The sequence below is a fragment of the Ostrinia furnacalis genome, unplaced genomic scaffold, assembly GCF_004193835.3.
Source record: "Ostrinia furnacalis isolate ACB-3 unplaced genomic scaffold, ASM419383v2 OfSCF3339, whole genome shotgun sequence".
In the NCBI taxonomy this organism is placed as follows: Eukaryota; Metazoa; Arthropoda; class Insecta; order Lepidoptera; family Crambidae; genus Ostrinia; species Ostrinia furnacalis.
Window position 1 is genome coordinate 73,799 of NW_021133578.1, and position 143,739 is coordinate 217,537.

A 143,739-nucleotide genomic window follows, 5' to 3' on the forward strand; every position below is an offset into this window, starting at 1 on the left:
GTTTCCCTCAAAATGATTTATTATGGGCATCCGCTGCTAGTTTTCACCAGTGTACACGTTCCGGTTCAAACGATGTTGAGCTGTTTGTACAGGTGATTGAGGTGATATTGTGTGGGGAAGATACATCAAAAACAATTTAAAGTGTGTCATGCGCCGTCAAAAAATCTTTAGGTCTTTTTAAAAACAATGAGTACTAATAGTGAAAGACTGGGTCAGTCATAGTCAAAAAAATTAAAAAGTGGAAAAGGAAGCGGTCTCTATTTCGACAAACGTAATAAGGACAGTTCGTTTCTCAATGGAATTATAAACTCAAAAAGCTATTATGCAGAAGCTGAACGAATAGACATGGAAGATCGTGATATGTGACACTTTTGGAAGAAGAAGTCTAGCAATGAACTTCTATAATGATATAACTAATTTCAAACAGATGAGGTGCCGGATGCGGGCGGCGCAGGATCGCTCTTCGCGGAAATCCTTGGGGGAGGCCTTTGTCCAGCGGTGGACGTCTTTCGGCTGATACGAACGAACGAACGAATTTCAAACAAGAGCCGTCCAGTGCGTAATGACAACTGACAAAATCTTTTAGCTTTTAGTTGCGAGTTCAAGCCGACGGCAAAAGAGAAGTTTCTCTGGGGCCAAGGGATCGCTGGCAAACATTTAACAAAATCAAGTTTGGCTTAATATTTAGGGAAACAAACTTATTGTGTACGGTGGCTACAACAATGGAACTTGTCAGAAATTCACGACATTTTAATTTTTAAGTCAATTTACATCACCCTGACAAGGGCAGGCAAACTGGAGATTTCCCTCGACGCCAAACTTCCATACTAATTTGTCTCCAAAACTTATTTCGGGGAAAGTTGTAATTCGCAACAACTTTTTTGGGGTTTCAAAATGTATTCCGACAACACAGAGAGGGTTCGGTTGTATTAAACCTAAGCTCAGAGGACTGACTAGGTAAAATACTTAGACACAGTAGACTAAGGTACAGTCAGCGTCAAACAGTTCGTTACAGTCAAAGTGGCCCAAAAATTGAAAACACAACCTTATTCCAATTGTAACAAAGTCGTGCTGCGAACTTTTTGGCTACTTTTAGTGTCACGAAATATTTGATGCTGACTCTACCCATCGATTCAAATAACGAGATGTGATGTGACGTCTAGCGGTAACCAATTTTCAACTTTAATGTATAATGCAGGTTAGACTTGAAATTTTATTCTTGACGTCTGCAATACCAGTAGAGTTGCTGCAATGCTAGACAAAAATTATCATCAAACATATTTTATAGTCATAGTCATAGTCATAAATGTTTATTGCATCATGTTGGTACATTTGGATCTTTATAAAAATATTTAAGTGGAGTTTCATAAAAACAACACAGCCAAGCTTAAAGAAACACAGTTAATTTACCCCACCAAAAGCATTACGTTCTTAAAACACCGACATTTTATTTAGAATTGTTCTGTTTGTCCCGTATCCGATATTTCACGAATACGCACGGCAACTCAATTTGTATGGAACCGCCACCGACCGCAAATGAACGTGTGAAATGTAATTACTACTGTGCCCCACTCAAGTCCGTATAAAAATTTTCGAAGTGATCCGATGAAAATGGGAATTGATAAGTGAATTACTTTTGACTCGAGTTCTTTAGCTAAATGAGTAAATAATCTGTGGAACCGAAACTGGAATTTTTGCAATTATTGCTTCGATATTAAGTACTTGAACTATCTCAGTGGCAGGTACCTACTAAACCTTTTCTTTTTACAGTCAAAATCAAAATCAAAATCAAAATTATCTTTATTTGTTTAGACTAATTAAATTAGTTCTTGCAAATCGTCAAATGCTCTTAAGGAGCCATGTCTCATTCTTTTTTTGCCCTACCAGTCACAAAATTAAATAGGCTACATCAAGTAATTTGATTCTAAAAGGAGTGTTAATGTCTTTTGCCTATAATTATTACTTTTTTATGGCGTTAAGAGTTGCCTATCGATCTAAATATTTTAAAAGCTAGAAAAAGAATTTTCGTTTTTTTTCCTACATCAGAGAAGGTTTTTTTCTGCATCTCACCTGATGGAAAATGATGATCATGCCGAAGGCAGAAGCGATCTTCATCCGGTATCCTCAACCACAGAGGATCTGTTTCTATCAACGAGGCCATACATAGGCATCGTCATCATCGTTCAGCCTAAGTATTTTCTCCACAGGTTTATGAAAATATATGACTATACATGCTATTCTAATAATTTGTAAGATAATATCCACAAATCTCACATGGAAACGGCATTAAATAAAACGCGTGTGGAATTTTATATAAATCAAGGGCTGCCAACCTAATTTATACGAAAGAAAGTGTTATTATTGTTGGAGAAAATCAACAGTAGTTGAGAAATAATACGTAGAGAATACCAATAAAATGCACTGTTTTTAAACGTTTTAAACTCACTCTCCATAAATGGAGACCACGTCCTGGGAAACGTAGTTAGTAAGTATAGGACGCTCACTCAAGCAAGAGGATGATGGAAGTGGCCGATGATAAAAACCGGAAGATTTTGATTTGTGGAGTAACCTAGGAGAAGCAGTGGACTGTAATTGAAATAGTGCAGTTGATAACCCTACATACAGTCAGCTGCAAATCTCCACATTTTCCAGAAATTTCTACTTTCTTTCAAGGAAATAAGGTCCAACATCTTTGCCAATTGAACAGTCGACATCACAGTATTTTTGTTGGAAAATCGCAACTATTCCAACTCCATAAGATATAACTTAGTTTGCCTTGAAATTCTGTACATCCGTATTGACTTCAGCGCTGACGGATTGAGGAGGAAGCACCTGATTTCGGATTCCACGTGCGTACCAGCTTTCGACGTCTGTGTACCGATATTGCTTTTCTGTTTGGCTGAAATCTAGACATATTTGAACTGTGTTGCGAAAGCTTTGTTAACATTTTTGCGAAGTGACTTTGATATGTAAAATATCCGCTGAGAAAGGATTTTACGAAACTCCACCCCTAAGGGGGTAAAACATGATCCACACGTACGAAGTTGCGGGCGGCCGCTGGTATACGAGTAAATATTCTCAAAGGTGACTGACTGACTGACATAGTGATCTATCAACGCACAGCTCAAACCACTAGACGGATCGGGCTGAAATTTGGCATGCAGGTAGATGTTATGACGTAGGCATCTGCTAAGAAAGAATTCTATGAAACTCCACCCCTAAGGGGGTTTGGGGTTGATGACGNCTTCAATTTTTCTGTAGTTACCGTAACGTCAGTAGCTTGATAGACGTCGAGCGCGAGTCTGATATATTCTACATCATTATAGCGTTTTCACTGAACATATTTTTATTTCATAATTTTTTACGTAATTATTTATCAATTATTTCATCATTTTTAAAATCTAAACTCGGAACTTCAAAATAACAAAGTCAACGAAGTGCTAAAACTTCAAAAAACTTGTCAAAGTCAAAGTCACCTGTCGTTGTTTCAAACACTCATCTGTGGTTTCAAAGAATTTTGATGTCCGAATTACATCTTTGCATAAATGAGATACACAATAATTATCATGTAATATTTCATATCAGATCCATGAACTTATTACATAGGTATTAATTAAATACAAAATAATCATATTGATACTTAAACAAATATAATCTATAAATTTCTTTTATTAAAATTCATTTTAGTAATCAGAAAATACGTCTTTAGCTGGTTCGGACCCGCAAATTTAGGTACTTCACTAATGCTTCACTACTTACGTAATCGATTTACGATTTTCGCGTGAATCGGTAAGTGAATAAGGTATTGATTCTGTTTTTTTTTACTAGATAGTAGACAAACAAACAGAGTAACTATTGCATATTTGCATTTACAGATGCTATAGATTTAATATTAACCATAATCATGTAGAATTTGTAAATAAAAAACTGTAACACTTGTTTAAAACAAGCGATTTAATATTTTTATCGTGTAACTAGGTTTCTTAGTTCAATACAAAAAAGTAAAGATTAATCGTGGAACTAATTAGTTAATTACCTACTGTAAGCGATAGCCTCAATAAAACTGAGAGAAAAACAAACAAACACCCTACATTTATATTATGTATCTTAAGTTATTCTTATCTGTAGTTGAAGTAAAAGTTAAAAGTGGCGATCTTGGACAAATTTGACCATGCATTTCTTGTATCTGTCAAACACGAGACCTCAGCATCGCTGAGCGACGAGTTCAAAACAGATATTATGAAGAGGTCTGTGCTATGTGCAAATGAAAGGAAGGCAGGCAATGTACACTTGCAATTCTGCGGGTGTCAAGTACTGCCAAGACTAGAAGAATTGAGAGTGCAGCTTGAGTCTAAGATCGTTCATCCAGTCAATAATTTATAATATCAAAAAGTAAATTTTGAAGAGAATTATCCAGAACTTAACTATGTAATTCCAAAGAGAAAAAAAGCACTGTAAAACATAAGTAAATTTTGAAACGAAAGTGCAATATTGAACGATAGTTACAGCCATGTGTGAATTCAATTGAAGCAGATAACTATGAAGGATTCCTAAAATTTTACGTTTTTGTCATGAACAAATTTTCATCAAGAATAGGGGCTATTACAACGTATAATGTAACTAAGTAAGAAGGTGAAGATAAATTTTAGACTGAATTTGTATATGGGGAGCTAAAGAAGTTTTGAAAGAATTTCATGTTTTGAAGCCAAATAAATTTAATTCGATAAATAAATATAGTTCGCATTTACTACAATTTAATTCTAGAAGCTATTCGATTATTACCTGAGTGAATATCATTCTTTGCAATTGCCTCTAACACATCACTAGTTTCTTAGCATCTGTCTATAACTGTCAGTTTTCATAATTTTTCATGGTGGATTTCCTAATCGTGTTTTAAATGAAAATGGTGGCTTTTTTAAATGTTAATAATTTAAATTGTAAGTTTTTGAATTTACAATTTACACCTCGATCTGCATAACATGTGCTTTGGTAATAGAACTTTTGGGGTTGATGACGGCGTTCCCCGAGCCGAATCAAACTCCGATTAGATTTAACAATGTCTGTTTATTCGCAACGACAGTGCGAAGTGACTGCACTCCAAACAACGATAATACACGGGCAATGTTGTTACAACTTGTGTTACACAAAATACACTGCACCAGTGAGCATAAATTTACAATCAAAGTTCTTAGACAAGTTACGACCAAGAGAGTTGGTTGGAAGCCGCAGGAAGTGACGAAAAAAAGCGCCAAGGCCTATCTGTCAAAGTCCAACTGACAGATTAGAGTTGTGATGCGTTCGGGAATACGAAATTTCCGAACGCCACACCACCCCCCCACGGAGAAGGATAATTTAAGTAAAATACAGGTATTCGTTTTGATCCTTAAATTTAACATGTCTACCAGCGCGGGTGGTATACGGTTGTTTTCTAATGTTGGTAGCATTTTCAGAGCCAATAGCAGACTGTGGTTCTTCAGCGGATGGTGAAAGCTGTGGCTGTTCAACTGTAGGCGTAAACAGTATTGGGGTGGTTGATGTCGTCGAATTTGGGTCAATAGGATCTTGATGGTTTGTAATTGTGTGATCGACAAAAGCCGGCTTGACCCGATCTATGCTGACGGTGGCTTTTCTGCCTTTTATGTCTATCAAAATGGTTTTTCCGTCACTAGAACGTTCTAAGATGGGGTATGGGCCATTATATGGAGGTTGAAGAGGACGACGGACCGCATCGTCACGCAGAAAAACATGAGATGCCGAGCTAAGCTCCTTGAATATAAAGGTGGAAGGGACGCTGTGACGTGAAGCTGGGATTGGTCTTGCATTAGCCATTTGCCTGCGCAATTTTGTGATGAAATCTGAGTTTTCGGATGCGTTAATGCTAGTAATTGGGGCAAGCATTTCTCCCGGCAACCGTAAATTTTCTCCGTACAGCATTTCCGCTGCTGTAGCTTTGAGGTCTTCTTTGAAAGCTGTGCGCATACCAAGCAGGACGAAAGGCAGGGATAAAACCCATGAACTGTCGTGGCACATGAGTGCCGCCTTTAATTGACGATGGACCCGCTCTATCATGCCATTAGCACTGGGGTGATAAGATGTGGTTCTAATGCGTTTGGTGGCGAAGTTTTCCATTAGGCGACGGAACAGGTCGGATTCAAATTGTGTCCCCTGATCTGTTGTAATAACTGAAGGAACGCCGAAACGAGATATCCAACCTTGGGTAAAGGTCTCGGCTACTTCTTCGGCCGTGATTGAATGCATAGGCCAGACTTCAGGCCACCGAGAAACCCTGTCGATTGCTGTTAAACAGTAGCGGTATTCTCTGCATGACGGAAGCGGGCCAATGATGTCGATGTGGACGTGTGCGAAGCGGCCGGATGGTTGGTCGAAAGTCCCTAGTGGAGCGGAATTATGCCTTGTTATTTTGCTGCGTTGACAAGCTATACAAGAGCGTGCCCATTGATGGCAATCCTTCCTGATTGAAGGCCATACGTAACGACTAGTCAAAAGTCGGGTTGTAGCTCTTATGCCGGGATGGCTTAGGTTGTGTAGCTTGTCAAATGCTACGCGTCTGAACGGAGGTGTAAGATAGGGACGGGTTTTGCCGGTGCTCACGTCACAGGTTACGGGAGTGTCGGAGCCTGGAAGGGTGATTTCGACGAGCTGTAAACTACTTGTACTGTTTCGGAGATCTGCGAGTTCATGATCTTCTCTTTGTGACTTTGCTAGGGCTTGGTAATCTTGTTCCAGTGATATAGCTTCGATTCGCGACATGGCATCCGCAACGATATTATCTTCACCTTTAATATACTGGATGTCCGTTGTGAATTGGCCGATGAAAGATAATTGGTTCAGCTGGGGAGGAGGAAGCTTTTCGCGGCGTTGTATGAAAGCGTACAGCAGCGGTTTGTGGTCGGTGAAAATAGTAGCGTGTTGTACTTCCAGTATGTGGCGAAAATGCTGTACGCTTTCGTAGACGGCTAAGAGCTCCCGGTAATAAGCCGGCCATTGGGTTTGTTGGGCGTTCAATTTCTTGCTAAAAAATGCGAGAGGTTGCCATTCATCATTGACTCGTTGTTGGAGGGTTGCTCCGATGTGAGTGCTAGAAGCGTCGGTGAACAGACCGAGTGGTGCGTCTGGCTTTGGATGTGCTAGCAGTGTTGCTTCTGTGAGACTCTCTTTGCATTTTTGAAACGCCAATTCCAAGTCCTCGGTCCAGGGAATTGGTTTCGAACCTTTGAGTTGATTACCGGCAAGGATGTCGATCAAGGGAGCTTGAAATTCAGCGGCTTTGGGTATAAAACGACGGTAATAGTTTATCATACCCAAAAACCTACGTAACCCTTGAGCTGTTTTGGGTACGGGAAAGCTTTTAATGGCTTCGACTCGGTGGGTAGGTGGTTTAGTGCCTTCGGCTGAGATAGTGTAGCCTAAAAATGTGACTTCATCTGCTCCTAAAGTGCACTTTTCGCAATTGATTACAACGCCATATTGTTCCAACCGTTGAAACAGCTTACGGAGGTGTTCTTGGTGCTGGCTGGTATCTCGGGAGAAAACCAAGATGTCATCAACGTATGGGAAGACGAAATCAAGCCCTCTCGTGACTTCGTCGATGAATCGTTGGAAGGTTTGCCCAGCGTTTCGTAGACCGAAGCTCATGTAAGGGAATTCAAACAGCCCGAATGTGGTGATGATGGCCGTTTTGCAGACATCTGGGGGATGGACTGGTATTTGCTGGTAAGCTTTCACGAGGTCGATAGTGCTGAATATTGTGGCGCCTCTCAGGTTGTGGCCGAGATCACCGATGTGCCTAACCGGATATCGATCGGGTATGGTGCGGGCGTTCAGGGCGCGGTAGTCGCCACATGGTCGCCAAGTGGCATCTTTTTTGGGTGCTAGGTGAAGCGGCGCGGACCATGGGCTGGAAGATGGTGTAGCAGTGCCCGCATGCACCATATCCGTGAATGCTTGCTGGGCTGCTTTGAGCTTTTGAGGCGCTAACCGGCGAGGTCGGCTGGAGACGGGTGGTCCATCTGTAGTGTTGATGAAGTGCACAGTCTCGTGTTTTATTACTCGCGGTAATCCTGGAGGTTTAGTGATGTTTGGGAATTCAGAGAGGATCTTATGGAACGGTGAGTTGCTGGGGTTAACTGTGACAGCTTTGACACCAATGAGCTGGTCAGGTGGTGCAACGACCGCTGAGTTAGAAAGCCCAGTTTTTCCATCTACAATTTTTTTGTTGGTGCAATCCGGAAGAAGATGGTAATGTGCAAGAAAATCGGACCCAATGATAGGATTGCTGACGTCAGCCACTACGAACTGCCAGATGAAATCTCGACGTAAGCCAAAATCAAGTTTTAGGTTGATGGTTCCGTATGTCTTTATACTGCTGCCATTTGCTGCGCTGAGGTTCCAGTTGTCAGGCTTTCTACGGGTTTGCAACCATCGGTAGGGGTAGCAGCACAAATCAGATCCGGTGTCGATGAGGAATTGTTGTTTTGTGCTCCTGTCTGTGACGAATAAGCGGCGACCATGAGAATCAATGGCGGAGCAATCAGTATTCGCCGCTACTGATTGCTCATTGGGTTTTCCGCTGTCCATTCGCACGGAGCTGTGCACTTTAATGCTTTGTGGCCAAACGTTCTGTGGTACCAGCAATTTTTGTATGCGTTGGCTGATGGAGATCTGTCACGTCTTCTGTTGACCGATGTGGAACGGGATCGACTTCTTTGCTGCGCCGTTAGGGCTGCGACTTGCTTAGTAAGGCTTTCGACACATTCGGCGAGTGAGGTGAGAAGAGGTGGGGCGCTATTTACGGAAAACACGTTCGCAGGTCCGGGTGCAACTTCTGTGATCCTGTCTGCTAGATCTGCCAGTTTGTCCAAGGAAAGATCGGCCTGCGCTGCCAAAATGGCCTGGACTTGGTTGGGCAGTCGACGGAGCCAAAGTTGTCTCAAGAGATTGTCATCTTTCAGTGTGGACCCGGCGAGCGATTTAAGATGTCGAAGGAATGTGGACGGTTTTCTGTCACCTAATTCTTCTTCGCTGAGCAGACGTCGTACCCTTTGCTCTTCGGAAGTTGACAATCGACGAATTAGTTCTTCCTTTAATTTTCCATATTTATTTTCTTCGGGCGGATTCATAACAATGTCTTCTATTTCGCCGATGACCCGCTGGTCAATGGTGGCGATAACATGGCAGAACATTGTTGAATCTGCAGTTATGNTGCGGTATGATGAATAATAAGGTGCTATTCGCAACAAAATTAGCTGCATAGTCTGATATTCTATCGACTGTAGGAACTGAGATTTCCCCACCTTTAAAGTTATTGGTCATTCCTTTGGAAAACCGCCTGATGTTTTTTTTTTAAAGAATGAATATTAGCAATTATTAACTACAAATTACTGATAAACCCGTTAACCCCTCGTGGTACAAGCTAAAATGCTAGTTACGAATGGGTTCAATAATAGTCCAGCGGCGCCAGCGGTATTCGAACCCGCGTCCCTCGGATCATGAGCCGGCCAGTTCGATCCCTTCACTCTTCGGCTATCGTGGCTTAAAGCCGGCCAATCTGGAAATCATAGCTTTTGTTCAGCAGTGACACACTCAGATATCTGAGTAAATCATATAACGAAATCGAATATTCGTACAATTAAAATGTGGTGTAAGTACATCACTACAAAAAAGGATAACAAATGAAAGAGGGAGACGAGTGATTTGTGTACTTTCATGACCTAAAATCCGGAATGAATCGATGTGATATGATATTAATTTTATCGGTACCGTTTTCGAGGTATTCGGTATTAAGTTCGACAAAATATTTCGCTTTATAGCAACAATGTTACATGCTACAATAACGAACGTTGTATAATAATTTTTCGTAGGAATATTAAAAATCTAAAATCATTTTCGCAGGTATAACATGCGGGAAGAAAAATTTTATAGAGAACTGAAGCTTGCTTGAAAGAAACATAATTTGTGTATTATTTATTTTAAGTCTGGAAGCTTTTTAAATAAATCCTTTACTTACATACAATATGTAGAAGTAATAACTCTATGCTTGAAATCACCTAAAGTCAGAATACATACCAAAGTAACTTTGCTCATATACCTCGTATAAAAAGTCTATCGCCCGTATTCACAAACATTACTATGAGGTCTCACAGTGCGCGTGGACGCACAGGGTGACACACGAACCAATCACAGAGATCTATTCAACTCTGTGAGTTCGATTTGCTGTGTCACTTAAGCAAGCATCGTTTATGAATACGGGCGTATGACTCGTACAAGATTTGATCCCGCAACCTTAGGTGAAGTTTTAATCCAGTACGCCAACCACTAACCTATTCGTCGCGAATTAATTATAGGTACAAAAAGGTCCCTTTTACCCACTGCGCGCAAGGGAGGGTCATGTGTTTTCCTCTCAAATCGAACCGGTAACCTAAGCCGACTCACACGAAGCTAACAAACGATTGACACAACATATCGTTTGTCAAACGATTATCAAATTTTTTTGGAACAAAATATTATCATCGCCAAATACTCCCAACAATAAAATATGGGATGAGATAAGATCGCCGTTCCCTCAATCCGATTCGCGGGACTGCGGAACGGGTACACAGTAAAATAAGGTACAGTAAGGCTGGGTTGCACTTGCACCATCTACTTTAACTTTAATAAGCATCAAAAGTCTATCAAACTCCATACAAAAACCACCGGTTATCGTCATAGTTACGGTCAAAGTTAGGTGGTACAACTCAGCCTAAGCCTGGGTTGCACCATTTTATTTTGACTTTAACAAGTATCAAACTATCAAATTCTATCAAACTCCGTACAAAAAGCACCGGTTATGGTTAGTCATCTTTAAAATAAGGCGGTGCAACCCAGCCTAAGTCTCTTCTCATTCATTACACTCTCGTCAGAGTGGTCGAGGTCTTCTTACGATGTGCGCCATCATAGATTTCTAAATCTAAATGACTGAGTCCGAGGACAACCCTCTCTAATTTATCAGAGGCAGATGGAGGATTTGCCCTCCATAAGCTGACGTTAGCGAAGCAGAAGTAAGAGAGAATAGAGTTTCGTGGAACTTTTGAAATTCACCTAGCCATGGTGGCCAGGCAGTTACCTAGTTATGTATCTCTTCGCCTAATCTCCCACCTTGTATGAGACGATTTTCAGGAGAAAACTACATACTACAGGGTGGCCCAGAAGAAAGTTCACTTTTGAAAATTTAAGGAAACGAAAACTGTAAATTTTTGTAGAACTTTAATTATCGTAATTTAAAGGAAATTTCATGCAATTTATTTTTAAATTTACTTTTTTTTTAAATTTGATCGTACATGTGATTCCCTTGACGTTTACAACATTCGGTCAACTTGCATAAAAATTTTGGAAAACTTTCGTAAGAGTTACCTTGAAATGGATTCAGGATGGATGAATGCTGTAGAGTTTTTGGATTTTTAGAGTATACTCTGCTCATAATGTAACCCCACACAAAGAAGTCTGCTGGAATAAGATTAGGGCTTCTTAGTGGCAATGAGATTTCACCCCTGCTTAATTGGTTTGTTGCATCGAAAGGATGATTAATTTTTGAGAACGCTATACTGACATGCTGAAAAGCTTTTTGATTTCAAAGTGGCAAGATTCGCAAGGCTATGACAGGAACACTTGGTTTCATCAAGATAGGGCTACGTGTCACACTTCAAATGAGAGCATTTAGATCAGGAAGCCCTGACCTCACTCCAGAAAACTTCTTTTTGTGGTATTACCTTAAGAATAAAGTATACTTTTATAATCCATCAACCATGCAGCAACTGAAGCTGAACATTCGGCAAAAAATGAAAAATCGGTTTCGAGGTAATTCTAACGAACGCATTTCAAGATTTTGATGTATGTTGATCGAATGTTGTAAGCGTCAAGGAAATCTCCTGGACGATGTAATTTAATGAAGGAAAATTTAAAAATAAATTGCATTTAATTTTCTTTGAATTGTAATGAATAAAGTTCTACAAAATTACTTAGTTTTTTTTTCCTTAAATTTTCGAAAGTGAATTTCTTTCTGGGCCACCCTGTATAAGATTACTGACTTCTGACTATATTATGTCAGATAACAGTTAAGGAAACGGTTCATCCCGAGATTCGATTTGCGAAGGGAATAAATCACGTTAATTGTAATTTGTTAAGCCGGCCATCTTTCGGCGGGAATTCTGGACCTTTAAAATACGCGAAAGTTCTCGAATGAAGAGCATCATACTAATCTTGTCATACCAATAAATACCAATTTTTTACGGTAAAAGAGTGAATCTCTGTCAACTTGGAAGTTCTAGGTTTAATTCTCAGTTAGGGCAAATTATGTGAAAACAACTGTACAAGTAGGTACATTTTCTAAGTGAAATATGAATCCAATTCATAAGTCTGCCAAGTTGTAAGGTAACCTTGGTTTAAACTACCCACACGAATGAATAATAGGCATTAATAGGTATCAAAATACCACCTAACTTAGATCTACAATTTATGAAACTGTAACAAAACTGCATAATTTGCAACGATTTTGTAGGTATATCACATTTTCAACAGTAATCATCAACACCAATATTATAAAGAGGAAAGATTGTAATTGAATTGGCACTGAAACTAGCGGACCGATTTGAAAAATTCTTTCACCATTAGAATCCCACATTATTTCTGATGAACATAAGAGGTAAGAAAGTTCGCCAGGGCGCAGCTAGTGAGATACTACCCGTTCGTGCTAAGTTTGGCCGGTCCGTGGAATGCGCGTCCCCACTCCCAACCGCGATTAAACGCAATTAGTTAGTGATTAAACGCAATTAATGTGTCTTATTTTACGTAAATACACAATTTTTATCAATAATAATAAATAAAAAATATTTTAAATATAGTTTATTATAGCCGCTTCCCTTCGAGTGACGTCGAACGGATAGTAAGTAAGTATAACTCCTGCTGAATTATTAAAAAATAATAATTCAGCAGGAGTTATACTTCTTCATCAAATACTTTTTCACATCCACGAAAAACACTTCAGAATACTCCCCCAACCGAAATCGTCTGTCATCGAATCCGTATCGAATAATCAGTTAATCGTATACGAACAGTCAACACATCAGACTTTACATTTTCGTTGCAAAGTAGACCTTATCACAAGTACTTAAAGTACCACATTGTTTATCTCGATAAGCCGTCGTCTGTACATCCAGAACCGATTGTTAAATCGATATTTTATGCATGGACGTATAAAGTACTTAATTTATTACTTTCAATTCAAAGTGAATGTGTGAAGAAAACACTAACGGTCTTATTCATAATCATTTTTCACATTTTATCAAATGCTTATTAGAGGTTTATAAAACGTTTGATAAAAATTGTTATTCATAATCGTCATTTAGCGCTAAAATCCTCTTATAACTGTGTGATAAGTTATCGAGAGCTCGGGCCTTGTTTAAAGCTCTAATAAACCTATTTTAACCTAACTTTTATAAATGTCATTTCATATGAATGTTTGGGATTGATGACGNTAGTTATGCCAGCCAGGTGGAATTGTGCTTCGGCTTGAGCGAACCATATTGCCGGTCTATCGATCCAGAAAGGTGGGAGTTTTACTGAAACTCTGCAAACCTGTTCGTTACTAGTTCCTGGTTTGGGTTCTGTTTGTGCCTTGAGTAGTTGAGATTCCAAAACTGCATTTTTGGCTTGAAGTTGCTCCAACTGTGCTTTAAGGTCTGACTCGGACATGTTTGAAAATATATTTGTTAATAAAATTAATAAAAATAAGAGAAAAGTTAAATAAAAGTAAGAAGTATCCTTCTCCGCAGGTGTTGCAACAAAAATATTTCACTATAAAGCAGTAAATAAGAGTAAGTATGATTAACTTATGTAATAAATGCAGGGCACACACAAACAAAAATAATAATAATAAGTCACACACACAAGAACAACAAGAACACAAGGATCATGAACAGGCCAACATTCAGCGATGAAAACCAAAAATGTTGATGGTACAATTAGTGTAAAATAAGAAGCTAAGTTATCTTGTATAATAATCATGCACTATTACCTACTAAAAATGTTATTAATTATAAAATTTAAGTCATGAACAGAGTAGGTACTAGTAAAGTGTCTTGGGTTTATTTTTACACAAAAAATATTGCTGTATTATACTTAGTTAATCACTGTCCAAGTCACAAAGATAATTAAAGCTCGAAGTTGAAGATTGTTTATATTGTAGGGTTAATAAACACATATAATTTTATGATTTTAGTAAATACTTTAAAAAGTATAATGTTCAATGTCTATTTTGTTCAAATGCACAGCTGAATAGAAGAGACGGAGAATGAGATGGTACTTGCGTGGCTGCGGTGACGTTGGTGGACTGGACTGTCTTTGATTGGATTTCACTTTATTATGATTAGTAAACCCACTGTTAGTAAGTAGTTTGTAGGTTAGTTGTTGATATGCACACCACAATGCAAACTATACGCACAATTTCACACACAATACACCCATACACGATGCACGAAATGAGGTAAGTAGAGGAAAGCAGTCGTTATGCGGCAGGGGCGGCAGGGCTGATAGTCGTCGTGGAGATGGCATGGAGCGTAACCGGAGCAATCTTGTGTTCAGGATCCTGATGATGATCCGGGATCCGTTTTGAACGTGCGGTGGTCACCAGTTTGGGGTTGATGACGGCGTTCCCCGAGCCGAATCAAACTCCGATTAGATTTAACAATGTCTGTTTATTCGCAACGACAGTGCGAAGTGACTGCACTCCAAACAACGATAATACACGGGCAATGTTGTTACAACTTGTGTTACACAAAATACACTGCACCAGTGAGCATAAATTTACAATCAAAGTTCTTAGACAAGTTACGACCAAGAGAGTTGGTTGGAAGCCGCAGGAAGTGACGAAAAAAAGCGCCAAGGCCTATCTGTCAAAGTCCAACTGACAGATTAGAGTTGTGATGCGTTCGGGAATACGAAATTTCCGAACGCCACAAACTCTTGTTTCGTATGTACAAAGCGGCGCGCCGTATGTGTTGACACTCAGAAGAAGTGTTTATTTGCGAGATACATCGGGGAATTGTTTTCATTGCCTGAAACATGTCTCTGGGCGGGTCGACTGTGCTGAAAAGCGCCACCATGCTGGAACAGCTCTTGGAGGAGATCAACTTTCAGAGGACCAAAGAGATGCGACAACTATTGAAAGATGGTAAGTCCACTAAGATTTAAACTATGCATACATACAATAATATTTTTTTAAGGAGGTTGTGTTCGAATAGGTAAACCTGAAAACCTTGGAAACCTAGTTTCTTAGTAAATTGAGTACCTACAAAAAGTATGTTATAAAAAAACTAAAATAATAGTATTTGGAACTTGGTAGGTAGGTAGTTCTAAAAGATTTTCAACAAAATTCATTGTTCCTCATTCCATACAAGACCTAGGGAAAAGTAGCAGGTAGTTACCTGTTTTAAAAATGTTTTGTACCCTTCTTAGTTGATGTACCTATTACATTTATTTAGGTGACTTATAGAAGAAAAATGAAAATCAATAAAGGAAAAAGAGAGAGGTCCCACCAGCTTTTAAACACACACAAGGAACCATTACATGAGACATGTAATGGTTCCTTAAAACTTCAAGCCCCATGAATCGAGACACAATAGATATTTAATTGTTATGCGGTCGCTTAGGGATTGATGGGTTAAGGGCATAACTGTTTTTTTTATTAGTTTCTTTTTTTAAAAAGTTGGCCATTTGTAAATAATTAGCACTGATTAAAGCTATCTATTACATATATTACTTTTTTACTTTGTCTTTGGTCTCAAGGTATCAATGTTTGAAAATCTCTTTGTGCGAGTACCAAGCTTACTCTCACTGCTTCTGCTACTGACCAATCTTAGCAAGCATGCTAAGATTGGTCAGTAGCAGCCCATGTTGATGATACATAAGTCAATTTATTTAATTATTTTATTGGGCAATTCAGGTGCTAGTTCAGTCAGCGTCAAATAGGTTGTGACACCCAAAGTTTGCAACACGTCTTTGTTACAATTATTGGAATAAGGTTATGTTGTCCACTTTTTGGCTACTTTATGTGTCACAAAGTATTTGACGCTGACTGTACCTACTTGTTTATCCAATGTACAGATTGCACCAGTAGGTTCAACTTTAATGTTTGTTAGATATCTTCTGTCAGTCAGTATTTCACTTGCCATTAGAAATATCTCCTATTCATTTAAAATTAATATAATATCATTACATTATCTATATTTAAATATTATTTAACCTCGTAAGCCCGGATGTGCCTCAGAAGGAACTGAAACTTTGTAGTCAGTAACGCCGAGACATTTTCGGAGGTGATTTCGAAGTATCGCCGGATGTGCCTTCAGAGGAACTAAAACTTTAGCGATAAATTTAAGTTAAAAAATTCGCGCCTATCGAAAAAAAAGAATGATAGTCTATGGCTTAAAGTATTCAAAATCAGGTATCCGAACTTATTAATATAAAAAAAACAAAATGTCACTGTCAAATTGTCATTTTTCTTTGACAAGGTGGTTCGTCCGAGAAGACGTGATGTGCGATTATTTTTTTTTCTTCACGTAAACGTAGTTTAATTGCAAAACTGACCAGTATAATGTAAGTTAAAATACTGCAAAACAAGCAAAAAAAAATATTTTTCCCAATTTGAAGTAGTTTTGTAAGATTTTCTTTCGTTTGAAAATAATAGTTCTTTGCAAGGAACATTCGGTCTTGATGGTGAAAGTTTTATTTTTGTACATTTTTTCTATTGAGATGGGATTGAGTATTGGACTATTAAAATTATGATATGNGTTCGGGAATACGAAATTTCCGAACGCCACATACAAATAAAGTGATTTGATTGAAAAAAAAAATCATTATGTGCATGTATGTACACGTACACACACAAGTAATGCTCACACACCTTCGTGAGCTGCTGCTGCTGTGCTGATCGATTGGTAGCGGCCTGCGTCCAGCGCTTCCCTGCTACCTTTACGATGTCGTCGGTCCACCTTGTGAGTGGACGTCCTACGCTACGTTTTCCGGTATGCGGCCTCCATTCCAGAACCTTGCTACGAACCTTACAAGGTTATTACAATAAGTTCTACTTCGCAACAAAGTTAAACCTGATTTGCTGTCGATTGTACAAGTGGCAGACTCACTCTTGTGGCAGATAGCTCCGCTCTTAATGGTCGAAAGCATTAAAACACGATTAGGACTTAGGATAACGTAGCAAAGCATAACAAAGTTTGAACAACGAAAAACGAAAGATAAGGTAATGTTAGTAAGGAAATGAAAGTCCTATTTAGAATCCATGGTAGAAATACTGATATGGGTGATGTGACTTTCTTTTTTACAGCTTTCTGCTCTTATTTCTCAGCAACCTAGATAGTTAATTTGAGATATTATGTAAACATTCTTTTCAGTACATTCGCTCTTAGTATAATAATGAGCATTGGTAGCTCGTACCTCATAAAGGGTACGAATAGCAAGGAAGGCGCTGGATGCATTCCGCTACTAACCGGGCGCTGTGGAAATCATTGGGGGAGGCCTGTGTTCAGTAGTGAATGTCCTGTGGCTGAAATAATTCGGATGATGAGAGGGGTCGTAGTCACGTTATAGCTTCTAAGTCGTTTATAGAGGTGGACTCAGCTCTCCACACGATGTCAGTCTGCCTGGTGCAGTCATATACGCGGTTTCCCATAGCAGATGTCACTTGGTCTGTCCAGCGCATAAGTGACCTGCCACGCGATCGGGTTCCTTCAACTTTTGCCTGAAAGTAGGTATGTCTAAGGGACCCGAAAATGGCCTACGTACTTATAAAATCTTGAATTTAAATATGAGTTGACTATATTTATGAGACATATTTTAGTGACAGAGTAACTAAAATATGTGTTCAAACACTGTATATCTATTCTACACGTCGTGCCCTGGGGAACTGTCAGAATGATAAACCCTCCCAACATTTCTTTGCACCATTTGTTTCCAAGAAAAGGGTTGAGAGGGACGTTAAAGCCCGGGCAACGTTTTATCACTTACTGCTGCCCGCGGCGGAATCCGCATAGTTTATTGAAACTGGATTGTTTGGATATACGCCACGGCAGTCCAACGGATATACGATGACATAAAACTTCTACAGATTTTCATTGTTTTTATGTACTATATTCAATAGTGATCTAAAAAATCAGTTTATACCAATTTTTTATGGTTTTGTGAATCTCATGCCCGTTTTCATCATAAATCGTTAATTTTTAAGTGACCCATATGAAAACAAAATTCCTGTTATGTATTACCATAGGAGTCACTTAAAAATTAGGGATTGATGGTGAAAACGGTTAGTTAACTGCTAAAAGCCACAAGTACCTAATTTATATCTGGTGAAGGTCGCGGGAGGTGCCTGGATGCGGGCGGCCGCAGGACCGGTCTTTATGGAAATCCTTGAGGGAGGCCTTTGTCCAGCAGTGGATGTCATTTGGCTGAAACGACGAACGACGACCTAGTTTATAGTTGACAAATTAAATTTCTTCTGCCACTTCTTTTCATCATCAGCCGATATGTTCTTTCGATTAGTTGTAGGACATGTTACATTTGGGAGGTATTTAACTGCTCTGGAAAGGGCCATTTATTCTCTCATCATCATCATCATCATCTCAGCCATAGGACGTCCACTGATGAACATAGGCCTCCCCCAATGCTCTCCATGCTGCCCGATTGGTAGCGGCCTGTGTCCAACGCCTTCCTGCTACCTTTGTGATGCCGTCGGTCCACCTTGTGGGTGGACGTCGAACGCTGCGTTTTCCGGTACACGGCCTCCACTCCAGAACCTTGGTGCCCCATCGGCCTCAGTTCTACGTACTATGTGCCCTGCCGTCAGATTAATAATCTATCGGGCTATGTCAGCTCTCATCTCTATTTATTTATTCTCTCATAAACAATTTTAATTTAATTAAAGCAATTACGTTGAAAGTGCACCAAAATGCATTGAAATTAGTGAGTCTACTGAGTTTATATCCATTACGATTTCCGACTAATTGAATGTCGGCGGAACGTCGCTCCGTTATTCGGCGATAGTTAGCAGCTAACCGCTTTGGCGTTGCGGCCTGGGGTGCTGGTAACTTCGTGATGCACTAGCTTTGTATTGAGTTACCACCAACAAGTATTAGGGCTTGTCTCTGTCGCAGTAAGATAGATAAAACCGTAATATAGTTATATCCCTAGGGATATAATTATATACCCTAACATAGTTATACGAAAGCGATTCATTACTATCTCACTAGGAATATAGTTATAAAACGGTCCAAGTTGTAATCCTGAGGTTGGTATCCTGAAAGATTTGTTACCCAGAAATGCAATACAGCTTTCAAACATTACTTTGAATGATCCTTTACCAAATGAAAACTTGTCACTGAGAAAAATATGCCAAAAATTGTCGCGCTTTTGGTGGCTAAGGTTATTTAAAATGTTCCTGTAAAAAAACGAATATACAGTGTTCTACTAATATACATAGCGATAACCGGTGCGTTTTGTATGGAGTTTGACAGATTTTTGACGTTTGTCAAAGTTAAAGTAAGATTGTGCAAGTCAGCCTCAGTTAGCTACTAAAGGCTAACTGCTTCATTTGTGTTATAATTCACTCATTGTTATCCAACTAAAAATCACGTTTCAGTGTTATTTGGTAATATTATCAAAGAATTCAGTTTATTTACTTTAGTTGAGTGCCTACTACCTGTCTACGACTTTTGTAGTCCAGCCTTTTAGGGTCCTTCAAAACTAAGAGCTCTTACATTTGCCCCAAAAGGCTTTAGGATAAGTATTTGTATGGCAGTATGAAAATATTCTATTCTCTTATGCCTACAGAAGAAATAAAAACGAAAATTATTCAGTAGTTAGTTTAAATATACTACTGAATAATTTTGAATTTTCAATTTGATTCTTTTAAATGCAAAGTTATTGGATTCCAGATCAAAAGGAGATATTTTTAGATATTCGGCCTCAGACAGTGAAAACTTTTAGCCTAAACGACGCCTTTCTACCTAAAAAATAGGATCATCCCAGATAACGTCCTATGCGCCATTCTTGTTACAGGATATCGGCATTCTTTGATGTGTAGGATATTTTATTGATTTAAGGAAAGTACGCGAAGATGCTTATTTCTGTTCAATTTAGTTTTTAATTGTAATAAAATATAGTTATTTTAATGTTCATATTGTGACAACNCACCCATTTAAAAATACCTACCTAATGTAAATAATAAATTACTTATATTATATTTTTTTTTAAATAGATTTAATGTTATTTTTGTATTTTGTAATTATGGTAAGCAGTAAAAATATTAAAGTAAGTAAATACATAAATAAAAATAAGATTTTACACAAAAAACATTTTTTTGTTTTTTACCCCTGGATATTATGCATATAAGTTATAGTATGTACTTATACTATTCATCCATATCAGGGAAAGCCCATAAGGACAGTTTGTGCTGGGTGTCCAGTTAGTGTAATATTAGTCCTACTAATATTATAAATGCGAAAGTTTGTGTGGATGTTTGTTACTCTTTCACGCAAAAAACTACTGGACGGATTTTGATGAAACTTTACAGTATTATTGTTTATAACCCAGAATAACATAGGTATCTTAGGCTATAATTTATGACGGTCTGTGACAAACTAAATTTCACGCGGGTAAAATCGCGGGCAAAAGCTAGTTTATCTTAATTATAACTAATAATGGTACCTAAGCAATTTTCTTCAAGTTTTTTTATCCATTCTTAAAAGGCAATTAATGAAAAAGAGTAAACATTTTATTAATAGCCTGTCAAAAACATGCTTAAAATATTCAGCTCTTTAAAATAACTTTAGGAATATTATACTGTAGCAACTTAAAGAAGAATATTTCGAATTGAGATCTTATTCGGCGTTCTTACGCTAATTTGTAGCTAATAATTAATAATCCAAGACTACGAGTATTAAGTAATTACTTTTAATTGTTTTCGAAGTCGAAGATAAGTCGGTTCCAGCTAATATTTAATCGGCAGAGAAGATGAAATTGGATGGAATTAAAATTAATTTCTATTTATTGAATACTAGCTTTCCACCCGCGGCTTCGCGCGCGTGGTTGCCTGAACCCTATTTTTTCCAAAATAAAATTTAGATTATGTTACTCGTGGATAATGTAGCTTTCGAATGGTGAAAGAATTTTTAAAAACGGTCCAGTAGTTTTTGAGCCTATTCATTACAACCAGACAAACAAACAAACAAAGTTTTCCTCTTTATAATATTACTAGCTGTGCCCGCGACTTCGTCCGCGTGGACTAATGACTTTGGGTAGGCACTTTTAATAATTTAGTCTAATTATTTTACAAAGGCCTATGTTCAGCAGTGGACGTCCTATGGCTGAAATGATGATGATGATTTTACAAATAGCTTTTGCCCGCGACTTCGTCCGTGTAGAAGTCGAAAAAGTTCTCATAGGATTTTTAAATGGTTTTCAACGTTATTATCTAAATGTTTGAATACTATTTGATCGTTTAAACACAGTGAATGATTCAATTACATAAAGTTAACGACCGTCAAAAGCACGTCGATAGATGGCGGTCACTAATTTAGACTTTGATTTGCTCGTTTAAACACAGTAAATTATTCAATTACATAAAATATCTATAATGACTAAATTTTANGCTCAAAACAACGACGACAAAACACTTAAGTAAGTAAGAAGATCATCGGGGAACCAGACGCAAGTTAGCGTACCATCCCTATAATGTTGACATTCCACGAGCTCGCACTAAGCGTTTCGATGACCCTTTTATAATGCAAACAGCTAGGGACTGGAATTCGCTGCCTGCTGCTCTCTTTCACGGGCCTTTTGAAGGCGAGAGTGAATACGCATTTACAGGGCAGATATGTACCTTCCTTGACTGCACCTGATGTTAAGTGAGATACTTAACCCTTAATTAGACGCATGGGGTCAAGGCCACTCCAAATTTAAAAAAAAATGTTTTACAGTGATTTTAGCGCGCTCGCGCTCTTTCTAGCTTCCTCACTCCCCGCGGGGTACGCAAATTAGTCGCGTCCAAAACATCAACGCCCGCGCATGTATCGCTGCTGTCTAGAGCGCTGACCCCATGCGACCAGTTACGTTACATTTTTTGGAGGGGGTAAGTTTTAACTATTATGTTTTCTTTTAGTTTATATTAGTATATTGTTAATTATTTTTGTGTGTATGTATGTATATATGTACTACGTAATTGTTTTATGTTATTTTGAGTTTATTTTGATTGTTTTTCCTGTTTTTTTTTTTCAGTTTTTTACCGATTTGAAATGTCTAACGAAAGACGAATATTGCAATGGCTGGAAGAAGTGATCTGGTGAAGAGCAAGATGTAGCTGGTTCGGATTCGGAAGACAAAACGGTAAATGATGCTGCTATTGATAGTGCTCATGATTCAGAAAGTGAAATTGAAGAGTCCGAAGATATTCAAGACATCCCTGAACCATCGGAAGGTAACTTTTTTTTTATCTCGACATACTCAGAGAAATGGCCCGAAAGTGAAATGGTCTAAAGTACCATCATCTAACGCAATAAGGACCCGAGCACAAAATATTATAATTCACTTACCAGGAATCAAAGAGTATGCAAAGAACGCCAAATCTCCCCTTGAATGCTTTCAACTGTTCTTTGACAGTGTGGTTATTGAACTTTTGGTCACAAATACCAATTTGTATATAGATAAAATAAAGGAAAAGTTCGGAAGAGATCGTGACAACAAAGAAACGCCGCCTCCGTGAAGTTCATGATGTGGACGAGACGGTCCAACAATCGACAGCTAAGCGCGGGCGCTGTTCATCACGTCCTAGAAAGAACGACAAAAAACTGCCAACAAAATGCTTCAAATGTCATAAATTTATTTGTCAGCAGCACTCGAGAGTTTACTGTGTCGGATGCAGAACAGAAGACTCCGCTGATGAGACTGATTATTTATTATTTTTTAAGTTGATCTCGGCCATGCCAAAAAATAGTTAAGAAAGAAGGGTTACATTTTTTTATTTTTTTAATAGATATAATGTTCCAGTTATGTTTTTGTTTCTTAAAGTTAATTATATTAAAGAACTTTATTAATTACTATAAAATTAATTTCATTTTATTTCTTTTTGACACTCCTTTTCAAATATTTGTTTGGGGTCACTCAAGACCCCATGCGCCTGATTGTGTGATTTTTTTAATGCGCCTAGGTAAGGGTTAACATCAGGTGCGCAAATAACTGCCTTGTTATGAAAATGAAAAAAAATAAAAAATATTTTATTGATAATAATTAGTACGAATATTACAAGTAGTTGGGAATTCCTCTCTTTAAGTTTAAGTAACCTGTATTGAGAGGATTCCACTCTTTCGTCACATACATAGATGTTCTAAACTTACAAAAAATATTACCCATTTAATAACAAACACACAACACAAAATAAAAAAGGTTCGGGATAACACAAACGAAAATATCTTAAAACTTTACGTTATGTTATGAAAAAAAAAAAGATCAAGAATTACAAGAGTGCTGGTAGAGAATGCCCTATGACATCAAGATCACCTTATATTAAACCGTTCCGTTAAAACTTTCGGCTCCGTATAATGAAAACCAACTCTCAAACTTGTCGTAGATAGTTCTGATTGTTTTGGCGTCTAAAAGCAAACTGCTGTTAAAATGCCATATTGCTTTTATTTCAAAGACTTTTAAGGTGAACCTTTTAGCCGTTAGAGGACAGAATTTAATTAATACCTTTCTATTGAGATGCAAAATCGGTAAATACAGGTGCTTGAGAATGCCGAAGACAGTGGCGTAGCTATCAAGGGGCTAGGCGGGACAGTGCCCCGGGGCCCTCAATCTAACCAGTTTAGATAGCAGTGGGATCCCATTTTTTATTTGCCTCAGGTCCCTTGCTTACCTAGCTACGCCACTGGCCGAGGATCTTCGTTGTTATTCTGTTACCCTTTGAAACGACGAAGACAATGCAAGAATTGGATTTTAGAATAAATTGCTCGAATTGCTCAAGATGTAGGTACGAGAATCGCAAATGCTTTAACAAGACCGCAAAGCATCTTGTGATTTGATTAAGTAAACATAATAATTACATTGATACACCTTACTGTATCCTAATCCTCCATATGCCTCTGGTAAATTAGAGAAGGGCGTGCGTACCTACTCCTGCTATGGATACTAAATTACCATCACCAGGTGCTGATCTACATACACATGTAAGAATCAGGGAAAACGTGACGGCTTACTTTAATTTTAGAACCAGAAAATAAATACTTGGAATCAGAACCATTAGCATTCCATTTTGTAGTCAAAGGAATAACCCATTATGATTATACTTAAAATGCTTCAACGAAATAATTTGGTACTCGTCAAAAATTAATGATCATCATGGATTCTTACAGCTATCGTGATTAATATAGCCACGATAGCCGAACGGTGAAGGGGTCGGAGTGGCCGACTCGAGATCCGAGGAACGCGGGTTCGAATCCCACCGCCGCTCGACTATTGTGGTGCCCACTCGTAACACAAGCTTATTTAGCTAACTACGAGGGGCTAACGAGACTATTAGTAATTTTGGCAATACAAATTGCTAAAAATATTTAAAAAAAAATCGAATCCTATCTTCTAATGATTGATTTAATTTCAATATTTTATTTTTAACTTAAACTTAGTATAGATTCTGTTCTGTGTACGATCGGTCTAAAACTCTACCAATTAGAGGCCTCGATCTATGATTGCGATTGATTAAAATCCACAAATCACAGAAACTAAAGGGAGATGTGTCGGTGTCGCAGCAATATGCCCAAAAACAAAACACATTGCTGTGGATGTCATAATGTAAACAGTCTATATTGCTTGCGTAGTACTAAAGATTATTCGAACGTTGAGTACTGATACCACATTGGATAATGAGCACATATTGTGATTAATTTGTGTCTATTTCTAATGCAACACTGAGTTTCGAACTTAGAACATTAGTTGGCATCTCTCTATATCTCTATGATTGAATCCTTAATACTTGAATTTTATTCTCGTTTCTCGATATTGAGAAACTAGTCGTAACATAAATTCTATTGATACCAAGTCTGAAATGCTATTCTCAAACCCCAGCCAGTGACAACAGTGATTCAGCAATAGCGAAACAGTAAAAATGCGTCCATCCAACCTCAAACTAGCGACCGCGTTCAGCCTATTGGATTCGCAGCATTCACTAAACGCTCCAATAAATTGTCAGCATTTTTGTGGGCTGTATACGTCGGAGGGCACGTTTGTAGCTTGTTGTCTTGTTTGTCACCAAAATTGAATGGAAACTTATCTATAGTGATTTTTTTTCCACAACGAGGAAGCTCTTGGTCTGCATCTCACCTGATCAGGTCGAAAGTGGAAGCGAGCTTCACCCGGAATCCTCAATTACAGAGGAACCGGCTCTCTTAGTTCCAAATGTCGGAACACTGCAATGTTATTAACTCATGTATTGTTGTTATGATTACAGAGTTTAATAAGATGATGGAAGCTAGCCAGGAGGACTTATACATAGAACTAGCGGCCCTCCCTCCGCGACTTCGTACGCCTGGATCTCGTTTTACCCCCTTAGGGGTGGAATTTCGTAAAATCCTATAACATATTATCATAGCTGGGCACCGTTAATCAAATAGTTAACTTCGTTAATCGTTAAACCGTTAATAAAAAAATTAACTTCGTTAAACGTTAAAACGTTACATTTCGGAAGATTTAACGCAAGTTAACGTTAATCGTTAATCCGTTAACACATGATAATAAAACAAAAAAAACCTTGTAAATAAATAAATAAAAAAAAAAAAACGTTTATTGCTTTTTACACATGAAAGGAATTAACAACAAGAAACAAAATTACATTATAACTACATTGTACTTGTCTTGAATTCAGTTGCAAGATTTGTCCCACACATACTAACAAGTGAAGTCAATATAAAGCTTGTGAAATAGCATTTTTTATATCGTTTCGTTAGTGATCTGGTTTCAAAAACTGTTGTTTTGGGTTCTGGAAGTTCTGGAAGCCCGAACGTACTTGTCAGAGCGCGTTTTTCTAGCATTTTTCAACGTGCCTGCTGTATCTTTAAAAAAAAATAGTAGGACCTGGATTAACGGTTAACGGACTTAGGATAATTTAACGGAAGTTAACGAGTCCGTTAACATTTTTTAAAGTTAACTTAAAAGTTAATAGAAATGTTAACTTCGTTAATTAACGATTAACGGATTAACGAGTTAATGCCCAGCTATGCATATTATACCTGCATGCCAAATTTCAGCCCGATCCGTCCAGTGGTTTGGGCTGTGCGTTGATAGATCACTATGTCAGTCAATCAGTCAGTCAGTGAGTGAATTTGAGTTAAGTCTGGTAGGACCAAACCGAACAAAACATTTCGCCCCCACTGAGACAGTAACTATTTTACCAAGCGGCCGTCAAATAAATATCTATGGGTTTTCATTACCAATTTATTTAACAACTTTCCAGGTATTGGAAGATATTCCGTTTACCTAACTGTTGTTTTCAGTACGGGCATTGTTTAAAAGCTTGAGTAAATATTTATTTATACACCCTACTCAAGGACGACGGCACATCAACCTAAACAGTGGCATCTTAAGTGGTTGTAATAGAAGCTATTTTGCATCAACAATATGTAGCCTAATGTGTGTACATAAACTGAGACCCTTCAATAGACGTTTCAAGAGTTGGATAGGTGTTTTCCCTTTGGAACGTGATCGTAATAGAAATACAAAGCAAGTCCGGTCAAAGCCTTTAAGAGGTGTGGGCCTTCGGGTCGTATTAAGGTACAGCTACACAAGCTCATTACAAGCATGAAAGCCCTTTTCCATAACCGGAGAACCAGACGCAGGTTAGCGTACGATCCCTACATTGTCGACATTCATCCAGCTTGCGCTAAGCGGTTCGATAACACTTTTATGATGCGAACAGGACTGGAATTCGCTGCCTGTAACTGTCTTTCCCGAACACTATACAGGGTGTTAGGTAAATGGGTATATGAGCCGACACTAGCCCATGTTAACATGGGCATATAAATGGTATGATGAAGTCAGAAAATCGATATCTTCATTTTAATTATTTTAATTTTCATACAAATCGGATTTTATAAAATTTATTTTGTATGAAAATTAAAAAAAAATAAAATGATGATATCAAATATCTGACTTCACCATACCATTTATATGACCATGTTAACATGATCTAGTGTCGGCTCATATACCCATTTNACACTAGCCCATGTTAACATGGGCATATAAATGGTATGATGAAGTCAGAAAATCGATATCTTCATTTTAATTATTTTAATTTTCATACAAATCGGATTTTATAAAATTTATTTTGTATGAAAATTAAAAAAAAATAAAATGATGATATCAAATATCTGACTTCACCATACCATTTATATGACCATGTTAACATGATCTAGTGTCGGCTCATATACCCATTTACCTAACACCCTGTATACAGGATGTCCCAAAAAGTAGTGTCAAGCAGAAGCCCAGAGGTAGAGCATCACTAGGGCTATCCGAATCACCGCGACTTTTGATAGTTTTCGAGTAATGTTTTTTTACAACATTAACGTTTTTAGTTTACATTCGTGTTATGGGTGTAAACACTTCTGAATGAGGTAGGCCTATTATTCTTCTAATAATAATAAAAAAATCAGGCATGTAACTATTCGCGCCACAGTGACCAAAAAAGTACCTAAGCACAGAAAATTAAAACAATCATAACTCGAAAACTATTAAAAATCGCGGAATGTTCATACATGGTATGGGGGTGATTTGGATAGCCCTAGTGATGCTCTACCACTGAGCTTCGGAGCTTTTTGGGACACTCTGTATAACCGCCTGTATGGCGAGAGTGAATAGGCACAGGGCAGATATTCCATCCTAGACTGCATCTCACTTAACACCAGGTGCGATTGCGGTCAAATACCTGCCTTGTTATGCATAAAAAAGCATGCCAGTATTGAACAATTATATTGATTCTTAGTAGCATGTGTTCTCTTATTAGGCATGCTCATTTCGAGTATTTCGACATGCTTGTTTAAAGCATGTAATAAGCATGTCATTTTATGAGCGTGTAATTGTATTTTTATGTATGGAGATTCAGTGTTTCATTATAAGTAATTTATTTGTAAACATAATGGCCGGTGTAAAACTAAAACTTATTTTTTTAAGGGTGGTTGCACCAACTTACTTTAACTTAATTTAAGTCAAAATTCTGTCAAATTCTATACAAGTTACCGTTAAAGTTAGGTGGTGCAACTCAGTCTAAGAAGTAGTTTGCTGTGGGGTGCGATGGTGAGGGACCTCCTCGTGGTGCACCCTGGGCAACGTCCGCGTGGTCTATTCACGCGGGTGGCTAACTTCTCACCTGCGCGGCAGGTCTCGTCAACTCGGCGGGCCTGTCAGGCAACCCGTAACCCTTAATTGAGTGGACCGGGGGCCGTCGAGGCATTTGCCCGGGCCACGATGCAGGGGACATCTTTAAAAACCCCCACAGGTGGGGGCTGGCGGGGCATTTGCCCGGGCCCATTCTTTGGAGGGCCGCTCACGGTACTTCTCTGATCAGCAGAGCTGACCGAGCAGCGGCATAGAGCAGACCGTAACCCGCTACAGCGGACCGGGGGTCCTGTTTTACCAGGGCCGCGAGGAGAAAACCTCTATAAAAAACAACTGGAGGAGGGGATTGGGGGTTCCCTCGAAGCCTGAGAGGCTCGCTCGTGAGCGAGCTTCTAGCCTGAGGCGGAGCTGCGGACGAATGTCCAACCAGGATAATAACTCGCGGCTCCGTTTCTTTGGGCTCTGGTGGAAACCGTCGGGTTTTAGTGGGTAGGCCCCGCCTTTAGTGGGTAGGCGGGGAGAGTCCCACATAACCCATTGGCCGTCCCCATAGACCAGTAGGTATGCGCAAAGCATTTCCCGAAGAAAAAAAAAAGAAGTAGTTTGCTGTACATTTCAGTCAGATGGTTGAGGTCTGCAATGTCCTAAAAAAATTGACAGTTAGATCTAAATAAAGTGATGAAGCACAGCTCCATTTAATTTTGAGAATCGAACTCAGAACAAGTATATTGAGTCGAAATAATGAATAAGTAACTTCATTAAATAAACATAAATAATTATAAGATATAATTTACAGCCTTCTAATTACACAATACATTTAGTTACTATCATTAGAGTAGACGTCATTTGTCTGAAACGAAAAGTACGTAATTGATCTATCCGCCTTTTTTTCAAAATAAGTAGTGAAAAATCTAAATGTCTACAGTCATAATATATACTGTTGTGTAGATGGTGAATCAAGTGTTACGATGGTGAAAACCGTGTTAAAAAATTCGTAGTGGTTATAAAGTTATGAGACAAAACAATTCAAAAATATAACATAACGTACTTATTGGATCATTACGCATCGCGCGGCCGCCGCGGCCGGCTAGCGCAGCGGTTGCTGAGTCATCCGCCGCACGCATCGAGTCATCGCACGCACCATTGACGCGTCCGCAAAGCGGACACATTACACACAGCAACAAAACGGACAAAATTGGTGATCGAAAAAAAATTTTTTTTTGGCTTATTATAAAATTATATTACTAAGAAAACAATGGCAACAAATATGACGCAACGAATGAAAAGGACCCAAAAAACATCAAAAATTATCTGTGACAAATGTAAATCTATAGTCGAACTAAGAGGCACTATTTTGTGTAACTTATGCCAAAAAAGGTATGATTTTGATTGTGCAGGGATGTCAGAAAAATTGTACCAATTAATGACTAGCGAAAAGAAAACACAATGGAAGTGCAATACGTGCCTGAANTGTTTCGTAATTTATTAATTTATCATATTTATTGTAGGGTGGAGCGCCGCATACGTATTGGCGTGCTCACATACAAACCGCGTTCGGTGCGTTTCTATGTTTTATATAAGATGACCTACTCATTTGACCTACTCTGGTTCTGCGTTTTGTCTGCTAAGGCGATTATCACACTGCACCGCGCTCCGCCGCGGTCCGCGTGATTACATATTTATAACAAATCCCGCGCGCAAACGCGACTGTCAGTGTGTTGTGTTGTGCCGCGCGTGTTTTCTATACAAAATCTGTCGTCCCGCGTACCGCGGCGGAGCGCGGTGCAGTGTGATAATCGCCTAACATACATCCCATGCCTGCCGCAAGTCTTAAAAGGATGGACTCCTCCATGATGTATGAGATTGTGTGCAGAGAATATGGCCTGAAGGGTGCCTTTAAGTTTAATGGTTATGAGCGACAGTGAAAGGCGCTAGTCCCGATACTCCCGATACTGGCAGGCTACTCAGGTTGATATTTAGAACGGGAAACTACTATGTAAACTGTCACATTAATTGTTATTTGTCTTCTTTTTCTTTAATAATGACAATCAAACCTCTGGAGTATATTTGTGCCAATGTCAAGTGGAAAAATATAACTCGTATAATTCCAAAATACTGAACTGTCCTATCCATGACATTGACAGTGGGGCGCCACCGTCAATACCGGATCGCTGGTGGTTCCGCTTTTTGCCATGTTGGAAACCATATAGTTGAACGATGGTAGCGCCCCCCTGTCATTGAGTTTGGCGGGACAGTTCAGCGTGGGTCATCTATACAATAGAATGTAGGTGTTTTGGTTCTATTGTTTTTTTTATTACGTGAAAACGAGTATTGGGCCATGCATTTTTTTTTCGATCGAGACGTCCATCAGGTTCATAGCGAATTCTTCACACGACAACTCGCTGGACACTCGATGCGAGCTCAAATTCAAAGGTTTTCAAAGTTGTTATAACAATCGACGTCATTCCCATTCCCGTCCCTACCTACCTTCATCACATCCGTCGAGCGGAAGAGAATGAATAGAGGAATGATGATTTTAGAAAGGTGGCAACTCATTATTTTTAACTGTCACTCACACCCAACGTGACCCAACGTACCTATTTCGTGCCGGCCTCCACACGTTCTCAGAACATCAAATATCATGTGTAAGAGGTGAACAGCACCACCCTTACAGTGCCTGAGTGACCACCTGTGAGCAGGAGAAAATGCAGTAAAATTCTAGTAAGACCTTTCCATACCATTACATCTTGTTAATTATATTTGGCATGCCGTTATATGGTCGTGCCATAGCCCGTTTTGCAGCGATATTTGGCGTAAAAACTTTTGAATATAAATAAATATCTTTGTACTCAAGTCCTTCCAGGAGGAGGCCTTTGTCCAGCAGTGGACGTCATTTGTCTGAAACGAACGAACGAACTCAAGTCCATTAAATAATAAATTTAAACCATAATACAGATCGATATTCCGTTCATCAAGTACCCTCCATGGAATCCCCATTATTTTACTGTCTGCTGTGCTAACCTCGATTAGGCTAGTTTCCTAAAAAAAAAACTTAGTCCGTCAATGATATTACAAAAAAATATTGGACACGTATTTATTTGTCAAACAAACAAGTAATTACGAAGTTATGGTGCGTTGAAGTTCCGCGTGACGTCACAAAGTGCTAAATTTTTAACCACTCCTTGACGTCCTGCCTCTTCTTTCGGGCAGTTTCGGGTTTTGGAGTTTGGAGCGATTCAACTAGCACAATTTCCATTAGTTTGAAAAATTGAAAAATAATACGTGTCGAGTATTTTTTGATAACTTAACTGACGGACTAATTCAAACTCTTGCTTTTTTATTTTTACCCAGAAAACATCCCTATTCTTTTGCACCATTCCTTCTACCCAGATTTAAGGTGGAATGCGGTTCGATATACGCATCGCAATACTTCTTCAACTCGTACATATGGCATGATTAATAAATTGTACTACATGAGGGGTAGTATTGATATTAAGAATCCAGGGTATCATCGTGTCTTTGTTTACACCTAAATGAATGCGTCACGGCGCGCGTGCGATTTGATGAATCAACATCGAGCAATATTAATTTTTAGTTGCACAAGACGGACAAAACTATTGTTTAAAAAAATACGAGTATACTTTAACAAGTATTTTCGTATCATGAGTGAGTAAATGCAATACATATTTGCAACTTACTGCAATCGTCAATCGTCTAATGATAGATTTTATTTGTCTTAACTATCTTTTGTTTGCGGCTTCGCTTGCATTGTATTTTTTTTACGCATAACAAGGCAAGTATTTGATCGCAATCGCACTTGGTGTTAAGTGAGATGCAGTCTAGGATGGTACATATCTGCTGCCCTGTAAGTGCCTATTTACTCTCGCCTTCAAAAGGCCCGGATTATAGTGTTGGAAAGACAGCAGCAGGCAGCGAATTCCAATCCCTCGCTGTTCGCATTATAAAAGAGTCATCGAAACTCTTAGTGCGAGCTGGAGGAATGTCGACAATGTAGGGATGGTACACTAACCTGCGTCTGGTTCCCCGGTGATGAAAGGGCTGGTGGAATTAGGTCGTATAATTTCTTCGCATATTCTCCGAAGTGTAGCCTGTAGAAAACTGTTAGAGGGAAATGTAGGGATTACAGTAGTGTGAAAGAGTAATAATCATCAATCGATCCATCCAACAAACTTCTACAATATTTATCATACTAGCTTTTACCCCAGGCTTCGCCGATTTATCATTACCACCACCAACTTACTTGATTGTATATCATTCTGATATGTAAAAATCGATACTGTTAGGTTTTCTCAAAATCTGTTTAGTAGTTTTAGCGTGAATGAGTACCAAACATTTACATTTACTTTTATATCTTCATAAACTATATTTGGGACGTGTATAAGTGCTCTGGAAAGGGCCTATGTACTGAATAAACTATTTGAATTTCCCATTTGTATACAGTGTGTTTGTTGGAACTTCCGATATTTTAGCCATGTATTACTTTGTTTTTTTTTATCGAAAAAAAAAACATACAATGAGAAGACTCATCCCTTAGAATGCGAACCATTTTAAAATTCGATTTATTTATGTCTCCACATACACAAAATGACCTTCTTTATGTATACTTTAACAAAGAACGTGAGTGAAGTATCGGATTTAATTATATCATAAGACTCGATCGAAACACATTGTATTAATTAGGATAGGTTTTTGTCCAATGAGACCGAAAGTATCCAAAAGGCATTAATAACTACTAGATTACTACCACTAAAGTTGGGTTGGGTTACTTGGGTTGGGACTAGTGCGTGTGGTTCATTACCCTGACGGTCATTGACCTTACTAATTGCGAACTTACAGGTGCAATCAGCTAGTACAGCGATGTTTTATTACAAACTAGCTTTCCGCCCGCGGCTTCGCCCGCGTGGAATTTTGTCTGTCACAGAAAAACTTTATCGCGCGCGTCCCTGTTTCAAAAACCGGGATAAAAACTATCCTATGTTCTTTCCCGGGACTCAAACTATCTCTATGCCAAATTTCATCAAAATCGGTTGCGAGGTTTAAGCGGGAAAGCGTAACAGACAGACAGACAGACAGACAGACAGACAGACAGACAGACAGACAGACAGAGTTACTTTCGCATTTATAATATTAGTTGGGATAATATTAATTAGCTACCCACCTATTTCTACGTACCTATTTCTCATACCTTCTTATTAATAAAATTGTATGTTGATCAGCCAAAAGCCAGTTGTGTGGCGTTATGTGAGGCGGGTCGTACCTACATTCCCTACAACATAGTTAAGGAAGCGATATCTGGTTCACTCGTCATGTCAAGCGCTGCTTTTGAAGACTGGTCAATCCAAGATAGGTCTACATTTCTATGTTGTTCATTATCTGTATAGTCCAGTGCCATAACTGTAAGTCTAGTTAACAGGACGTCGCTTGGGCGTAATCTCAATTGGTTCAGATCGCAAATTATGTGGCGTCATTATCAAAGGATGGTTTTGACCAACTTGAGAGTAAGCGAGTCGAAAGCATATAATTTATGATCAATTCTTATTATTTTTACAAGAATGTGGTGGTAAATCAATATTTATAATTAATTATACGAGTAGATATACTGTATTGTACCGAAAACTTTAAAAAAGCGGCTGACAAAAGTGCAGGGTTCGAAAATATCCGATATTTATTATAAATATCAAAATATCGGATATTTATGATATATATCCGATATATATCAACTTTGATATATATCAATTTTGTATGAAAGACATAATATTATTTTATTGTATTATTCATGAATACTATTGCATATGTGTTACATAAACATGTTTTTAATGTTTTTAAAACTTAAAATCAGACAAACAAAGCAAAAACATAAAATATCTTTGAAATACGGCAAAATCAACTAAAAAAATAAAAATCTTATGTCAAAAAGTACAAATACAGTAACAAATTTTAAAAGTTGATATATATCATCAAAACCGGCTTGATATATATCGGATATATATCCGATATATATCTTGATATATATCCCTTGATATATATCCTCGAACCCTGCAAAAGTGACTGAGTTTCTTGCGCTGCTTCTTCTCAGCATTAGGCCATTTATTGTCCCGAGGTTTAATATTGGAACGTCTAAAAGCTCTTTTATAATAAGCCTCTTTGAAGAAAATAAATGACTTCTATAACATAAAAAACAAACATCCCAACTAATATTATAAATGCGAAAGTAACTCTGTCTGTCTGTCTGTTACGCTTTCCCGCTTAAACTTCGCAGCCGATTTTGATGAAATTTGGCATAGAGATAGTTTGAGTCCCGGGAAAGAACATAGGATAGTTTTTATCCCGGTTTTTGAAACAGGGACGCGCGCGATAAAGTTTTTCTGTGACAGACAAAATTCCACGCGGGCGAAGCCGCGGGCGGAAAGCTATTATTTAATACAAATAAGTAATTGAATGTCAATCCCATAAGAACTATCCTAGTGAAAATAATATGATAATATTGACTATCTAGCGTCTATAAACTACATATAATTCTATAATCTAAGCGACGATAGCGGTCTTGGCCGCCTCGTGATCCGAGGAACGCAGGTTCGATTCCCGTCGCCGCTATTTAGCGTACCACGAGGGGTTAGCGGGATTATTAGTAATTTTTATTATATCTAAATTTCTAATATTCTAAAAACTTAAACATTTGCCATAACCAAGCATTGGACTAAATAAATAAAGAGACAAATCTCTCTAATAGAATAATCATTCTATTTTACCTATTACAGACTAAAGGAACTAATACTCACCTTAATTTTTTAAACTATTATATTGTTCAAAACTTAATTGGCAATCTTGAAAAGTTAGTATCAGGCAACCAGTCATGCTGACTGATTTCAAGGATAAAATATTTATCATTTCTATTCGATAGAATGCAATGAGAAACAGCAATTATTAAAAACACATTTATTAACGTTTAATTTACAACAGCATTGGTTTAAACAAGTTAGTTGCGTGTCCGCATAGGCCGGGCTGGGGACCGGGACATGCACGAAATAGGAATGTAACACAAATATAACTTATTTGAACTCTTGGAGCCTCGCACAGTTATCACGCGCCTCTAACCGAACATCTTTATATTAAAACTCCTTAGTAAAGCTTGCAGAAACATCACGATTCTACTGAAGGTCAACTAAGGTTTATACGATTATTATTATTTATTATGCTTCAGTTCAATTCCATTGTATAAAACTTAAAATACTTGCATTTACCATACCAATAAAAAGGTGGCACTGTGACCATTTCACTAATTTCACATGTATTTTGTAAGTTTTTTGTTGTTTTACAGTTCAGTTTAGCATTTGAGCAATAATAACATTATTTCTATAATGTATTTTTAATTTTAAGTCTACTCATCAATAAATGGCTACACATGTAAACCACAGAATATATTATTGAAAATTATTCTTAATTTATTCGATAAAATTGATTAAAAGGTTTTATAGAATTTATATGTTAGCCAGTACCTACATGGTAGCTAGTTCTAAATGGGTAGACTTAAAACAGCCTTCTGCTGATTTCCATTTGTTATTATGTCGAAAAATGTCACAGGCATGTGACGTTGTGATATCTTTTTGGCAATTAGCACAATTCGTTAATTACATTATGACTTCTTTGGAACTATTGTAAGTACATGTAGTTCCGATCTCAGACCGGCAGTCATAGTTTCATGACAAATTATTAAAATAATGCAGTTTTTTTTTACAAATTACCGATCACCACCTTAGATTAAGAAAAAATGGCTACTGGAAGCCTAGTGGAGTCTTGAGTATATCAAAATTATAAATGCTTCTATGAAATATAAAAGTCCTATACATAGAAAATACATGATTTACGACACATTCAGGAGAAGGACTATGCTTTAGATGCAATTTAGTTAGTGATGAACCATGGTATTATAATGTATGCTGAGTCAGAGGCCTCACAGTAAAATGTTTAAATAACTTAAATAAAAATAAAATACTATTGTATAAGTATTAGGCAACGGTCTATAGAGATAAGACAGGCATGTACACAAATAAGCCAATTTACAGCTGGTAGTAACCTTGAGATTCAGATTCACATACGGTTGCATTGTGAAGCAGCAGAAGACATAAAACCATTTTGCGCATCGGATTCATGTTTATCTATCAACAATGTGCAAATTCCAACATCCATATTTCATTCAGTATTATTCAAAACACAGTTTTAAACTAGGTATTTAAAAGTATATTAAATTATTTAATACTAAATTATATTAAAATTAATTTGTTTTTATTAAAAATGAACTCATTAGATAATAATAGTGTGTGTAAATATTGCGTTATCTAAGAATTCATTTTCAAATAAGTAATTTTTGTTCACGAATTTATATACATACATATACACAAAATAAAATAATGAAGAAAATGGCTATATTATATTATGCACGAATAAATAGACAATTTGATAACAATTTGTAGCAACAAGCATCCCACCGGCAGCTCATCCAACGCAAGTCCCTTCGTGTCACTCATTATAAAGGCACTTAGTAGTTTACATTTCATAATTAAGATATAAACTAATGAAATCTTTACCAAGTAACATTTACACAAATATATTAAGTCGAGCATAATTTGGGAGTATGTATGCAGTATAATGAAATTTGTAACGATCGATTCTTAGTAGATTAGTGGAATTGTCACGCAGGAGCTGACGATAAACGTGTTTCAGAGAGTGGGTTCGTGGTGCTGCAGGGGACGACGTACTGGACCGACCTGTTCGTGCGGCACTTCCTGTTCCAGGAGGAGCAGGCCATCGACTGCGACGACCTGCTGTTCTTCGTGCGCAAGCGCCACGTCAAGGGCTCCTCGCGCTACCTGCCCAAGTACGAGGTGAGCGATGCACGCTGCACACTGCTTATTTATACAACGAGAGATATTATTTGTCTTGTCATGACATCATATTTTCATTACATTATATTCAAGTTTTTGGTACTACCTATCTAGGAATTAAGATACAGTTATCGAGACACGTCAATGCAATAAATATCGATCAAGATAAATACGTCTTTATCTTTTTCTCATAATGTACTATTTGATATAATATTTTTTGCGATAGTAGAGCTTCGGGATTATTACTAGTAGGTAATAGTATTATCATACCTATACCTACTATTAATTTAGACTGTTAAATTAGTTTCTTGAAAATATGTTTAGAAAAATCTCAGTTTTAATTAGGTACATTACAATTACAAATATATTCGAAGTTATCGTTAATATTATATCAGTTTAAAGACTAGGAAAATGTATTACTCCAGTACTTGGCCGTATGTTATTTATATTCGTGTGTGCTATGTTATGCGTTATTAAGTCATCGGCGTGCAGCCGCTTTCCTGTCTGATTGATTTATTGAATTTGTGCATTTCCTCGTTTCTAAAAGTTCCCGAACCTATACACTCGTTGTGACTCTAGGAATGCATTTACCGCAGGTGCGTAAGTACTTAATTTTAGTGAATGAATTTTCATTTAATGTCTAGTTTAGCACCATTTGGATGAGTGTTACGAAAATCTATTTTGACAAATCTTTGGTAATACAAAAAGTTTGCATTAACAACAGTATGTACTTTATTTTAAACAATATAAAAATACGATTTCTTACAATAGGCTGGTACGACAACAACTATGTACTAGTGCGCTCGTCGAGTCCGCATACAAACTAATCACAGTATATTTGCTAATAAATAGTATGTTCTTAGACTCGAAATCCATTGTTCAATAACCACTTATAAAATATACAATTTACAAAAACAAAAATTCTATCAACAGCTGACAGTAATTGATCGATTATTGTTCTCTGTTAAACGAAACGAAACCTTACAGTTCTATTCAACAATAAAAGCATAGACTTCATCAGAATGTAGAAGCGTTCGCATCGAGTCGCTCACTCGCTCGTCGAGCTATCACAGTCGGTGACCGGCGCCTTGTTGCAGACGGACGTGGACGTGTTCCGCAAGGACTCGAAGAAGCTGCCCATCGGCGACCCCGAGGTGGACTGGGAGGAGACGGTGTACCTCAACCTCGTCGTGCACCAGTTCGAGTACACGCTCACGCTGGCCATCTGCACGCGCACCAGCCCCAAGGAGCTGCAGGTGCTCAAGCGGCACTCGCAGAAGGTGAGCGTCACACGCGCTCCGGCGCCGGCGCGCGCGCGCGTCACTAGCTGAGCCGGCTGAACAGCTTGGTGCGCGGCCACGGCAGCGGCCAGTCGTAGCGCCGCGGCACCGGCCCGCGCACGTTGCGCTCCAGGTACGCGAACAGCCAGTACCACCACTCGCGCTGGACCATGTACACGTTGTAGCCCGAGCCGGCGCGGTGCGGCGTCACCAGCAGCGAGTGGAACGTCCAGAACAGCCGCGTGGTCACGTAGTACGCGATCACCACGTCCACCGTGTAGTGGCCGTGCGCCAGCAGCACGAAGCCCACGCCCAGCAGCGCCGAGCCCCACATGGCCCAGTGCACGGGCCACAGCTTGCGCGGCGAGTACTCCGCCACGATCAGGTAGCTCAGCACCAGCACCATCGTGTGCCCCGAGTATATGTAGTCCCCGCAGTACGTGTGCTTCCCGTTGATCGACAGCCCGAAGCCGGATATCAAGTAGAACATCCTCTTGATCACCAGCAGCGGCGTGGTGTTGTTGCTCTTCGGGCTGCAGTAGTACGTCTTGCTGGACACCGGCATGACGGTCACGAACATGGTGACCGAGCGGTACAGGTACAGCAGGCCGATGATGAGGAACAGGCGGCGCGCCACGATGAAGCGGTGCTTGTGGAACACGACCACCAGCATGGCCACGGTCGTCGAGATCATGATCAGGTACTCGGACACGGCGAGGCCCCAGTCCTTCGCCTCGATGTTGTCCAGGATGATGTCGTTGAGCGGCTGCGTCGTGTTCCGGTCGGGCAGGCGCTCGTGCACGAGCGACAGCGACATCATGTTGACGCACACGCACGTGAACAGGAAGAAGAAGGAGACGATGGTCTTCCAGATCTCCTTGGGGTAGCGCTCCTCGCGCACGGCGCCGGGCGGGATCTCGACGACGAAGTCGCCGGCCAGCGCGCGCTGCGGCGAGTGCTCCTGGTCGGGGTCGGACTCGTCGGGCGGCGGCGCGTCCTTCTTGGCGGCGCGCGCCAGCAGCGGCTGCCGCTGCATGAGCTCGGCCTGGCTCGGCATCTCGGCGGGGCGCTGCTGCTGCCGCGACGCGTTGTTGTTTAGGTCATTCCGCTTCAGCCGCTCGAAGTTGATGCCCTTGATGTCCTCGCGCGCGGTGTGCGAGGCTATGTCCACATCGCAGGCGGGCGCGGGCGCGGCGGCGGGCGCGGGCGCGGCCGGTACGAGCGTTAGCTGCTTGGGCGGCAGCTCATTGGCCAGGTACACGCGCACCGACTCGACGAGGGGCTCCGCGAAGTTGATCTGCTTCGGTGGCGACGGCTCCTTGCTGGGGGAGCGGGCGGAGATCGTCATCCAATCACCATTCGGATGAATTGAGCCTGGAACGTGAGAAAGAAAAATGTTACAAATGTATTCACTAACGCTAATGGACTGGTTCACACGGACATGTTTTTTATCGGTCTCGTCTGTAACACGCTTAAAATTCAACTCTCCATCTTACGTAAACCTAATGTTTCTTCATACAAATTAATTTATCGTCGCGACTGAAAGCACAGAATTATGAAATTATCGTGTACGCTCAAAATATCGTATTACTTGCGGAGTTTATAACCTAGTTATACGGAGCACTTAGTCATGTTTAGTCTCTGTTGCTTTGTGTCACAATCCGGTTTCGCGCAGCGATAACTGCGTCTCCCACCTATTCTAGAATTTTCAGTTTGTGTACAAACAACGTGCGGTATCAATAGCTGCGGAGATACGGTTCAAAGACCGAGGGCTACGATTGCGCGACTGGGAGGCGACAGCCGGCCCGATGATAATCAGCCGCTAATGTCGGCGCCTCCGCGGCGCGCGGCCAGCGCTGCCGGGGCCCGCGCCCCGCGCCTGCCTAACTAGTATGCATTGTCCGTCATAGTATACATTGTCGATTTCTCCTATGGCACTCGCCCCGCGAACGTGTCGGTGCACGCTAGTTTTATTTACGAACGTATACATACGGGAACATCACACGCTCCCCACTCACCCGATCAATGGGCGAGCTGTCATTGTGGCTGAACGCGGGCGCTCATCGATTCGGCCGCTCGTCCTATGCGCCCGTTAGAAAGCCGGAGCCCCGCGTCCAGCAAAATCACACTCACATAAACGAGGTCGAAATGGAAAACGATCACACACACTGCACAGCACGGTAACGGGATCGTAGAAAGGGGCGTTCGCGGGTGAGCTTCACGGGCTTCACGGCGGCGGGCTCGTACTTCGGACGGCGCTTTCGATCGCGATAAAAAATGTTTTTCGGAGCGGGTAGCTGTGAGCGCGCTCGCAAGCTGTCGGCCGCGTACTAGAAAAGATGTAACACTGGTTGGCTTCGGTCGGCGCGGCGGCGCGCGGCGCGCTCGGGCTCCGTCGGGCGCGGTCGCGCGCACTCGGCTCAATGGAATAATTACGCGCGTGACGTCACGCAGACGGCCCCCGCGCGCCCGGCGTCGGTGCAGCCGCACCGAGCGCTCCGCCATCGCCCCGCGTCCTCATCCACATCTCCGAGCTTATATCGACGGCTAAACGTCCCGAGGTTAATGCACCGCTCGTAAATGATACAAACAGGACGATGCATAACAAAGCTATCGTATTTTTATCATATCTCGCGTCGTTTGCAGGTGCGGGGCGATGAAAGGCAATAGAAAGGAAATTAGTTTGGCGTGCGTGCGCTTGTTGTTCGTAGTTCGTAGTCTGCGAGCCGGTTTCCGCACCGTGTACAAGACTGGTTCAGATTCAGGGGTGGCAAGTTTAGAATATGATTAGACAACTACGCCGTGAGATAATTATAATCACATCTTAAACAAGTAAGGGACAAACTTAGTATTTTGAAGCGGAACTTTATGTTAATGGGTGATGACGCGCGTCCTCGCCGGTACACACGCACTGCCGACACCATCACACAAACCGGTTGTATCACTATAACGACTCTTCCGAAGAATGATCCACGGATTGACATTGTGGAATACGTGGGCTTAACTGATTGTATAATCATTCAAATTGAATTCGAGGGAATTTATGCTATTAAGGCTGTTTAAGTAAAATATCAGTGTATGTATGTTAAATTAAAGAACGGGGCAATTACTGTAAAATATACGGATTGTATATTTTTACTGCCCATCATAAATACTGTTGAAGTACAAAGAGCCATGCAAATGGGTTATAAACATTATCATCAACTTTACTTTCTGCTGCCGGGCTGTGTTTACTTCATAAGACCTAATAAATATCGACAACTTCATACTCTAGTCTAGAATTTAGAATCTAAATTCTAGACAGACAGACAGTTTTATCATCAGAATTACACTAGCTTGTGAAACTTTCCTTAAGTATAAGATAGGGTCAACTACAGAGTATTTTTTTTCTAGGTCATTGTACAAATCCTAATTGTATAATCCCCCTTCAGAAGACATCAACGCGCCACGAAATTAATTACCTAGTTCCATTTTTATAATTATAATTGTTTGAGAATTATTTTGTTAAATGATAAATATTACTAATAGCAATTACATTTACACTGAATTAAAATTACAAATGAGTATGTTCGTGTGTAGGTACGATATTACACATAGATGTAGAGAACTCTGCTTGTCGACATTTGCGCATCGACCCATATCTCGATAGGGGTTGTTGCCAACCAGGGATTCGGCCCTGGATCACTATCACTACATACTATAAAACAAAGTCGCTTTCCTGTCTGTCTGTTCCTATGTATGCTTAGATCTGACAGTGATTCAAGAGGGAGGTTTTTTAAATTATACCTGTGCGAAGCAGAGACGGGTCGCTAGTTTCTTATAAACCTAACTCACCACCTCTACGCTCACTGCACACCGGGCTTCCCAAGTGCTCCAGAAGCTATATTAAAATTATGACTGAATCAGTGTATGAGTCAGCAGGAATCGTAACTATGTACGCACTATAATTCCTCAGTTACCATGCGAGTCAGAATATAAACGATTTATGTAGGTAGGTAGGTATCGATTCAATGACAAGTACGCTGATGTTTCTTTAAAAGAAATATTCCAACATTAATAATACTAATGGCATGGCAATAACATTAATTAATCATACCTTTATGTAGTTACAAAGACCGGACATGGGCGGATTCTTGCAATCTTATGGGATCAAGAAAAAACATGGTTTTTAAGGTGATAAATAACGATGTCCAATGCTCGTTATTAACCGACTGCACAAGAAGGAGGGTAATGTTTTTTACGACCAAAACAGACATTAAAGCTTTCTGGTTATTGATCAAAAAACTTCGAAAATATTTCTAGGGATGATTTTTGTAGTCCAATCGCACAGGCGCTGGTTAAGTTAGTTAATAAAGTAATTGTGTAATGCCACAAGTAATAACCCAACCGCCTTTTGCCGTAACAGTATAGCCCTTCGCAGCTGGCCCACTCTGTTTACGCCGCTAAGTTACCGCTCTCCTTCGCGAATCGAAGCCAAACACCTAGCCCAATTGAAACCCTAAAGTCAACCCGATTAAGTTCAAAACAACACGAACAGCTGCTCCCCAGCCCTCGATATCTTTTTGTTGACAGCCGCTCAGCTCCGATATTGGGTCAGGTGGCCATTGTATTGAAATTATAAAAAATCATTTAGGACTGGGTCACGTTTTGTCCGTATCTAGCTTGATTTAGGCCCAGTTTTGAAAGGTTAGTCGTTTAACAGGGAACACAAATTGACCTAAAAAGTGTGAAGCTACAACTCACTCAAGCCTATTCATGTCAATTTCGTTCACTGGCGCCTTTTGTTCTAAATTCCGCTCCCACCTGTCCATTACCTGGTTCAAGGAATTATTTGAGAGTAATGTCTGATCCCTCATTTTTTTTTCGCCAGGAAAATGCATAGAATTGCATACCCACCAGCCGTGGGTAAGTAACTGGTGGGTTATGTGGGGCTATTCGATGCGTAATGATTGCACTTGATACAAATTCACAAGCAATGACTGTTTAGATCGGAGCATGCACGCACACGAATGTATTTAGGTATTTCGCTGGTACTTTCCACTAAACCAGTTGTATTTGTAAATCTGCTTTCGCTCAATCTGTAATTAATCGTAAAAAATGAAGGAATGAAGTTAATCAACTAATAATCCGGTTTACGGTGTTGGGTAACAAATGCTTAGTAAATTCGTTTCAAGAAGTTGCTCTGATGTGAACTCGCTACGACTACGACACATTTATGAACATTATTTCCATTTTATGACGACTATTTATTATCACAAGAGCTTATTATACAGTGACCTCATACCAATTAATTAATGTTTCATCAGGCTCCTGTACAGCTTCCGCTGCTGCCACTGATTAGGCGTCACAGAAAACAAGTGCGCTGTGAAAACATTTAACATTCTGGAGAAGAGTTAGTGACAAATATTATAATATTGTTAATACGATGGTAAATATACTTGCGGCTGCAATTAGCCACTTTTAGTTCGTTGCATGTGAACCCGTACAAGCGTGGCGCCTCGCGTGACCGCCTCGCGGCCAATCATTGTGCAACTAGGACTTACACTATTCCATTCTGCATGCCATCATATAGGCAAGTAACTTATCGATACCTAATTAAACTATTTCAAAAGCTTCAATGCGAGAAACGAAGCTCTTGTTTTGTTCCATACTTTATGTATGAGTGTCACATGACGAATCCATCTTCCTTATCCATATTTCTGCCGCCTGACAAGGAATTATTCATCGCAACAGAAGCGACATTCGACCAAGATGTGACAAAATTTTGTTGCGTCTTTCCATCACTATTTGAAGTTTTTATCAATTCCACGAATTAACATAAATATTGTACAATACCTACCTACGCTTGATGTTTGCTGGAATATGGTGAATTTTAAATAGTCACATAAAATGACTTTTGTCGTAGGTATATGTATACAGAGATACTTGACCTAACTAGGTAAAAAAAACTTCTATGAAAAAGAAAGGCAAAATAAATACAAAGGCAACACATTGGCAATTTCTCCAAACAAATCTAAACTTGAGACAAAACGGACTCCACGCCAATTATTAGTATGTAAATGTTTCAAATCTCAAACAAAAGGATTATGCTTACAAAAATAGTTTCTGAATTACTGGAATAAAACACTCGTGAATATTTATGACAAGTCTGCAATTTCATTTTAAACCCCTAGGACACTTCTGTTTTACCTACTTCCTGATTTTTCATGGTCTTTAGTTCCATAGTCTTGTGAATAATCGTTGATTTTAGTGATTTGTGTAGAGTATTGTGCGCTCACGTTTGGTACATTGTGCCATAAAATAGGATTGTGCTTGTTACGCATTGTCGACTCCGGCGCAGCTCGCCGCAGCGTGGGAAACGCTTTTGGGTATATTCTCAGGACGGCAATAGGGAGGCATTCCGGAATGTAATGCACCAACAACAACCCTAACAGTATTAAGAAACGCAGATCTTGGATTTCTGTTTCTGTATGATCAAGAAAGGTAGACCAAGCTACCTTAGCTTGTGGGACTAGCTGTGCTCGCGACTTCGTGGGTACGCGTGGAAATATGTATTTTGAATAATATTTCCCGTTTTTGTAACATTTGTCTTTGCTGTTCCGGCCCTATTGGCTGTAGGGGTGATGTATAGCCTATCTTGATAAATGGGCTATCTAGCCAACACATTTTTTTAATTACACCAGGTTCATGAGATTAGCGCCAATAGCGCGTTCAAGCAAAAAAAAAAAAACCACTCAAGTACAAGTAACAAGTACTCGTATTGATAATGATAGTGTAGAAGTTCTATGAAAAGAGCCTACATACTAATTAGAACTTGAATTTTTAATTTGATTTGAAAGTTAAGGGNGTAGATCTATACAGATTTGATCATCAATGAGATCTGCTGTCTCTCATGGTGGCCATCTATGATGTATTTTTCCCTAAAATATCCAATCAAATCAATTAATGTTGTATTCACTAGCTTCATAAACGCAGTTCATTCAATTCATATTGTTATTACTCGTAGTAGTCTATATTTCCATGCTAGATTTCGTGTAATCTTTAAAATAGGCTCCCGACATGTGAGTGTTGTTTGTGTATCGTAGAGTTGGAAACCGGTCTAGCTACAATAAAGGCTGCAGTCGTGTGTAGTGTTGTGTGCATTGGCAGGGCCGGCGTGTAAACAATGCGAGTCAAGGACGCTTTCGTTCGGCGTACCCACAAATTAGAATATCGTCGGCCGCCAACTGCGTGGGAGCTAATGTGTGCAATTTGCGCGAGGTGCCATGCCTGGTGCTCCCAAACTAAAGTGCTAATGCTAACTGCTTTAACTGACGAGTGGTAGTACGAGTAGTATAAAAAAACGGCGAAACGTGTACTAACTGGGTTAGTGATCATGTGCTTATTAATCATTGTATCGTGTTTTGCTGTGAACTGCGCGGCTTATTGTCGATAAAATGTTTACGAGCGTCGAAAGTGACGTCACCGCCTGCGATGAAGCGCTATTCGGGGACGGACTTCAAAGGCTTGTAAAGTTGTGAACCATTAAATTGGCGAGTGTTATTTTAAACAAACAAATTATTTTATTACCGTATTTGGTCACCAATAAGTTTAAGGTTTGTTTAACATTAATTGATTAAATTGGTTTTGATGGCTTGTAAATGTTCAGCCTCTAACAATCGTTACTTGAATGTGCACTTAGTTTTTTTCATGTGGGTATTACAAAAACTTGTCTGTCATTTTTTATCAGTTCTGAATACCTAGGCAGATATAGAAGTGGCCGACACCGTTCGCTGAAGTTTTATCTGCCCGAAACTAATCTCCACGTGTTTTTCTGGGATAAAAACGACTGTTGTTTATCCGATAAAATCACTTCTTTATCTCTGGGTATTAATGATACTATGCGTTATCATAATAACGTGCTTAATCGCTAGTTATGTGATTAACTAATTATAATCCTATGATGGATATAGTATAAGACTGAATCGAATTCTTTCAGAGAATTGGTTATTTTACAGTCCATTTGTTTATTTATCGGGACAAACTTAATCCATGTGGGTAAAAATACTGGTAATTTGGTAAGTACCTACCTAATCGAAAAAAAATGCTGGTTGTGAGTCGGTCTGGCGCACCGAGGGTGAGCATATAATTTTGTAATCGCAAATAAATTTAATAACGTGTTATGGTCCAGTCATTTGGTAGTTTTACCGGGAATGTTTTCATTCCTTTCATTTTCAATTAGTATTTCTATAGATTTCGATGTGCTCACTACGAATTTCAAGTTTGCGACCTCGTACCTATGATTGCCGCTCGCGTCACCATATTTGAAAACGGTGACGACCCCTGTCCCGGTTGACAATAATATGTGCGTCTGCGCAGGTGTACGCGTCGCCGAGCCGCCGCAAGATGGACACCAAGGGCGAGGGCGAGGAGATGACCTACCCCCATATCTGCTTCATGGTCGACAATTTTGACGAGGTGAGTTGGAATTTAATTTATTTTAATATTTCAATAGTCTATTAAATAGACTATCGCCCGGTTTCCTAATTGAGTATTTCAGTTTGAGCATGCTCATTTTCTACTACATATAATCCTATTTTTACAGGTTTAACTTCATAATTAAGTAAAACATTAGCACGCTCAAGCTTAAAATCTCTACTCAGAAACCGGGGGTGTGTCAGGTGTATTCGACAAAGTGACTCTTCTTTATGTATGTAATCATGTAATGTAATAACTTTTACTTTTCGTCTGTTTGATTTCGGTCTAAGAATATTATCGCGGTTCTCGAATTAGTATTTTAAGTCCATTGAGCAAGATGTAAGAATCCAATTAAACTTCTTCAATTATTTCCCTTTACATAATTAGATATCTAGATTTAATAATATAATAATACCGTTCATACTTCAATTACTAATTAATTGGTAAGAGAAGTTGTGTAACAGTTTATTAGAAGGAAAAACCCGATAGTTGCGCAATTTTAACTGGATGAAATTCTAAGTTTTATTAAAAGACTTGTATTTTAATCCCTAAAATAGTGATAAACATTCATCTTTTACGACTGTAATAATTATGGCGTACTTATGTTTAATAATAACTCGTTGTCTGGTAAACACGCTGCAGATAAGCGCGCGGTTGAAGTCGAGACGGATGTCCTTGGCACTTCTCACTGAACGTTTAGATTGAGCGATGTACAAATTGTGCGGTACAAAGCACAGCATAAATTGCGATTGTCCACGCCAGCCTCTGTGACGAATCGCTGCCCAACGTTTCACAGACGATGCGTTGCTGGGATGAAACAAAATATTCTTTACGGCTTTGGACTAGAGTCCAGCGTGATGCTCCTGGGAAGCAAGCTGGTGTCGCCCCGACAATGAATTGGGAACCGCGCACCATTGGTCGCCAATAATAACACTGATAGTTTTAGAACGCGTTTAATTGTTTTGCCCTTGGTTCGGTCCAGGATCCGTTGAGAGCGCGGCGAAGATTTGGTTTCATACGGTATGGTTGCGGGAATTGGGTGTGATTGACGCGTACCACTAGGTACCGTCTTGTGAAAATGTTAATGTTTAAAGATGGGGGTTGAAAGGGAGATTTTTTAATAATACCTATGTATTTTGATCCAATGATGCAACTTCTCCGCTTTAGTGGATCGTATCCATATAAGTGAATAAAGTAACTTGTGTTGATTAGGCGATGCATCATCGTGATGACAATGGAAAACTATTTTCACGTGTACGAAAATACGGACGCATTTCGTTTAATCATAATCGCCAATATTCGATTTTTATCTTTGCCTAGGAGCAGTAGTTACGTGTAGTGGTAATGTTAATGTTATCGATATGAGCAGTTACTATAGGTACTACTGGATTTGATTTGTAATCAGTGCAATGTTATCGTTAACCCGATAGCGCTAGGTTTTATTGCTGACCCAGCTGCGTCACCCACGCGGCATCAAAGCCATTAAGCGCAATTGGGAAGTGGCCGCAAGTCACCGCGCGGTTATGTCACTGGCGAAATATGTTGGTAGCAAAGCAAGGTAGATCATAAAATGGCCAAAATATGAGATTTGGTATAAGACGGTTCGGTACGGAGGTATACGACGACTTAAGTAATTGGCACCAATCTCAAAAAAATAATTGTTATTTTATTTAAATATGTTATAGAAGTTAAATGGAGTCGAAGTTAAATTACCTAATATGTATTTGACAATCAGTAGGTTTAACACTGACATCTTGTCGCTTATTATCCTCAGTGACAAAGCTACGATTACGACGCAAACGATTACAGCTAGGTTGAAGAGATAGCTAAGAATCGAGTCCAATGCCTGTACTTGACCGCGTTGGATCGCCGTGGGAGTCCGTCCTGCGTGCGACGGCGCCCCAGGGTTGTCAGCGTCCCAGGTGCAATCCTCTACTGGCTAGTCTTTTTTCCCTACAAATATATTATAGATAGTTGTCACTACAGACAAGTGGATCATTAGGTCTAATCTACGTTATTGCTTTTTTATACCTATAGCATATTAGAATTTTAACGAACCTACCTAGTTTGTTAACAAATTTCATCATAATATTGGTCCTACTAACTAACTGAGTTATTTAAATTGATCATTAAAATACTCCAACTGGTTTTTGTGACCTTGCTTCACACATACTTGCCGAAAACTTTTTTGCGTTATACGAATACCTAATTGGTAAGATATTTTAATATGTTGTTATAACGTGAATAATTTTTAGGGTGGTAAATCACTTACAGGTTTATTTTTTAAATCTTCAGCAACCCTAGGAATGGCGTGATCGTAAAAGAACGATGAAATAGAAAGGAGTTAGCAAAATTCAGGAATGTTCCCCTACGAAGAGCAAAAATGTTTATTTATGCTGTGCTGATAATCACGAGGCCGGCAATGTGCGCGGCAAGATCTACCAAGCACTGCCTCGGCGCGGCCGGCCCGCGTACTAATTGTCTCTTAATCACCGACAGCTTACATTGACACCCGCGTTGCAACTCCAGCGGCACTCGAATGTGACTCATTTCTGCAGCATAATAGACAGCTCAATAGAATTCCTAATTGCAACTACTGTGAAAACGTAACGCTGCGCCGATAACAATAAACCGTTATCGTCGGATTTGTGCGCTAGTGTCCGTGTTAATATTTCACGGCGTGCATTGGTTTGGCGCATTCCGATTTAGTCGGGTGCATATAAATAAAACGTCGCATTGTGTAGATCAACAAAGCCTGCGATAAGCGCTGCGGTGCACCATCGAGACTATGACTGTAGTGTACCTATTTTCGTAAATACCCAAGTAGGAAGTTAAGTATTGTTCCATAAATACCAGGTTTGTTAATAGACCTTGGACCCCGATTTTCCTTGAGAGAATTCTTTAAGGAGATTAATATACTGACAGTAGCTTCACAGTTCATTTATGAAAACCTTTTATATGTTCGCAAAAATATAGAGCAATTTACTAGAAAGAGTGATTTACACAAGTTCAATACAAGAAACAAAAATAAACTTGCCGTTCCAAATTTCAGACTGCACAAGATTGGTAATTCATTTATGGGGAAATGTATTAAACTTTTCAATAAATTACCACAAACTGTTGTAGAATTGCCCATTCATAAATTTAAAGCACATATCAAAAGCACCTTAATGAAAAAGGGCTACTATAAAGTTGATGATTATATAAAGGATAAAAATGTTTGGAATGTTTAACTACCTAGCTCGCATTAATACTTATGACTATAATTTGTATATTTTAAAGACTGTAAAACCTTGAAAAGGAGGCTGACAATAGTGACTGAGTTTCTTGCGCTGCTTCTTCTCAGCACTGGCCCATTTATTGTCCCGAAGCAGTGGTAGGGTTAATATTGGGACGTGTAAAAGCGCTTTTTTAAAGCCTATTTGCAAAAATAAATGAATTTTATGAATTTATTTTTTATTTTAGAGGTAACATTACCGTCCCGTCAGGCATTGATCCGCTAACCGCACGTTTCCGCTGGGCGCTGTGGCCCGCGTGCGTCAGCGCAGACTCACTTCACTGCTATGTAATTCTTAAGCTAGATATCATCGATATTAATTTTATGAACCTAGGCTGTAAAATTATAATGAAATGCGGAAATTTTAAGTTATGCATGAGGAATTTTTTGTACAAGTACCTACCACCGGAGAATCCTATAAGCAAAATTTCTGACTTGCGTTTACACATGATGTCTACCAAATTAGACGGAGTAGAATTACAAAACAAACCTAAATACTATACAGGATGGAAACGTTAAGTGATCTCACTCGATTATTTCTAAACTATACAAGATATCGAAAAATTGATTACTGATTCTGAAAGTGCTTTAGAAGCTCTTTCAAACGGTAGCAATAATAGGTTACAAAATAAACTGGATCTATCCGAAAATTCAATGTTTCCAGCTTCCATACATTTAGTAAAACCACATAATATTAAAAACTATACAAGATATTCAAATACTGGTTACTGATCCTGAAAGTGCTTCACGAGCTCTATCCAAAGGTACCAATAAAATGTTACAAAATAAACAGGATCCATTCAAAAAGTCAATGTTTCCTGCTTCCATACATTTAGTACAGCCACAGTCGAATCATGGCACTCATGTCTTGTTAATATTATAGCAAGTAAAGCCTAAAACCAATGTTTTCCAAGAATAATTAAAAAAAAATGAAATTTACTTTTAAGTGTTTATTATTTAATTAAAAAAAATACTTTTGTTATTGTTTGGCTGGCATACATTTAGTATGGAGGCTGAAAACATGAAATTTTCGGATAGATCCAGTTAATTCTGTAACCTAATATTGGTACCGTTGGATAGCTTGTGAAGTACTTTCAGGATTAGTAAACAGTTTTTCGATATCTTGTTTAGTTTAGAAATAATCGAAATCGAATGATATCACTTATCGTTTCCACCCTGTAGACACAAGTGATGGAGGTTAGAAGTTGGAATAAGATATGCACAATGTCATACAGTGATAACGTTCGTAGATGGAATTGAAAATTATCTTGTTTCCAGTTATCATAATCTCTTTTCATGTGATAAGCTGATAAGATAAACATCAAGACCGTCTATTGGCAAAGTCATTGTCCTATTTATTATTTTCAAGAGGGACTGGTCGTCGTGGAAAGTAGTTGAACAGAAGTGTATAAAACTCTTTTATGTATTTATCACATACTCATACTATTTGGGTATATGACTGCTGATGGTTTATGCCAATTTATTTACACGTGCAGTGACAATGACAAAGTGTATTTTAAAAACACTTTCGACTTGTACCGTAGCATCTGTAGCAACCTAGCAACAACACTGTAGCATAGCATTTCCCGAATACAAAACACTACGAGATTCGTAGCGCTTGTTACTCGGAAGGAAAACAAAACTAATTTGACCACATGTATTTTTCAACACACGTTCACATCGCTTTTATCTTGCTTGAGGCAGTTTGAAATAAACCGAGTTAGAGCTATCTAAATGAGCGGCACACTCGGTAAACGAGTTTTCAGAATTCTGATCGAAGTCATCGGTGGTCTGTGTGTAATCGCAAGTCATGCTGGGGGAAATAACTGCTGAAGCGTCCAATTGGGGCAGCGGGCCTGGCAGCCGGACCGCCTGCCGCGGGGGCGGCTTGGAGCCACTCCAGCGGTCTCTTCCGCTCCACTGTATTGACCCGCGGCGATCACTGCCAGAACCGAATTAGTATCTAGGTTACATTCTAGCACAGTAAGCAAGGCGGGTTTTATCGCTGCTAGCTGTTGTATTGATTAATATTTACTTGTTTATCTAATGGTAATGGTTGCGGTGACTAATGGTCCAACATCCAGACGGTTCATGTGAAGTGGCAGTTAGTAAACTGCAAGATCGGCTAATGTTTACAATCGGGGTGGTGAGTCAGGCTGGCGTCACGCGGGCACAGCGTCATGACCGCGTCGGTGCGCAGCGTCACCCTGCCCGCGCCAGCAGTGATTAACGAAAAAAACAAGGGTGTTCAGTTCATTATGACCAATCATGTTTACAAAATGATAGCACTGGACCAGTGTCCATTTTTGGACCAGCTACCAGTGTAGCATGCGTACTGCGTACCGAATGTAGATAATGAACGAATGTAGGTAGGTAACATAAAATTATCATAGGCATGTTTGACATTGACAAATATTTGAATGGCGTTACCACATTGGATAATGCAGTAGGTACTTATAATTTATTAAAATTAAATAACAGCTAGCCTAGCATTTATTATTTGGATAAACCATTAATTATTCTTTAAATATACGTATAGGTAAAATGATTTTAAATGTTTTGTGTATCAGTATTTCTGATTACTTGGAAAAATAATGAAATCGATTTATTTACATATTTTCACATTAGCATACCTAAGGATAATAATAAATGAGGCATGCTGATGCTCGTGAGTGAGTAATAAGTATGTGGAAAGTTTTTTGCAAGAGATATTTGGCAGTATTGCATTTTGTGTGGCTTTGAGTGGTCGATGGGCAATGGATGACTTGGCTTGGCGCCGCGCCAGCTGCTCCTAGGCTTCGATTGTGGCTTCGATGTGAAAGTGGGTGAACAAGGCTTAATTAGAACTTATAATATACCGTATTGGGGTCCTTACAGTCTTCTTTATCTTGCGGACATGCTGAAAAAGCTAATTCAAGCATCTAAAAGTTTTATCTATCCATTTAAAAATTTCAACTTTTAGAGGAGATATTATGACTCCAGCATGAGACATCGACAGCATAAATTAAATTACATGCTTTATTGCCATGTAGGCCCTTGCATGCGCTATTCATCACCAGACGCAAGGGCACCGCTTTTCTGATCGACAGTCGATTATTCAATTAAATGGTCTAGGGGAAAGTTTTAACTGGGGTTTATCGAATCCGTCACGGTAATGCTGGCGCTAAGAAACATGGTGTCAACTCAAGCGGCGCAATATGCTTGCACTGAAAATACAAATTAAAAGTAGAAAGCTGTTACATATACAAAAACGATTCAGTGTTGATGTCGCCGAAAAGTTGAGATATCGATGATGTTTAGTGCCATTATTGCAGTTCCATTCCTTACTACGGTAGACAATGAAAGGGTTGAACCCTAAACAATTTCATGTTATGTTAATTATACACCAACAAGATATTTATTTACACTCGTAAAGTTAAAAAACTGACTCAGTAAAATGCGGAAAATATTGTAACTCATTGGAATATACCACAAATAGTGACATACGTAGTTATTGTGCTTTGCGGTTGAGTTCTGGAGATTGCAATTTTATTGTAGAATGATATTTTATTTTTTACCACGACGAGGAAGTTATCTTGGCCTGTATCCTATCTGTCTGATGCATTGTTGCTGTTCATCATAAGATCTTAATTTATATTTGGATTTATCTAAGATTGTGAAAGTAGAAAACCTATCATTTAAGGTTACGACGATGCTACGAGTTTCATTTTAAACGCACTTAAATGAGAAGAATGGCAGATGCATAAAATGCAACTTTTGCTTTAATTGATGTAGTCAAGAGACTAAATTAGAATGAAATGTGCACAGCGTCGCTTGTGCATGGCACAGCCTTCGCAGAGGTGACTTCGCGGTACACACACTTTGATACCTGTAGCATGACAATATGTATGTATGTATTGTAAGCATTAGCGTTATGAGTACTTAGTAATATTTGTTTGTTAGTTATCCAAATTAATCGTGGTAGTTTATTCAGATATCAAAAGTTTTATGATATTATTACTCTTGATGCAAAATAAATAAGATGAAACCTTCGATTACAATAACAATATTTTTTAACAATCTAGATTTTTCTTATTGTGTTTCGTATTAGATCTTACTCGATAAAGCGATAACAATTTCTCATATCACAGCACATTCGGAACGAAGGATTAAGTAAATGTGTGTTGTGTTCGTATATATTCTTATTTATTCCTCAGGTATAATAATTCTTCTTCAAACATTGGACAAATTGTGATTGATTCGCTGCGAATAGGAATTTAAATATTACATATACATTTTATACATATTCTTGTCGCGGTGGCTAGTCGGATTTACTCGATACATTTCTTGCGCCTAAATAGCAGTACAAGATGCGAGTTACAAGACGCAAATGCTAGCTAGTTGTTGTTTTGTTGAGTACCTAAGTATGTATTGCATAATAAGTAAGTGAAACATAGGTAAACAGCGCAACAATAAATTGGTAAATAACAGTAATTTCAAAATAAACATACTAGTTAAATGTAAAGTGTAGGTAATGTGTAGTCATAATTTGCAAGGTAAACGTAATATCAAAAGAGCTCGAGGTTTGTTAAATAATCAATGAACGAAGCCCTCGCGCGAGCACCCTCAGTGAATATTAGATGGCGGATGCGGGCTCTTTCGGCCTGCCCTTTATAAACAATTAGCTGACCTGATCGGTCTCGTAGGGGAGCCCTACGAGACCGATGCAGCATGCTTAATAGCCACCAACATAAATTGCCATACCTAAAACTGGGTAAGATGGATGCATAGTGTGTTCGACGGTAAGAATGCAATTCATAGAACTCAATACCAACGTACAAAAAGACATACAATTACTTACTTACTTACACTTTTATTTGGGCATTGTATTCCGTTATCAGATAAACTATAGCATTTAAATAAGGCTTGTGGTTTCTTATGTAACGTGCAATATTACCATGTTAAAATGTAATAAGTACCTACGTGTTTGTATGCTCACATAATCGTTCAACAAATTCTCGTAACATAGGTTAACGTTTTTTTAACTGCTTGAGATATCATATTTTCCACCAGTACCGAACACTCATTAAAAATACATAGGTAAAAACCAAAATAATGAGACTATTGTTAAATTATTTTATTAATTAAACTGGAATCGTGACGAAATTTCACATAATCAGGTTTTATTTTTAGCAGGCGCTCTTTGATTCTGATATCCCCATTCGTTATCGTTTATTGAATACTATTTTTGAACGAAGATATCTGCTCTGGTCTAACCTTGAAGCGTGGAGGAGCGTGTTTGTAACTTTATGACTTTTTTATGCATAACAAGGCAGGTATTTGACCGCAATCGCCCCTGGTGTTAAGTGAAATACTTCTAAATTAACAGCCGCGGCAGGTCAGTGTGTAAGCGAGTGCTCACACCTGCTGCTGAGCCAGTTACGGCCGTTCTTCTGATGAACGGTGTAATTGGTATGGTAATAAAACATTGTTGACAGTCGTGATGATGTCGTGGTGTCCGGCAGGTGTTCTGCGACATCGTGGTGCGCGACGGCGAGATGGTGTGCGTGGAGCTGGTGGCGCGCGGGCGCGGCGGCGCGGCGCAGGCCGTGATCTTCCTCGGCTCCATCCGATACGACGCGCTCACCCGCGTCTACGACTCGAGGGTGAGTAACCACTAAGGCCGGGTTCCCACTATGCCGGACCGGCAGATCTCCCGGTCCGGTAAAATCGCCGGAAGGCCTAGCGGCGGTACACATTGTATGAAGCTGTTCACATTATCCCGGATCCGGCTTTTTCGCCGAGCCCGGCATTTTTACCGAGCGTTTTGTCGCTACAAAATGCCGGCAAAATCACCGGACCGGAGTAATGTGAACAAGTTGCGGCCCACCCCCCGCGCCCGTGCATATGTGCTCCCCGCACTTCATTCGGCTCGGATTTTGGATCCGGTGATCCGGTGTAATGTGAACACCCTTGTCCGGTGTCCGGTTTCCGGCAGAAATGCCGGTCCGGCATAGTGGGAACCCGGCCTAACCTAACTTCACCAACCTCCAACTATCTTCGCGCACTAATGTCCAATGCGGGGAAAGTAAAATGCGGAAGAATGTCCAAATTGTCTAATGCGGAATATTGTCCTACTTTAACAACTCGTGGCTCCGTTTCAATGACCCCGGGGGACACCGTCCGTCAGGTCTTAGAGGGTAGGCCCTTCTAGCGGGGGAGTCCCACATAACCCACTGGTAATCTCCATCAGGCAGTGGTATGCGCAATATTTCTTTACCATCACAGCTCATAACTGTGATAGGGTTCATTGCAGCCAACACCAAAACAATCAAATCAAAACTCCATCCTCTTCCTCAGGTATAGTTTTCCAGGTTATTTTTAGGGATTTCCTATTCTGTAATTTATACTAAAGTACCAACGTATCTATAATTTTGTTTGCTTAGTTCACAAATACCTACCCATTAGCCGCGTTAAATAGTTCTTGTTTGTTTGCTGTAAATGAGGCTTATACCTAATTTACTTTAACTAATTTTCTTTAGTATTAATTATCTTAGGCTACTGTTTATAGAAAAAGCAAATTAATGGCGCCAATATTCTAGTTACTTATTGCTACAAAAAGCCACGTTAAAGACATTATACCAATATTATGTGGCCTGTAACTAATTGTGTGGTTTTGTTAATAAGATAGCTAAGCATTCTCATAGTAGTTTAATTAACTTTGTACCTACTTAGTGATTGTTGAGTCACGTAGGTTGGCACGTATTCCACAACGACAGCGTTGCTTGCTGGTTGCTAAATTGGAGATGCGACAAAAGGACTTCATAAGCACAGAATAATGTTCATTAGTCTTCTACTGTTACTATTGCGAGCCCTGTGGCCTCGCAGTGACGTCACTCACGGTATTTTTAGCGGCATGTCAACACGAATATCGTCGTTTATTTGTGAATGCTTTTATGTACTTCTATGAATAATATTGAAGACAGACGCTGGACTTAGTCATATTTATCTCGTTGTTTTATAATAAATACCTAATTGTGATTACTCAGAAGAGAAGGTCGCGGGTAGGTCAGTGTTATTTACTGGCCTCTGTATTATAATCAATTGAAACAAGTTACTGGCAAGTACTGGAGTCAAGTTGTAAGTTATCTGTCGCGCGGAACAATGGCGTTGCGCAAGTAATGAGCCCGGTGATTAGTTTAATTGGCGCGCAGCCTACAGGTGGCGCTTGCCTGTTAGCGTGCACTCGATCTCTGTACTCCGGAAAGGAATCAATATCATAAAATGTATTTTAACATACTGAAACCTGAAGCGTAACGTACTTCAATGTTTCAAAATGTAATATGTTCGCATTTTGTTTCATTGCTTTGATGCGTACATTTGACGATATTCAAGGTGTCAGTTGTATGTAAATGGATTTTACATCTTTGACGTCATTTACACATGTATGTATTGTTCAAAACAACGATATCAATCTTGATTGTAAATTACCTACGATAGATGTCTTTTAGTTTATTAGGAATTTGATTAGATAAAAAATACAAGTAAATATTCCAGTTGATCGCTCCATTATGACGTACGACTAGTAGATTAGTGAAGTAAAAGGCCCTAGGCCCGTCCCTGCTCCGCTGAAGCCTAGCCGCGCTTCCGCTGGGAAATGAGGTTCTATTTGCGCGCCACTCGGCAAATGAAATGGTCTTGAGCGAGCGTGAGTGTAGACCTGCTATTTTTACACCAGCAGGAACACTTTTCGCTTCTAACTTTAGCAGCCTTTTAATAAACTAATGTGCTTAGTATTGGGTGCCTAATAAAATCTTTCCTTTATTATTTTATCATTCATACTTAACTGGAGTGCTATTGCTTAATTAATCGACATGAAAGATAACAACGCGGATGTGGTTAGATTGTTATCGTTCAAATGATGGAGTTCATATATTTATATCCACCGTTGATAACGTTACGACAATGAGGATCAGTACTGTTGTAGAAAATTCAATAAAACTGGTATCTACGTTAATCTTTAAGACATAAGAAAGATATATCTTTTTGAATTATCCAAATCGGACCATTACTTACGAAGATATTAAGTAATAAACATAGGCCGTTTTTGCCGCTAAAAGTCAACGTACGCAGGGCCGCGTGACGTCATTATATCCGAATCGAGCGCAGCCGGCGTACTATTGGGATGGAAAATATTTTTTTCCAGCTAAACTATCAGTTTTAGAAAAAAACTTTTAATAATATTTATTCATCAAAATAAAGTAACCTATCGACCAGTAATTTTTAAAAATAAAATTGTGAAAGCTTATGGACTGGGGAAGGGGCTAGTCATGCCCAGCTTATGACATGGGGAGAGGAGGGGGGCGGGGGAGTCATACCCAGCTTCTAGGCTAAGATTAAATAGATTTCCAGGAGGGAGCAGCTGTCCTTTCCTGCAGCAGCTGGCCCGCCCATGGAAACGGCGAATAGATAGGTAGGTAGGTACGTAGGTTTAACTCAGAAAAACTAACACTACTACTACATCGAAATGATCTTCATAGCAATGTCTTGTAGCCTAGGCAGAGTGTATCTGCCTCAGCTATACCTTGTTGTTAGAAGTAAATAAATTAATACTTATACATTTTTATATTTTACTTGGAAGAAGATATGACTCTAACAACACTTATGAACACTTTTTGAATAAATCGCCAAATATACCACCGCGGAGACCCCAATCGCGTCTCGTGCGTTCCATTGAATCGTATGAGCGTATGGATTTTTTGCGTTATTTTTCACAATTTCTATTTTTTTAAATTACCTATCGATAGCTTACTTTATTCTGATGAATAAATGTCATTACAAGTTTTTCTCTAAAACTAATAGTTTGGCTAGAAAAAAATATTTTCTATCCACGCAGTACGCCGGCAGCATTCGGATCGGATATAGTGACGTCATCGTCCCCGCGCCGGGCGGTCAGTGAACTTTTTTAGTAATTTGGCCATAAAAAAAATTAATTAGAATTTGTACCTACATTTATTAAAATAATTTAGATTAAGCTTAATTAATATTATGTATAATGTTGCAATGCCCTCACAGGGCTCATGTTCTGGGACTATTTTATTTTTAATACCTTGTTTGTACCACATGAAGCAATAAAGATATTATGATTATGATTATGATTATAACTTCGTCAATTTTTGTCGTAGAACAAAAATTTTTGGACTGTGTATTAAGGATTTCTTAGCCCTATAAATCTGCATTCACAACTAAAAATCGAAATGATCCTCATTGATAAAAATCCAGGGGATCATAAGTGCACACTACAAGCTGATTCCGTCCATCAATAAAATGATACTTAATGATTTGATAGGATAGTTACATAAAGATTGATAATATTTTTCGGAAAACCTTCATATTAAAGTATATTATGTATCAGACTCGTTTAATAGTGTAAATACGTATGTGTATTCCAGTGTAAGTAGGTAGATAACTTAGTTGTTTCTAGTCTAGTTCCAAATAATTGGTTTAAATAAATCGTTATCCTTTTTCGAAAATAAAGTGAAAGAATGAGAGACACCGACGGACTTGAGTATCTTTACTTCGGAGAGTTCGTTATGCCTGCATTCCACTGCATTTGGTCGTGGTCTCGTGTTTCGTTACTACACGAGCCATAAGATACTTTAATAGCCTCACGAGTCGTGTTCTTGATATATGTAGTTGTAACACGTGATACTAGTACAAGATGGTTAGAAGGATTCTTGTTGCTGTGATTGCAGATTTCCAGAACTTTGAGTTGCCTCAACCTTATTTTTGTCAGCCAATGTTTTTAAATTCATTATGGAATGTATATGCGCAGCATTCCTAATGAAGTGCGGCGAGCGGCGATTGTTTTTGCCGCGCGACCTTCGCGATTGTCCGGAGAAACGAACTTTTTGTCGGCTTTGCTTCACCGTCGCCGTTTCCTAAAACTAACGTTAATTGCTTCGAAACCTTTAGACTTATCAGTTTGCTCAATTGCTCAGCAATGTCATTACGTAGCTCTTATCCGGGACAGGTCGTCTGATTCGATGTGTTATTACCCTACTGGGACTCGGCCAGCCGACGACACGTGGCATGACCTCTATTAGGGAGACGAGGCGCAATCTCTGCCATTATAGTCGTCCTGAGGACTCCCTTTCACAAAGCACAATAAATATTCTTAGCTTAGCTCTATTTGCTTTACACAGGTTTTTTAACAAAAGTTAAAATAATTAAAAATCTGTCATAACACGGGCAAATTAGTAGTCATATTCGTTATTAATCAATTATATTATTATTAACAAATAGATTAATGCAGTCGTTAAACTGATTCACTAGTTTACTTTAATTAAACTTCCGGAGCTATTATTACTGACTTATTCGTAACGATAAGAAAGGTGACTTTCAGTGGTAAATAATATCCCCATCCATCCTATCAATAATTGTAACTATATTTTGGATATTTGAATTTATAACTGTCATTGAATGTGACGATAATTTTAGAATATCTATTTAAGAATAAAAAAAGACAATAAACTTTTTAAGAAAACATTTCTTCGCATCTAAAATCCCATATAAATAAAGTGTATTTTGATGTAAGTGCATTCCGATGCCAAATCGTAAATCATATTTTATGAAGGTCTGTTATAATTTAGCATAACATAAAAACAATATCTAGGTTAGATACTTCAGTTAGGCTGTGAGCTGTCGAGTGAGCTTACATCATCGTTGTTTTCCTCGCCGTGCCAGTGTCGCCTCGTCACCGTATGGGGATCTTACGGAAGTTGTGTTGTGTCAATATGTTTCATCATCATAATCATCATCATTTCAGCCATAGGACGTCCACTGCTGAACATAGGCCTCCCCCAATGCTTTCCATGTTGATCGATTGGTAGCGGCCTGCGTCCAGCGCTTCCCTGCTACCTTTACGATGTCGTCGGTCCACCTTGTAGGTGGACGTCCCACGCTGCGTTTTCCGGTACGCGGCCTCCATTCCAGAACCTTTCTGCCCCATCGGCCGTCAGTTCTGCGTACTATGTGCCCTGCCCATTGCCACTTCAGCTTGCTAATCCGTCGGGCTATGTCAGCGACTTTAGTTCGTTTACGGATCTCCTCATTTCTGATTCGATCTCGCAAAGAAACACCAAGCATAGCCCTCTCCATAGCACGCTGTGCAACTTTGAGCTTCTGTATAAGGCCTATAGTGAGAGGCCACGTTTCCCTAACAATAATTAGCTAGTTAGTCGAGTTAGCTTCCCAATATGTTTCACGTCTGTGTATTTATGTATAATATCCTAATTATTTGGTGACCTTTAAAATGTCCTGTACATCTCGTATCATTAATCGTATCATTCGTGTGTTGCGCACATGCTGCCTGTATCTGCGTAGGATTGCTAACTTCGTCATGTCTCGTAGACCAAGAATCCTTAATCGCATCAGAAGAGACCTATTGTTTCCTAAACGCATGATCATTTTTACGTTGCTTTGTTGTTTACGGATCTTGGCTATACATACATAACTGCGGCCTCAAGAAACACTACTATATACGCACTTGATGACATAGTAACGTATTTCGACGTTGATTCATTTGTGAGACAAAACAAATCGTATTTATATTTTTGTTCCGAATGCAGAGGGACGTCGATACATCGTTGTAACACCGTAACACCCACATAAAGATGTGGATATCATAACAAAAAACTATAATAAAGTACCGGAAATAGCTAGTTTTAATATAGTTTGATTAATTAAAAAATCTGGTCATGGCGGGTCGATAAAGCTATCAGTTTCGTTGTTGTGTGTTGTGTTGGCGCGCGCACGCGGTATTTGGGCCCGCGAAGCACGAGGCCGCGGCCGCTGTTAGCGGTGTGAGTCATGAATGCGGAAGGGTTTGCGAAAAATAGCAATTCTGCGAAATTCTTTTTTCTTTGTTACCGACCTATAAAAACGTTGTTGTCTTAATTAATTATTTTATTATCATGTATTAGTTTTTATTATGTACCTGGAAAGTTATTGCATTAGGTTTTCCCTGTAAAGATAGTGTAAATGTGTGGACATAAATAAATAAATAAAGAAACCATTTTCCGTCCAATTGTGTTGTGGTAAGTGGTAAAGTCCCAGAATTTATGGTCATTATTTTCCTTACGATATCAATGTTTGTTGTCCTGCATAATATCATTATAGTCTAAAGACAAATTAACGTATTCGATTTGGATGAGGATAATGTATCTTTGGACAATAATAATAATACTATAAATTAATTATTATTTAACAATATTCTGTTTGTTGCGTATAATTTAATCAGATCAATAAAAGGCGTTCTTAAGTTAGCAATGCCATTTTAATACATGCCCCTTTTATCTGTTTTCTATTACAAATATTTACATTACGATGCTTGTGGTAAAAAAATATTGTTAAAATTTCCATACAAAACGGAAGGTTTAATATATCTAAAATCCTATTGCATTAAATCGTGTATGAAGGGCATGTACTTTTAAATACTGTACAAGGGCATGTACTACATTACAGTTGGCGCATTATTAAATTTTTCGGTTATTTGCTTCTGCTTCATAAACTTTGAAACTGAGACAATATGTCATATTTTATCTGAAGTTCAAATACAGGTTGAATGATTTATTGACTTCGTTCGCATTATTATTGAGAAATTATCAAGTAGTGTTATCAGGTCCGTTTAGTCAAATAAATTATTGACGATGTGCAGTTCGGACAGTCTAGGACAGTGCCCCACTTAGTGGACATCTTTACATAATTACGGTCGGCAACACAGTTGCTAACGAGATTAAGCGCTTAAAGATATACCTCATTTGTTGGTTCTCGTATGTTCTAGAAAATAACACCCAACCGAGAATCAAACTCATAACAAACTAGCTGACCCCGCGGACTGTGTTACATTAGGAATGTCATGTTATTTTAAATATGTATTAGAGAATAGTGCTATGTGCGTTACGTGAGCTGTAAATTCCGGAAGATGACAATTTTGTACGCCTAATTATGCTTAAAACATATTTTTAATCATAATTTTCCTAATATTAATAGTTATCTTGTTTTTAGGGCTGATATGAATCCAACAAACGAGTATTCATTAAAATAGACACAGCCGTTACTAAGTTAAATGTTGTAATTAACCCAAGTATGTTTAATAAAATGTCATGTTATCTGTGTTTAACTATAAGCTGTATGTTTTCCAAATAAAGAAAATAAATAGATAAAGGGAACCTGATCTAACCGACCTTTCATACAAACTAAAAGGAGCTCATTTTTTAACAAATAGCTATTTATACTTACATTTATTTATAACCAATCTAACAAGTGCTAATAGAAGTAGGTAGGTTTATTACAGTAATAAGCAGATTAAAATGCGACAGTCTGCATAAATAAATAATCTAATTGTTACAAACCCCCTTTTAGTTCCCTTCTAATTCAATCTTAATAAAATCTTGCGCCAATCTTAAATATGTACAACATTTTAGTTAAGTGTCTCTCCAGCCATGGTGTCAATATGACCTTGAGATCGCGGAAGCCTACGATAGTAATTGCAGCTCCGTGACAATTGATTTTCTGTTGTCTGCTGACGCATGTTGAAATAATAAACAACTTAATGGGCAATGAAATAAGTTCCACCACAGACGGGTGTTTGGCGATAAACCTCTCGGTTTGTGTGACAGGGGCGCTTGGGGACGAAAGCGCTGACGTCATGCCACCCACTCGCTCCGGCTCTGGCTGTCGGCTCGATGCATTCATAACGCAACTATTACGGCATTAGGAACCAAGTACGATGATCGCCTTTTGCGAGTTGCGACTGCATCATCAACATGCCAACTTTGCAACATTTCAGTAAAAAAGTAATTATGCATTTCGCTTTGTAGTTAATTGTTGCGAAGTGAATCGTCAATGAACCGCTATCATGTCGTCATTCCTCTCTGTGTGTACATTAATATTTTTTTAGGCAACATTATAGCAATGTAGGGATTTTTTCTTCTTCCTCGGTCCCTCACTGATGAGGATATCGCGACCACATGCAGTGTTCCTCCACAGACAGGGAATGTTGACTATGTTATACGGGATTTTGTGGTAATTGTCTGCCCCTGACCCCGGAAGTGACGTCACGCCGCCCACGCGCTCCTGGGCCCTCAAAAGCCGTATGCCAGCCCACGCAGGTTACTGATTGCTCCATTATCCATATTTGCATCGAAGCTAGTGTACAAATGTAAAACAGTTCGAGGTACGCTAAACACCAATTGAATAAATTCACTTTGTTCGTAATAGTGCGCCCTATTTATTAGAAACCATGGTGTGAGATTTTCTAACTGCCATGAATGAATCGAATAAATCCTTATGGTAAAATAATTTTGTATTGGAAGCATGGATCAAATGTCGTTATACGAGTACATAGCGCTGATTGAAGCCTGCAACTGCAAAGCCCAATAAATAGTCGAACACTTTCTGGGCGGGCGGGAAATCTATCTATTCTAACCACTAGATCACGGAAGTATTTGAACTCGGAACTCATATCCCAAGTAAAGGGCTTCTTTCATAAATATTGAAAATGTAAAAACAAAAATCATTAGTTGACTAATGAACTTTATTTGGGGCGGTGTACTTCCTGCCACCTCCATTCAGCCGTTGCGGTGATATTCAAAAACAAACATTCGAACTGGAATCTATAATGTTCATGGTAGTTATGTTTGAGGGGAGACGGGCGGGAGGGGGCGGGAGGCGGCGGGTGGATCCAGAAACTGGGGCAAACTAGACGTGAAAGTGAGACTACTGCCGCCGTTGATGCCTGTTATTTGATCTGATATCTTATCTTAGGCTAAAGCTTTTTATGTGAACAAGTCAACAGTCATTCATGCCCCATCAACAACACGAATTGGGATTGAGTTATCTATAACTAACCTGAATATAAAAAAATGTATGTACCTACTGTATGTGGCATTGTCGGTGAATCTCATAAATAAATAAAATACTAGGCTTTTGGTCTATCTATCTTTAGCTGATCTACAGAAAATACTGTCGGCATGTGTCTAAAATAAAAAGTATATAAAAATGTTGACTACACAAGACTCAGTAAGTGCAGTGTTGAAAACTAGCCAAAAAGTTGGTTTAAAACATGAGTGGGTTACAAAAGAGGTTGTACACTAAACTAACACGAGACTATTCCCACCTCTCGTTCCCACTGCAACTCCTGTGTAGCCAGGATCTACAGCTTGACTGCCACAAAAACCCAACCAATGAAGGTCAAGTTTGTCACGGGGGAAAGTTAAACTGTCATTGGACCCGCAACGAAATTAATCAGAAGAACATAGGAGGAGTTCGAATACACTAGACTAACGCAAACTTTCAGTTCAGTTGGCTAGTAACAAGTCCATTCACACACCGCCAGAGCTGCTGTTCATGAGGTTCTCCGCGAAAGCGAGCCGGCGACGCGGCGACGCGACGTTACTTGTTGATATCCCTCCCCGCCGCCCACCGCCGCCGCCCGCCGCCCCGCGCCCTTCAACCACCCGGAGGTTGATCGGGATCGATTAATCAGATGCGATGATGTACCGAACTAGTGCATCTTGGAGACCACCCACGCGCCACGAGCGAGACACGCGCAGACATAACCGATTTATGAGGTCACCTGGAAACTCCGATGTATGATTTTCATTCCACGAAAACACCATTGCTTTGAATATCGCTGTAAGAATTATAGCAGCAGCTACCGTTATTAACAATCTCTGTTTATGCGACATGCAACACCTTGTGCCGTTAGCATATCTACATGAAAAATGAAGATCCTCAATTGATTTAATTCTTCGAGGCGTCTATTACTCATGTCACGCGTGGCATGACGTCACCAGTCACCACCATGGTCATGACAGTNTCCCATAAACAGTACGAATTGGAATTGAGTTATGACTAATCTGAATATAAAAAAAATATGCTGTATGTGGCTTTGTCGGTGAATCTCATAAATAAATAAAATACTAGGCTTTTGGTCTATTTATCTATAGCTGATCTACAGAATACTGTCTGATAATACTGTCGGCATGTGTCTAAAATAAAAAGTAGGTATATAAAAATTTTGACTACACAAGACTCTTAAGTGCAGTGTTGAAAACTAACCAAAAAGTTGGTTTAAAACATGAGTGGGTTACAAAAGAGGTTGTACACTAGACTAAACTTTCAGTTCAGTTGGCTAGTAACAAGTCCATTCACACACCGCCAGAGCTGCTGTTCATGAGGTTCTCCGCGAAAGCGAGCCGGCGACGCGGCGACGCGACGTTACTTGTTGATATCCCTCCCCGCCGCCCACCGCCGCCGCCCGCCGCCCCGCGCCCTTCAACCACCCGGAGGTTGATCGGGATCGATTAATCAGATGCGATGATGTACCGAACTAGTGCATCTTGGAGACCACCCACGCGCCACGAGCGAGACACGCGCAGACATAACCGATTTATGAGGTCACCTGGAAACTCCGATGCAGGATTTTCATTCCACGAAAACACCATTGCTTTGAATATCGCTGTAAGAATTATAGCAGCAGCTACCGTGATTAACAATCTCTGTTTAATATGCGACATGCAACACCTTGTGCCGTTAGCATATCTACATGAAAAATGAAGATCCTCAATTGATTTAATTCTTCGTGGAGTCTATTACTCATGTCACGCGTGGCATGACGTCACCAGTCACCACCATGGTCTTGACAGTGGCGATCGCAGACGAACTTCTTGCGTGGGGTCGTCGGCCGGCGCCGAGGGCGGCGGGACCGTCCTCCCGAATACCCGCGCCAGGCACTGACGTCACGGAGGACTCGTCATCCCGGACCGTTTAGCGTCGTGATTAATGTGTGCTTACAAATCCGATTATAATTTGAATTCAATGTCTAACGCCGTATAAAAACAAAGCGTGTCATCGAGGCCGTTGTTCTAAAAATAATTAAAGTATCTATAAATAGTTTCTCTGTTTATATGCGGTCGTGAAGTTGCGTGTGAGATCGAAAACTGTCTGCGGAGTCAAGATCACGAGCGTCGCGTCCCAAGCGGAGTGTCAACAAATGCAAGAAATACAATTATTTTTGTAGCGGACTTGGAACAATGCCTACTAATCTCTGTTGGATTTGGAAATGTGCCCGTTGCCGTGGCGGCATGGATGCGACATTTTATATTTTTATTAGGCCAAGATGTTTTTCTTTGTCCAAGTAGTTACCTATGGACCTTGTTACGGGGCATGTAACTTTTCGTAATGATCATTAAGGCGAGCTATTAACCCAGTATTCGGTCAATCAATAAAGGAAACTCATGACATAGTTAATTTTACAGGTAATATTTGTCTACAACAGTACTTGCAACGGTGAAATGAAACATTAAGTTCTAGTGGAAGGGCTCATTGATCATAGTCATTAATGGCAAGCTACTCATTAATATTGTCGTGAGATCAAAAGCATTAATCAGAACTATATTCAAGACTCGATTTGGAGTAATTATAACCGACCAAGTAAGCAACGATGATCATCCGGCTCATAACCAGCTTGTAGTGTTATTAACTGTAGAAGAACTTTCTGAAATTATGTAAGCTCTGGTCTTCCTAATATAAATAAACTAGCTGTGCCCGCGACTTAGTACGCGACAAAACCCGTTTTCGCAACATTTTTCATTGTTGCTCTGCTCCTATTGATCGTCGCGTGATGTTGTATAGCCTATAGCCTTCCTCGATAAATGGGCTATCTAACACTGAAAGAATTTTTCAAATCGGACCAGTTGCAGTAGTTCCGGAGATTAGCGCGTTCAAGTAAACAAACTCTTCAGCTTTATAATATTAGTTAGTATAGATAAATTTATTGCTACAAGGGACAAATCCTGAAACCTGTGCCTGTGAAAAGTAAGGGAAATATTGCCATATTCCCATCAGCAATAGGTGCCTTTATTGTATCAGAATTATCGCCAATAGCAATAGACGGCAAGTGCGTCGGGTCAACGCTCGGACCTTCCTCCGGGGTAAGGAAAATGTCTCTAGTTAGTCTAGCGTAAATAACTTGGCATAGATTCTAAATTGGATCCAACTAATGCGTAATTTATGGCAAATCTTGCCGATCAGTGTTATGGTTTAACTAGCCGATCAGAGCCCTATTGACAAACGGTTCTAATGTACATACTTTGATAGTGATCGTAGTTTTGTTGGGACAACTAAGAAAAGTAATAATAAAAAAACGGCTTATTGTTTTATAGTGGCGGAATAAAGAGGAAATGTATATTCTTACATTACGCAAGTCGCGTGCACGGTCAGCAGCTGTTCCGACGCACGTTTCGTTATTGCAGACATACGCACCATTGATGTCAGCTGTCTGTGGAGACAACACGCTTGTTTATTTATTAATACTATTCCCACATTTTTCTTTTGTGTTACGATTAACATTTGCTTTGAAGATGCCTAATGAAATTGAATGACTGTGATGTTTGAAACTTGGAACGCATCTATTTTATAATGTCTTTTAGAAAAATAGATGCTTTCTTTCTGAATATGACTAGATTGTTGGACGTTCCTGTTGTTTACTAGTACGAGTAGGTACATCGTGTGGTTAGTTGTTAGTTTTTTATTTGCTTTGATAATTTATTTGTGGGCACTTATTCTTTTTTGTCTTTACTTAGTTCTCGATTGTGAAATCGGTTTCATTTATTTGTTTCCTACCTGTGAAATTACAGCTCTACTCAAGTAAAACTTACACACGTAACTCGCACACGTTACAAACGTAATTAGTGGATTTTTTTTAAATATTTACTTAGGCACATATCTTTGAAAAATCTGTGTGTATTAGCATACAATGATTATATAGTAATCACTGTCTGTGACATTGGTAGATATCCCTCGCTTCCGGCTATTTTTTGCCGCAAATTAGCAATAATAATATGTCATTCAGAGTGTATTGTGTTTACGCTCACAGCATAAGATGTTTGGCGTTACATTATGTTATAACTCGACAGCCTTTAATAGAGTCAGAGTAAGACTCACATTTATGTTTTACACTAGCGGCCGCCCGCAGTGGCGGCGTAGCATGGCTTGGCACTCGGGGCGATCACCCCCCCCCATGCTCGAGGCTATGGCACCCCCAGAATGGTCAGGTCTGGTGGCCCCCAGGATACCGATTCGAAGATGAAAGATGTACGAATCAGCTACAATGATACCAATCGTATCATGATCTTTATCATGCAGTGCGCCAGTAAGTACTAATCTGCGCGACTTTTGTCACCTAATGCTTGGCACCCGGGGCGGACCGCCCCCACCGCCCCCCCCCCTTACGCCGCTACTGGCCGCCCGCGACTTCTTACGCGTGGATCCCGTTTTACCCCCTTATGGGTTGAATTTTGAAAGATCTTGTCTTAGTGAGCATCTACGTTCTAAAAGAAACCCCCATGCGAAATTTGTGACTCCTAGCACCTGTAGTTTCTGAGATTTGGTGATGAGTGAGTCAGCCAATCAGTGCCTTTTCGCTTTTATAGATATAGTATTAAATCTCAGGCACAGCAAAAGTACTGATGTGAAATCAATGAATTCAAAAGATTTCGATTGGTAGTTAATTTTGTTTTTGCTGTCTCTCTTGAGCCAATTTCCATTCCACATCGACGACCGCACAACTAAGCAGTCCGTTTGCACGTTCCAGCAAACGTCCTTATCCACGAAGGTGGCGCAGCGCATGTCGTTCGGGCTGCTGGGCGGCAAGGCGGCGGCGCGCTGCGAGTTCGTGCGCATGAAGGGCCCCAGCGGCAAGGGCCACGCCGAGATGGCCGTGTCACGCCCGCACGCCGCCGGCCTCGACACGCCCTCCTCTGAGCCCGGCCTGTGCGCCACTGACATGTGGGACAGCGACTGGGACGACGACCCCGAGGAGATGTTCATATATCGCCACCAGGTGAGTACACTTAAATGTTAAGCCAGGATATGTAGCGAAACTACGCAACATCTTTTCGTCCAAAATACCTCAGTGCGTAAAGACGAAAGTCTACAACCAATGTGTGTTACCTGTGATGACTTATGGTTCAGAAACGTGGCCTCTCACTATAGACCTTAAGGCCTATTCAAACCTGAGCGATATTCGCTGCCGCTGTGGGTAGAGGTACATACCGCGCGGGTTTCGCTCAAATATCGCGGCTAGAGCGACCTAAGCGATATTCGCTGCCGCTGTGGGTAGAGGTACATAGGTAGACGGTAGCGAATACCGCTTAGGTCTGAACAGTATTATTACCGCATACTCACTGGGTTTTCTTTGCCGCAGACGGTAGCGAATACCGCTTAGGTCTGAATAGGCCTTTATACAGAAGCTCAAAGTTGCACAGCGTGCTATGGAGAGAGCTATGCTCGGTGTTTCATTACGAGATCGAATCAGAAGTGAGGAGATCCGTTAACAAACTAAAGTCGCTGAAATAGCCCGATGGGTTAGCAAGCTGAAGTGGCAATGGGCAGGGCACATAGTACGAAGAACTGACAGCCGATGGTGCAGCAAGGGTCTGTCAGTGGAGGCCACGTACCGGAAAATGCAGTGTAGGACGTCCACCCAGAAGGTGGACCGACTATATCGTAAAGGTAGCAGAAAGGCGCTGGACGCAGGCCGCTACCAACCGGGCAACAAGGATAGCATTGGGGGAGGCCTATGCTCATCAGTGGATGATGATGATGTTTTCTAATGTTGCTTTTTAGTTTTGCTCAATATTCAGCTACGGTTGCACAACCCTTATAATGTTCTGTTTCTCGGTACTAATGAGTGGCTTGACCGTTTCAGCGGCGGCTGAGCGACCCGAGCGCGAACATCACGAACTTCGTGCGCGGCGGCTGGCGCACGCGCGCGCCCAAGGACAAGAGCCGCTCCGAGAACGAGGGGCTGGACGCGCTCGTGGACGGGCTGGCCGAGGTGGAGGCCGGCGACCTGCGCGACGGTACGTGCCCGACACTATAGTGGGTAGCTTGGGCTTGGGGTCATTGGACAAAATTCTACGTGCTCGCAGACCAGGCTTTACACGAGGCTAGCTACCATCAGCAGCTGGCTTATGTGCAGGGCGAAACTTGGGCTACAATGTTGTCAGAGACGGCTCTTATTGTTGGTACGTGCCCGACACTAAACTCTCCGGCACGAGAGAACGAGGGGCTGGACGCGCTCGTGGACGGGCTGGCCGAGGTGGAGGCCGGCGACCTGCGCGACGGTACGTGCCCGACGCTACACGAGGCTAGCTGCCATCAGTTGGGCTACAACGTTGTCAGTGACGGCTGTTATTGTCAGTACATGCCCGACACTACACTTCAACACGAGAGCACGAGGGGCCGAACGCGCTCGTGGCCGGGCCGGCCGAGGTGGAGGCCGGCGACTTGCGCGACGGTACGTGCCCGACACTACACGAGGCTACACGAGGCTAGCTGCCATCAGCTGCTGGCTTATGTGCAGGGCGAAACTTGGGCTACAATGTTGTCAGCGACGGCTGTTATTGTCGGTACGTGCCCAACACTAAACTCCCCAGCACGAGAGTACGAGGGGCTGGACGCTCTCGTGGCCGGCGACCTGCGGGACGGTACGTGCCCGACATTACACGAGGCTAGCTGCCATCAGCAGCTGGCGTATGACAGGGCGAAACTTGGGCTACAATGTTGTCAGCGACGTTGACAGTGGCGATCGCAGACGAACTTCTTGCGTGGGGTCGTCGGCCGGCGCCGAGGGCGGCGAGACCGTCCTCCCGAATACCCGCGCCAGGCACTGACGTCACGAAGGACTCGTCATCCCGGACCGTTTAGCATCGTGATTTATGTGTGCTTACAAATCCGATTATAATTTGAATTCAATGTCTAACGCCGTATAAAAACAAAGCGTGTCATCGAGGCCGTTGTCCTAAAAATAATTAAAGTATCTATAAATAGTTTCTCTGTTTATATGCGGTCGTGAAGTTGCGTGTGAGATCGAAATCTGTCTGCGGAGTCAAGATCACGAGCGTCGCGTCCCAAGCGGAGTGTCAACAAATGCAAGAAATACAATTATTTTTGTAGCGGACTTGGAACAATGCCTACTAATCTCTGTTGGATTTGGAAATGTGCCCGTTGCCGTAGCGGCATGGATGCGACATTTTATATTTTTACTAGGCCAAGATGTTTTTCTTTGTCCAAGCTACCTATGGACCTTGTTACGGGGCATGTAACTTTTCGTAATGATCATGAAGGCGAGCCATTAACCCAGTACTCGGTCAATCAATAAAGGAAACTCATGACATAGTTAATTTTATAGGTACCTAATATTTGTCTACAACAGTACTTGCAACGGTGAAATGAAACATTAAGTTCAAGTGGAAAGGCTCATTGATCATAGTCATGAATGGCAAGCTACTCATTAATATTGTCGTGAGATCAAAAGCATTAATCAGAACTATATTCAAGACTCGATTTGGATTAATTATAACCGACCAAGTAAGCAACGATGATCATCCGGCTCATAACCAGCTTGTAGTGTTATTAACTGTTAAAGAACTTTCTGAAATTATGTAAGCTCTGGTCTTCCTAATATAAATAAATAAATTTATTGCTACGAGGGACAAATCCTGAAACCTTTGCCAAAGTAAGGGAAATATTGCCATATTCCCATCAGCAATACTAGGTGCCTTTATTGTGTCAGAATTATCGCCTAGTCAAAATCAAAATCAAAAATATTTATTCAGTTTAGACCACAAGTGGCACTTATGAACGTCAATAGAAAATAATAATAGATAATAGCAATAGGTAGATAACGGCAAGCGCGTCGGTTCAACGCTCGGACCTTCCTCTGGGGTAAGGAAAATGTCTCTAGTTAGTCTAGCGTAAATAACTTGGCATAGATTCTAGATTGGATCCAACTAATGCGTAATTTATGGCAAATCTTGCCGATCAGTGTTATGGTTTAACTAGCCGATCAGAGCCCTATTGACAATTTGTTCTAATGTACATACTTTCATAGTGATCGTAGTTTTGTTGGGACAACTAAGAAAAGTAATAATAAAAAAACGGCTTATTGTTTTATAGTGGCGGAATAAAGAGGAAATGTATATTCTTACATTACGCAAGTCGCGTGCACGGTCAGCAGCTGTTCCGACGCACGTTTCGTTATTGCAGACATACGCACCATTGATGTCAGCTGTCTGTGGCGACAACACGCTTGTTTATTTATTAAAACTATTCCCACATTTTTCTTTTGTGTTGCGATTAACATTTGCTTTGAAGATGCCTAATGAATGATTGAGATGTTTGGAACTTCAAACGCTTCGTATTTAAAATAAATGCTTTCTTTCTGAACGAATCGTATGGATTGTTGGACGTTCCTATTGTTTACGTGTGGTTAGTTATTCGTTTTTTATTTGCTTATCGTTTTTTATTTGCTTAATAATTTCTATTTCTTTGTGGGCGCTTATTCTTTTTTGTCTCTCTTTACTTAGTTCTCGATTGTGAAATCGGTTCAATTTATTTGTTTCCTACGTTCATTGTCTTATTCAGCTCTACTCAAGTAAAACTAACACACGTAACTCGCACACATTACAAACGTAATTTGTGGAAAAATTGTAAATATTTACTAGGCACATATCTCTGAAAAATCTGTGTGTATTAGCATACAATGATTATAGTAATCACTGTCTGTGACATTGGTAGATATCCCTCGCTTCCGGCCATTTTTTTGCCGCAAATTAGCAATAATAATATGTCATTCAGAGTGTATTGTGTTTACGCTCACAGCATAAGATGGTTTGGAGTTCCATTATGTTATAACTCGACAGCCTTTAACAGATTCATGCCCGTTTTCACCATCAATCCCTAATTTTTAAGTGACCCCTATGGTAACACATAAACAGGCATTTTGTTTTCATAGAGATCACTTAAAAATTGGGGATTGATGGTGAAAACGGGCATCAGACTCTCATTTATATTCTACATTTAAATCTCAGGTACTGATGTGAAATCAATGAATTCAGAAGATTTCGATTGGTAGTCAATTTTGTTTTTGTTGTCTCTCATAATGAGGGCTATCGTTTTTATACTTAACAGTTGGCACCCCTGGCGATTGACAGGACCTTACTCTACAGTGGCGCCATCTTGATGAGTGCAAATACGATAGTCCTCCTACCACTTTAGCGCTCACAAGTTGGCTCCACTGTCTTCGTTACTAGCAAGTGACAGGACCTTACTTACTCTACAGTGGCGCTAACTGGTGAGCGCTAAAACGATAGCCCTCATTATGGTAATTTCCATTCCACATCGACGACCACAAAACTAAGCAGTCCGTTTGCACGTTCCAGCAAACGTCCCTATCCACGAAGGTGGCGCAGCGCATGTCGTTCGGGCTGCTGGGCGGCAAGGCGGCGGCGCGCTGCGAGTTTGTGCGCATGAAGGGCCCCAGCGGCAAGGGCCACGCCGAGATGGCCGTGTCACGCCCACACGCCGCCGGGCTCGACACGCCCTCCTCTGAGCCCGGCCTGTGCGCCACCGACATGTGGGACAGCGACTGGGACGACGACCCTGAGGAGATGTTCATATATCGCCACCAGGTGAGTAGACGTTTAAATGTTAAGCCAGAATATGCAGCGAAACTACGCAACATCTTTTCGTCCAAAATACCTCAGTGCGTGAAGACGAAAGTCTATAACCATTGTGTGTTACCTGTGATGACTTATGGTTCGGAAACGTGGTCTCTCACTATAGACCTTATACAGAAGCTCAAAGTTGCACAGCGTGCTATGGAGAGGGCTATGCTCGGTGTTTCATTACGAGATCGAATCAGAAATGAGGAGATCCGTTAACGAACTAAAGTCGCTGAAATAGCCCGATGGGTTAGCAAGCTGAAGTGGCAATGGGCAGGGCACATAGTACGAAGAACTGACAGCCGATGGTGCAGCAAGGTTCTGTCAGTGGAGGCCACGTACCGGAAAATGCAGTGTAGGACGTCCACCCAGAAGGTGGACCGACTACATCGTAAAGGTAGCAGAAAGGCGCTGGACGCAGGCCGCTACCAACCGGGCAACAAGGATAGCATTGGGGGAGGCCTATGCTCATCAGTAGATGATGATGTTTTCTAACGTTGCTTTTTAGTTTTGCTCAATATTCAGATACAGTTGCACAACCCATAGACTTAAAATGTTCTGTTTCTCTGTACTAATGAGTGGCTTGACCGTTTCAGCGGCGGCTGAGCGACCCGAGCGCGAACATCACGAACTTCGTGCGCGGCGGCTGGCGCACGCGCGCGCCCAAGGACAAGAGCCGCTCCGAGAACGAGGGGCTGGACGCGCTCGTGGACGGGCTGGCCGAGGTGGAGGCCGGCGACCTGCGCGACGGTACGTGCCCGACGCTACACGAGGCTAGCTGCCATCAGCAGCTGGCTTATGGCAGGGCGAAACTTGGGCTGCAATATTGTCAGCGATCGGTACGTGCCCGACACTAAACTCTCCAGCACGAGAGTACGAGGGGCCGGACGCGCTCGTGGGCGGGCCGGACACTACTCTCCCCGAGGTTTAACCGCCTCTGTGGTCTAGTGGTTAGACCACCTGCTTCAGACGCAGAGGTCCCGGGTTCGATTCCCAGTGGGGGCAGAATTTTCTGTTCAGTTTGGTTGGTGGTAGGGCTTGTTCCAAGTCCGCCTGACTAGCTACCACCATCTTACCTAAGTCTGTCGCCATAGCATTAATGTTAACAGCATTGTTGTGTTCCGGCAGTTAGAGGTAAGATAGCCAGTTCCTCTGTGGTTGAGGATTCCGTGTAAATCTCGCTTCCACCTTCAGCCTGATCGTCACTTACCATCAGGTGAGATACAGGCCAAGAGCTTCCTCGTTGTGGATAAAAAAAAAGGTGCCCGACACTGTACACGAAGTTAGCTGCCATCAGCAGGTGGCGTATGTGCAGGGCGAAGCTTGGGCTGCAATGTTGACAGCAATGGCTGTTATTTTCTACAGCGGGGGTATCGGGTAAGTATAAGAAAAAAAGCTACAATGCACCCCTTGAATTTGGTAGCCTGTAAAACGGCTTGCTCAATTGGCTTTTTGGAAATGGTTGAGGAAATATCAGAAAAATTAAGTGAACATAAAATTGTAATGTGATGATCATTGATGTTTCCAAGATCACTTTGTTTTTAAGATTTATTTAAAAACTTTTGTTAATATTTGTATTTTTTTTTATTTGCATAATTTGATGTGTTTTACGTTACATTTTCGTGTCGTTTATCACTGATTATTTTGACGCCTCATCGCTTTTCGCGCTTTTAGATGTTGTGTAATTCGGTCACGTGTTCTCGGTGTCTCAGATGCTGATCGAATCGATTAAACATTAAATCTCACAAAAAAACGTTGTAATTCTTTTAATAGTAATTAGAAGATGAATCGGTGTTTTATAGCTATTTTTTACTTTACGTTAAAATAAATCAATTTTATTACAACGTTCGGGATGAGTTTTAATACTTAATCGGTCCGGCTGGCGTTTTAGAAACCGACTAGCGCAAAATTAGTCGCAGTTCGCTCGGAGGAAGCCAGCCGCGGTAGCGTTTGTTTTGCAAATAACTGAAAAGCTCAGACGACACGAAATGTTCGATCGACGGATTGCAAAATGGCTCATCGAAACGACGCACGCTCGAAACGTGCCCGGCCGCGGACGCCGGCGCGTTTAAATAAATAAATAAATAAATCTTTCACTTTTCACACAACGCCAGCTAGCCCCAAAGTAAGCAACTTAATGCTTGTGTTATGGGTGCTAGCTTAACGGATATACTACTTATATACTTTTTTTAAATACATACATATTATACATAGTAACACCCAGACCCGTCACAGAAATTAAAATTCATCATTTCAATTTCTGCCCGGCCGGGAATCGAACCCGGGACCTCTCGGCATAGTAGTCCGTTCTGAACCACCACACCATACGGCCGCGTTGCGCGTTGCGTTTCGAGACGTGAGCCATTTTTCAAGTCGAGCCCCGCCACTGAAGCCGCGCCCGTTGTCCGTAGATGAGCGCCGCGGCTCTCAGGCTTCCTCCCGGCGGCGGCCCGCGCCCTGTGCGTCCGCCGCGCCCTGTGCGTCCGGCGCGCCCGTCACGGCGCGCATGCGCGACCTGTGCGCCCGCGCGCCCGACGCGTCCTCGCCGGCCTGCCTGCGCGTGCTGTCCCCGCGCCGCGCGCGCCCCTCCCCGCCCGCGCCGCGCCCGCCCCCGCTGCGCCCGCTGCACCTGCCCGCGACCCACACCGAGCTCGCCACCGCCGCCGAGGAGCTCGACGCGCCCGCCGCGCCCGCCCCGCCCCCCGCCCGCCCCCGCCGTCGCCCCGTCACCGCGCGCGGCGAGGAGGAGCTGCCCTTCGCGCCCTTCGCGCCGCTCGCCGCGCCCGAGGACGACCGCCTGGAGGGGGACGGCGGGCGCGAGGGGGGGACGGGCGCCAACCGCGGCGCGCGCGCTTACGTGACGCTGCCGCGGCGGCGCGCGGGCCCGGCGGCGGCGCTGTACCGCGGCGCGCGCCTGCCGCCGCGCCGCACCACGCCCGACGGCACCGACATCTACTACTGGTGCGACCTGCCCAAAAACTCCCGGAGGTACACCGGTGAGTGGGGCGGTGGAGACTTGCGGCTCGAGAGCTCGGTAAAGAAGGCCAGCGACACATCGCCGCAGTGGCGGATTTAAGCCGGGTTCCCACTATGCCGGACCGGCAGATCTCCCGGCCCGGTAAAACCGGAAGGCCTAGCGGCGGTACAAATTGTATGAAGCTGTTCACATTATCCCGGATCCGGCTTTTTCGCCGAGCCCGGCATTTTTACCGAGCGTTTTGTCGCTACAAAATGCCGGCAAAATCACCGGACCGGAGTAATGTGAACGAGTTGCGGCCCACCTCGCCGCGCCCGTGCCTCCCGCCCCGCCCCGCCCGTGCTCCCCGCACTTCATTCGGCTCGGATTTCGGATCCGGTGATCCGGTGTAATGTGAACACCCTTGTCCGGTGTCCGGTTTCCGACAGAAATGCCGGTCCGGCATAGTGGGAACCCGGCCTTACAGTTTTGCCGCCCGTAGGCTAGGGTGTGGTTGGATATTTATTAACTTTTATCTTCTGAAATCGAGTAAGCGTCAGTTGAAATCTGCCGCCCCTAGGCCGCGGCCTATACGGCCTATTGACAGATCCAGGACTGCATCGCCGGCTCCCGATGCAGCGGCCCCAGGGGAACACAGCGCGCTGTGTGGCTCACGAGTCACCGCGGAATAGAACGATGTCAACGCCATCTATTTGAAGCACGATAGCCGAACGGTGAAAGGGTTGGAGTGGCCGACTCGAGATCCGAGGAACGCGGGTTCGAATCCCACCGCCGCGGCGCCGCTCGACTATTGTGGTGAGCCCACTCGTAACACAAGCTTATTTAGCTTAACACGAGGGGTTAATGGGACTATTAGTAATTTGGGCAATACAAATTGCTAATAATCATTAAAAAAAAATTAGCAAAAAATGTTTCTATTGTAACTGACGTTCCGTTGTAAGTTCACCTAAGTACGATCTGCGAGAAAAACCATGATGTTCACCTGAAACTAATCTTCAATGTGCAAAAGAACCTTCTACAGATAACCCTACCGAGGTCCTGTGAATTAAAAGTGTTACAATATTTCTAGAGCTGGACGACGGCGCGTACAACCCGCTATGGGCGATGCGCGGGTTCACGCAGACGTTCCACCTGTGGAAGGAGGGCAAGCGACAGCAGTCCACGCCGCTTAATGCCTTCCTCACCTACGTCACGCTGCCCTGGTGGAGCATCGCCAAAGGTACGTCACCACAAAACACACTCCAGCGGGACGCTTGTTTCTTTACAATAAGTGCGGGCGCACACTAAGCGACATGCGACAGCTCGGCAACAATTTCATATACAGGGTGGAATTTTGTAATGCCACCTGGAGGGAAAGTACTCTTAATACTGTAGATAGAACATTTTACTCAAAGAAAACATTTCTTTATTTTTAAAAAGGAAAGAGAGCTGCATTCAAAGAGTTTCCATTTTTTTTCGAAAATTCATCACCATACCATACAATTTTCTGTAAATAATTAAAATAATTTAAGATTTCATGGTTTTCCTTTCATTTGATTTATCAAGTTTGTTGAGAGATTTCATACTTATACTTAACCCTAACGATCGATGCAATAAAAATACAGGGTGTAATTTTTAACAAATTTTAGTTGGTTCGATTCCCGGGTGTGGCAAGCAAATTTTTAGAAGCAGTTCTATTTATTTTCCTAAATTAAGGAATGTTTTCTGTGAGTAAAATGTTCTATCTACAGTATTAAGAGTACTTTCTCTCCAGGTGGCATTACAAAATTCCACCCTGAATTTCTTTTAAAGCTTCGCACACTTGGCTTTAGAATCGCGGAGTTGCGACGAAAAGCTAATATAAGTATGAAATTGTCTAGATTAGACGTGTAGTCGCCAAGCTGTCGCTAATGTGCGCCTACACTAAGATCAAAATACATTAAAAAAAAACTGGTATACACTTTTGGGAATGAGTAAGTAATCGATTTCTTATTTTCCAGACATCCTGGACCACCGCGAGGAGCCAATTCTGACGTTCTAGTGCGCCGGCGCGCGCACCCTCGGTCGAATACTATCCGATAAGTCATTTTATTTTTTCCATAGTAGCCCGGCAGCAAAACATAATGAAAGTATAAATGTATAACAAGCATATCAATAGAAGAAAATGTAAATCTTGACAGCAGATTCCTATATACGTATAACGCCTAATCATTCCGCAAAATGGAAAGACTGTTATTTGCTGTCGGACTATGTATATTTTTGGTTATTACTGAACATAATTTACATTTATTTCTTATTACAATACAATATAATCTACTATTATCGGCGAGGGGGTGCCCATAAGATGCCTTAAAAAGTACAAAACTCGGCAGGAAATTATGAATTTGTTTGGAGCTATCCATAAAATACGATGAAAAAATATGTGTTCTTTTTGTGTAAGTAAATTATACATTCCATTTGAATACTTTTGAGTATCATACAAGACCTATTTTATGGATGCCTCCAGTGGAATGAAACGTCTCACGGTACTCGATTAAATGTTTAATATTTGGCCGCAAAAGTTAAAAGAACCCACTCAACGTCATAACGATATTAGAAAAATCGTTTGCGGTCGCCTAATATTTTAAGAACGAAATAACATACAATTATGTGCCTGAAATAAATGTTAGATTTTTCTTTATTGCAAAAAAGAGAATTAAGCAAGATATTTTCATGAAAGAAACAACAATAGAAAAGGTTTAAGGTGGAGANCGCGGCGCGCGCGCGTACGTGACGCTCCCGCGGCGGCGCGCGGGCCCGGCGGCGGCGCTGTACCGCGGCGCCCGCCTGCCGCCGCGCCGCACCACGCCCGACGGCACCGACATCTACTACTGGTGCGACCTGCCCAAAAACTCCCGGAGGTACACCGGTGAGTGGGCGGTGGAGACTTGCGGCTCGAGAGATCGGTGAAGGTGGCCAGCGACACATCGCCGCAGTGGCGGATTTACAGTTTTGCCGCCCGTAGGCTAGGGTGTGGTTGGATATTTATTAACTTTTATCCCTTCAGGTTCAGAATGTCCAATTCCCAAAATGTCCAACGGTTTCAAAATGACCAATTCCCACAATGTCCAATTCCCAAAATGTCCAATTCCCGAAATGTCCAATTCTCTTCTGAAATCGAGTAAGCGTCTGTTGAAATCTGCCGCCCCTAGGCCGCGGCCTATACGGCCTATTGACAGATCCAGGACTGCATCGCCGGCTCCCGATGCAGCGGCCCCAGGGGAACACAGCACGCTGTGTGGCTCACGAGTCACCGCGAAATAGAACGATGTCAACGCCATCTATTTGAAGCACGATAGCCGAACGGTGAAAGGGTCGGAGTGGCCGACTCGAGATCCGAGGAACGCGGGTTCGAATCCCACCGCCGCTCGACTATTGTGGTGAGCCCACTCGTAACACAAGCTTATTTAGCTTAACACGAGGGGCTAATGGGACTATTAGTAATTTGGGCAATACAAATTGCTAATAATATTTAAAAAAAAATAGCAAAAAATGTTTCTATTGTAACTGACGTTCCGTTGTAAATTTTCCTCTGAAAACCGTAAGTACGATCTGCGAAAAAAACCATGATTTTCACCTGAAACTAATCTTCAATGTGCAAAAGAACCTTCTACAGATAACCCTACCGGTGTTCAATGAATTAAAAGTGTTACAATATTTCTAGAGCTGGACGACGGCGCATACAACCCGCTGTGGGCGATGCGCGGCTTCACGCAGACCTTCCACCTGTGGAAGGAGGGCAAGCGGCAGCAGTCCACGCCGCTTAACGCCTTCCTCACCTACGTCACGCTGCCGTGGTGGAGCATCGCCAAGGGTACGACACCACACACACCCCAACTCCCTCTTTGTTGCTTTACAGCAGTGTTTTTCAACCTTTTTCATGACGCGACCCCCCTGGTATGAAAAAATATTTCGCGACCCCCGTACCGCTCGCTTTTTTTTTTCATGCATTTTATAATGTTACAAAGATGTTGTAGGGACCGAATATTTCAATCCATACAACATTTGGATGGATTTGGATAATTAGGTTTCGGATAAATCTATCATTATAACTTTACTGATTCTTTTACGACCTCTCGCGATAGTTTTTACGACCTCTCGCGACCCCCCTACAGAGGCTTGGCGACCGCCCCGGGGGTCGCGACAGGTTAAAAAAAACACTGCTTTACAGTAAGTGCGGGCGCACACTAGGCGACATGCAACAGCTCAACGACAATCTATACTAATATTATAAATGCGAAAGTAACTCTGCCTGTCTATCTGTCGGTCTGTCTGTCTGTCTCGCTTTCACGCCTAAACCACTGAACCGATTTTGATGAAATTTGACATAGAGATAGTTTGAGTCCCGGGAAAAGACATAGGATAATTTACCCCGTTTTTTGAAACAGGGACGCGCTAAAGTTTTTCTGTGACAGACAAAATTCCACGCGGGCGGAAAGCTAGTTTCATATATTTCGTTTAAAGCTTCGCACACTTGGCTTTAGAATCGCAGAGTCGCGACGAAAAGCTAATAAATAATAATAAATAAATAAATATCCTTAGACATTTTACACTGCGCTTCTAGTCCCAAACTAAGCAAAGCTTGTACTATGGGTACTAGACAACGGATATAAACATACTTAAATACTTTTTTTTTGTAAATACATACTTATTATACATAGAAAACACCCAGTCCAATACAAACAAATAATATGTTCATGCACACAAATGTTTGTACTGTGCGGGAATCGAACCCGCTACCTCCGGAATAAAGAAGTCCGTTCCGAACCAAACGGCCGAAATTGTCTAGATTAGACGTCTAGTCGCCAAGCTGTCGTCGCGTGTCGCCTAGTGTGCGCCTACACTAAGGTCCAAAATACATAAACGAAAACTGGTATACACTTTTGGGAATGAGTAAGTAATCGATTTCTCATTTTCCAGACATCCTGGACCACCGCGAGGAGCCAATTCTGACGTTCTAGTGCGCCGGCGCGCACCCTCGGTCGAATACTATCCGATAAGTCATTTTATTTTTTTATCCATAGTAGCCCGGCAGCAAAACATAATGAAAGTATATGTATAACAAGCATATCAATAGAAGAAAATGTAAATCTTGATAGCGGATTCCTATATACGTATAAATAACGTGGATATCGCCTAATCATTCCGCAGAATAGAAAGACTATTATTTGCTGTCGGACTATGTATACTTTTGGTTATTACTGAACATAATTTACATTTATTTATTAATTTATTTCTTATTACAATATAATGTACTATTATCGGCCTTAAAAAGTACGAAACTCGGCAAGCAAATGTGAATTTGTTTGGAGCTATCCGTAAAATACGATGAAAAAATATGTGTTCTTTTTGTGTAAATTATACATTCCATTTGAATAGTTTTGAGTATCATACAAGACCTATTTTATGGATGGCTCCAGTGGAATGAAACGTCTCACGGTACTCGATTAAATGTTTAATATTTGGCCGCAAACGCCAGAAGACCCACTCAACGTCATAACGATATTAAAAAAATTGTTTGCGGTCGCCTAATATTTTAAGAACGAAATAACATACAATATGTGCCTGAAATAAATGTTAGATTTTTCTTTATTGCAAAAAAGAGAATTAAGCAAGATATTTCCATGAAAGAAACAACAATAGAAAAGGTTTATGGTGGAGAGTGTTGCTTTTCGGAAAGCTCTATCATTAGTTAGGCGAACAAATAATCGTGTGATATGTATGTTACGTGTAACTGTCGCTATTTATATTGTATGTATGTACTACTATTATTATTTATCGCACTAGTCATTATATTTAAGCGTAAGTGGTATTCATTTGAATAATGTATGGTTATATTCGGCGTCCAAATTATTTTAGTTTTAACCTGCGACAAGCGCAAAGGACTTGCGGATCAAAAACGAACTTCCTACATTTCCATTAACAAGTATCATTTAAAAATAATGTTATTGATACAATGTGTATTCAAAGAAAAAGAAAATTTGATTGGAATAATGCGCACAATGTTTGGAATACTTTCATTTGACGGTTCTATATATTTTATTTTAATTAAGAAAATGGTTTCTTTTTCAGTTATTTGTTGTGCGTCCTAATTTTCGTCTCGCTTCCGTTTTTGTGCTACAAATATATCGAGTTCCTAATTTTAGCTTTTTACTGAGAAACAGTAGTCCGAAGTTACAGGTCCGTAGCGGAAGACTTAACGGAATTGCAAGAGTAATGGATGACATTACAATCACAGGGAGTACATGTTCTTGACCAGTTTCATATGCCTCAAACAAATTGGCGCGATTATAACGGACAGAACTAGTGCTATTCATTAGCAAAGGCTGTCCACGCAGCTCTGTGTAAATCTTTTACCGGCAGATGTTTACTAAATAATGTTACTGATAGTTTTAAATAATCAGCCGTTTCTGAAATGTCCGGTCAGTCTACACAGGGACTACAGGGACATAATTGTCGAAGGAATGTAAGAGGAAAGTAAACTAAATTTTGTTTTTAGAATTCGCGTCACTTTGTTTGATAGCTTCGTTACTTAAGAAAGTATTTATTTTTTTAATAAAGAGATCAGTCGGTACGATAACTAGTCGTGTTTTAGGGGCTAATAACAGGCAGCATCGCAAACGTGACGGATTTGATAAGTAGGGCGCGCGCGATAACCTGTGAGCCCCACACATTCCAGAACTCGAATGGCCGAATAAATGCGTTATTTTTGTATAACTGCCTTCGGGCCTTGACGTGCATGGTTCGATGCCCGGTTGGTGTACGATTATTTCATAGGGCGTTGAAGTCGAAATTGTAATCGATAAGTTATTTTAACCACAAAGATATGTAATCATTCTAGTCGGAAATAGTCATAAAATTATGATTTGATATTAGTATAATTTGACTGAATATAAATTATAATTGCAAGCATATTTTATTGGTTTCATTAATGTCCTATAAAATATTGACCCTTGAATAAAGCACGCACATACCTACATTATATTAAATACACAAAAGATGGAGAGTTAAATTTGTATGTCTATAAAGAAATAAATAATCCTACAATTGTTTAGCTGCAGTGTATTTCCATTGAATTTAAGTTCTCACTAAATAAAAAAAATACTGTTCAAGTTCAAAGTACGATCATACGATGCATAAAGCAAAATAATGTTCTATCGGTACCACGAACCATTTAAAACTAATGGATCCTTTACCCTCTCGCCAAGTTGAAGGTTGTTACTGATGGGGTACGTACACTTTTGCTCTGAATAGGCTTAATGAACACTGCAGCTTGACTATTACCTGAAACAATAAAAAATAATATTAGTGTCATGATGAGACACAAATTATACACGTATTCCTTTAACGTTTAAATAACGTAGTTCAAATAAAAATAAAAAATAAAATAACGGTATTTGTCTTTGGACGATACTCCGTTATTTCGACACAGATGAATGCTTCTAAAAGAGGGTAGATCTATTTATCTATCAATAATCACCCACCCGCATTTGTTTCACTTCTGTTCTTCCGTGATCATGGTGCATATAATTGGGACGAAATATCGAAGTTTTATTAAAAAAAAGGTACGTAGTATAAATCTTGTTATTATTTGTAATCTTATTACATTTATTAATGAATAACTATTAAAAATCGTAGGATGTTCTGCCATTAGGCTTTTGGAAATTTATTTTATACGACTTATAATTATTATAATTTTAACCTACCCCTATTTGGGTACATTTACTCCCACATCATATTTACGGTTAAAGTTTAGAATCTACATTCACTTATTTGAGAAAATTAAGCAATAGCATGCTGAGCCGAGAGTTCTCTCACTTAGCGGGTAGTTTTGCGTGTTACCGTCCATTTTAATTCTTCAATTTTTATTTGTTTAAACAAAACCACCTTTACATAAAACAAGAAAATTGTGTTTAAAATGGTGTAACATATTTGAATAATGTGGAATGTCGTGAATATTACGTTAAGTTTACNATGTTTACTGGCGGGAAGTAATAAGCCGTGATCATTGGTGTAGGTCGGCAAGTGGCGATGCTGCGTGCAAATCGGGACCCGCTGCGCTCGCCGAGAAGCTCGCGCTTGATCGGCGACGTCTCACGCGCGAGCTTCGCCCGTCCCTACGATGTGAGGTTAGTTCTTTGTCTTATCCGCCATTACTGTTGGTTGATGATGATTATTATTTTGTTCGTTTTTATTTATGTTGTTTTATTTGTTACTTATTAATTAGATAAATCTTAAACAAAAACTAAGTTTTTCTAGACGATAACGATCGAAGTTTTGTTACTCTACAATGCCAATACTCCCAAATTTCTATTACACTAGTGTCCGGTTGCATGAAAATTGCAAGTTACCTGCTGCATCTTACTTTAGGTCGTTGTGATCGGACGTCCAATAATGAATTACCCTAATATTTCGTCAATTTAAGTATAGGATATTGTTACTTGCTACATAATTATAAGGTCCTTAAACTTTTCGAGTGTATAACAATTGTCTTAACAGACGGGCATTCTTCCCGTGTCGACACGGTCTTAGCGCTGATCCCGGTAATGAGTAGGAAGCGGGTAATCAAGCGGGCGCGCGGCGTAGGCGCCGCCACTCGCGCGCAGCACGCGGCAAGGAACAGGTGAGCTCATCCTTTTACTTCAACTGCTGTGGAATTTTGATAATATTAACTTCTAATTTTGATTTCATTTTGGCAATATAATAATACAAATATGATATTTTTGTAAATCGATTGTTAAATACACACACCGGCAGANAAGTTTACTGGCGGGAAGTAATAGCGGTGATCATTCGTGTAGGTCGGCAAGTGGCGATGCTGCGTGCAAGTCGGGGCCCGCTGCGTTCGCCGCGAAGCTCGCGCTTGATCGGCGACGTCTCACGTCACGCGCGAGCTTCGCCCGTCCCTACGATATGAGGTTAGTTCTTTGTGTCATGATCAATTGCAGCTGTTGACTGATGATTATTATTGTGTTCGTTGATGCTTAATGTGTTTTATTCGTTACCAATATGTGAGAAAATAATTAATATGTATTGAGTTTTGACAATTAATGACTCTTGATTCTAAACAAATCTCGTAAAGTTCAGTACAGTTCACCTACCTAAATTTTCGTAGCTAGGCGAACTGTATTGAAACAAAGATAAACACTGGCGACCGTTGGCAAGTAACCTGCTGCTGCTGCATCTCACATTAGGTCGTCGGTCTAGTTTACGATCGGACGTCCAATGATGAGTAACGTTACCGTAATTAAGACAGTAGGATATTGTTCCTTGTACATAATCATAAGGTCCTTAAACTACTGTATCACACTGTCTTAACCAGCCTAGCCAAACAAGCCGTTAACGACCGGGCATTCTTCCCGTGTCGACACGGTCTTAGCGCTGATCCTGGTAATGAGTAGGAAGCGGGTAATCAAGCGGGCGGGCGGCGTAGGCGCCGCCACTCGCGCACAGCACGCGGCAAGGAACAGGTGAGCTCATCCTTTTACTTTAACTGCTGTGGAATTTTGATAATATTAACTTCTAATTTTGATTTCGTTTTGGCAATATAATAAAAAAAATATGATATTTTTTGCGATCGGTAAATACGTTTATGCCTCTTTTTATTTGGTACATGACTTGAGATTTGATATTACTTGCATGTAAATCTAGAATTTGCTAGGTATGCGTAATTAAAACGTAATTTTTCTTTTACAATGTTATGAACTAGCGGCCGCCCGCGACTTCGTACGCGTGGACCTCGTTTTACCCTCGTTAGATATAATGTTGATAGATAGCGTTTCACTGCTTCCCCGCACGAATATTTACGAACGTCAAAGACAGTAGTTTGTCCTGCGCTATAGATTTGGCGCTTTTTGACACGTCTTATATATTTATTGAAATGTATTTGTCACATATCGTCATAAATTATAGCCTATATGTTAATCTGGGTTATCTATACTTATAATAAATCTGTAGAGAGGTCAATTCTGTACATGAAATATATTTTCAAAATAACTATCAGGGGGTGATTAGTGATCGATACTGATCCAAAAAATGCAATCAGTAAAATTTTTGTCTGTCTGTCTGTCTGTCTGTCTGTCTGTATGTTCCTTATAGAAACAAAAACTACTTGACGGATTTTAACGAAACTTGGTACAATTATTCTTCGTACTCCTGGGCAGGTTATAGGATACTTAGGAATTCGCACGGGCACGAGAATTTCCGGGAAAATCCTTTTGTATGAAAAATCTAAACTGCTTAAGTTAGACGCTTGAAATTTGGCATGCAGGTACCTTAGTAAACTCAAAGCTTAGTTACAACAGGATATTGCAAAATTCCCACGGGAACGGGAGTTAGCGGGAAAAAACATTTGTATGAAAAAATCTAAACCGCGTAAGATAGATGAAGGGGGTAAAACGGGATCCACGCGTACGAAGTCGCGGGCGGCCGCTAGTAAACAATAATACTGTAAAGTTTCAACAAAATCCGTTCAGTAGTTTTTGCGTAAAAGAGACATCCAGACATCCAAACTTTCGCCTTTATAATATTAGTAGGATTAGTAGGATTTGGGGATTTTTGTCTACATAGCCCGTATATCTGACGCCATATTAAACCTTGTTTACTTGAGAGCAATTGTCAAGTCTGCGCGCGCAGATGACCGCGCGATGACGAGCAGGTCCGGGCGCGCACGCGTCGCGCTTGATGGATGGCTCGCTCCTGCCTAATGGCTACCGGTATCGTCGGAAATTTTGACACCCAGAAATTGCTATTACGGCCGTAATTCGGACTACCTAGATTTACATTATTTTTCTGAAATATTTCTTAGATTTTGTAAACAATGTCAATTCTTTCTGGGTAGATTAGTGGGCGGACACTTTAATGTCTCAATTATCCTGCCATCTGGTAAGAGCTGAGACTGTATAATCATAACCTACGGTATAATATGCAAGCGATACCTACTACTTCTGTTTATGTAACTAAGTTGCCGCCTACCTAGATTTGCGGTGCTCTTAATGTTGTTAGCATTAGTTTGATGTGTGTAGCAGGCGCGGGGACGGACTACTTTGTTCGCACCTCGTTCCCATTGGAGCAGCCTTGACCCCGCCGGTTACTACACAGGCAGTTGTCCAGGCCCGACCGTGACGTCACCGCAATTAGGGCAGCCCTTCCCGTAGAAGGTTACTAGCTCAGCTATGGCTCGGCAACGCACAGGCGGAGATATGTTTCGTAACCGGGTCCGAATCGATATCCTAAAATAAATCTTAGATTCATTCAACATTGATTCACTTAGTTTGCAACTTGCAACACCATTTCATATTGCTTTAAAAACAATGTTCTACTTAATTAGAATATGCAGATACTTCCACAATCAGAGATAATGCTTTGGTAATCTTGAACAAATGATGAGAAGTTGCAGTAAGAGAAATAAGTTGTGAGTTGAATTGAAAATGCGATTAGGACCGCAGAATTTGTGGAATATTTTTGGCCTCCTTTTTAGTATGGAGGAAGTTGCTTTATTAGCATTTTGTGTGCTTATCAGAATGTTTGCATTGGACCGCCGTGTTTTGCAATGTTTTTGACAAGCGTGTAATTAGCTCATCGTAATAATATGATGACCGCCTGCGGGCGGCGACTCTTGACCCTTTATCTGCGCCGGCGCAGATACCGCACTCTGCGGCGGGACTTTGTCGCAAGCGCACTCTCCCTGTAAGTAAATATATTTTCTGGAAGCTTCTGGCACAGATTCATAATAAGAGTAAATCAGTTTTTCGAATAAATTAAACTCCTTTGAGTGTGTAACCAACTTAGTAGGTTAATTTCGGATTTTACACAGATGAAGCACGAAAGCTCTTTGTTCTAATTATCATCATGCGTGTCAACAATTTCATAAAACACGATGACGTACATTTATTGTACAGAAATGTCTTTATAGATGTAATAATCTCATGATTTGTCGTAGTATTTTGTAGGTTCTATGACAGTGTATGGGCAGGAGGCAGTGGTTGTAAAGCGCCGCTCCCGTGCCTGTGATATGTGGTCAGGAAGGGAACTAACTAATGGTGGAGATATTAAGTAGTTTTTCTAACTAATTAGAAGTTGCAGTGTGTTGTGAGATGGTCCGCATGAAGCTGGTGTTGTGGTGCGCGCTGCTGGCGGCAGCACGCGCGTGCCCGCTGCGGCCGGCCGGCGCGGGCGCACAGAGCCCCGGCGACAACTTCTACCGCCTGCTGCTCAACGGCGACGTGGAGCGCTATGCGCCCGGCCAGCGCTACGTGGGTGAGTGCTTGACCACCACAGCCTTGGAAGATTCATTTATTTTAGATTCACATGAATTTTCAGGCTCGGATTAAGTCTAAGTTCTTTTTTGCTCCTATATTTGTATGCCTACATATCATACAGTTGATTCATTAAGTAATACATTGAAATCTAGGGCTCATAATACACATTTTTATTGGTAATGTTACCAGAGATAATTTTCCAGAACAGAAGCTTAGTTGTTCAGTTAACATGTTGCAAAATTCCACTATCTACACTATAAAATATGTTTAGTAAAACAATTGATAAGTTTCTTGTAATTTTATCGTTTACATGTTATTACTGTTTAATAACTGGAACACTGGACAGTAAAAATGATAACAATACAATAAAAGTGCATTGACATGAGCAAGTTTTCTGACGCCATAAACTCAAAAAATGCGATTTTTACACACATTATTATCGAAGTAAACTATACTGGTCATCACAAAACTCAGCCCACTTACGTTTTACAGGAAAACTCGTTTCTACTGACACAATCATGGTGCCCCAACAATATTGGTGTTATTTGAAAGCCCAATAAATATCCTTAAAGAAAAACACATTTAATTTATTAATAAACGATTAACATAAAACGCGATATACAATATATGTGACTTGAAAAAAGACCTCACTTTGGGCTCACCTCTGGGATCAATTAGACCAATTTTTATGGTTATAAAACCAAATAATGATCTCACGTGTCCTCTTTAACAGATGGATAGCGATTAATCCCAACTTAACAGTTTTATAGCCATAAAAGTTGGCTCAAGCGTAACTACCTATTTTTTGAAGAAGTGACTCTGGATTCTTCTACAGACACATTTTTTAGGGTAAAAACCATTCCTTTAATGAAATGAAGTTTAGAACTAGGCTTTTAAATGGTGCCAATATTGGTGGGAAGTGGGAATGCATACGTTTGAAAGTGCTTGTCGCGGGAGGGTCGATTTTTGTGATGACCAGTGTAGTTTGATTCTCCAACCCCTTATACTAGTATATCGATTAAAGAGGATCGTTTATCGCAGTGACCCTGGTTGGGTCGCGCACACACGACGTGGTGCAGCAGTTCACGCGGTTCAAGGTGACTCTGGAGCCGCTGGACCCGGCGGCGCCGCGCGCGCCCTCGCGCCAGGGCCAGTTCCAGCTGTTCGCCGACACGCTGACAAGGTTCGACGAGGAGTGCGTCAACTCCGTCGTCGAGGCCGACGACCTGCCCAAGACCGAGGTGCAGGTCATGTGGAAGGCCCCGCCCGCGGGCTCCGGATGCGTGCTGCTCAAGTGAGTGCATCCGTCAAAGATGTTATGTTATCTTTATGTGCATCCTTGTATCAACATTGCGAGGCGGCTCGCGAGGCTTACTCGTGGTGCATCAAACGAGCAAAATCGCAAACAGCTTTGCGAGACATCACAATGTTGATACATACTCGTCTTTAGTTGTTTCTTTTGTAACAATGTTAAATAGGCAGGCACTCCCAGTCGCAGCAGGAGCCGCTTTCTTTCAAGTCACATTCAGATAATATCATTGTAATGAGGGCTATCGTTTTTATACTTAACAGTTGGCACCCCTGGCGATTGACAGGACCTTACTCTACAGTGGCGCCATCTTAATGAGTGCAAATGCGATAGTCCTCCTACCACTTTAGCGCTCACCAGTTGGTGCCACTGTCTTCGCTACTAGCAAGTGACAGGACCTTACTCTACAGTGGCGCTAACTGGTGAGCGCTAAAACGATAGCCCTCATAATGTTTGGTCTGCAGAGCGATGGTGTACGAGAATGAGAGCCGCTGGTTCGCGGAGGACGGGCAGCTGACCAAGCGCGTGTGCGAGGACGCCGCCGTCTCCGCGCCCACCTGCTGCGCCTGCGACGACGCCAAGTACAAGGTACGGGCCACTTGTTCGTTCGTTTGTTTCAGCCGAAAGACGTCCACTGCTGAACAAAGGCCTCCCCCAAGGATTTCCACAAAGACCGGTCCTGCGCCACTTGTACTAGCTACTTAGTTACTTAATTCCTCCGAGATTTCAGACTAGGCCGTAACAGATAGTACTGCTTTCCTTTCAGTTTCTTATTTTCCCTCTTTCGTACTTGAATAGACCTGCATGATCGGAGGAATCGTCCCTCGATATAATCAAATATTCTCAAACGTCGCACACGTCCTTCTGCATTGGAAATTCAATGTAATTATACTTTCTTTCTTTTGATGATGATGAAACCTTCTATAGGTTGTTGGGACAAACTTGACCTTCATTAGTTGGGTTTTTATTGGCGGTCAAGTTGTAGATCCTGGCTACACAGAAGTTGCAGCGGTGGGAATGAGAGGTGGGAATAGTCCCATTTATAGGTTGTTGAGACAAGTAGCACACCTGTTATTTACGTCACGATGTGGTGTCGGTAGATGGTGTTCGAGGGCCTGTGGTCGGCGCAGACGCACCCGAAGGACTTCCCTGTGCAGGCGCTGTGGCTGACGCACTTCTCCGACATCATCGGCGCCACGCACCCCGCCAACTTCTCCTTCTGGGGCGAGGGGCAGATCGCCACCGACGGCTTCAGGTATTTATATTGCAGCCTGGTCCCGACCATTTATTTACACTGACTATATATTTTGCTTTCTACATCCTCGATGGTAGAAGATAGTGGAAGATGAAGCTCTCTTTCACCTTCGCTCTAATCATTGCTTTCTTTCAATTGAGATCCAGGCCAGGAGTTTTTCCGTCGTGTGAATAAAAAAATACGTTTTTTATTTATTTGAGCCATAAATGACTCTTTCTATGAGGATCTTTTCTCATTTTAAAAGGAATAGAAATACGACTTTATTGTCTTTTGCTGTCCTATAGATCAATATTGATAAGCCTAGGCGCAGACCATGGATTTTTAGTCGGACAGTTCATCAGTATGGGCATGTATGGAAGTGCGCACATTACACCGATTTGATTTGGCCGATTCATACAAATTAAAATCGGGCCCAACTATCGGCCAACCAAAAATCGGTGGTCTGCGCCTAGTCTAAATGAAATGACTTCTTAAAGGAGTTTAGATTTTATTTATTTATTATTACATTATTTATCCGTTATATCTTTGATTTAAATAGTGTCTTAAATCCTCTTGAGGTTTGTCCAGAATCAGAAGATTAGAGAGTAATAAAAAGGGTCTCGTATGTTCTTTTCCCTCAGATCGCTAGCCGAGTGGGGCTCCATAGGGCTTCAGGAGCGGGAGCTGCGTCAACAAGGCAAGCTGCTGCGCTCCATCATCAAGGCGCAGGGCCTGTGGCACCCGCGGGTCAACTCCAACACCACCGCCGTCTTCACGGTCGACCGCAAGAGGCATCTGGTCTCGCTGGCTTCTATGTTTGGTAAGAAACATTTAGAGAGAAGCCACACCACCGCTACCGTTTGCCATCCTTGTACACATGTGGTATGCGACGGCGCAACGGCACCGTCTCGCTCAATCGAAGTGCGGTGTGCCTGCGGCGCGGCGCCGGAACGCACCGTCTGGCATATCATTGATTTTTATATGCAGGATGCCGCAACGGCACCGCTCCGGCGCCGCGCCGCAACCGCACCGCACCGTGTGGCTTCTCCCTTACGTTGCAAGTCTGTTTTTGACTGACTGTTTCTGTTTTCTGAAAGGAGGAGGTTCTCATGTTTTAAAATAAAAGACGAATTATTTTCATGGATGCATATTTATTTTAGGCCCATCCCCGGATTGGGTGGTTGGAGTGTCTGGGCTGGATCTCTGTCAGAAAGACTGTTCCTGGATCGAGTCGAAAGTCATCGATTTGTTCCCTTACGACGCTGGCACTGATAACGGCATCTCTTATATGGTAAGTTTTTCGTATAAGTTATATGAGAACTTACGTTTTTAGTTTAGGTATATTAGGTTATCATTTATCTTGGTCCTATTTTCGGGTGTCCATGACAATTTCTAGTTCATGGCCAATCGGCCATTGTGGAAAAAATTGAAGGAGGCCTATGTTCAGCAGTGGATGTCCTATGGCTGAAAAAGATGATGATGATGATTGCAATTTCAAAAGCATAAGATAAGTTTATATTAAGTTTATTCCGGATTATAAACATGATTCGAAAGACATTAAATAATACACAAACTAGGTATGTAAAAATTGTACTTATATCCACCCCCATTTATCAAGCTTGTGTTTGTCGTCAGTCCCCGAACTCGGAGACGGTGCCGCGCGAGCGTATGTACCGCATTACGCCCATGTACCCCGAGGACCCGCGCGCGCCCTTCTACAACCCCGGGGCATCTGAGGTGCCTCCTATGGCACGCCTGTACCTCACGCGGGAGAAGCTGGTCCCGCGCTCCTGCGACGAGGACGCGCTGCTGGCGCAGGTTGTGGAGGAAGTCGAGACTTCTCCGGCAGCTGAGCGACGTAAGTCACATATTATATCAAGCATCTTGTGGGCAAGCTCACTCTTCCTTCTACAACCCCGGGGCATTGGAGGTGCCTCCTATGGCACGCCTGTATCTCACGCGGGAGAAGCTCGTCCCGCGCTCCTGCGACGAGGACGCGCTGCTGGCGCAGGTCGTGGAGGAGGTCGAGACCTCCCCGGCAGCTGAGCGACGTAAGTCATATATCAGGTATCTTGAGGATCAGCTCACTCCATCAGCGTCCTTCTATTCTACAACCCCGGGGCGTCAGAGGTGCCTCCTATGGCACGCCTGTACCTCACGCGGGAGAAGCTCGTCCCGCGCTCCTGCGACGAGGACGCGCTGCTGGCGCAGGTCGTGGAGGAGGTCGAGACCTCCCCGGCAGCTGAGAGACGTAAGTCACATACTAACAGGCATCTTGTGGGCAAGCCACTCTTCCTTCTCCAACCCGGCGCGTCAGAAGTGCCTCTTATGGCACGCCTGTACCTCACGCGGGAGAAGCTCGTCCCGCGCTCCTGCGACGAGGACGCGCTGCTGGCGCAGGTCGTGGAGGAGGTCGAGACCTCCCCGGCAACTGAGAGACGTAAGTTATATACTATATCAAGCACCTTCTGGGCAAGCTCATTCTTCCTTCTACAACCCCGGCGCGTCAGAAGTGCCGCCCATGGCACGCCTGTATCTCACGAGGGAGAAGCTCGTCCCGCGCTCCTGCGACGAGGACGCACTGCTAGCGCAGGTTGTGGAGGAAGTTGAAACCTCCCCGGCAGCTGAGCGACGTAAGTCATATATCAGGCATCTTGTGGACAAGCTCACTCTTCCTTCTACAACCCGGGGGCGTCAGAGGTGCCTCCTATGGCACGCCTGTACCTCACGCGGGAGAAACTCGTCCCGCGCTCCTGCGACGAGGACGCGCTGCTGGAGGAGGTCGAGACCTCCCCGGCAGCTGAGCGACGTAAGTTGCGTATTATCAGGTATCTTGTGGGTAAGCTCACGACAGGTACCCTACTACAATATCCCGGGGCCGCAGAAGTGCCTCCCATGGCGCGCCTCTACTTCACGAAAAAAGCTCGTCCCACGCTCTTACACTGCTAGCGCAACTCGTGGATAAGGTCGACTACTCCCTGACAGTTGACCGATGTAAGTTGTAGGCGAGCTCACTCCACCGGCGCCCTTCTCCGTAAGTGTTCGTCGGCCAGATGTTAGGAGGGGGAGGGTGTTTTATAATAGGGACCATGTGTAGGCAAAAGGGTCTTTTGACCAGGTAAAATTAAGGGGAGAAAAGTAAAGGGTAGTTTTTAATTCCATCATGTTTATTTTGTCTCGCTCGCAGCGGAGTGCGCGGTGTCGGAATGGAGCGCGTGGTCGCCGTGTTCCGTGGCGTGCGGCAAGGGGCTGCGCATGCGCACGCGGCAGTACCGCATGCCGCAGAAGGCGCAGATGTTCGCCTGCGACCGCCAGCTCGTCTCCAAGGAGATGTGCGTCGCAGCCGTTGCAGAGTGCGAGTGAGTCATTATAGTCTGGTCCGGGAGCACGTAGAATTTTGTCCAATGACCCCAAGCTACCCATCCTTATCGCTCGCGCGTAATTTATGTTGGTGTCGCGCTCGCACACTCACTGCGGGCGCGCGTCGCACAGTCGCGACAGCAATATAATTACGCGCGAGCGATAAGGATGGGTAGCTTGGGGTCATTGGACAAAATTCTACGTGCTCCCAGACCAGACTATACACGCATATTGTGTTGTTTGTTATTGTGCACCGACTGTACAAGTCCCAAAGCCCACAGGTAGGAACTTGAATAAAACGAAGATTCCAGTGGCAAGTCTCATTTATTCCGAACCAAAATATGTAGAAGGGCCGTCTAAAACTTACATACCGCGATTCAATGTACACACAGCGCCATCTATCGGTAACTCAATACACCACATATATGAAGATTAACATTGAATACCGATCTATAAGTTTATGTTGGCTTGTACAATCACCTCTATCAAAGGTTCCAATTTGATTCCTAATCTTCTGGTTGACAGCTCATGTCCTCTCCCAAGTACAAAACCATTCTTCATCCTTATCTTATTACAAATTCTCTCTCAGAGGCGACAACGCGACCGACAACGAGGAAGACCTAACCCTGGGCGCAGTTGAAGACCAGGGAATCTGCCGCACGTCCGAATGGGGCGCGTGGAGCGAGTGCTCGGTCACGTGCGGCGTGGGCGTGGCCACGCGCCGCAGGCACTTCCTCGACCGCATGGGGCCCAAGAAGTGCCCGCTCGTGCCCATCGGTGAGTGGTATTATCATCACTGTTAGTGGTATTATGACCTCCTGTGCCACATAAGACGTTAATGTAACATTATTTATTCATATTAGGAAGACCAGGGTTTACATAATTGATTATTTTACAATTAATAACACTTGATAACCACTTATAGGTCCCCACACATAGAATTGTGGTGGATATTTAAAGAAATTATAAAAAAACAGATAAAATTAATATGATACACGATACACCTAATGTTGTATTAAAGAGATAGTAATTTAACCATATTAAGACTTCCCGCCTCATATTTATAATAAACAACACGATATAAAAAAATCTACATGATAGGCTTGAAAAAACGCTCGCTCAGCAGCCGCCTAGGCGCTGGTATGCTAGTATAGAATAAATCAATATCTAGTTCCTTACTCAGTCCGTTAAATCTGTCGCCAGCACGCCATATAAAGCTATTCTGTCTATAGTTAGTCCAAAGATTATGAAACGTCAAGTGGCAAAAATAAAAAACTAACAACTCAGTATTGATAGTAGCGCCCTCCTGTAAATGTCATAATTTTAGGGTTGTCCACGTGGCAAAAATCGGAACTAATAATTCAGTACAGATAGTAGCGCCCTCCTGACAATGTCACAGCTGGGACGGTTCATTGTTGGGCATCGATAATCTCATATTGCCGTGTGGTGACGGCAGAGTAGAATACTTTTGTCACCAACCCCTACTCTTCCCGCGGGTGTCGTAAGAGGCGACTTAGGGACTACACATCAAACAGAGAACGGGCAGCAGCGCTCTCTGAAAATCATCAATCTTTTAAACTGCGATCTCCAACCCGCCTGCCAAGCGTGGGGATTATGGCAAAACCCTCCACTATAGTGGAGGAGGCTCATAGTCCAACAGTGGACTGTAAAGGGCTGTTGATGATGATGATGATGAATCTCATATTACTCGTGCGTATCACATAAAATTTTCTCCATACACGCTGTTGCGTAACGTGCGAACCGTGGAGTGGCTCGCTTTGTTTTAATTGTTAACTTTTGATTCTCTCCCGCAGAGGAGAACCGCAAGTGCATGGAGCCGCAGTGCACGGAGGTGGAGCACGACATCTCGGACCCGTCGTGCCCCACGTCGGAGTGGGCGGCGTGGTCGCCGTGCTCGGCCTCGTGCGGGCGCGGCGTGGCCTTCCGCACGCGCCTGCTGCTGGTGCCGCCCGAGCAGCAGGCGCGCTGCTCCCAGGCCGTGGAGCTGCTGCAGCAGCGCGCCTGCTCCGAGCGAGACTCCTGCGCCGTCGACGCGCTCACCGCCAAACGTGAGTCCTGCACGCGCCCGAGCAGCAGANAAAAAAATACCAATGATACACCTTGATATTATGTCCAAATTAGTTCAAACATTAGTCATTGATTTGAATGATAAACACCAGTGTAATTAAAAGATTTCGAAAATCAGATAAAACGGATTTGTGAGTAAACCAGTACTCTTACAATCGAATAAAAAGGTGTAGCATGTACCCTTGGTACACCTTTATAACCACAGTAAATATAAATGATGTCTAGAAATCTAATTTATTTTAACAGTCTTACTTTCGTGGCCGAATACGCGATTCCCTTATAACAAGGGAACATGGCATACAATGGACAAATTAAAATGTTCCTTGAATAAGCTATCCTGTTAATTTCAGCTTTATATTACTGTACGCGCCAGCATTAAAACCTCATACATTTCAAACTCATGTCACACTATTCTATCACTCATTCTGACAGTCCTTTTCCTATCCTCTCCCTCTCACCTTCAGTCTCGCTCTAGCATCGCAACGCGCCGCTTCGCCTACCTATCTGGGCGTTAATAATAAATAAGTATCCAAAAATAAACCAATTCAAATAAACACAAATCGCGCGCTAAACTCATCTCAATAAAATTCAAGTGTTTGTGAAAGTGAAAGATGAACCAAGCTTGGACCGTCCTGTGGAGTCTGCTCAATCGAAGGTATCCCATCCCGTTCCTATCCCAATCTCCTACAATTACGACTTATAAGAAAGTTATCGAACTGCAAAAAAATATCAGGAATTCTTCTATAAGCCGACCAAATTATAAAGGTTACAAAAAAAAACAGCTATAGACCTTAGACAGTATTTTTGAAACATTCTTACGCATGGTGGAGGAAGGGACGCTCTAGAGACTCAAGTCTACAAGGAGTCATATAAACTCCAGTTTTAAATCCGTTGACATCTGCTGCATCTGCCATCTTTTTGGCTAGAAGATTCTTCTATCTTACAGCTTAGACCTTTAGCTACCCTCGTAGCGCCCACGCGCCTTTTGATAACCCAAAATAAACATGGCGACTACAGCCCAGAACTTTTTTCAACTAACTTTCAATTACCGCTCATGCGCCTTTTAGAAGGCCATATTATTAAACTCTGAAATTTCGCGGCTTAAAGAAATAATTTAATTCAATTTCTGAACGAAATATTAGGGAACAGTTTCCGGTATGCTACCATTGGCTGTCATAATTGACAGATGGGATTTTTTGAAAAATGGCCGGCGGTATGGACGGCTCACCAACACGTAGTTAGTAAATCGCATTTTTTTATGATAATCCGTGGTTGTTGAGTATGTTTTTATGCAAAAAGTTGCTAACGAATAGGTATTACTTAAATAGAGATAATTACTTTGCATTTTTAGAGCTGAAATTCTGCGAAATCTTGGTTTAAAATAATATGTACTTTCTGAAGTCGGTTGGGTCGAAGCTAGTACTAAAAAATCATAATATTTTTAGTTTGTGGCTTTGTGTTATGTTGGTTTATGGAATATTACTGATATAAAAATGCAACTTATTTTTCACTAATAATTAATTTAATTAATTAATTATTTGTCAGCCGTTTGGTGTAGTAGTTCTAAAAGGTACTACTATGCCGAGAGGTCCCGGGTTCGATTCCCGGCCGGGCAGAAATTGAAATGATGAATTTTAATTTCTGTGACGGGTCTGGGTGTTACTATGTATAATATGTAGGTATTTAAAAAGTATNCCCAGGCCGTGGAGCTGCTGCAGCAGCGCGCCTGCTCCGAGCGCGACTCCTGCGCCGTGGACGCGCTCACCGCCAAACGTGAGTCCTGCACGCGCCCGAGCAGCAGATATGATGAGCCCCGTGAGTCCTGCACGCGCCCGCCTGGTGCCGCCCGAGCAGCAGGCGCGCTGCTCCCAGGCCGTGGAGCTGCTGCAGCAGCGCGCCTGCTCCGAGCGCGACTCCTGCGCCGTGGACGCGCTCACCGCCAAACGTGAGTCCTGCACGCGCCCGAGCAGCAGATATGATGAGCCCCGTGAGTCCTGCACGCGCCCGCCTGGTGCCGCCCGAGCAGCAGGCGCGCTGCTCCCAGGCCGTGGAGCTGCTGCAGCAGCGCGCCTGCTCCGAGCGCGACTCCTGCGCCGTGGACGCGCTCACCGCCAAACGTGAGTCCTGCACGCGCCCGAGCAGCAGATATGATGAGCCCCGTGAGTCCTGCACGCGCCCGCCTGGTGCCGCCCGAGCAGCAGGCGCGCTGCTCCCAGGCCGTGGAGCTGCTGCAGCAGCGCGCCTGCTCCGAGCGCGACTCCTGCGCCGTGGACGCGCTCACCGCCAAACGTGAGTCCTGCACGCGCCCGAGCAGCAGATATGATGAGCCCCGTGAGTCCTGCACGCGCCCGCCTGGTGCCGCCCGAGCAGCAGGCGCGCTGCTCCCAGGCCGTGGAGCTGCTGCAGCAGCGCGCCTGCTCCGAGCGCGACTCCTGCGCCGTGGACGCGCTCACCGCCAAACGTGAGTCCTGCACGCGCCCGAGCAGCAGATATGATGAGCCCCGTGAGTCCTGCACGCGCCCGCCTGGTGCCGCCCGAGCAGCAGGCGCGCTGCTCCCAGGCCGTGGAGCTGCTGCAGCAGCGCGCCTGCTCCGAGCGCGACTCCTGCGCCGTGGACGCGCTCACCGCCAAACGTGAGTCCTGCACGCGCCCGAGCAGCAGATATGATGAGCCCCGTGAGTCCTGCACGCGCCCGCCTGGTGCCGCCCGAGCAGCAGGCGCGCTGCTCCCAGGCCGTGGAGCTGCTGCAGCAGCGCGCCTGCTCCGAGCGCGACTCCTGCGCCGTGGACGCGCTCACCGCCAAACGTGAGTCCTGCACGCGCCCGAGCAGCAGATATGATGAGCCCCGTGAGTCCTGCACGCGCCCGCCTGGTGCCGCCCGAGCAGCAGGCGCGCTGCTCCCAGGCCGTGGAGCTGCTGCAGCAGCGCGCCTGCTCCGAGCGCGACTCGTGCGCCGTCGACGCGCTCACCGCCAAACGTGAGTCCTGCACGCGCCCGAGCAGCAGATATGATGAGTGTTGGCGCTTCTCGGGTCCTCGGGCTTCATCGACATCGATCGGCCATCATCGGCTCCGCGCGAGGCGCCGGCACACTCCGTACGTACCCGACGCCCACTCAGCCTCTCGACCGTCACCGGTGTCAGACGCGGCCCTCCCACGTAGGCGCGAACTAGCGACATATATTACAATCATTATACCTATGAAATACAGTCCGCCTTTAATTTATATAGAGGCGTCTAGTTTCAAATCCCGCTAAAACGATTTTGATAAGATTTCGAGAAATTGAAAAAAACCGCTTATCCATATAGCTCTGGCCTTAGGCAAAAAAAAATATGATACGAATTATTATTGTCATCTGGCAATACTAACAGCAATTGCTATTTATCTTTAAATTAAATATAATTTGAATTATAATGAAAACTATTTTCATTTTGGCGTATTTTGTTACGAACATTCGGTTTTAATGGGATTTGAAACGGACATGTTGTATTTTAGCGGGATTTGATAAGAGCAAATTATGAAGCAACCACGTTATAAAAAATCTCCATACTGATTTCGTAGTCACGTGACCAAAATACCGTGCTACCATTGGTCAATCAACTTTTAGAGGGTTTTGAAAGAAACGGACATCGTTTTAGCGGAGTTTGTAACACAAACCTAATTTTAAGTGCTAGTTTAGTAGTCTTTTAGTGTATTTTGATCGAAAATGATTGAACAGTAAGATGAGAAAATTGCAGTAGCATCATTTAGAGATATAAACAGAAATTAGTTGCAGGAGCGTTTTAGCGGGTTTTGAAACTAGACGACTCTATCTGAAGTCTAGTCAGACCCTAACAATGAGCCTTTCCCAGAAGAAATGAACCCTAACCGGTCCTGAACGCGAACGAATGCTTGAGGCAAAACGCCGATAGGGATTCCGCGTTCCCGACTCATATTGCTTACCAAGGGCAACGTCAGGTTTTTAGTGGGTAGGCCAAGCCCTTCTGGCAGGCAGAACGCCACATAGCAGCCAACTAGCAGCCCCCTCGACAGGTGGATATACAAATTTATGTATAGTCCTGACGAAAAAAAAAGCCCTAACCGCTCCGATCCAACTAACTTCAAAAGAGTTCCATTGGTAGAAGGAGTCCCAGGCCGGCCCCAGCATACATTTTTCGAGCTCTATTAAGGTAAGCCAAATTAGTAATGTTGGTGATGATAATATGTGTGTGTGTTCCGAAACTGCACACCACACAAAACGTGATAACGACGAGCCGCTAAAGAGTCTCGATAACTTTTTAGCTTAAAATAAAAGACACACATTTGTTCAACATAATTTGGAAGTTAATTACGCTATTATGATTATTTGTAGACTCTTTAGTCAGTCTTTTCATCGTTTATGCTTTGTTTTATTTTGACAAATGCTAATTGAAGTCGTGTTTCTAAACGCTAGACATCCACGATAATCGCTGGAAAATTTACTTTTGCGTTATTTTAAATGATTTCCCAGTGAGCTGGTGACGTAAATAATTAAAAAAGTGCAATTACATGTTAATGAATTCTGATTTTTACAAAAGCTAATTGGAAAAGAATAATGGCAAAGGATGAAGTTCTCTGAACTGCTAAAAACCCGATATTTTGTGTTATCTAATGAATTTTCATGAGTTCCACGTTCCAATTGCGGTATTATTTATGTTTAATAGAATTTATTGAAATTTCAAATTGTTTATTTAATGATTTGATTATAGAAAACACTACGTGTCAGATTTCATTCTGTCAATTTCATCCAATCCGAATGAAATCTGATACAAAACATTTCTCCGCTCCGCCTTGGAAACCGGGCCTTACACAGATAAATTAAAATACAACATTTAATTTACTTTAAAGCTTGGTATTTCTGCTAAAGTAGGTATTTCGCGCTGTCAAAATCTGCGCGCGCAATACTTCGCCGAAGACAGCGCGCCAAAGAGCTCTCGCGGCAACACAGTATAGAAATACGCAGTTGGTTAGGTTAGGTTGACTTCCTTCCGTTCAAGCGTCACACTCACAGCACTTTCTAATACAAATCATATCCAAGTGATACAAATTAAAACAACTTTCAAAATTTTTGGGAATATATTTTAGAATCGAATAAATTTAGAATATAACTGCCAAAGTAAACACGGTTCAAAGAGGCGTGGCGTCACCCGACCTTCCGGAAGTTCCGCGCCGGCTANCTGTTTAGTACCTCAAAAATGAAAAATGAAAACTTCATTTTCGCCATTTTCTCTGCTACCCGGCCTTAAATTAAATTCGACATTGGATTCTGTGAATCTTATCGAAACGTTAAAAGATACATGCAAGCAAGGATATTCTACTTATAGGTAGAGAATTTGGCAATTACAAAATTTTAGGTTAATTAATTTCAAGGCGACACGCTAACAATGATAAGTATAACAGGAAGAAGAGAACAATAAACGCGCTTGTAAACAATGTGTATTTTTATACAAATCGCAGAGAAACGGACATGATAATGAAACTCAAATCTAGACATCGTCACAAGTTACTGATTGCGAGGATAGAGGTTGTGTAAACAGTCATTGATTGCAACTGAGTTTCATAAACTAGGCTAGATTTAATTTGCGCAACGGAATATTTTCTTCTCACGGTTTGATTACACTCTACTAGTATTTTAGTAAAGTAACAAGGACACCTTTGTTTTGATAATTGATTTGTTAATCAAAAATCACGTCAAACTTATAGTTTGTACAATTTATTATTACAACCATAAAATCATCATCATCATCATCATTTCAGCCATAGGACGTCCACTGCTGAACATAGGCCTCCCCCAATGCTTTCCATGTTGATCGATTGGCAGCGGTCTGCGTCCAGCGCTTCCCTGCTACCTTTACGATGTCGTCGGTCCACTTACAAAAAACTGCGCTCGCCAACCCGCCTGCCAAGCGTGGCGAGTATCGGCAAATCCCCTTAATGCAAAACCATAAAATAATCGGTTTTATTTTCAGAGGATGGGTTTGTTTGCCGGGAAATACCTCGTTATCTTGACACTCGTATTTCGTTTGTATGTAAATATTGTATTTTAAATTATCTGTTTGTTAATCTATGTTATTTAATGTAACATTATTAGAACTGCGAATTGTGACGTCGTATTTCGAAAATGTTAATAGGATTACAAGTTACTGGTAAAACCTGTAACGGAGCGAAAACTCGTGGCGGATTAGTGTCGTCAAACATCAACATTATTGTTGGTTATTAGGAATGTTAGAATATTATTTTCCACTTGAATGTGGGATAGGCTCTCCCTGCCAGATGGGCAGGGCCTACTCACTAAAACCTGACGGTGTCCTCCCAAAGTCTTTAGGACGGTGCTGCGAGTTATTGTCCGAGCTAGGCGGCCTAGACATTCTTGATTTGAACCTAACCATGTGACGACGCTGATTCTCGGGAAATACTAGGAAATATCGTCTGGGTGCGTAATGTTTCCATATTTTGGTGGGCTTGGGCAGTCATCAGCCAATGTTGATCCGAAGTGTAATGCGTTGTTTGTGGCTGCAGGCATTTGCATGGAGGAGCCGGAGCAGGGCCCGTGCCGCGGCATGTACCAGCGGTGGGCCTTCGTGGCGGCCAAGGGCATGTGCGCGCCCTTCCACTACGGCGGCTGCCGCGGCAACCGCAACAACTTCCTCTCGCAGGAGGACTGCCTCAGCACCTGCAGCGTCGCCATAGGTAAGTGTCCTCCCCTGCTTTTCCCTTCATTTGTCCCATAGATTTATCCTTGAGCTAGGTTATCTGTCATGATTGCCGTCACGCCAGCAGTTCTACACTAAATAAGTGACGTAACATCAGGTCATAACAAGTTCCTACCTGTGGGCTTTGGGACTTGTACAGTCGGTGCACAATAACAAACAACACAATATGCGTGTATAGTCTGGTCCGTGAGCACGTAGAATTTTGTCCAATGACCCCTAGCTACCCATCCTTATCGCTCGCGCGTAATTATGTTGCTATCGCGCTCGCACACTCACCGCGGGTGCCAGTCGCACAGTCGCGACAGCAATATACTTAATTACGCGCGAGCGATAAGGATAGCTAGGGGTCATTGGACAAAATTCTATGTGCTCACGGACCGGGCTTTAGATCTCTTTTAAGTAAATCTAGAATATGGTAGTGTGTGACTATTCTAGGAAGTATATTAGGTACTTTATTGTTTCAATCGTTGACGTTCTTTAGGTAATCTAAGCTGGAGTTGCAAAAATATGAAAGGTTAGTACAAATATTGCATGCGTAAAACGTTGTATATAAATGTAAGCGTCATTATAAATGTTAGTGTGTCATCATGTCGCATAATTGTTAGTTCACTTATGCACCATATGCATAGACAGTTATCATAACGACAGCGAGCAAAAACCTACCGTTCTGGAAAGTGAATAAAGTTGAAAATAAGTGTTCCTTTAAAATATGTCAAATATTCCTATCTCCGAGACCGAGTTACAAATGTTATAAACTTAGGGGTCCCACAAAAAGTAATATGCCTACAGTAAATACTTCAACCGAATGGCCAATTAACCGGCAATTCGCTACTCTTTAAAAATCTTAGGTAGCTTACCTACCTAGGTACTCAATGGCATGCTTGTTGAATTTTTCAGGACACCTATTTAATAGCATCGTCGCATCTCAAACCAAATTTATTTCAAGTTATTTAAAACCTGACATTTACACACAAACAGATTAAACCCTCTAATTTATAATATAATAACTTGGCTTGATAAGCGGCCGCGTTGTTTACATCGTAAAAGTTTGTGAGTATGGATGAATGATACTCTCGCAAATATTTAGTACAGATTTTGATTCAAGGTCCGATTTCCACACAAACGACCGGGTCACTATTAGTTGGTAGCCCTGGAGGCCCTGGGCAATCCATAATGTGTTGTTATCTATGCGCCGTAGACTGAAGGCGAGCAAACACTCGCCGCATAGAAATACTCCGTAATGCGGTGTCATATGACTGTTGACTATCGGCGTTTCACTCACACCTTATGCATTTCTTGTAAACATTTACTCATTCAAAACAATCAATAGGTTGATGGAAAAGATACTAATTTACCTTGTATTGTTTATCGACATATTAAATGGAGTAGTAACGTCATAAATTGTTTATACCTTTACCACGTATCACTTGAATTTATTTTTATCATCGAACTTGTCAAGTCTTTTTAGTAAAAATAAAAACAAAGAGATACTGAAAAGAGCAACGCCAACGATACAAAGTTTTGAGAGCTATTTGAAATTTTAAAGCTTCTGAAATGTTTAAAGCTTCGCGTATTGTATTCCATGGCGCAATATAACTATAATCTGTACAATTTATTGTGAACAACAGATTAAACTTATACTGCATATATTAGATTATAACGCTTATCAAGTGTGGTATTTACGTGTAATAGTGCAAAAGAAATGGTGGGGAATTTTCCTTGTTGTTATGTTCAATTACCGTGGAATATGACTGCTATAAATTCAATTGAATAGGTATTTTGTCTAAATAGAATGAACTTTATATGGATGGACGTTATAAGTGTGAAAACATAAAATACATAGTTGATAATAGCAGGAGTAACGTGGAAAGTATTAGTTAGATGGGTCGTAAACAGAATCCGGCTTAGGCGGGGATTGCCTACCTGTTGCGCGCAGACGGACCGCGTCGGCTCTGCACGTTCGCAACAAGGTTGTGTTCGTTTATGCCGCTTGATAATTGACTACTTAGCTGCTTGCGGCATTGTAATGAATCTGCATTTTTCTGTACTACACCGGGGATACGAATAAAAATTACAGTGTAGGTATAGCCTGACCAGGAACATAAAAACCCTCGCCATGTTGCGGAAAATTAATGGTACTAATTTCTTTTAATGGCAACAGTAACTGAAAACTTCATTGACATGTCACCTTGCATGTCAGTCTATTGTTGTCAAAGTGTAAACAAACTTTATTTTAAATGTGCGCAATTGATTTTGTGAAATAAATTGCTAAAATCTTTTTATANATTCGCTACTCTTTAAAAATCTTAGGTAGCTTACCTACCTAGGTACTCAATGGCATGCTTGTTGAATTTTTCAGGACACCTATTTAATAGCATCGTCGCATCTCAAACCAAATTTATTTCAAGTTATTTAAAACCTGACATTTACACACAAACAGATTAAACCCTCTAATTTATAATGTAATAACTTGTCTTGATAAGCGGCCGCGTTGTTTACATCGTAAAAGTTTGCGAGTATTTGACTACATTGGATGAATGATACTCTCGCAAATATTTAGTACAGATTTTGATTTAAGGTCCGATTTCCACACAAACGACCGGGCCACTATTAGTTGGCAGCCCTGGAGGCCCTGGGCAATCCATAATGTGTTGTTATCTATGCGCCGTAGACTGAAGGCGAGCAAACACTCGCCGCATAGAAATACTCCGTAATGCGGTGTCATATGACTGTTGACTGTCGGCGTTTCACTCACACCTTATGCATTTCTTGTAAACATTTACTCATTCAAAACAATCAATAGGTTGATGGAAAAGATACTCACTTGCCTTGTATTGTTTATCGACATATTAAATGGCGTAGTACCGTCATCAATATTTTCTACCTCTGCCACATATCACTTGAATTTGTATTAAAAAAAATATTCCTCATTGTACTTTTTATTTCTTTTTTGTATAAATAAAACAAGGATACTGAAAAGAGCAACGCCAACTATACAAAGTTTTGAGGGCTATTTGAAATATTATGCGTATAGTAATTCCATGGCGCAACATAACTATAATCTGTACAATTTATTGTGAACAACAGATTAAACTTATACTGCACACATTAGATTATAACGCTTATCAAGTGTGTTATTTACGTGTAATAGTGTGAAAGAAATGGTGGGGAATTTTCCTTGTTGTTATGTTCAATTACCGTGGAATATGACTGCTATAAATTCAATCGAATAGGTATTTTGTCTAAATAGAATGAACTTAATATGGATGGACGTTGTAAGTGTGAAAACATAAAATACATAGTTGATAATAACAGCAGGAGTAACGTGGAAAGTATTAGTTAGATGGGTCGTAAACAGAATCCGGCTTAGGCGGGGATTGCCTACCTGTTGCGCGCAGACGGACCGCGTCGGCTCTGCACGTTCGCAACAAGGTTGTGTTTGTTTATGCCGCTTGATAATTGACTACTTAGCTGCTTGTGGCATTGTAATTAATCTGCATTTTTCTGTACTACACCGGGGATCCGAATAAAAATTATAGTGTAGGTCTAGGTAATTCATGATTTCGTCTAACCATTCATTGTTTATACAAATTAGTTTAGCTGAATACTGAAACATGGCCTTGACTGTATCTCAGCAAGCGAAAGTAAATATTTGATGTTAACAATCCCAATTTAATCTGCTTTAATTAAAACAGATAGCCTTCAGTTTCAGCAAACGATGCTTTAGAAAATATATTGATTAAAAAGATCTTGTAATAAACCACAGGTAACGAGCACTTGAGAGTAGCCATCGGGTGCATAAACAAGTTGTCAATGGCGCGGCTGATTCATTGCATCTCTCATTGCAGACGCACCCAGCGTTTTGCGTTGGCTTATTTAATTCGGACGTAGAGTCAGCGAAATGGTCGTCGTTATTTACTTACTATAAAAATATATTTATAGATTTTATCAGAGAAATTCTGGTGGATTTACCTAATAAAGCGTCGAGGACAGAGGTTTGTTGACAACATTAAAAAAGTAGCATATTAAAATAAAAAATCTAGTCCATCTGGCCTTGTTCGAGTCGTGACTTGGTGTTGTAGCTTTGGATGTGAAGTAATTTGAGTGAAGCATTAGCACTTTTTTAGATGTGTATAAGCTAGTAATCATCAAATATTTGAATGCCGATTCAAGGTCGAGGTCATGTTTGGATGTAATGTAACATCTACCAGGCGGTTACGGCACCTTGTAACTGAACAACCAATACCATAAAAGCAGTCCTAAAGTACTCCAGGTCTTGCGGCACGGTTAGACCGAGATGATGTATGACGAGGTGTTATGTGACACATAGTGTTTCCAACGGTACCCCGCAACAGACGGAGCGATGGCCCCAGCCTCTTGGCGAGGCGCCAGCGCCATCTACGAGATATTGGCCCCTTTTTAAAGTTACGGAGGAACGTTAAAGGATCTTTACTCAGGGCCGTCTTTAACCTACTAGGGGCCCTGGGCACTTAAGGATCAAGGGTGGCCCTTATCATCTGGAGAAAAGTCTTTTGTGCAGACGGGGGCCCCCTCGGTCGCGGGGCCCTGGGCACGTGCCCTAAGTGCCCAGTGGGAAAGAGGGGTCTGTTTTTACTCAACCCTGCACTAATTAATTACTTAGTTCATTATTACCTTCTGTGAGATCTCAATTGCAGATAATGAAAGGATTAAAATCATCATATTTATTGAGAGTAAGAAAACATAAACACGAATTAGATACCTTTTATGGGCACGCAAATATAGTAGAATAGAGATCTCCAACATTTGAATGCCTTCATAAAAATAACACTCGCAAAGCTCGTAAAGCTAAGAGTTATTTACGACGCTTTTTAATCGGTTCATTCATTTCGCTAAATGTTTTATTGCGTTGTTCTGCGTGCTACACTAACGACCTTTGATGTGCCATTTGGATTTGATTTAGATACATCTCTTCCTAGATGCTTACAGGCTAAGTACCTAGCGCTGATAGGATCTTTATGAACAAGCTTAATGTATTTGCGTGTTTACTCATAATTTATTTTTATTAAGATTTACATTCACACTTGTCTGAATGAAGACCTTGTGTTTCATTTAAGGTTATGTACTTGTTAACTTTTTAATTTCGGAATGATTTATTGAAAAACCAAAACCCCAACTGCGTAAAAATGAATTCAAAAGATAAAAACAAGACAACTTTGTACTCGTAATATAAAAGTTTCATTAGAGAAACCTGAAACACATATTATAATAGGTAATGAATGCAATGAAAGCAAAATACATTTAAAACAAATTGAATGACAGCAGCATTAAATGACGTTCTAATAAAAATTAGTAGACGAGTCGCGTTCAGCAGTGCTCTCAATACGACAAGACATGCATTATGTATGTCGTCTAGTATGTACTGCTTTAGTCAACACTTTTATGGTCAGCGGTTTGTGTACCACCTCCTAATAGGTCATAATGCTACTGAAACAAGCTGCCTGCGTTTAAAATGGTAAATGAAAACGTGTTGTTGGAAACGATTATAAACAAATTGGATTTGTGTCTGAGTTTGTTACTTCTTCACGTCTAAAAGGCTGTAGCGATTTTAATAACTTGCCAAATGTTTGTCTCGAAGCGCTGGTAGGGCAAAAAAAGAATGAGACATGTATAGGCTCCTTAAGAGCATTTGACGATTTGCAAGTACTAATTTAATTAGTCTAAACAAATAAATATAATTTTGATTTTGATTTGAATAAAATTTGGTATGGAGTTAGCTGACACCCTGGAATCCTGGATTAACACAGGCTACGTTTTACCGCTGGTAACACCGCGGGACACAGCTAAATATCTATATTTCTATTTAACCTAAATCTAACAATAAACTTATTTATAAAATGAATCGGATGAGATGAATTTTTTGAAAGATTTGTGCTCTAAAAATGTAGCTGGGGTAGGTCGTAATATCACATGTTCTTTTGCTAAATTGGGAAGTAAGTGCTACTGGACAATAATCCTAAAAATCATCATTAACGTGTACCCACTCCACGTGATTACCTTAAAGCAGTGCACAGTGGTAGGCTTTAAATGCACCGTGCAATTATAATTCTACTAAATGAATTTTAAAGCTTTCGGGCAATTAAGAGCTTTGAGATCAATTTTTTTTCGGGATATCTTTAATCTTGGAAGATGCTTTCTATTATGTGTGTCAAATTATTCTCGAGCATCACGTCATACGCTCGTAAGTTTTTTTGCCAGCATAATGTGTTTGAGGCTCACGCGAGATTTGCGCCGACAGCAGATCATTGACTTGTCGTCCACTCGGTAAATCTGAGATGATCCCGAGTGATTCAGCTCGAGTCGTCAGCGGAGGCCTTTATTGCCGTCATCGCGTGATCTCATGAGCGAATTTGATCGTGAACTTTACTGACCATGGCGCATCGAATGATAGGAAGTACCTACTTAAGAGTTCAAGCTTAACTCCAAAGAACGCTACATTTTTTATATTTAGAATAGGGAATGTAATAAATGGGAAACGATTAAATTACCTACTCGAGATGACGCGGTACTAAAGTCCAGCGTTTGATCGGGGTTTGGTCAGTCAAATTGGTCTGATAACTTTAGAAGACACCCACGACCGACCAGTACCCGTTGTCAGCAGTTATACGGGATCAAATGTTTTTGGAGCTATGTGTTTGTTTATCTACAATTTTGCTCTGTATCCATTATTGTTTCACCGGGAATATGAAAAACATGTACGCCCTGACCGCTCGTCGTGGCGCAGAAAATAAACAACTTTGATTGAAAATTCGTTACACTACCGGCGTCTTTTAAAATGTATATTAATAATGTATGAGCGTCAGATCGGCTGCAAACCTCGCGAATTCTATTTCGGTCTTACTACTTGATGCTGAACGCCGTACAATTTTATTTATTACTCCAGATATTTATTATTAATCGTGAATATGAGATCTAATAGTAATAAACTGAATTTACGACATTGAACGTTATATGCCATAGGTATAAATAAATGAATGCCAACTCGTCTCACAAGCCATATTTTCTCATTTTCATGATTGTAAGGATAAGGCTTGTATGAAAGAAAATGGGACACATTTTATATAATTTTTATGACGATAATTTCAGCACTACTTTCTTCTATTGGTCTATTATACAAGAATGTCACAAGTTGTGTTTGTTTGTTCAGGAGGCGGTGGGCCGGCCCTCGCGGCGGCGGGCTCCGGCCAGCCCGGCGGAGCGCAAGCGCAGAACACCATCAACGGTAACTATTCGCAATACAGAACCCGCGCGATAGACCCCTGGTTTTATACTATCGCAATACTTAAGACCTGTTTTAACTTAAGCCACATTATCGGGCGGTAAAGTTTATTCCAAGAAATTGGCACTTTGCAGACGGTAACACTGGTCAACACTTATCAGGTTGCGCTGGGACAGCGTTGCCAGACGTCCCGATTTTGGCGGGACGTCCCGATTTTTAAATCAAATTTAAATGTCCCGCGCGGGACAGGCTCTGTCCCGCTTTTCGGAGAGAGACACTCACTTCACCAGACTATTGTTTGAAACTCCATATTATTGTAAAGAATTTTTTTTTTATTTTGATTTTTGTTTTTTTTTTCTTTTTTTATTCTAAAGACGAATTTAACGATAGAGTAAATCTGATTTAAAATATTATTTTTTTGTAAAATACATTTTCTATGGCTACTTTTGTCACGTAAACGTAATTTTTAAGTCAAATAAAAGGATAAATATTTGAAAACCTTTGATTATATACGTTTTTTTACTATGTCCCGCTTCTGACGGAAGAATCCCGCTATTTTCACTCAAAAAGTACCAAAGTCCCGACTTAACGAAAAAAAAAAACTGGCAACGCTGCGCTGGGACGACATTAAATATTTCTCTATACCTTTCATATCATATTGAAGTCAATGCCATTTTATCGCAAGGTATTCTTCCAGTTAACTCTGAGATAATGCAAATGTTAGTCACAGTTTCAAAATGCGCTGTATGTATATGTTGCTAACGAATGCTCTTCACGCAGGCCCGTCGCTGGTGCAGGCCAGCGACTGCCAGGTGAGCGAGTGGAGCGAGTGGAGCGCGTGTAGCGTGACCTGCGGCGTCGGCTACCAGGAACGCACCAGGACTGTTCTGGTGAGTTACACCTCATCTAGAAATATAATAAATAATACAAGTACACCACATGACACCCCGTATGACATGGCCCGTCATGACATGACTAGGTAAAGGGTTTTCCTTTAACCGGTTGTATGCCGGGATTCCAGCGAATGCGAAATTCATTGTATCTCGTCCTAATCAGTTCTTAGGCATACGAGGCGTTTAGGTTTGATAGTTGCTTAAAACACTACATTAGTCCAATTTAAGATATCAATATTTCTTCAATAAAATGATAAACTACGGTTGCAATCAATGGATGAAGCAAGTAGGTATTTCTTTCGAACTCACGCCGCGGCGGCAGAATGTGCCAAACAAATATTCCGTTAACTCGCTCCCGTGCAGGTATTCGGCGAGTGCCGCCAATCGAACGATCGATTACACGCACCATTCCATACCACTCGATACATTTACCACATTTATGCTTAAGAGCTTTGAATTCGGATTCTTCGGCCAACAAGCAAGGTCACGTCGCTTGGCGGGCGAGGTTAGAAATCGGACTGTAAAAATAAAATTGTGGATTTGGATCCTAAAGATACAACGCTGAAAGGTTATTATCAAGTACCATAAACATACCGTAACTACTGTATGTTTTATTGTTATTTTCATGATAATTACATTCCGACTCTATTTTGCTAGTTTAACATTATTATCGACTCACGATTTTACTCGTTTCGCATTTAAACGTAGGTATTGAAATAACTGGAGTATTTGATTTTGAACAATACACCTGTGCACACACACATTTCTAGATAAGTGTCGATTGTCTTGACAGCGGTGTATATTGAAATGGTGATTGTATCGCGATGTTCGGCAAGACTCTTGGCGTTGACATTTCGTAACTTAGTTTAGTAATTTAATAAATCCAATAGTTTATGTTCTCTACATTACATACAAATACGAGTACATCATACAGGTGGATTACAATCGTCCACCTACGCGGAAACAAAAATAAATCCAGAGTGCTATATTATTTTGTGAACACGCATACGTCTACGAAACACATAGGTTCAGAATAGTGAGCTTAAATGTGGTGAATGACTTACATAAGGACGGTTAAAAATATTTTCCTTTTAGTTGTAGTTTTAACATTTGAATTGTAGTGAATATACGAATTAAGTCATAATCGATGCTTCCTAAACGCGGTCAGCCGATCGACCGCTGTGTGTATTATGTAGCGTGGCTTATTGTTTGATTTCGGTAATCACTACCAAAGAACGTTGGTGAACATATTTCGGAAATGCGATAATTTAAGCTAACGTTTCTAGGAGCTGATAGTTACTAACATAGTTTTTACTAGCCATTAACAGGAGTTAACATAAGCAAGTTAGTATAATTATGAGTCATAGTTGTAGTCCGGTTGGTTGCCAAGGCGGTGCCAGTAACGTGTAGCGTCCGCTCACCGATTTCTTCCCTTAGGTACGTTCAACTTGGCGAGCTTTGAAGCGTTGACACGTCTTACCTCTACCATGGGGGAAATGAAATGAAGAATGTTTGAAGCCGCAAAGCACAGAAAAATCAGAGGAAGGCTTTGAATTCAATGAAAATTACAGGAGAATGTTTTTTTCACAGGAGAGCGATTCCATTATTCGGATATACATAATTCCATTCTTTTCTTTCCACTTGTTCATAAAAAAATGCTTTCGGGTAATTTTTTGTATGATATACAGGGTTACTGGTATTTAGTGGCGGAGCCGTTAAGGGGAGGTAGTTCAGGGTTATTCTGACAGATATAGTGATATAATATGAGACCTACCGTCCTTATTTATGTTTTTGTTTAGCAGCTTTTGCATAAAACAATGGCAGTTATGAAGATTTAGTATTTAGAATTATCTTTGTTGCAAAACAAAACAAAGTAGGCCAAAATCACATTTTTTTTTTCGTATTTATTACTATTTGAAAATTTTTGCTTACACTCTTTAAGTATAGTCCAGTCAATAAAGCATTATAGATGGAAATCCGTGGAACACAATTTTTGACTTCGGGACTTTATTTAGACTAGTTAGGAGGTGAACAAAGCAAAAGTCCACGACCTTAGCCCTTGAGCCGGCGGGGAGAGGGGGGCTTAAAGGTACCACTTTTCGGTTTTTCGCTTAATCCTCGGAAACTATGCGTCCTAGTGACATGACTACTATGAACCAAAAAAAACTTATTCAATATGCTACAGGTGAGATAGTCAAGTTTTTCTATATCTTGTATAGTTTTCGCGGCATCTGCTCTAGAAGGTCTGTAATATTGGAAATTTTATTTTTGTCTTACATGTTTCCATCAGGAGAAAATCGACTAATTCAACATTGAGCTAATATTCTANTTTTTACTAGCCATTAACAGGAGTTAACATAAGCAAGTTAGTATAATAATTATGAGTCATAGTTGTAGTCCGGTTGGTTGCCAAGGCGGTGCTAGTAACGTATAGCGTCCGCTCACCGATTTCTTCTCTTAGGTACGTTCAACTTGGCGAGCTTTGAAACATGGACACGTCTTACCTCTACCATGCGGGAAATAAGAATGTTTGAAGCCACAAAGCACAGAAAAACCAGAGGAAGGCTCTGAATTCAATGCAAATTACAGGAGAATGTTTTTTTTCACAGGAGAGCGATTCCATTATTAGGATATAATTCCATTCTTTTCTTTCCACTTGTTCGTAAAAAATGCTCTCGGGTAATTTTTTGTATGATATACAGGGTTACTGGTATTTAGTGGCGCAGCCGTTAAGGGGAGGTAGTTCAGGGTTATTCTGACAGATATCACTATGAGACCTACCGTCCTTATTTATGTTTTTGTTTAGCAGCTTTTGCATAAAACAATGGCAGTTATGAAGATTTAACAATGAATATTACTTATTTAGAATTATCTTTGTTGCAAAACAAAACAAAGTAGGCCAAAATCACATTTTTTTTCGTATTTATTACTATTTGAAAATTTTTGCTTACACTCTTTAAGTAGGAATATCTTGGAAAGGGTTAAATAAGGACGGTAGGTCTCATAGTGATATCTGTCAGAATAACCCTAGACTACCTCCCCTTAACGGCTCCGCCACTAATTACCAGTCACCCTGTGTTACGAGTAGTAGTAAGTAGTTTATCAATTGACACACAACGACGATGGCAGCCCTCGGTCGTAATTAGTAAGAGGACGAAGAACATATCGCCGAGCAGCGTGTTTACAAACAACGCGAATGCAGACGTCTGCACCGCTACTCCTGCGCTAAACACGCATCCACCTTGAATTTTCCAGAAACGGTATCCTGGTTTTCTTATGTGTGTGTTGTAAGTCTGAGTCATATTCGAACTCTTACTTATTTATAAAATAAAACATTTTCATTTATCAACACGCGTAAAAACTTATTAACATTGAAATATCGTGATTAAATCGCACATTTATCATCAAAAATATACATGAATCTAGTTGGGTGTTTCATGTTATTTGATTTTTATTGTTAAGTTGGCGCCCAACGTGGTACAGTCATATTACCCCTGCCTGATATATTTGTTTTATGAAGCAAGCCCGCCAGAATACCTATGATAAACGCTATTTATAAAAGTGCCTATAATTAAAACAAGACCAATGACAATTACCATTGTCTTGCTGGACACTGGACTGAAAACGACGATATAAAAGAAACGACATAATCTTTATGTTTTCTGAAAACCATCCATAAATCTATAATTGTAAACCGGAAGAAATACAGCACCATGCAATCATGCGCTTATAATAAGTAGTATTTTTATTGGTAAATTTATTTTGTTGGATATTAAAATAATATTGAAAGTGTTTGTTTGCGCTTACCCGAGTAATAACTCTGGCATCGGGAGCCGCAGTGTGCCGCAGGCGGGCCGCGCTGTTTGTTCAGCCAGCTCGTTTAAATCGCGCTATTTACGAGTACCACGCCGCCGCCAATATCGGCGCCGCTAAACTGTCACTAATATTACGGACACGTACCTGGAACAAAACAAAATTATATTAATACTAGCGGACCCGACAGACTTCGTTCTGTCAAACATATTTGGAATGTGGCAGTTTTTTGTTTCTACCTATACATATTATAGTTAACTCTTAGAAAACGTTTGTATGGGAAAAAGAAAAAGGCTGTTTTTAGGGTTTTCCTGGAAATTATTCGATTTTTTCTTCTAAACCATCCTTGGACTTCAACGAACATTTAAAAAAAAGAATCAGTAAAATTGGTCCAGGCGTTGACCAGTGATCTCCACCAACCTTTACTCGTAGATGTAGGCAATTTAAATCACAGAATTTAATGAGAGGACATGTACAAAACATTAGTGGAGGCAAGTGTCAAACGTTGAATGTCACGGGGCAATCGGTGTCAAGTTCAGTCGATTGAGGACAAAGGTCTAGGACTAGATGGACATTAGGCCGACCACGCTTTGGTCATTTATTCAATTGTCATGATTTCACGCTTTATTAGAGCAAAACATATTTAGGGGGCCATTAGGCACAAATGGATGAAGATGTAATATGAAGAATTTGACGTTACTTGAGAAAACGCATGAGGCTGTCTTGGTATCCTATTCCCACCCGGTGATAGAGGAACGTCACCCCGAGGATGTCTATTATTGGTGTCCTGCAGGCGGAAAATTCTACTTTCTTTCTTTAATCGAGTAGTAAAATACTCCGCCAGTCATTAGAATTTTTATTTACACGACTCTCCCATAGATGTTGTATGGCAAAGACAAGCTATGACGTCACTGGTTCGCGAATCCAACTAACTTAACAGGGGCACATAGCTCGTAGAGCTGATGGCGGCTGGGGCAGGAAAGTTCTTGAGCGGCGACCACGAGCCGGAAGACGTAGCGTGGGCAGGCCTCCCACAAGGTGGACCGACGATCTGGTGAAGGTCGCGGGTGCCTGGATGCGAGCGGCGTAGGACCGGCCTTTGTGGAAATCCTTGGGGGATGTCTTTGTTCAGCAGTGGACGTCTTTCAGCTGAAACGAACGAAATTGTAGGTTTCGGTATGAGATAATAAGTATAATGGTAGCTGAACGAGCAAACAGATCCATTTTAAAAATAATGCTCAAAAAACCTTTTAGATACCCTACAACGGACCTCTATAGGGAGGCTCAGGTTCTAACAGTGCGTCAGTTGTTCATCCTTAAAACCACCCTGAATCAGGGTCCCTGATTGCCCACAAGCGATTAATCTCATCTGACGAATACAATACTCTCATTAAAAAGCGCGTATTCAAAATCCCCACTCCCTCCGTAAATTCTCGATTTGCAAGCAGATTTGGTGACTATGTTAAGGCGCGCATTTGTAATAAGGCAGCAAGCTCTTGCAATATAAAATCTTGTTCTGTTTCGGCAGCAAAGATAGCCCTAAGCAAGTGGTTACTCTCGCTGGATTATTTAAGTACCGAAAGCCTGTTAAATTGATGTTTTTAGGCTACCTACTCATGATGTTTCTTTTGCACCAGAAATTGCATTGTTGTACTGGTTTTCCTTTTCTCTGCAAGTTACACACTTAATTTTATTGGTTTTCCAAGATACAGGCTTGGCCTAGTTTGGAAACCTCTGTATATTTACTTTGCGTCTCCTTCAGCAATGCACTATTTATATTTATATTTTTATTGTGTTACTACAATTGTAAAGGTTTTGTGCAATAAAGAAATATTATTATTATTTATTTAATGTTGTGCGTTTGTTGCAGCGAGCGGCGGGCGCCGGCGGTGCGCCCTGTCCTCCGCGCCTGTCACGCCGGCGCCGCTGCTCGCGCCGCTGCTGAGCGGACAGCGACCAGTTGACCACCATCGTACGTACGCCCTACAACCATATTGACAGCTGTCACCAACTGAGAGTAGGCGCACACCGTTGATTTTTAGTTGACCGATAGTTGTGCCCGATTTTAATTTGTATGAAGAATCGGCCAAATCGGATCGGCGTAGTGTGCACACTCCCATACATGCCCATACTGATCAACTGCCCGACTAAAAATCAACGGTGTGCGCCTACTCTTAATGTTCATGAACATCGTTGTTTATGAAAACATTAACGCTCTACATCTGTTTACCAAAGAACTCGATAAAAATAATATGTATACCTACCTAATGCTAAAATGTATGGTCCGGTACATTTTTTTTTTATGTGATAGGAGGCAAACGAGCATAAGATAAGACAACCTTTGTACAATAATTATTTTCCTTCGTTATTATAATAATCTAGTATAATTAAATAGTTAAACATATTTCAGCGAAAAAAGTTTTTAGCAGTGAGTTAAGAATCAGTTTTTTAAAATGCCCGTGTGGGAAATAATAATCAAAAATATTACTTAAGTGGAAAATCGTTATAGTATTTTGTATACTAAAAAAGATAACATGAAGCCGATTCAATGATAAACTGCAGACAAATGTTCCAAAGAAAATAAGTTTATTAATTAGCATACTTAGTTTCTAAAACAGCGAAATGTTTAGTACTTTCATGCCTAGTTATGAAAACGTCTACAATGGAAATTACCTTCATAATGAGTTGACGTGTCACATTGAAGTAGGTTACTGATGTTACATGACAATATTTTAGTAAAATATTAATACACAGAAAACCATTATCTGGGTAATTGTATATTGTGAAGGCGGCAATTATTTCCCCATTTCACTTGCAGCCAAACCACGGCTGAAGCGCGAGGCAGGTCGCGGCGACCGCGTCCGATCGATCGCGCTGCCATTAATCTATTTTTATGTGCTCACTGCCCATCCACTCCGATGTCAATTTTGTTATTTTTACACAGGTGAACTGCCTACCTATCAGTTTATATTGGGAACGAATCTACTTAACGTTTAACGAATTGTATGCATTTCAGCGCATTTAATTATGTTGATATCTGTTTAATATTAGTAATAAAGTAAATATTTTGCACTAGATGAACTGTTTTATTTAGAATCATTCAAACGCTTTATTTTTCCTCCGCCTGAAGGTTGTCTGCAAATAAATTAAACTGATATAGATATTGTAATTAACAATTATTTAGAAAGTATAAACAAGCTTGGAGTGCTGTTAAATCTTATCAAAATCTATTTTTATTATAACCGACTCTATCAATTATATAGTTATCAAATCAAGATAAGGATCGCCATCGTGCATAATTTCGCAATAATCGTATCACTTATGTTTTCGATAAGGCACGCACTTCGTAAAACAATGTACCTTATCTTTGTTAGCCGGCACTGTTGATGCGCCCCATACCCTGCTCGCTTAATGACCATTTTCGGAGGGTAATTTGCTAATTACGGTAATTTATACATAATTAGATAATGATATGAGAAAATGAACTACGGCCTTGTACGCATTTGTGATAGTGTTATCAGGACTCTTTGTTATTTTCGTACCATCAGCTCGCGCTCGTTCTGCAAAGGATACGTTCTTATCGTGACGTCATGCCCAACTAAAGCTAGGCTTCTGTTTTGGTGACCAGATAATAGAGATTCGATGTTACCACAACGTCATGAAAGACTAGAACGGTGACTCTGTGGTCCGGTCTGACAAGCCAGAACTGGTGGAGTTGTACACAAATCTTTCTGAAGTGGAACATTGTTTCTCGTGACATAATTTGGTACTAATATAGCGAGCAGGCGCCAATGTCACGGCGGAGCTAAACAAACACTAGGAGCGTCACGGCTGCAGCCTGCATTGTCTCGGAGTTGCCGCTGGGCTGGCATCGCGCGCTACGGCGGCAGAATAGTAATCATTTTGGAGGTTTATTCGCGGTTGTGTTATAGAAAAACATTTCCTACTACTACTGTCAACCATAATCATAATTTTTTTGATCCCACTGTACGGGGCAAGGACCTTTTGCCATGTTCTACGGCGGTCTTCTCATCTTATATCCGCAAACCAAATGAATGACATCATCAAATAACTCAATAAATTATGAAAACTGGAAACTTTCGCCACGTAGTCGGGGCCTTAATAAGAATTGTAATGCGTAATTAAATAGAAGAAAATCGATTCAATATTTTTTGCTTCGTAAGCATAATTAAGAATGTAAGTGCAGCCTACAGATGCCAGGTGGGGGTTCGCATGGCCCCGCGGCGGCAGCGAAGGCTCAATACTGTCAGTTCCCACAGTGCCCGGGAACGTGACGTTCCAAAGACACTCCTTGTAACTTTTTTATGTGGAAAAACATGGACAGTTAGGTAACTAAGTAATAAGCTCTGTGAATTTTATCGAGGTGATACTGCGATACGATTTTTGAACAGAATAGATCATAACAACGATCTGTTATCTCCTGATACTAAAAACACAACTTTTTTAGAGACTATTCTATGGAAATATACCTACCTACACAGCTAACTCTTAAGCCGGGTGGGCTTTACCGTATCTAATTATCGACACCAGAATTTTCGAGACCTTTAGACATCTGAGATACGAAAAATTTCATCTGTCTTTTCCAACGACCTTTCATCAACAAGTCATTCATTATGTCCATCGATGCATGCATATTTACAAGGTAGCGTCGGTGGTTGAAAGAAGATAAAGCTAAAATTACGGAAACAATTCTCAGAAAGATAAAAGGTTTCTAAATAAAAACGTCTTTTATCTCTCTTCTGTTGTGTAGCGCTTCCGCGATCTGAGCCCCACGGAAAAGTCGCAAATAATGCCGGACAAGCAAAAAGATAGAAATTGGCGGGTAGACGGCCTTGGCGCGAGGCCGCGGTCCGATGCTGATTACCCCTCACCCGTGTGAAAAAGAATTGGTAAATGCAGGTGTACATTTGTTACGCTCCCACAAAACACACTATTTATCAGTATTTATCTGCCTAGTAATTATGAGAGAAGGCAACATATTTTTTAAATTGTGGAAATATGAAAATAAGTAGGTACCAACCTAACTAGTACATTTTATACTGACTTTAATCAAACCAAAATTCATTAGCATGTATCAACACAACAGTGTCGGTTCTCTCAATTGATAATAATAATAAAAAATGTATTTATTTTTAATTTACAATTAAGTAGGTCTACTTTTATGCCCATGTTGAATCAAATCTCGGCGGCCGCCCACGCACGCTATTACTTGCCTCTAATCCGGTGAGTATGAAGTACCCGGTCGTCCCTACCATCAATGACACCCTCCTGAGCCCGCAGTGACGCCACCGCGGTGACATCACTCGGTCACCCGGAGGGTCGCGAGGCACCTGGCGACGACGAGGCACACAAATAGTGTAGTTCGGCTCCGAGCGCCCAGAACTTGTTTTCCTTACTCATTTATTATGGCAACGCGGTTGCAGGCAAAGTAGTCGAATGTTTATTGTAGCACTTTCATTAATATCATTTTAAATACCCTGTTATCTAGTCATAGCAGTCATATTTGGAGCTAGGTAAAATTGTAGTTTTTCTTGTTGGAACTTTATTTTTGAACATATTGTTTCCGCAGCTTGTTTAGCTTATCAAGGCATCTCTAAAAAGACCCTACGCAGGTAAAGTGACGCAATATTGACAAAATTAAATGTTATAAGCATCCATTAAATGTTATCACACCCTCAACGCTAACTCTTGACTGACTCAGCTCAAGCGGTTTACAAACGACTTTAGATAGTCATTATATTCGATGGGCTACAACCGATACGATTAAATTCCATGAATATTTGAGACCCCTCGTCTATTGAGTCTGTAAATGAGCTCTGTCCCCTGGCCTTTAGACGCGAGGGTTGAGGTAACCTGGCCGATGACGACACCGGCTGCGAGGAGTGACGTCAGTTGGGTGAGGGCATACAAAGAAACATGAGGCTATGACGGTCATAAAATCCAAATCGTTACTTACAGCCTACACGGTGGAGAAAATGTCTTCAATGGTTTAAGCCCTATAATATCATTATTTAGGTAGAGTTTCATATCACCACATCAAAGTTATTATAAACATTAAGCAGACTTAAAATACCTCACTGCCGAAAAAATATATACCATGAACTAGGAAGGAATCATTAAACATTGTTAAATTAATAATGATATCCCCCTTGATGTTACATAATTATTGTAAATAGGCAGGTAAAATTACCAGCATAAGGTCACAACAATCATTACAAATTTATTTATGCTTTATATTACACGTAATTATTATACCATTTCGGTATTATTCAACTCTTAATATATGATTATTTATTATAATTAAGGAAAACTTGTATCGAAAATATTATATTTTATGATGAAAAATTAAACAAATGCTGTTGAAACATTGTTAAACTAATAAAATAAAAAATAACGAATGGAAAATATCTTTGCTGTTCCACATTGTAAAAATAATTTCACACATTGTGGTAATTTCACGGCTTTATCGTAAGTCGATCATAGGATCAAAATCCAATCAAAACATAATATGATCGATGCAACAGGTAGGAAAGCAAGGTAACTTAATTGTTTGTAATTTCATCCGCAATTTAATGGATTCAGAGACAATCTGTGGTGGCTATTATTGAAATACATAGGTAATATTTTTTTGGTAATCAGAATTATTCGGTTCGTTGGTACACGTGATAGAGATACCTAGGTATATTTATGTAATTGCCTATGTTTTAAAACCTGAAGTTAAACTAATGAGATCCAAAATTATGTCCTGTCAATAATGACACGGTATCGTTTTAATGGACTCGGAAATGGTGTGTTCAAAATAATGACACTCATCTGCACAATAATGGCAATACACAATGTGAATGGTAATCTGAATTTTACGGATCGCCGGCGTCAGAACCGGCGCGGCCGGGCGGCCTTCAGCGCGCTGCCGGTCACATGCGTGTGCAATCTATGCAGGCAGAGCATTTAGCTTTCTTCAAGTCAGCATTGAAAAATATACGCTTTGCTGTTCATCGTATAATATTAGAGAAAATTTACAAATGCCAGATGGTTATAATCAATAATGCACCTACGCACCTTAATACAAATAAGTAGTATACCAATGCATGCTAGTTCTTGATAATACGGTGATAGTAGATTTATGTTGGTTTTGGTTGACTGGACGACTAACAGAAAAATGATTTCCACGTAGAAGTTGTAAAGTTAAGTACAGTCGCGGAATGAAAAGGTTCGTCACCTTAGTGTCGGTTTTCGCTTGCACTAGGTACTGTAAGAGTCAAAACTGCCAACATAACAGTGCAAGAAACAGTGCTGCTAACATTTAAATAAATATGACGTTTGCTAACGAATAAGGTTTTGCTTGTTTAATTTTCTATCCCATGCAATGTTACAAAATGTAGTTTTTTTTTAATTTAATAGAAATAATAATGGCAGGTTGAACCAACAAGAAGGTTTTAGTCTATCAATCATATTAATCTTGACAAGATAAATCGTCAAACAACTTTGATCTGAATAATTTTGAACTTTACTGACGAACAGTTAAAGATTATTTTCTCTAACTCGAGATTATTCTGTAACATAGTTTCAAAAGGTAATATGTGCTCGCGATTCGTTGAAGGAATCAATTTGAAAACTGACGAACCTTTTCATTCCGTGACTGTACCTATGTGTTAAAAAATTGCAAAATTTATTGCTCTAGATCAGGGGTCTCCAAACTACGGGCCATATCCCGCCCGCCACTGCCATCAATCCGGCCCGCGACATCTTAAGACTAAGCTTATTTGCATAGGTGGCCAGAAAAATTATAATTATTATAGCTTGGGGCCAACTTTCAAAGTTTGGAGACCCCTGCTCTAGTATAAAATACGCAAATATTCTGGCAACGGTATGGGACTTTTGATTTGAAGATGTTAATCCTATTAATTACCCAATAAAATCGAACTGACTTCCAGGTCAATAGTTTCTTCCCTACCCAATAGCTTGTTGAGATGATGTGATTCAAGGTATGATAAATGGGGAAAGTGATCCTGTGTGTAGTGTGTCCCGCCGAAGGCCGCGGCACCGCTGCCGGCTGCGCGCGCGGCGGAGCGTGGCGCTTGGTCACTCATACTTACTGCAGAGATTGACATTGAGCTCTATGGAATCACAGTAGCACAACGTGTCTGGGCTCTAGTAATGATTTACAATCTTTTAGATATAATGACATGTAGATTGGAGAGGTGCTCAATAAAGCGAATTCTAGGAATTGGCCAACGTTAAACTGCTACAGGACAATATTACAATAGGCTTTAAGCGGAGCTACTGCGAATATTTGATATCTTTCTTAACGACTTTTGAAATTAAACAGAAAAAGAATACACTGTATTATACGAAATTGAGCAAATGTAGAGTGAGTTTTCTTATTTAACTAAAATGAAAATCAGTTTTCCAAAGTTCTTTTTGTTCGGCATCTCATGAGCTTTAAATAAGTCTAACCTCATCATTACTTCACTCTAATCTCATGATGAGTAACAAACTTGGCCAAATTAGCGTCTCAGACGTCCCATTAGAGGTAAGTGCCGTGTTCGTGACGTCACCGCGTCCTGATTCCGTTATGACGTCATAGCCGTGTCGCTCGGACCAGTTCAGACGGCCGGATCAGGTTCAAGGTTGTGAATTCGATTGCGTAAAGGTTATAAAGCTTCGTTGCATTGGTCTAAATCAATCGTTTTAGGCCTATTACCTAATTGAGGAGGAAGTCTAAATTTTGAGAGCTCATGATCCAGGGATGATCCAGGATTAAAATCATGCCTTTTGGTAGGGTAATAATTTAAGATTTTTGTTGCAAAAGAGCATTTCATAACTACACAAGATGCATGGTCATTATTAAGTTTAGTTGTGGTCTGCGTCTAATTACTAAAATTTTTAAAACGATATACTTAAACATCAAGTAGGCATAATCAGAGTAAGAGGACAGAAAAAGCGCGCAATAATAGTTAATAAATTGAATTTAATTAGTAGTAAAGTTAGTAAATTCGTAGCTGATTGAAATATTAAAAACAACGCCGGGTAATAATTTTGATGCATCTATTTCAACACGTTATTAATTAGATATGTTTATTATATTTTTATAAGAAAACGCAGACTAATTTACTACTTATCAAGATTGCTCACTAATAATAACCGAAAACAAGTATTTATGTAATGATGAATTTTTACTTTCTTTTTTAATCCAAATGTCAGCCTCTAGGTGGCGATTAAGATACAAGTATCTTTTGGGATAACTAGATCAAATCAAGATGAAAAAAGTAGATTCTTAGAACGGAATGTTGAAGTGCTACAGATCCAGATCATTAGAGCACTTTCCACGCTCGTAAAATGTTGTAGACTTGTATCAATAAAATGTCTTAACGAATGTGTGCACAAGCCTGTCTATGAAGGAAATAAATAAAAAAGGAGAAGGCACATTTTACCGAGAACATACTTACATTTGAACTATTTAATTATGCACTTTCGAAAAATAAAAAATAATAAGTAATTTGAAATGGAACCTGAAAAGACTACACATGTTTTTCTGATGTACCTAATCTGATGTATAAAAAAGTGTGAAGCATTACAATACTCATTTGTGACTTGCAAACATTGAAAACATTTATAGTATTGGTGGAAACTATAAGACAATGTGTGTTTTTTTTATGTGTCTGCATTTTACATAACATACTGTAGAAACTTAAGCGATTGAAAACACGTGTTTAAGTATCAATTGTCAAATATTGTCGATCACGTGGATGTAGTAGTGTAGTTCGGCGCGCGCGCACCGCGACCGTGCCCGCGGGGAAAGTGGCGCGCTGCTCGTGACGTCACACGCGTGGGGAGGGTCGGGGAAGGAAGCGTTGTTTTGGAGATATTCACACTTTTCGGCTACGCTCCTTCAGAAAGGCTCAAGTAATTGCTAATGAATTATTCCATGCTATATTTACGAGTACACACATCGAAGACTGCGTTAATAGAGGGTGGTGATGTAGAGTCATTCGTCTGCACACACACACCATACATTTACACTTTAAAAAACTTAACTAATAAACACGAGGAGGAATGTTTTATGAATGTCTGCCATAACCAAATCGGTTTTAGCTTTGCTTGAGAACTTAAGACAAGTAGACGAAAACGTTGCATCCAAACAAAAAGAAAGGTAAAAAGGGCCAGCATTGCACCTCACTGGGTCAAGGTGAAAAATGCGTGCGCGCAGCGGGATAAGGCAAGCGAGCGCTCCCTTGGCCGCGATACCGCCTCGCTCCTCACACACGGTGCATTCTCTGCCACTTGCACGGCGCCTTGAGAACGCTACATTATAGCAATTCAAGAGGCATCAGGCTAAATATGATATGATAGCACTTGTAAATTTTGACTCAACTGAACCCAACAACAATAACTTTACAACAATATTGCGTAGAACTTTACAACAAAATTGTTGTGATAAAAAAATATAGGTTCTACCTATATTTTTGCCTCAAAAGCCTCTCTAACAACTCACAAGGCTTTGTCCTTTGACTACCTAGCGATTATCTTTTAACATAAAAAATCTTACGTGATATTAGAATTTATGAGACGATTAAAGTTAACAAACAGGTTTCTGTAGAAAATTTCAGATACCTATTGGCGGTTGTTTAACCACGATGTGCCTAATATTTACTCCCGGTAATAATGTTGATATTTGAATACATTATGTGGTGAGTAATTACATAGGTCGACACAGGTAAATACAACCTTATTTACTTTAGTGGCACGTGTTCGAACAATAATATTAGGTACCTATTTGTATATTAGTTTGTGTAATGTTATGAGACAAGCTTGACTACGCGTAAGCTCGATTAAGCTCCACTCGATATCTTTTTCATAAGCCCATACAAATAATACCTTTTGCTCGACACGGATAATCAAAATAACCAAGTAATAACATTTATTTTGTCTAGTTACAGTGAATAGGTACTGTGATTGTATAATTTAGCGTGAAGGGGACAATTACGACTGGTAGGCATCACGGCGACGTGGCGGAAGCTGCTACGGGGCCGGCGGCACGCGAGCCGGGGCTAATGAGCTGGGATAGGCCGTCGGCAAGTTAGCCTGGAAGTGAACCACAGGGCTTAGTGGAATGGAAGAGATAGATCTGTTCTCGGTTTGGTCAAATATTCATATGAGGATTCGTATAACCGCACAATAGCAGCTCTACATAGTAATAGAATATTGTTTATTTGGCACAATACATAATTTATTTATTTTTATTTTTATTTTACAAGGAAAACAATACAGTGTTGAAACTATGTAGACTAACATTTTAGAAAACTAACTAAACTAACATTTTAGAAATTTAACATTATACAAAATATAGCCACAATACAAAATAAAACATACATAAAAGAATTAAAAAATAAACATTATCTCAATTAAAATAAAGAGTGCCCTTTGCCAAAAAGGTCCATGGCTCAGCATTAGTCGTGACAATAAAGGTGCCACGACACTGATTTATTATAATACCTATCTTTACTATTGATTGACAACAAAGCCTTAGCAAGTTAATTTAGGTCATTAAAATAATTGCGTAAAGAGTGAAGCTTGATAATGCATAATAGAGAGAGAGGCGTAGGTAACACCGATGCTTGTAATGGCCCGGGACAGCTTTTATCGTCGTGACGTCGAGATTTCTATTAATGCTGCGAACATGATGTCAGAGATAGCACTGCGAATAAATAAGTTAGACAAACTTATAACTTGGTGAGCTTAGTTTAAAGGTGCATATAAGAATGCTATGAAAAAAAATCTGCCACCTAAATTACGTCAACGTTAGCCCCGATTGAAACCAAAATGTAAGTGGATAATGACTTTTTTACTTATCAACACAGCCAGAAAGGTTGTTTCTATTTATAAACTAAACTGTATGTAACGAGTAATACTAAGAATAGACACCTGATTAATGTACCTATTATCTAACGACCGCTATCTATTTTCGGTGCTTCGATAGTAAAATTTTAGAAAAGCAAAGAATCAATTAGTGGCAGAATGACTCATATTTTGTGTGTTTGATTATTTTTCCATGTAAAATCACTAAACATTTTCTCAAGTTAGCATGGTAAGGTTTCCTTTGAGCTCTATTTGGATAGTTTATGTACAGAGGGTTGCATACACAGGGAGTGTAGAACTGTAGACTGTAACTTTACAGTACACACACTGCACTGGCTGGGCAGCCCAGCAGCCATTAGGTAACGTTGCAGGCCGTTCACCCGCTCACGTGGAGCCGACGCATGCTGGTTCGCACGCTTGGAATGTGAAGTTGGAACTCAAGATTACAAGCTTCACTTTGATCTAATGAAGTAAGTTTTGATCCAAGTAACATCCATATTGACTTCGCTTGCTTTGAGTAATGTCTAGGTGAAGCGCACACCAAAGTTAGGTAGGTATGATATCTTCCTTCTACTATAGATAAGTAATTTTTTTTTTTATACCAGAAATAATAAAGGAAGGATTTTCATGGCGATCACAACGAAGACAAATTTTACTTTTTGCGGACATGGACATCAGCTTAATTTTGCGATGTTTTGAAATTAAAGCTAAGTGGTTTTAAGTGCCTTAATTAATGCGGTAGATCATGTTGCTTTGTTCGCGCTTATAATTGGACTGTATTCAGCATTTTATTAATGAATTTAGTAGTCATTAAAATGTATTTGTCTATTATTCCCTCACTAACCTTGACCAGAATTATGAGAACCAAAAACGCCAATAATATCAATATATTGCCGAATATTCTTTGACATTGAACATTTCTTCATTAGGGAATCGCGTGAGCGCTCGGCTCGTGCACCGGATTAGATAATAAATGTGTATAATTAGCTAATTGCTTGGGCGCAGCGTCTTTGACAGCGTAACACAATCACAGTACTGTGGGTCTAGACAAAGTGTAAATTATAATCGCAAAGCAGTCGAAAAGTGGTCGAAAAGCCCCTTTTTTGTATGGAGTTTTGACGGATTCGATTTTCGATTCGATCAAAAAGTGCGTTTTGTCTAGGGGGGCAGAAGACACCAGTATCTCAACACGCACAAACTGATATTCCGGTTATATAAGCATGTCATGCCACAAGAGTACCTGAATCTCAGTGGTACCTAGCTGTTCCGTCATCCGTGGTTGTCGGGTTGACACCATAATAAACTAATAAAACCCTAAAATAGTACAAATCTTTAAAGCATTCTGCAAATAATGAGAGAAGACGTTATTCAGGGATTGTTTACAATATTATTTTAATAATATGAAATTAAGAAAATTGTTACATGTTTCAGGGCCTACAAGGGGAACTAAGTGCGGCATGAGGTCAGGAACTGTAGAGTAGACGGCTACTGTCGGGCGCGCCTGTCGCGTGAACAACAGTTGTTTTTCAGATGAAGCAGCGTAATGGCCGCGGGAGTGGCGCTGACGCACGCCCGTCGAGCCTCCCATAATTTCGCTCGTACATAAATAAAATATGTAAATCACTCGGACAGAAATAAAAAAGAATTGCTTATTTATACTAGGCATCAATTTGCTGAGCTTCAATCTATTGCATGTCTTCGTATGCCCATCCCATACAATAAAGCAAAGGTCTATTAGGTCAGAGAAAAGTAATTTTACTGAAACCAGTGTTTAATGACAAAGACTCGGAAGCAACTTTCCAATTGCTTACTGGGTAAATGTCATGTCATGGAACTTAGCTAGTTTCTTTACAGTTAGGACGTACAGTTGCATTAAATAAGTAAAACTAAAACCTGCAGAGAAGTTGAAGTTTTGGCTAACTAAAGTTATTACTTAAGCCTAAATTTGAACTCAGACGTGCACTGGAAGCGCGAGGGCGTGGAAGCCTCAAGGCCGCACTCTGTCACACTCCGCAGAGCCTGGTTATTTACGAGATACATTCGTGTGTCGTGACTGATCGTCTGACGTGACTGTGACGCTATTCGCATGCTAAATTGATGTTATGTTGTGGTTTATACCACTACTGTTTTGTTATGAAACTAGGCTTGTTTTCACGGGCACTTAATATAACCTACCTGGCTATTACGCCCCTGAACATTGCGCGATAATAAATAAATAAAATAAAAATAAATAAATAAATAAATCTTTGGACAATTTCACACAGCGCCAGCTAGCCCCAAAGTAAGCAACTTAATGCTTGTGTTATGGGTGCTAGCTTAACGGATATACTACTTATATACTTTTTTTTTTAAATACATAAATATTATACATAGTCACACCCAGACCCGTCACAGAAATTAAAATTCATCATTTCAATTTCTGCCCGGCCGGGAATCGAACCCGGGACCTCTCGGCATAGTANAAGCCATTTTGTTACATTATTTATTGTGTTGTTTATTTCATATTCATAATCAGTATTTGTGATTTTATTAATTATAATAGAGATGTCATCAGCGAATAAGGTACATCGATATTTAGTGATAGAGGGGAGGTCATTTATATATAATATAAATAACAAAGGTCCAAGGATGCTACCTTGTGGTACGCCATAGTTATTTTTTGAGTATTTAGATTGATAAGTGGTAAGGAAGTTAAATTTGTCAATTTTATCTATCTCCACCCTCTGCATTCTGTCACTCAAGTAGGATGCAATCCACTTGAGCGAGAGACCACGCACTCCATATTTCTCTAATTTTCCAAGCAGAGTTCTATGACACACGTGATCAAAAGCTCTACTGAGATCAAACAAAACCATCGTTACGGGAATACGCTTGTCCATAAAGGTTGAAACTTGTTGAACAATATTATAGCATGCTAATGTGGTAGATTTTCCTTTTTGAAACCCGTGTTGATCCGGGTGTATGACGTTAAATTTTGTACAAAATGATGACNAGATAGACAAACTTATTACTTGGTGAGCTTAGTTTAAAGAGCATATAAGAATGCTATGAAAAAAAAATCTTCCACCTAAATTTTTATTTTATTTTATTCATTACCTGCACACATACAGGTTACAGTCATTTACGTATCAAAATACATAAACAAAATGAACAGTGACTAGACTCCAACCTACAAGTAGCGTACATTTAAGTAAGTTACGATGATTTTATTTACGTTGCACAATTAATAAACACATACAAAATGCTCAAAAGACACAACCCTATAAACTGTGTAAAGCTATCAATTATTTTTTGTATTATTATCAATATTTATATTTAAAACTGTGTCAATGCTTCTGTGAAACGAGTGTAATTTTTGTTGAAATATATCAAATTCCGGATTCTCTAACGCCAAGTCATTATAAAGTCTGCGCATCCTAACCAGGGGATTGTAAAAAGAGGTGTTATTTTTGTAAAGTTCTAGTGGGAACAGTTTAGAACGTCTACTTCTATAATTGGTGTTAAAATTCAGTTGAGTCATTAAATCGGGACAGTCAATGAATGAGTGTACAATTTTGTGTAGATCCTACAATATCAATTTTCTGGCGACGAGAATTACATACGTCAACGTTAGCCTCGATTGAAACCAAAATGTAAGTGGATAATTCGTTTTTTACTTATCTACACAGCCAGAAAGGTTGTTTCTATTTATAGACTAAACTGTATGTAACGAGTATTACTAAGAATAGACACCTGATTAATGTACCTATCTAACGACCGCTGTCTATTTTCGGTGCTTCGATAGTAAAATTTTAGAAAAGTAAAGAATCAATTAGTGGCAGAATGACTCACATTTTGTGTTTGATTATTTTTCTATGTAAAATCACTAAACATTTTCTCAAGTTAGCATGGTAAGGTTTCCTTTGAGCTCTATTTGGATAGTTTATGTACAGAGGGTTGCATACACAGGGAGTGTAGAACTGTAGACTGTAACTTTACAGTACACACACTGCACTGGCTGGGCAGCCCAGCAGCCATTAGGTAACGTTGCAGGCCGTTCATCCGCTCACGTGGAGCCGACGCATGCTGGTTCGCACGCTTGGAATGTGAAGTTGGAACTCAAGCTTTACTTTGGTCTAATGAAGTAAGTTTTGATCCAAGTAACATCCATATTGACTTCGCTTGCTTTGAGTAATGTCTAGGTGAAGCGCACACCAAAGTTAGGTAGGTATGATATCTTCCTTCTACTATAGATAAGTAATTTGTTTTTTTTTATACCAGAAATAATAAAGGAAGGATTTTCATGGCGATCACAACGAAGACAAATTTTACTTTTTGCGGACATGGACATCAGCTTAATTTTGCGATGTTTTGAAATTAAAGCTAAGTGGTTTTAAGTGCCTTAATTAATGCGGTAGATCATGTTGCTTTGTTCGCGCTTATAATTGGACTGTATTCAGCATTTTATTAATGAATTTAGTAGTCATTAAAATGTATTTGTCTGATATTCCCTCACCAACCTTGACCAGAATTATGAGAACCAAAAACGCCAATAATTTATTGATATTGCCGAATATTCTTTGACATTGAACATTTCTTCATTAGGGAATCGCGTGAGCGCTCGGCTCGTGCACCGGATTAGATAATAAATGTGTATAATTAGCTAATTGCTTGGGCGCAGCGTCTTTGACAGCGTAACACAATCACAGTACAGAAGACACCAGTAGCTCAACACGCACAAACTGATATTTCGGTTACATAAGCATGTCATGCCACACGAGTACATGAATCTCAGTGGTACCTAGCTGTTCCGTCATCCGTGGTTGTCGGGTTGACACCATAATAAACTAATAAAACTCTAAAATAGTAAAATCTTTAAAGCATTCTGCAAATAATGAGAGAAGACGTTATTCAGGGATTGTTTACAATATAATTATTTTAATATAATGAAATTAAGAAAATTGTTACATGTTTCAGGGCCTACATGGGGAACTAAGTGCGGCATGAGGTCAGGAACTGTAGAGTAGGACGGCTACTGTCGGGCGCGCCTGTCGCGTGAACAACAGTTGTTTTTCAGATGAAGCAGCGTAATGGCCGCGGGAGTGGCGCTGACGCACGCCCGTCGAGCCTCCCATAATTTCGCTCGTACATAAATAAAATATGTAAATCACTCGGACAGAAATAAAAAAGAATTGCTTATTCATACTAGGCATCAATTTGCTGAGCTTCATCTATTGCATGTCTTCGTACGCCCATCCCATGAAATGAAGCAAAGGTTTATTAAGTCAGAGTATAAAGTAGTTTTACTGAAACAAATGTTTAATAACAAAGAGTCGGAAGCAACTTTTCAATTGCTTAAAGTACAGAGTAAATGTCATGTTACGGAGCTTTGCTAGTTTCTTTAAAAAGTTAGGTAGGACGTACATTTGCATTAAATAAGTATACCTAAAACCTGCAGGCAAATTGAAGTTTTGGCTAAAGTTATTACTCAAGCCTAAAGAACTCCTCTGGCGTGCACTGGAAGCGCGAGGGCGTGGAAGCCTCAAGGCCGCACTCTGTCACACTCCGCAGAGCCTGGTTATTTACGAGATACATTCGTGTGTCGTGACTGATCGTCTGACGTGACTGTGACGCTATTCGCATGCTAAATTGATGTTATGTTGTGGTTTATACCACTACTGTTTTGTTATGAAACTAGGCTTGTTTTCACGGGCACTTATTATTACCTGCCTGGCTATTACGCCCCTGAACATTGCGCGATAATAAATACCAATATTACTGTAGATATTGGTTTAACACGGAAGTTGAAAGTTGTGTTGGTGTGGGCAGAAGAACGGGTACCTACCTAGACCATTTCTCAAAGGCTAACTAGCAGTATTATACAATTATTGTAAGTTTAGGAGCGAGTGACATTCTGATTTCTCATTTTCCAACAAGCGAAATTAATAAGCGAGATTTGCAAAACAAATTAAAGAGACAAAGTGGTTTATTTGCAGATAATTGCGCTTTTGTAATGTCAGCCTAGTCACTTAAATCAGGCCTTACAAAACCAAAGTTGAGCAACAATTCAAGGCTCGACAATTAAATTACAGCAAAGAAATTATGTGTTTTGACATCGCTGCTACATAAGGTCGCCGTGCCGTAGACATTATCACTTCAGAAGTAGCTACTAAATAGTTGAGGCAACCGCTATTTTGGTGAAGTAGGTAGGCAATTTGCATCATAAGTTACCCAAACTCTACCACCCGATTAGTCTTTGGAACCAGATACCGCAGAGTCCGGAAAAAAGGAAAATTTTGTAGATGGCTGGTACAACTAATGAAGTACTTGGACCTCACAACATTGACCTTTACCTGCCTGGATGTAGTGTGTTCGGGTCAGTCGACTCTATCCGGTCCTGACATAGTTTTATGATCATCATGTTTGGCTGCGGGCCAACCTGTCTGTATTAATCCATCAATTTTCAAAAATAAAGCATTTACATTACTTGATAGGATCAGACCATCAAAGCTTTTTTTTTGGTTATTGATGAGTTCCTTATGTATTAAACTAAATTATTAATTATTATTCAATAAAAAATTGTTACAATAATATTTGTAATTAAAAAAAACATGTGTTTTTGTTAAATAACACATATACAAAATATTTCTCTAAAAGTAGGTTTTACCAACTCTTCGAAAAAAATCGATAGATAAATCGCTATAGTTTAGTTATGTGACATCTCTAAATCTTTCAAACTCGAAACGTCATACGGATCATCTTAGGTGAAAAAGACTATACGTACTAATTACCTACTGTATTTTGTTCTAGTTCTTTGTCCGGTAAGCCATACATTCAAGTTTGTGTCGGTTGGGTAGTTAGTTTATTATTAAAATAAAGTTTTAACTTGCAAAACACCTTATTTAAGCATATTTGTACTGACTTGTATATCAATACATACGATTATTTAGCTGTGTAAAGATCGTAGAGCAAAATCAACATTGTTGTATCTACATCTTTGGCAATGAGTTGCCTCAAGAGAATGGATGTTGAAGGTCGAGATTTAATGTTTTTTAATACGTTGAAACCTGCCATCCAAGAAAAATTACAATTATCCTGTTTTGGCCTTCAGTAAGGTGTCTCGGGCGAGATTGCAATCACCGGTTTCGCGACGATCACCGCGATATTATTGGTTGTTTTTTTAAGAATTTATTTAAGAATGCATGCGAGAACATGTCAGTTAAACACACCCTACCTAAACGAGTTTCACGGTTTGATTTGTTATGAAAATAAAGCCATTTTATTGGTATTGTTTGTAAGCACGATTGTAGGTACAAGCACGATTGTTTTACGCATCACGTCTAATTTACACAAAATAGTTATTAAAAGATCCCTGAACTAAATCCGGAGAGTGGGCACTCGGTTATAATAACAAATGTTTTAACTGGAATCCGAACAATTTCGGCCGCGGGCAGGCGGTTAATGCTCAACTAATGCGACTACTTTCTGTGAACTCAAGGTTCCCCAAATAACACAGACTATTTATTTCCAAGATTCTCTCAATTACGGTTTGAGGAGTAAATATCTAGACAAAGTAAGTAGTTTCATCAGCAATTCTAAATAATTTCCACTAGTTCTTTTAGTAATTTATTTACTACGTAATCGAATGTTATAGCTGCCGAGCGTACGTTTCCGAAGGCACATCATCATCATCATCATCATCATTTCAGCCATAGGACGTCCATTGCTGAACATAGGCCTCCCCCAATGCTTTCCATGTTGATCGATCGAAGGCACAGTGAAGAAATAATAGTCAGAATTTTTACTTTATTTTTATAGTGATATGCTATGGGCTAGGCCACAGAATACATAATAGTAGCAACAGAAATTGCACTCCTTTGTGTAGGATCAGATGCCGACATTTTAACGGTAATAATAATAATGCAAAATATCCAACGCACATGGTGCATTCGAAATCGCACCTTACTACTACGCTCACAAGAGCGCATTTTTTTTGTGTTTAGAATTGATCTACGTCACCGCTCAAGCGTCAGGGTTGTATGAGCAAAGTAAAATAAATAAAAACTTAATTTTAAGAAGCATTTATTGTATTTACGATTAGAAAACTTTAATCTAGTGGAGTTTGTATAATCGTACCATCTCTAAAGTACCTATTAATAAACTTCAGTGTTGCGATAATTCGAAATTAAACAAACAGTTTTAAAAGGTGTAGTGTCGGAAAATAGACACGGTGAAGTAAAGTTAATGTTTTTATTAGCTAAAATAATTTTTTTGCTATAGTTTTTTGTCATAAGTATTTCAAAATAATTTATTATTTAAAAAGTGTAGTTTTTTTTATTATTTAAATCACTACAGTTAATTATTATTCCTAAATATTACAATTTTTCATTAAAAAAGAATAACAGTGCTGTTGGAACAATAAACCTTGATTGCGACTATGATCGACCGAGCGTGTATAGAAATACGCGTGTGCAAACAGGCGCGTGGCGGCCCGGACTGATTTGCAACTTGAAGTTGTCGCGCGCTGTAGGTAATTATCTCGGCCGGCATAGGCGAGTGACGGAGGCCTGGCTAGGCCCTAGCCTATCACCCGATTTAGGCTCGACCTCTACTTTCTAGACACCCTGTATAGGTAATACAAATTATATTTTTCACGTTGAGTGTCCAATTTCGGTTATATTGAGAATCTGCTATTTTGATAATCTTATATTTTAAGAATCTGATATTATGCGAATAAAGGAGCGGTGCTGGGTGACCTAAACATGTCCGCAGCTAGCTGATGACGGCTGTCTATTGGTTTCCTACATGTAGGCACTTTATGTATAGATAGGACTTCATTACGCGTGATATGCTATGTCATGATATTCGCAAGTATCAGACGAGCCCTTTAGCAATAAGCGTGTCAGTGGTCGCGGCGGGCGGCCTGAGGCTCGCCCGGCCTTGACCGCGCTCGTCCGGTGGTGGGAGCCCACGATGGGCTTTATGCTTTGGTAACAGCTATTTTAGGGCTCAATCAATCCCAAGATTGATGTATGAGGGCAGGTGTCAGGTAAAGTGACGGAATAATTTAATATCGCTCTAATGATGATTGAGTATACCTTTCTTATTGGGCAGAGATACGTATCTCTAATCAACAAAGAACAAAGCTATTAGGTACTATACTGAATTTTGGGGACATAATTTGTAAATTCGTTAAAAAATATTATGTCACGGGATAATGCATATAACAAAAATTGACATTCATTAATAAATTCAGAATATTTCAATATCAAGCATCTCTATTGGTTTTCTCACGGACATCAACGAAACTGAATTTTCATTTTGTATTTAGGTACCTATCTTGCAGATTGAATTACTTTCCAGAATACGTTACGGGATTGATTTGTAAGTAATATTTTCAAAGGCAGTGTTTGCAATTTTTTTTCTAAGAGTCTTGCGTGTCCTGTAATCTGTTACAAAATAAAAAGCTCTACATACAGTGGGCGCACGCCCTGGCAAGTGGCGACACACGAAGCACCTACTCTAGTACCCTCATTTCTGAAACTGAGGGCTTGTAATTATGGTGTCTGTTTTGATTAATGAAGCGAGTGTTGCCGTGTCATGCCATCGGATGTCCATTGTCGGCCAAATGTCACTGGCGGGAATCGAAGCGGCCTCGCGTGTTGTCCGCCGCAATGACGCATGGATTATAACTTAATAAGTGTCCACTCAATTATGTTACCTGCACAAATCCAGATAATCTGGATCTAAACATGTTAACAATTGTAAACGCTACATGAACATGGTATCCCAACAATTTAGAACTGAATAGATACATCAACTGGTGTATTTATTTTTTGGTCTATTTATTATATTTTAATGATAAATGGGAGAAATTTTGTAATCTTTTTTCTTTAGGAATTTTGTGTTATTATTTTTTTTTAATTACTCCAAAATTAAGTCATTAAACACATTTTCAAACACTCTAAATTCCAATAACAGATTTGTTAATTAGTTTTAGGTATTTAATAATGCAGACTGTAACGGTATGCGTATTTAATTGCCTTTACGGAAAGCGCGTAGGTATTAAAAGAATGTGCCCACCTATTTACATTAAATAATAGTAAATCATGTAATACCTACATATTTGACATTAATTATGTAATGAAAATTAATTACATGTAAAAATTTCTAGGAAACATTTACATAAATATTCATGGTAGTTATGTGGAAGTAACGTAATAGGTAATTTAACCGCCTCTGTGGTCTAGTGGTAAGACCACCTGCTTCAGACGCAGAGGTCCCGGGTTCGATTCCCAGTGGGGGCAGATTTTTCTGTTCGGTTTGGTTGGTGGTAGGGCTTGTTCTAAGTCCGCCTGGCTAGCTACCACCATCTTACCTAAGTCTGTCGCCATATCAACAATGTTAACAGCATTATTGTGTTCCGGCAGTTAGAGGTAAGATAGCCAGTTCCTCCGTGGTTGAGGATTCCGGGTGAAGCTCGCTTCCACCTTCGGCCTGATCATCACTTACCATCAGGTGAGATACAGGCCAAGAGCTTCCTCGTTGTGGATAAAAAAAAAATAAAATAAAAAATAAAAAATAATTGTATTGTAGGTATCATTGATAGTGGGTTGTGGGTGGACTAGCTCGTGTAGTGGCGTTCAAAAACATCGTAAATATAGTCGCATTTACGTTACACCTCGGGATCAAAGCCAATTGCCGTTAGCGAACAAAGCAGTATCAACAAACTAGTCTTACGCGATTCCTTGAATGTATTAACTCTGTTTACAGCTATTGATGGAAACCAAATGGTCTCCCGGTTGATTTTATACCTTTATGGACTAAACCACTCTCTCTGTTCTTATTCAATGTTGAAAAAAGCTCTAATTATTGGATTGCTAAACGGCCATATCCCTGTGAAGAGCGGAATGTGGGCATTGCCCGCCAGCAGCTAAAACAAATTCCATTGCTCATAGTTCGTGCTAATTTACTTTATACCAAACCGGAGTTAAAATAGAGTTCTGTTAAGAACGAGGGTGTGCCACTTGACTCGGGGCGTCCTTGCTGGTATTTGCAGGTTAAGCTGCGCGGGCGCTTGTGGCTGAGGTTGTTTACATTCCACTTACATTAACGTCCGTCGACTTTTAAGGTCTTATTGTATTTTTAAAATTGTAAACTGGAAATACGGCTACTTCATTTTTTCCTTGTATTATTTACTCGAAGTTTTGTATAATTTAAAAAGGTCGAGTTGAAAATAAAGAGTACTAACTAGTACGACTTTTAAAAAGTTTAATTCAATTGATTATATTAAAATAATTATTACTTTTGTTTATATTTTAGTATGTACCTAAGCATTGCTAAGATTGTTATAGCAGTAAAGAATAAAAGCTCATAGAGAGCTTTCATTGTAAAGGAACTGCATGGTACTACAGCCTGGTATGTCCCATCTGGGTCACCCGGCCGCCACGCACTGACCCTGCCCCGATTCGAACCGGCATTGGCTGCACTCGCTGTAAACAAACAACGCGACCATTTGGCAGTTTGGCGCGAATTGGGTGTTTGCTATTCGTAGCTGCGCGAGTCCCGAATTTGCTCTGCAATCGATGGCTGATTTATAACAGGATGCTGTAATGAGGAGCAACATGAAGTGCATTTACCAGGCGTATACGTTCAAAACATCCTTTTGGTTTTAATACGCGTACCTGGCTTGGTATTTTAAGGAAATCCCTAATCTTTCTGGTCTACTTATTTTTGAGAATAATATGTCTATGAATTGCACAATATCTAGAAGAGCGTCGATAATTTTAATTTCAATAGCTCAGCGAGCAAGAGGACGCGTGTACCTTGACCAGCGAGTTCAACGCGTTCATCAGCTGAATGATGGTGATTACCTACTCGTCATTACCGAGCAGGGCGCGCCGAGAAAGGATATGGGTTGATCTTTAAAATGAAATGGGCAACTAGCATACTCTACAGCAAATTGAGCTTCGCGTCAAACCGGTGTGTACCTGCTGCCGGCGCCGGCGCAAGAACGAGAATAAATCATGCGCGCGCGTGAATCACCATAATATAATCGCCGACGGATTTAGGGGCACTCCAGCGAGAAATGTGTATTCAGAGTCAGTTATTTTGTTAACGAGTACGAATCTGATGCTGTGCGGGTTCGGCGAATCGCATTGTTTATGTTATTGCAGTATTAATAAGGAAATAGCAAATACGCAAATTGGTTCAATACGTTTAGATAGGTGGGTATTATTGTTTCCTTGGTTGGGAAAATGAGTTTCAAAATTATCAAATATTCTTATTGGGTTAGTAAATAAAACAAAAATAGATTCTAAATATAACATAAACCTACGCCAATCCAAATAATATGGCAATGTAAAAGAAAAGAAAGCTCTACCCAAATATCTAATATTATGTAAGTAATTGTTAGATGGAGCTGCGCAATTGTTTCAAATTATAATTTAGTGCATTTTTATCACACTTAAAATATTTTTATTGCTTCTTAGATAAAGTGACATCATCAAGATAATATTCAATTGTTAAAATTTTTGAACGCAAGACTTAGCCAATGTTAATGATTTGACAGTAAACTTTATTAGACGATATTATAACCACTATAACTTACATAATTGGTTTCTCAACACAATGACAACGTAATAGTTTTAGGTGGGTACGAGTGTAACAGAAAAACAGGCACAATTGTATGGTAACATGAATTGCACTTTGCCGGAGAAAGTAGAGGAGCACCTGCACTCTCTCGCACAGAGCAACACGTAACGACAAATTATTAAGTTTTACTTCATTAACTTTTGAATGTGACACTGGTAATAAATTTGGCTCTACGGCGATAACAAAGCTTATGTATGAATACAAAGATATACGGCCTACGCCTTTATTTTAGTCTAAAAATCAGTTTTTTTAACTAACATAATTACCACTTCCAGTAATATAAGTATCGCCATCAGTGTCAAAACCATTTCATTGCATTTCATCGTACTAAGCTAAATTATGCTTGTGTTACGAATCACCACAATACGACGGCTCCAGCCTTAATAATATACGATAGTGTAAGGAGAGTGAAGGTGGTGTTAGTTGCTGAACGTGCTCTATTACTGAAGCAATTGCGCTGGGTTTTTCTTGCTTATTCATCAGCAACAGTATTGTTGGTAGGTAATTTATTTACAGCAAGTGTATGTGCCCCGTGGTAGTTAAATATTTATATCTAGGAGAACTTTAGTAATCGATTTATGTAAACACGCGTAATTACGTGTTGCCACATAGTTTCTCTTGTTCTGTAACTTTTGTTTTGGCTGGTCTGAGTGACGCTGATTACTATTGATTTAACTTTCACGATATTGCTCGCTTGTCCGATTTAACTTGGTTGCCTTGCTTCGTTCTGATAAACTTTTATTGGGTGTGCGTTATGTAGATGTTTAATGGACGAGTACTTACCTATACGTATTTTGCAGAAATGGTCTAGGCCTCTAGTCTTAGTGCATGTACACTCGCGAGCAAAAGTATGGAATCACTTACATGAAGTTGTTTCCACGCGATCTTGTGTACTAACGAATTTGTTAGGAACAAAAAAAGTGGCACCATTTTAAAGATTAAACTTTTATCTTTAAATTGATACCAAATTCATTTAAATCACACCAGTATTTAAAAAGATATCCCGGCTGATGTGAAGAAGTAACGAAAAAGACATGTATGAACTGTTTGATACGTCGCGAGTTGCGGCCTATTTACCCCCTATAAAAGCACGCGTTTTCGGATTTTTGTTTTCACACGTTGATTTATACACATCTCCGCTTCTTTTGACACTTTACCTGGGATTCTACACCTTCAGAAGCAGCACAAATTGTTGCACTATTGCAAGAAGGGCTCAGCCAGCGGGCTGTCGCACGTCAGCGCCACATAAGCCAGTCCTGGGTTTCGAAAGTTTCAAGACGCTTTCNTAGTTTTGCTCGCGAGTGTATAAAAGATTTTGATATCGACCAATGTTACCAGACAAAGATTATTATTTAGTAAAAATCGATGTAGAGTCACATCACTCAAATAGAACCTTAGCAAAAATGATTGGTGCAGTTGGTGGCACAGACTTCAGCAACGATGATACTTCGGAGGAATGCACTTAGCTAGAATACATTTTGTGATTCTAAATCAAGTTAGACGAGTGGCAACCACGGGCCGGAAGACGTAGAGTGGGCAGGCCTCCTACTAGGTGGACCGACGATCTGGTGAAGGTCGCGGGAAGAACCTGGATGCGGGCTGCGCAGGACCGGTCGTTATGGAAAGCCTTGGGGGAGACCTTTGTCCAGCAGTGGACGTCATTTGGTTGAAACGAACGAACGAATCAAGTTACACGCACTTAGCTTGTTTAACGACACTCAAGCTGTGCTTATTTATTCACAGCACAGTCTTTACGCCATTTGTATGAACACCTACACATAGATAATGGACTTGGAAGACAATTCACGCGAGGTGAGATCAGTTTTATGTTTGAAACTTCCGCGTTTCAAAACGTCGATCCATGTAAATAGCTTATTTATTAAGATAATTTGGAACCCACCTTTGCAAGAATATGATGGACATCAAATTCATTCTTGACATTTGTTACATATTGAGATAACTCAGTTGTCTTTGTTTCAAACTATCATGGCCGCTTACATGAGAATATCCGGGTACCTATTTATCGTGTTTTGTTACTGCCTAAAATAACTACCCGCATAGCCTTCAATTCCGTGATCATATCGCATGCAAAGTTTTTCAATAATAGTAAGTTACGTAGATAGGTAAGTAAGTCAAGACGTAGATAGGTAAGCAATGTTAGAACTTCTTTACTCAGCGCTTGTTGGTATCGGCGCGCATTTCGCTGACAGCAGCTGACCGCGGCGAGCTGGAGAAAGCAGTGCGTGCTGCCGGCCGGAGCCGGCGCCGGCGCGTTGCGTAAAGCCAAAAGTTGCGCAAGCGCACCTCAAGATTTACTGCGAGCACTGACCCGCGTTATTCAATGATAGCTTTGCAGTTACTGACCCATTGGCGATTGCAACATT

At 40.6% G+C, this 143,739-nt stretch overlaps 4 protein-coding genes across 10 annotated transcripts; 3 read left to right on the forward strand and 1 right to left on the reverse strand.

Moving 5' to 3' along the window:
- The first annotated feature begins 15,016 nt into the window (after positions 1-15,016).
- On the forward strand, positions 15,017-84,806 carry LOC114357732 (uncharacterized). The gene is made up of 14 exons (XM_028311480.1): positions 15,017-15,223; positions 37,174-37,334; positions 38,432-38,614; positions 46,973-47,071; positions 55,853-55,993; positions 69,988-70,236; positions 71,104-71,199; positions 71,464-71,962; positions 72,715-72,767; positions 74,621-74,869; positions 75,499-75,652; positions 78,949-79,098; positions 79,859-80,594; positions 83,546-84,806. The coding sequence occupies exons 1-13, from the start codon at positions 15,115-15,117 to the stop codon at positions 79,897-79,899; spliced, it is 2,184 nt and encodes a 727-aa protein (XP_028167281.1). The 5' UTR covers positions 15,017-15,114; the 3' UTR covers positions 79,900-80,594; positions 83,546-84,806.
- LOC114357749 (phosphatidylcholine:ceramide cholinephosphotransferase 2) lies at positions 35,374-41,268 on the reverse strand. 3 transcript variants are annotated; one of them, XM_028311515.1, is made up of 2 exons: positions 40,633-41,268; positions 35,374-39,988 (listed from the first exon to the last, which is right to left on the reverse strand). In XM_028311515.1, the coding sequence occupies exon 2, from the start codon at positions 39,960-39,962 to the stop codon at positions 38,658-38,660; it is 1,305 nt and encodes a 434-aa protein (XP_028167316.1). In that variant the 5' UTR covers positions 39,963-39,988; positions 40,633-41,268; the 3' UTR covers positions 35,374-38,657. The 3 variants fall into 3 exon arrangements, with proteins under 3 accessions (XP_028167316.1, XP_028167318.1, XP_028167319.1); XM_028311517.1 differs by lacking the exon at positions 40,633-41,268 and adding an exon at positions 40,210-40,454; XM_028311518.1 differs by lacking the exon at positions 40,633-41,268 and adding an exon at positions 40,206-40,454.
- Positions 84,807-85,906: 1,100 nt separating the features above from the next.
- On the forward strand, positions 85,907-119,106 carry LOC114357748 (extracellular matrix protein f-spondin). 5 transcript variants are annotated; one of them, XM_028311512.1, is made up of 16 exons: positions 85,907-86,026; positions 86,397-86,520; positions 89,982-90,155; positions 91,199-91,451; positions 91,931-92,054; positions 92,567-92,721; positions 93,342-93,520; positions 93,861-93,991; positions 94,336-94,558; positions 95,888-96,059; positions 96,650-96,837; positions 97,875-98,129; positions 104,685-104,855; positions 112,065-112,139; positions 112,917-113,026; positions 118,713-119,106. In XM_028311512.1, the coding sequence occupies exons 3-16, from the start codon at positions 89,993-89,995 to the stop codon at positions 118,785-118,787; spliced, it is 2,274 nt and encodes a 757-aa protein (XP_028167313.1). In that variant the 5' UTR covers positions 85,907-86,026; positions 86,397-86,520; positions 89,982-89,992; the 3' UTR covers positions 118,788-119,106. The 5 variants fall into 5 exon arrangements, with proteins under 5 accessions (XP_028167313.1, XP_028167314.1, XP_028167311.1 ...); XM_028311513.1 differs by lacking the exons at positions 85,907-86,026; positions 86,397-86,520 and adding exons at positions 89,489-89,585; positions 94,831-94,951 and having other exon boundaries at positions 94,336-94,437; XM_028311510.1 differs by lacking the exons at positions 85,907-86,026; positions 86,397-86,520 and adding an exon at positions 89,489-89,585.
- On the forward strand, positions 100,114-100,671 carry LOC114357750 (uncharacterized). The gene is made up of 2 exons (XM_028311519.1): positions 100,114-100,486; positions 100,617-100,671. The coding sequence occupies exon 1, from the start codon at positions 100,124-100,126 to the stop codon at positions 100,439-100,441; it is 318 nt and encodes a 105-aa protein (XP_028167320.1). The 5' UTR covers positions 100,114-100,123; the 3' UTR covers positions 100,442-100,486; positions 100,617-100,671.
- Positions 119,107-143,739: the final 24,633 nt, after the last annotated feature.

Bases quoted from the DNA above. Each gene is read 5' to 3' on its own strand.
- LOC114357732 (XM_028311480.1), top strand. From the start codon at position 15,115: ATGTCTCTGGGCGGGTCGACTGTGCTGAAAAGCGCCACCATGCTGGAA. The intron at 74,870-75,498 runs GTGAGTAGACGT...TGACCGTTTCAG, and splicing joins TGTTCATATATCGCCACCAG to CGGCGGCTGAGCGACCCGAG. The intron at 79,099-79,858 runs GTACGTCACCAC...CTTATTTTCCAG, and splicing joins CTGGTGGAGCATCGCCAAAG to ACATCCTGGACCACCGCGAG.
- LOC114357748 (XM_028311512.1), top strand. From the start codon at position 89,993: ATGGTCCGCATGAAGCTGGTGTTGTGGTGCGCGCTGCTGGCGGCAGCA. The intron at 94,559-95,887 runs GTAAGTCACATA...TCTCGCTCGCAG, and splicing joins TTCTCCGGCAGCTGAGCGAC to CGGAGTGCGCGGTGTCGGAA. The intron at 112,140-112,916 runs GTAACTATTCGC...CTCTTCACGCAG, and splicing joins AGCGCAGAACACCATCAACG to GCCCGTCGCTGGTGCAGGCC.
- LOC114357749 (XM_028311515.1), bottom strand. From the start codon at position 39,962: ATGACGATCTCCGCCCGCTCCCCCAGCAAGGAGCCGTCGCCACCGAAG.
- LOC114357750 (XM_028311519.1), top strand. From the start codon at position 100,124: ATGATGAGCCCCGTGAGTCCTGCACGCGCCCGCCTGGTGCCGCCCGAG.